This window comes from Antechinus flavipes, chromosome 1, assembly GCF_016432865.1.
Source record: "Antechinus flavipes isolate AdamAnt ecotype Samford, QLD, Australia chromosome 1, AdamAnt_v2, whole genome shotgun sequence".
Classification (NCBI taxonomy): Eukaryota; Metazoa; Chordata; class Mammalia; order Dasyuromorphia; family Dasyuridae; genus Antechinus; species Antechinus flavipes.
The window spans coordinates 654,225,840-654,370,018 of record NC_067398.1 but is presented as its reverse complement, the minus strand read 5'-3'; the positions used below and the strand labels follow the sequence as shown (position 1 = coordinate 654,370,018).

Sequence of the window (144,179 nt, the reverse complement as noted above, 5' to 3'; positions counted from 1 at the left end):
ATTTTCCCAAGTAGATTTTTCAGGATAGAAGGCAATTATTATTTTTTGCAATTCACAGCTTTGACCACAGTCCACTAGGAAAGTGTCCATCTGCCCTCTGTGGTATTCTGACCCTTGTTAGAGGAAGAAATTAAAGAAAACTTTATTAGCTAAGCTCCTATAGTATCTTTCCTCATGTACTATCTTCCACAAATAGTACTCACGGTGTAAAAATTGGTACTTTGACAATTTATATTTGACACAGAGAGATACTGTTTCATTCTACACCTGCCGACTTTGCCTGTGAATTACACAGCTTTAGTTTCTCCCTGAGCCTGCATCTTTCTTAGGGAAGAATTGTATCCATGTTCAGCCCAGAACCTTATGAGTCGTAGATGCTAGATAATTATTCACTGAATGAACGAATGTAATTTGGTGGTAAGTTTAAAAGCTCCTTGTCACCCAAATTGGTGTAATGTAATCCCAAAGGCAGTGGTTGGCCACTTTCATTCCAGCTAATGAACCACTTGCTTTGTCCTGGTTTTCACAGCTACAATTATCTAAGAAACACACAATGTTCTTGGCCTGAATTAGCCCTTGACTGGTTCAGCAAAAGCTGGGCTAATTATGGGTGAAGTAATCCGACCTTTTAGATATATAAAGAATAGGAAATACTATCCTAAAGACCCCAAAAGGAACTGGATCTCTTCGAATATAGATCTGAATTTCATTTAGCTTTCTTTTTATCATTTTCACAAAAATAAGACTCAAGGACTTGCATAAATTCACAAGAAACTCCTTTCTGTAATCCAATCCATCTATGTAGATTCAAAAATAAAATGTTTTCTTTTTATCTCATCATTTGTCAACTGATAACATTTATAATGCAAATAAATATGGAATATTAGATGTCTGATAAATTAAAATCCAACAATAAAAAAAAAAAAAAAAAACTCTAGCACTGCTGTTCGCAGTTTCCATCTGAACAAATTGGGTCAGAAACCAAGAATGGGAAATAGAGGACTTTAGTGTGTCCAAATCTCAATACTTACACCAATGGGTGCACAATGAATTGTAGCCTTGACAGTGAGGGGTAATGCAACAATGTGACAAGCTAGATTTCTAGAAGACTTTATGACCAGAACCTGGATACCAGAATACCTGGAGCTGGTCAAAGCAATACAATAATTATGTAATTTTGCCAGAGGGTGAGAGCATCCAGAGGGTGAAGACAAAGGATCGTTGTTACACAAAGTTCAGGGCACAGCTTGCTCGTTGGGCCTTAGCTCAGGAAAACAGGATGTTTTCTAATATCTTGGCAAGTTTCAGACACTTACTAATTGTGTGACCTTGGGCAAGTCACTTATCATTAGACTTCCTCTCTTCCCCAAAAAGAGGCCTTTTGAAATACAGCAAAGAGAGCTCATGGTCAGCATCCCTACCTTTGCCCCAACTTCCCCTGCTCCCATCTGAGATGCCCAGAATATACTTTTTCTTCACTTCCTCCTTCTTAGCTCTCTTCAGACCCCCAGATCAGAGGGTCACTTCTACATAATACCTGTCCCATGGTTGCCTTCTCTCCCCTTCCCAAATTATTAATGCCCTTTGCACCAAATCACCACAAAAAAATTACTGTGTGTTTCTTTTGTGTATATTTTGTCTGTTCATGTATAAATTCTCTCCTTTCCTCTCATCCCAAGAAATGTAATTTCCTTCAGGGAAGGGATTAATTTCATCTCTGTTTTCATAGACCCAGATCCTGGCACAGGGCCTGGTACATAGTAGACTATTAATAAATGATTGTTGATTAATTAAAGAATACATAGTTCAATGCCTAAAGGGTTATAAAACTGTTAATACTCTTTGATCCAGCTGTATCTCCACTGAGTCTATACTCCAAAGAGATCATAAAAGAGGGAAAAAAGTTGGTGAAATGGAAAAAAATGTACTGAAGAAAACCACTTCTTAAAAAATAGATTTGGTGAAATGGAAAAGAAAACAACTTCTTGAAAAATAGAATTGGTGAAAAGAAAAAAGAGAACAATTTTAAAAATAGAATTGGTGAAATGGGGAAAAAACCAATGAACACAACAACTCCTTTAAAAGTACAATTGGCCAAATGCAAAAGGAGGTGAAAAAGCTAATTAATATTTTTATGGTGGCAAGGAACTGGATACTCATCAACTGGGGAATGGCTGAATAAATTGTGGTATATGAATGTAAAGGGATATTATAAGAAATGATGAGCAGGCTGATTTCAGAAAATCCTGGAAAGACTTACATGCATTGATGCTGAGTGAAGTGAGCAGAACCAAGAGAATATTGTATATAGAAATAAGAAGATTATATGATGATCAACTGTATTGGACTCAGCTGTTCTCAATAATGTGGTGACTCAAGGCAATTCCAATAGATTTGTAATGGAAAAAGCCATCTGCATCCAGATAGAGAACTGAAGACTGAATATGGATTGAAGCATAATGTTTTCACCTTTTTGTTTATTTGTTTCTCACAGTTTTCTCCATTTTTGTCTAAGATATATGTTGTATAACATGACAAACGTGGAAATATGCTTAAAAGAATTATACATATTTAACCTATATCAGATTGCTTGCTCTCTTGGGGAAGGGAGAAGGAAAGGAAGGAGGGAAAACATTTGGAATATAAAGTCATAAAAACCTGAATGTTGAAAACTATATTTACATATATTTGGAAAATAAAATACTATTGAAAATAAAAATAATACATAGTTAGGCATTAACACATCCCTCATATTAGCACTGTGACTCTGCCATGTCTTCTTATCTATACCTGTAATCTTTCTAGTATCATAACAGGTTGCTCTGCACATAATCGACATTTAAAATAAATATTTGTTGGTCTGAAGTATAATCTTCCTAGAGTGTTGATTATTTTAAAGAAGTGAACAGTATTTTTGAACTATCCTAAAAGAATCAAGTGTGGGTTAAATAGTTGGTTCTTGAAAAGTTGAAGGGACAAAACCTTCTTTGGTGAGAATGGATGAAGGTAGAGTTTGCCTTTGAAAAAATCCCTTTGAAAATCAGCTTTTGATTTGGCAGTTGAGAAAACCAAGTAAGATTTATTGGAATCAGTTTGTGTATTGTGTTTATTTTTGAGATATGTTGCCAGTTTAGATACTATAGTTTACATGAGTGTTATTCCTCTTCTGGTGATAGTAGTTTATTATGCATTTTGCACTTTTAGGTGCTACCTAATTTTGATTAGATGATTACTTATCTGTTGTTATTGATTTGTTTCAGTCATATCTGACTCTTTGTGGCTCCATTTAGGGTTTTCTTGACAAAAATACTAGAGTGGTTTGCTATTTCATTTTCCAGCTCATTTTACCAATGAAGAAACAGGCAAACAGGATTAAATCACTTGCCCCAAGGTCATACAACTAAGAATTGTCTGATTTAAATTCAAGTAGTCCTGACTCCAGGCCCTATGCTCTATACACTGTACCACCCAACTGTGGTAGAGTAAATAATAAAATATATTATTTTATATTCAGAGCAATTAATTGGCTAATTAATCAGATGCCTTTTTGGGCACTCTGTACTTAGGCTTGTGATGGGCCATGCTACTGGGGAGGGAAAACGGAGTACAATCCATTTGTCCCTGTTCTCAGTCCAATAAAACATTATTGGTATTTTCTCCAAGAGAAAGAATGAAGGTTGAACCACAGCATTCATTTTTAAAATTGACACAGAAGGTACATTGTTTTTTTCTCCTCTGCACACCAGCTGCTCCTTTGTATACTGTCCAGGTCCAGGATGGGGTGCATGGATGTTCAGGGAAAACTGGTGGAAGGGCTCTCCTCTTAGGGTTGCTGTCCACTTTGGTGTCCACCTGTCACCCACCTCTCACCTTGTAGCTCCAAGAAGCTGCAGTGTGAGCAGTGGCAACTTTTGGCAAAGGGGTTAAATCATGTTGAAGGCGAGCAACAGGTCTCAAACCCGTTGGTGAGTTAGAGGGGTGTCTACCCCAAACATGTGATGCCTTCCTCTGGCACAATGGGTAGATATGAACAATTTGTTCAAAGGGCCATGAAGGCAATGGAAGCAGGTATTAAGGGATGAGTGTGGTTAGTCATGAAAGATATCAAAGTCATCCCCTTCATCCCAAGTCATTGCCAATTGTCAACTTTTGTCTTGCCAGTGGACTCCCAAGAGAGAGTAAGATCAATAACTTCATGCAACTCCACCTTCCTTAAACATAATATATGCACGAGTCAAAAGACATCATCCATACCATTTTGCCATTTTGAAGGTTTCAAGGTCAGCTGTTGTGCTGACTTCATTGTTGTGTCTCTGATACCTAGACAGTATACCAGCACCACGCTAGGAAACTGGAAAAAGGGGTTGACTTTCTAGGGACCCAGTCTGAGTGTTTTCCCCTTCCAGATGCAGCTTCAGTTTCCCATTAGTAATAGTATAAATCTGGAGGATTTTATAAGTCCCTAGCGGAAATGTGGTTCATTATAGATATGAACCGTAATGCTCTAGGGACTTTCCTCTTCTGAAAAGGGAACCTCAACCCTATGGCAAAATTGTAAGCATGAAGGAATGAAAAGTCCCAGGAGGAGAGAACAAAGAGAAGAGTATCTTGATTGTTTAGGGCTAAAGGTAGGTCCTGTTTTTCTGCTGGGTTAAATAAAACATGTCCTATATTTAGTAGTTTGCTAACTTATATAGAAACCGACAGACCTTTGTTTTGTTTGTGAAGGCCAAGAAGAATCAAAATTGAATATTCTCATAGCTTATGAGTGAACAAAAGAAGCCACATGCTGGGAACATGAGCCAAAAAGCTGGATTTTGGGAGAAATTCCCTAAATGAAATCCAGTCCCAGTACACACACAGAGAAAAGCACAAGTGCTTTGCTCCAGCATTAATACCACAGAAATCTTCATTTTAGGAATGTTTTAGTAGCTAGTCTTGGAGTTGGTCTAGCCCCAAACAGAAACTCCAAACTATTGCTTCACTAATGATGAAAACTCTCTAAACATGGCCAGAATCCATTTCCCTGCCCCATTTGGAAGCTTTAATAACTTGACAGGAGCTGTTGGAATTTGGGTCTCATAAATGCAGCCTTCAAAAGCCCATGGTCATGTTAATGAAGCATCAGAAGGGGAGTGTTGGTGAAGCTTCTATAAGAGGATCTACCAAGTAAGAATGTAATGAAATACAAAGCCACAGTCTCAAAGTCCTGGGAAAAATACCACCTTTTGTTACCCACCCTCTAAAAAATTAAATCTTAGGTATATACCTTCTGCTCACAATTGTAGCCCTGGTGCCAATTTCATTGTTTCAGAGAAAGTTGATATTTAGGAGTTTAGGCCTACAACACTAACCAGGAAATGCTGTCTCTCACCTCTCCACCCCCCACTCTTCTCAGCGTTGATTGATTTCTCAGCAGCTTTGGTCTTCACCCAGGAGACTATTCATTTATGTAAGCCTTTGTTGTTAGATCTTGGCTGCTGTTGAATTTCATCTAGGGCAAAGGATCCAAGGATTAAAGAAGGGCCTTTTTACTGAGTTTCACCATTTAAAAAACAAAAAAACAAAACAACTTATTATTAATTTTTAATATTCGTTTAAAATTTTTTTGAATTCTGAATTTTCTCTTTCTTCCCTCACCCATGGAGAAGGCAATTATCAATTATATATGTGAAATCAGGTGAAAATATTTCCATATTAACCATGTTATTTTGAATAGGGGGGAAAAAAGTTTCCCCATATTTCGGAGGAATAGGACTCACCCTGATGTTTGTCTTCCTGCAGATCAGAAAGGCCATGTCCCATTCAGGGAATATTAAATGTTTCTTTCTTCCATTTCTTTGTTAAGAGGGAAAGAACACACAATATTGATTATCATGGCTTAGTTCTTTAAAAAACAACAACAAACAGAAGAAAAAAACTTCTGCTTGGCCTTTTGGGATTCCTCCCTTTTGCTGGATACCCTGAGTCTGATTTTAACAGTTTTTGGTTAATGTGAGTCAGTCCTAAAGTCTTTATTTGCATATTTTTCTGGAGACAAGAGGATCTGCAGATTGGCCCCTCTGATATCTTTTTTGTGAGAGAAGATCTACATGAAACAAGGTCATAGCTAGAGTGTTATCTTCTGTTCTGGACACGGCTTTTGTGAAAGATGATAACAAACATAAGGGCAAACAGGAAGGATAAAGAGTGGACTGGCTATCATGTCGTATCAGCCTGGTAATGGGCAGGGGAGGGCTAGGACCCCATCTTTGCACTTGGAAAGGTCATTTCTTCTCCCTTGTGGTTTCCAGAACTACCCCATTTTTTCATGCCTTAAACAACCCGCAAAGAAATGGGAAGGACAGGGTCAACCACCAGATTTAGTTTTTAACAGCATTAAAGGACAGGCAGAGAAAAGAACATCAAGCAAGATAGGGATTAGAGATAAGGATGACTAGTTTTCCCTTATCTGTTTTTTCTCAGGGCTCCAACAAACTGAGTGAGTAGATATAATAAAAACCAGAGTTTTCTGAATTGTTTCTTGCCCTTTTATCCTTCATCTCTTTTGTCTCCCTAGAGGCAAAGGTCTGAGGAGAAAAGCTGCTAATGTTACATGTCATCACTATTGTCACTAAGGCTGAAATGCTACTCTCTGTGGTGGAAGTCTCCCTCACTTCCCTTTTACACGTGTTTTCTCCTTTTTTCCCTCTCTCTTCAGATTAAAATCAAAAACTATAAAAGGCAACTTTGCCCTTCCATTCTGATAACAAATCAGCTTCTTATGTCCCCAAGCAGGGAAGAAATGCAGCTTCCAAGGTTTTTAGCCAATAAGGACCTCTCCCAAAGCAGCTAGTCGGAGCTTTCCCAAGATTGTTAAATCAGGATTGGTTAAAAGAACTATGGATATTTGTCCTAAAGGAGAAAATTAGTAGAGTAGTTACAGCTGGCTTCAAATATATCCCATGAAAGATGGATTAGACATGTTCTCCTGGATCCCAGAGGGCACAACTCAGTCACTTTTCAGTCACATCTGACTCTTCATGATTCCTTTAGGAATTTTCTTGGCAGAGATATTGGAGTGGTTTGCCATTTCTTTTTCATTGTTATTATTAAAGCTTTTTTATTTTCAAAACATATGCATGGATAATTTTTCAACACTGACTCTTGCAAAACCTTGTGTTCCCATTTCCCTCCCCTCTCATCCCCTACCCTAGAAGTGGTTTGCCATTTCTTTTTCCAACTCATTTTATAGAGGAGGAAACTGAGCTAAACAGGGTAAGGTGACTTGCTCAGGGTCACACTGCTAGGAACTATCTGAGGTTAGATTTGGACTCAGGAAGATGAGATTTCCTGACTCCAGGTTCTGTATTCTATCCCCTGCGCCTCTTAGCTGCCAGGAGAAGATAAAGAAAATCCAATTTATGATTCAATATAAAGCAAAACTTCTTAATAATTAGAGCAATTCAAATTCAACAAACATTTATTCAATATCTACTACACACAAATTTGGAATAAAAAATAGAAGAAAGAAAAAAATTGTCTTCAAATAGTTTTTTTTTTTCTTTTTAGGCAAATACAAACTAATTTGAGCAGGAAGAGAATGCTTCTTCCATGTTTAATATATATTAGATTACTTGCCATCTAGGAGAGAGGATAGGGGAAGCGGAAAGGGAGGAAAAATTGGAACACAAGGTTTTGAAATGTTGAAAAATTATCCATGCATCTGTTTTGAAAACAAAAGGCTTTAATTTAAAAAAAGAGAGAGAGAGAAAAAATGCTAATATAATTGGAGGTAGATCAGAAAAAAGGCTTCCTGTAGCAAGTAGCCCCTGAAACTTAACAGAATTTAGGAATTCAACGGGCATGAGGAGAGAGTACATTCCTGGAAGCCAGCCTCTTCAGAGACACAGAAAGATGGGACTTCAGAAAATATTTGGAAGGATGGGTTTGTGCTGGTGTTGGAGAGAGGATTTGTATTAGTATAAGTTGGACTAAATTCCCTTTGAGGTTTCTTATAGTTCTCTGAGGTTCTGAGTGGTACCAGACTAGGGTACTACAGAAAACAAAAAAAGAAAACAGTGTGAACTGAATTAGTTAGGGCCGTCTTCTTTGGGAGGACTTTTAGACCTTGAAAATAGAATTTGTATGGGCAGAGAACACAATTAAAAACTTTAAATAAAGGGCTGAGCCTGTTGTGGGTAAGGCAGAGTAATGAGGCTGGCAGCTATGTAATCTCAGAATGCATCAAAAGTCTTAGTGTCCAGAACGAGAAAGATTTTGAGGAGAGTTTTAACTATTCTGAGAAGAGAAATTAAGTTTGTTCTATTTGGCTCCAGAGTATAGAACTTGAGGTAATGGAGGGAAATGGCATAAAGGCTGGTGGTGGTGGTGGGGAATATACATGCAAATATATACATATATATGTAAAAGAGGTATAAAAGAGTATCCAGATACTATTAGCAAACACCCTGTTTTCCAGAGCTAAGGTCCAACAAGCAAAGCCTTGAACTTGCTGTAACAACAATCCTTTGCTTTCACCTTCTGGAACTGATGGTCCCTGAGCTTGGGCATCCTGGAGTTGTGCTCTGAATAGTCTTTTTTCCACTGGACAACCTTGCTCTCACTTCTTACTACTGTTGTTACTCTACAGTTTGACTATTTGTCTAGTCACAAGTATATAAATCAAGGTTTGGCCATACTAAATCGGGCCCCCCAACTAGAGGTGGGGCCCTGGGACATGTGTCCTTCCTTGCAAGCTGTTTCCTTCACTTTGAAATGAAACTTCTGTTTGATTCCCGACTTTCCTGTCTCTAGCCTACTCTGTTCAGCTCTAGCCATCCATGGGTTAGAAGCTAGTTTCATTCAATTAACTTCAGAACAAGGTGTTAAAAATTCTTTATAAAGTTGAGAGAATTATAGGAACGTGATCCTTGGATGAAGGCAACTGACATAAGGCAAGGTTGAAGATGCAGACACATATGCTCAAGACAGAAAGAGACACAGAGGGGTTTTTTACCTTCCCCTCGAGGTTGGAAGCGTGTCAAGAAGGATGACCATGGCCACAGAAAAGAGAGCTGACAATGGACTCGAGAGAAAGCTGTCTCTGTCTTTGAGAGCTGAACTTTGAGGAACACCACTAGTAGAAAAATAACTTCAAGGTCCTATCCTGGGGCTATACATGCTCCCTCTATGTGTCCTACACTAACATTTACTCTAAGTTTGAGGCTATTCTTTCCACAGTCAAGTCAACAAGCATTGAGTAAGTACCTATAGTGTATTACGTACTTCCAATACAGGTGCAGTCACACATACACACAGATGTCAAGTCAACAAGTCATTATTAAATCATTACTAGATTCTTAATGCTGTGCTAAGTGCTGGGGATACAAAGAAAGGAAAAATAGTCCCTGCTTGCAAGTAGCTTCCATTCTCATGGGAAAACAACATTATATACAAATACATGTCTATATCTATGACTCTGTCTGGTCTGTGACTTTCTTCCTTTCTTTTCTTCTTCTCTTTTCTCTGTCTCTGTCTGTGTCTGTCTCTGTCTCTCCCTCTGTCTCTCCCTGTTTCTCTCTGTGTGTCTGTTTCCCTGTCTCTGTCTCTGTTTCTGTGTGTTTGTGTGTTTGTCTCTGTGTGTCTCTTTGCCTCTCTCTCTCTGTCTCTGTTTCTGTGAGTATGTGTGTATGTGTTTCTCTCTCTCTCTCTCACACACACACACACACACACACACACACACACACACACACGCACACACAGCTAGGTATCACAGTAGACAGAATGCTGGGTTTGGAATCAGGAGGACTCATCTTCCCGAGTTCAAATCTGGCCTCAGACACTTCCAAGCTGTGTGAGCCTAGACAAGTCACTTAATCCTGTTTGCCTCAGTTTCCTCATCTGTAAAATGAGCTGGAGAAAGAAAATGGCAAGTCACTGCATTTTCTTTGCCAAGAAAATCCCAGATAGGTTCACGAAGAGTGGACATAACTGCGAAAACAAAACATCACATTTCTATAAACCTGATTTTAACTTGATTCAACAAGAATTCCTTGCCATACAGAGGCAGGGCATGTATTTGAGTTGGAGCTCGGATGCCACGTAAGGAAGTGGCAGGACCTTGGCATCTCCCTGACTTCTCCCTTTCTGCGTCAGAGACGCTGGGCCAATTCAGTCAAGGACATAAATGTCAGTGCCTTTTGTCAAGGGCATTGATTAAAGGGATCTCTTGATAAAGCCATGAGTTAACAGAGATACAAATTCTGCCTGCAAGAGGCCCTGCTGCTGAGGCCGCAATGAACGCAAACTAATTTCAGAAATCATAACTCAGGACCCCAGAATTCCTCCTTGACTCAAATCAGACATATTCCCTCAGGAAGGGAGGGTAAGCTTCTAAACAGAAGCTGCCAGTGATTCTTTTTTTGCCAAATTAGAAATTTCCTGAGTTTCCTATTATGTGGCTCCTGCTCTTGGCTGAAGTTAACAGATGCAGTTTAAATCATAATTACCTTCTTGCCTGTATGGGTTTTTACTTTTCCATATTCTTGATGTTCTGTTGATATGTGAAGCTTGGGGAAGGAAGGACTGTAATATAACTAATTCCTGTGTATTTTTTCTTTTTCTTTTTATTTATTTATTTATTTATTTATTTTTGCCGAGGCAATTGGGGTTAAGTGACTTGCCCAGGTTCACACAGCTAGGAAGTGTTTAAGTGTCAGAGGTCAGATTTACACTCAGATCCTCTTGACTTCAGTGCTGGTGCTCTATCCATTGCACTACCTAGCTGCCCCATATTTTTTCTTTTTAAAATTAAACTTAATTTTTTTCAATGAACAAAAATCTATTTTCCCTCCCTTTCAACACCTCTGGAAAATAAAATAAAAAACAAAATTCTTTTTAAAAAAATAGACAGTGTCAAGGAAAAGAAATCCTCATACTGGCCATTTCTAAAAATATATTCTGTGTATTTAGCCCATTTCTCTTCATCAGGATATATGTAGTATTCTTTGTCTTCAGGTGCCAGAATTCATTGATTGATCAGAAGAGAGAAGAGAGGAGGAGGGGATAAAAAGGGAGACAAAAGAGATTTTGTAATGTACAGGAATTTGTAATGAACAAATGATCGTTAGGAGGGCAAATTTGTGAAAAATCTAGTAGATGGGACTGACAAATTAAATGTTTCTTTTAAAAGATAGAGTACTAGACTTGAAAGAAAGACCTGAGTACGAATTCTACTTGGGGCATTTATTAGCTTCTGTACTCTAATACTTAATCTCTTTTAGTCCCAGTTTCTTCCTTTATAAAACAGTTATCTACTGATTTCAAAGAGGTCTGGAGAGACTTACATGAACTGATGTTAAGTGAAATGAGCAGAACCAGGAGATCATTATACACGGCAACAACAAGATTATATGAGGATCAATTCTGATGGACATGGCTCTTTTCAACAATGAGATGATTCAGGCCAGTTCCAATGGACCTGTGATGGAGAGAGTCATATACACCCACAGATAGGACTGAGGGAACTGAGTGCGGATCGCAACATAGCATTTTCACTCTTTTTATTGAGGTTTGCTTGAATTTTAGTTTCTTTCTCATTTAAAAAAATTTTTTTGATCTAATTTTTCTTGTGCAGCAAGATAATTATAAATATATATATATACATATATTATTTTTATCATATATTTTTAACATGTTTAACATATATTGGATTATTTGCCATCTAGGGGAGAGGGAGTAGCGATGAAGGGGAGGAAAATGGGAACACAAGGTTTTTCAGGAGTCAATGTTGAAAATTTTTCCTTGCATATGTTTTGAAAATAAAAAAACTTCAACAAAAGTGGATATCTACAATAATAATAAATAAATCAGGGAAGAAGGAGGAGAAAGATGCAAAGATATAAAATTCAAAACTTTAAAAACTTTAAAATTGGTTTAACATGCAATTAGTGAAAAATAAAATATTATAATAAAATAACAATAATAAGTAATAACATTTATATGGCATCTACTATATGTCAGGTACCATGCTAAGCACTTTACAGCTATTGTTTCATTTGATTCTAACAACAACCATGGGAGAGAGGTATTATTATTATTATTATTTCTATTTTTAAATTGAGGAAATTGAGGCAAACATAAGATAAGTGATTTATCCAGGTTGACATTCCTAGTCAATGCTGAATTTGAATTTGGGCTATGGTCCAGGTGTTGCCTAGTTGCCGACTTTACAGGGTTGTTGAAATGATCAACTGAGCTAATATAAATGAGATGAGATATTCAAATATGCTATATAAATATTAGTGCTTCTTCTTCTTCTTCTTCTTCATTTCTGACCTTGACATTGGTGCTCTTCCTCTATTGCAGGGATGGGGACTATTTGAGTATTTATAATATTTATAAAATCATTCATTAATTGCAAAATTATCAACTTATAGAATTCAAGCAGTGGGATACATTGTTGGTGGAATTGTAAATATATCCAGCCATACTGGAGAGCGATTTAGAACTATATTCAAAAAGTTATCAAACTGTGCATATCCTTTGATCCAGCTGTGTTACCACTGGGCTTATACCCCAAAGAGATACTAAAGGAAAGGGACCTGTATGTGCAAGAATGTTTGTGGCAGCCCTGTTTGTAGTGGCTAGAAACTGGAAACGGAGTGGATGCCCATCAATTAGAGAATGGCTGAATAAAATGTGGTATATGAATATTATGGAATATTATTGTTCTGTAAGAAATAACCAGCAGGATGATTTCAGAAAGGCCTGGAGAGACTTACGTGAACTGATGCTGAGTGAAATGAGCAGGACCAGGACATCATTATTTCCTTCAACAACAATACTATGTGATGATCAATTCTAATGGACATGGCCCTCTTCAACAATGAGATGAACCAAATCAGCTCCAATAGAGCAGTAACGAACTGAACCAGCTACACCCAGGGAAAGAACTCTGGGAGATGACTATGAACCACCACATAGAATTCCCAATCCCTCTATTTTTGTCCACTGGCATTTTTGATTTCCTTCACAGGCTAATTGTGCACTATTTCAGAGTCCGATTCTTTTTGTACAGCAAAATAACTGTATGGACATGTATACATATATTGTATATAACTTATACTTTAACATATTTAACATGTATTGGTCAACCTGCCATCTGGGGGAAGGGGTGGGGGGAAGAAGGGGAAAATTTGGAACAGAAGATTTTGCAAGAGTCATTGTTGTAAAATTACCCATGCACATATCTTGTAAATAAAAAGCAAAAATAAAAAAGAAATTTTTTAAAAAGAATTCAAGCAGTAGGAGGTTTTTGTACCTAGTTTTCAGTTTATTATCCCCTGTGGTTGCCTTAGCAAATGATTTCACAGGCTTTATAGGACCCTTGAGCCAGACACATGCCATCTCTGCTCTACTGGATGGGTCATTGAGATCAGGGAGAGCCTGAGAAAGCCAGGGAACAGCTCTTCTGGCTAAATGCTATATGCTTATTCCATATTTTCTCTCCTTTGATGAGCACTAGGGACTGGGGGAGTTGAAACCAGGAATTTGAGTGATGCTATGGAGGTCACTCAGTCACAAGCATTTAGTAATTATTTTCTCTATGCCAGGCACTGTCCTAAACACTGGTAGACAAAGAAAGACAAAATTCCCTGCCCTCGAGAAGCTTGCAATCTAAAGAGATAAAGACAGGGCTGGATGCCCCTGTGAAAGCTCAACATTGATAAGAAGGTCTGTATGAGACCTTTCTGCTCTTCTCCCCTCCCCACTTTCTTGTTTACAAAGACATTCCCTTGATGGGATAACACATACTGTGTTTCCCCGATAATAAGACCTATCCCGAAAATAAGCCCTCCCCTTACTGTGTAAGATTCCTCTAAAATAAGCCCTCCCATGAAAATAAGCCCTATTGAGATTGCTACTGTAGTGAAGGGGATCCCCTGTGCTACACGCTACATTACAGTACCCTCTGTATGCACTATTTCCCCCCCCCCCCGTGAAACGCATGCCGTGCTCCGAGCTGCATCCAATCAGAACTGCAGCAGTGAGCGTGTCATCCTGTTCTTCCTTTTTTTTTTTTTTTTTTTTTAATAACTTTTTATTGATAGAACCCATGCCAGGGTAATTTTTTACAGCATTATTCCTTGCACTCACTTCTGTTCCGATTTTTCCCCTCCCTCCCTCCACCCCCTCCCCCAGATGGCAAGCAGTCCTTTACATGTTGAATAGGTTACAATATAACCTAGATACAATATATCTAACCGAACAGTTCTCTTGTTGCACAGGGAGAATTGGATTCAGAAGGTAGAAATAACCTGGGAAGAAAAACAAAAATGCAAGCAGTTTATATTCATTTCCCAATGTTCTTTCTTTGGGTGTAGCCGCTTCTGTCCATCTTTGATCTATTGAAACTGAATTAGCTCTCTTTATCGAAGAGATCCACTTCCATCAGAATACATCCTCAAACAGTATCATAGTATATGAATGTTATGGAATATTATTGTTCTGTAAGAAACAAACAGCAGAATGATTTCAAAGATTCCTGGAGAGACTTACATGAACTGATGCTAAGTGAAATGAGTAGAACCGGAAATCATTATACATGGCAACAACAAGATTATTCTGATGAACGTGGCTCTCTCTCTTCAACAATGAGATGATTCAAACCAGTTCCAAGTGTTCAGTAATGAAGAGAATCAGCTACACCCAGAGAGAGAACTATGGGAAATGAGTGTGGACCACAACATAGCATTTTCACTCTTTCTGTTGTTGTTTGCTTGCATTTTGTTTTCCTTCTCAGTTTTTTTTCTTTCTAGATCTGATTTTTCTTGTGCAGCAAAGTAACTGTATAAATATGTATACATATATTGAATTTAACATATACTTTAATATATTTAACATGTATTAGACTACCTGCCATCTAGGGGAAGGGGTGGGAGTAAGGAGGGGAAAAGTTGGAACAGAAAGTTTTGCAAAGGTCAGTAATGAAAAATTACCCATGCATATGTTTTGTAAATAAAAAGCTATAATAATAATAATAAAGAATTGCACATGTTTAACCTATATTGGATTACTTGCTGTCTAGGAGAGGGAGGTAGGGGAGAAGGGAAGGAGAAAAATTTGAAACATAAGGTTTTGCAATGTTGAATGTTGAAAACTATCTTTGAATGTATTTAAAAAATAAAAAGTTATTATTAATTTTTTTAAAGTGAATTGACTATAACAATTCTAAAGGGTTGTGATTGAGGAATCGGGGGAACAGCAAGTAGGAGGCATAGAAATTGTTTCTCATATTACACACCTAGAATTTAGAATTTAGGATCTTCTTTCTAGTCCAATCTCATTCTGGGGTGAAGCTTAGTTGATTTGGATGGTTTATAAGATACTAGCATAGAGAATATTTCCATCAATAAGCGGTAATCAATTTCCTACAAAACTTTCCTAGAAACATCTTTTTCTCTGGGCAGCTCTGTCTGGTTTTGTCTCCATGGTCATATGCTGCCCCCAAGGTAAGTTATATCTAAAAATCTCATCCTTCTGCATATTATTCAGGGTTTTCATACTCAACACTTTCTCATTTCCCTCAGCTGTCTCTTCCCTCTGACTGGAAAACTAAAAGGAAAAAGAAATAAATTTTCAAAGGTTTTCTTTGTGAAGGGCTCAGAATATTAATAACTTTCCAAGTAACTTCATTTTCAAGCATTTCTGCTTGGTTTCAATTCCACAGAATATCATACCCCTGCCTAGGGAACCCTTTTCAACTTTCTTTTATTTGTTGTCTTCTCCCATTAAATCATCTGCTCCCAAGGAGATCAAAGAAAAAGGAAAAGGATATATATGTAGAAAAATGTTTATAGCATCTCTTTTGTGGCAGCAAAGAATAGGAAATTAAAGGGATTCCCATCAGTTGGGGAATGGCTGAACAAGTTGTGGCACAATGGAATACTATCGTGCTGTGAGAAATGATGAACAGGATGGTTTCAGAAAAACCTGGAAAGAAAACTTAAATAAACTGATACAGAATAAAATGAAGCAGGAGATAGGTTGTACATATTAATAATCTATGATGAATATCTGTGAATGAATTAGCTATTCTGATCTGAGACAATTCCAAAGGACTCATGGTGAAAAATTTTATTCACCTCCAGAGAGAGAACTGATGAACTCTGAGTAAAATAGAAACATTATTTTTCACTTTTAAAAAAATGCAAACTAGTTAATATAGAAATAAGTTTTGTGACAAGAGTTGAACAGAAAATTTGATCTTCAAATATAAAACATAAAAAAGTAAACAGAAAAGAAAAAAAAAAGATGCTATTTAAAGGTTAAACTGTTTACATCCCCACATGGGAAGATGCTACTTGTAACTCTTGAGACTTGTATCTTTTTTAGGACAGTTAGAAGGACAAAAAGGTTTGGGTATAAGCTGACTTTGATGGGATAATATTAAATATTAAAAAGAAGTTAAGGAATGTAAAAAGGATTGTACTGAAGAGAAAATAGGAGGTAAAATGGGATAAATTATATCACATAAAAAGGCACAAAACACCTATTACAGTAGAGGAAAAGAAGGGTAGGGGATAACCATTGTTTGAACCTTAATCTCATCAAATTTGGCTCAAAAAGATAACAACATATACACCTCATTGAATAAAGAAATTTATTTTACCTTATAGGAAAATAGAAGGGGAAAGGGGAAAGAAAAGGGGGGCTGCAGATTAAAGGAGATAGGAGTCAAAAGCAAAGTACTAGTGAAGAAGGAAAAAGTGAAGGGAAAAGTATAAAGGTAAAAATAGGATGAGGGAAATACAGAGTTAGTAATCATAATTGTGAATGTGAATGGAATGAACTCTCTTATAAAATGGAGGTAGATAGCAGAATGAATTAAAAGTCAGAACCCTACCATATGTTACTTATAAGAAAAACATTTGAAGCAGACAAATACACACAGAATAAAGGTAAAAAGTTGGAAGAGAATATATTATGCTTCAGCTGAAGTAAAAAAAATTAAAAAGCCAGAATAGCAATCCTGATTTCAGAAAAAGGAAAAGCAAAAATAGATCTAATTAAAAGAGATAAGAAAGGAAACTATATCTTGCTGATGGGGCACCAAAGATAATGAAGTAATATCAGTACTAAACATATGTGCAGCAAGTGGTATAGGATTCAGATTCTCAGAGAGGAAGTTAAGTGAGTTGCAGGAAGAAAGAGACAGCAAAATTTTGCTAGTGGGGCATCTCAACTTTCCTCTCTCAAAACTGGATAAATCTAACCTCAGAATAAACATGAAAAAAGTTAAGGAGTTAAAAAGAATTTTAGAAAAGTTAAGTGTGATATACCTCTGGAGAAAATTGAATGGGAATTGAAAGTAATATAACTTTTCTCAGTGCTACATAGCACTTATACAAAAATTGGCCATATATCAGCACATAAAAATCTCACAATTAAATGCAGAAAGGTAGAAATGTTAAATGCATCCTTTTCAGATCAAGATGAAATAAAACTTATGTGCAGTAAAGACCCGTGGATAAATAGATCAAAAATTAATTGAAAATTAAATGATCTATTCCTAAAGAATTGGTGGGTTAAACAATAAATCATAGAAATAATCAATAATTTCATCCAAGAGAAAGACAATTCTGAGATAACATACCAAAATTTATCAGATGCAGCCAAAGCAGTTTTTAGAGGAAATTTTAAGATTGTTTTAAAGAGATATGGATGGAAAAAGTTTCTTTCTAAAAACCTTATTTAATATTTTATTTTTTCCTAATTACATGTAAAAACAATTTTACATTTTGATTTGAACTTGGGTCCTACTGACTTTAGGGCTGGTGCTCTATCCACTGCGCCTCCTAGCTGCCTCCTACAATCCATATTTTTGTAGGTATTCCTCTATTTCACTTAGATTATCAAATTTATTGACATATAGTTGGGCAAAATTACTCCTAATTATTGCTCTAATTTCCTCTTCATTGGTGGAAAGTTCTCCCTTTTCATTTTTGAGACTAGCAAATTGATTTCTTTCCTTTTTTTATTTTGTTGATTTTTTCATAAAACCAACTCTTAGTTTTATTTCTTAATTCAATAGTTTTCTTACTTTCACTTTTATTGAAAGCTGTTTCTAGCTTTTCTAGTTGTAAGCCTAATTCATTGATTTTCTCTTTTTTATTTTATGCAAGTAAGCATCTAGAGATATAAAATTTCCCCTAATAACTGCTTTGACTATAGCCCACAAATTTTGGTATGTTAACTCATTGTTGTCATTCTCTTGGGTGAAGTATTGATTGTGTCTATGATTTGTTGTTTCATCCATTCATTCTTTAGGATTAAATTATTTAATTTCTAATTAATTTTTGGTCTATTTTCCCCTGCTCTTTTATTGCATGTGATTTTTATTACATTGTGATCTGAAAAAATTCATTTACTATTTCTGTCTTTTTGCATTTGATTTTGAGGTTTTTAATGCCCTAATATAAGGTCAATTTTTGTATAGGTTCCATAAACTGCTGAGAAAAAAAGTAAACTCCTTTCTGTCTCTATTCAATTTTCTCCAAAGATCTATCATATCTAACTTTTCTAAAATTCTATTTACCTCCTTAACTTCTTTCTTCCTTATTATTATTTCTTATTTTTTTATTTATTTTGTGATTTGATTTACCTAGTTCTTTTTTTTTTTTCTTTTTTTTTTTTCATCTTGAAGATATTTTATTTTGTGTGTATGCGGTGCAGAAGATGTCGGCATACGGTGTTTTAACTTAAAAAAGACAAAGAGGAGGGAGTTGATGAGGAAGCAGGGCTAAGAGCACACCACGGCTGGTATGCTAATGGATTTACCTAGTTCTAAGAGTGCAATGTTGAGATCTCCCACTATTATAGTTTTGCTGTCTATTTCTTCTTGCAACTCTCTTCTCCTTTAGGAATTTAGATGCTACACCACTTAGTGCATATATGTTTAGTATTGATTTGCTTCATATAGTTTCCTTCCTTATCTCTTTAATTAGATCAATTTTTGCTTTTGCTTGATCTGAGATCAGCATGGTTACCTTGCTTTTTTTTACTTCACCTGAAGCATAATAGATTCTGCTCAAAAGAGCAGAATACCTTCACTCCTTATGTATCTCTCTGCTTTAAATGCGTTTCTTTGTAAACAACATATTGTAGGATTCTGGCTTTTAATCCAGTCTATGATCCGCTTCCATTTTATGGGAAAGTTCATCCCATTCACATTCGCAGTTAAAATAATTAATTCTGTATTTCCTGCCATCTCATTTACCCCAAGTTATGCTTTTCTTTTTCCTTTTCCCCTTCCCTCCTCCCTGGTATTTTGCTTCTGACCACTCTCAACTCTCTCTAACCATCCTCCTGAAGGAAAGTGATTTCATAAACAGTGTCTTCTGAATTTTTGGGGACATATGCAAACAATTCTTGATAAGTATTCAAATATTAGGGCAGAAGAGTATCTTCCTATATCTTATCAGAAATCACTCCAGGTTAAAAAGTAGAAATCAGGAGCTCAGTTTTGGAATATTGATCTTTATTGTCAGGGGCCAGACCCCTGTTGTGATAGGAGAAGACTCAAAGATCATGGAGAAGTCTATCTGGCCATGATTAGCTCTAAAAACCTGGCAATTCCAGTTGATGTTGACATGTCCAAAACAAAACAGAGGATTCTCTGAGGATCAGATGCCTTGCATAAGGCACAAAGACTATCACTAATCCAGACCAGTACTTTACCCATCTTTGTTCTTTGAAGTAGAAGAGAAAAAACACAAGTGACCCTGTTTTTTCAGCATTAAGACCCAGCAAACAAGTTGTATCTGAGCTTGACACTACAATTCTTTGCATTCACCCTCTAGATGATCTCAACTACAACAAAATCAGAAGTTTTTCATATATTATTGTATCGCTTTGACCAGCACCAGGTGTTTTATGAACTTGGGTAAGCCCTTGCTGTATTCACAGTCTGATCATGAAGCCCTGCTATATATGAATCAAATGTCATACTGCATCCCACATAGCCCAGGCTACAGCTCATTGTGCAGCTGCTGGTATAAGTATTGAAATTTGGCCACACTAACAGATCCACCAGTAGGAGTGGGGCCCAGCATCGTTTCCTTACTTGCAAGCCATTTCCCTCACTTTGAAATTAAACTCCGTTTAATTCCTGACTCTCCTATCTCTAGCTTGCTCTGTTCCGCCCAGCCATTCCCAGATCAGAGACCAGTTTGATGCATTGAACCAAAGACAGTTGCAACATTGTCATTCGCATATAAGAGAAAAGAACAGTTGTTTTTGAGAATCAGAAGACCAGAGAAAGTGAAAAACTTTCCTGTTTTGCTAAAACTTGCTCAGACTTACTCTTGACCTTTTCTTCACATCTTCCCTTTTAACAATCTTGATACTTTTTGGATCAGAAATTCTTAATCTTCTTTGTGCCCTGTGATCTGCTTTGGAAATTGAGTGAAACTAATGAACTCCTTGTCAGAATTTTAACTTATTGATTTACCAACAAATTAACTAACTTGCAAGTGTTTAAGTGAGAGAAAATGCTTTCGGTTAGGAGTTAATGAAAATCTAAGTATATATTTTTTCCATCCAAGTCTGCAGATCCCTTGAAAATCTGTTAAAAGACTCCAGATTAAGAACCCTTGCATTGGAGCAATTAAGAAACATGTTTCTTGGCTAGATTAAGCTGACAAACACAAGAATTCTGAAAAAAATTTTTTCCGTTTTCTTTTCATACACTCAGGTATAGGGACAAACCTTCCTAGGGGACCTGAGTTTCTAGGCAACGCTAATTTGCTAATTCCTTGTAACTTCCTTATTGTAGACCCTGAGTTGGGCCGGACTGATTGAGTATGCATGAGGGAGGAAACTTGGGAAATGCTTAGAAACAAGTCTTACAGGAGCTTGCCCCAGGAATTAGTCTGGATATTTACTAGATCTTATTACTGGATTGCTGTAATGCAGATTTGCCTTAAATCATCCATATAATAACTAGAAGTGGAGATAATGGGAGAAAGACAGGATCTATACAAAGCTTAGAGGGGATTTGAAGTCTTTAGTCCTTATCTATAGTGAGCTGTCAAATTCCCAGAGGTTACTAAGACATCATTGACATTCCTAGCTTGAGGGAAAATTTCATTTGGGACCCTATCCTTTGCTTGAGTTCAGTGGGTTTTTGTTTTTGCTTTATCGGTGATTTAGCTGAAAGCATGAATGGCATGGTTATAAATTTGCTGGTGACTCAAAGCTAGAAGAAAGGCACAGTTAATATTTTGGACACTGGTATTAGAATGAGACTAAAACCAATAAGATGGTTGTACTTTAATGGCTCAATCAGGATATACAAGGATCAGTCGAAGGAATGGAGAGTGTTTAACATGGAGGAAACAACAAGGCTGTCTTCAGAGACTTAAAAGTTTGTTGTGTGAAAGAGGGAATGAACTTACTGTGTGGTCTCTGGGGGCACAATTAAGATCAGCAAAAGAAAGCTGCAATTAGGACTAATAGGATGCAAGGGAAAAATCCCCTAATACTTGGAACAACACGAAAGTTTAAAAAAACAGTCTTTTTACCTCATGGTTACAACCCTCATATCTATTTGGAGTGTTCAGACACAGTGATGAGAAGTGTTTTATTGAAATCTAGATTCAGTTGTCCACTTGGGATAGTGAATCCATTGCAAATGGGAATTTTCAAGTGAAGGCTAAAAGGGTGATGTTTTTAGAGTTGATCCCTGGACAAGAAGACCTCTGAGATTCTGTAATTCTATAGAAAGCAAGGTACTTTTTTAGAATCACTATCCTTATTTAAGTAGCTAGGTGGTATAGTGAGTGGATAGAACATTTGGTCTGCAGTTGAGAATACTCACCTTTGTGAGTTGAAATTCAACCACAGATATTTAATACCTCTGGGACTCTGGGCAAGTCACTTACTCACTTATTCTCAGTTTCTTCATCTGTAAAATGAGAAGGAAATGGCAAACCAAATGGTATGTCTTCGCCAAGAAAATCCCAAATGGGATACAACTGGAAAAAGTCCTTCTTTGGATATTTTCTAGCACATTACTATTCATGGAGCCTCTCAAAGACATTTTCAAAGGTTTTTAGGTATTATTAAAAGCATATCTCTTGAGGGTGTGCTAGATCCTTTTCTTTGTACCTTTATCCAGAATGCTACAAAGGAATTTCTTCCCTTGTTTTCCCACCAAAGATGGGTTACTTATTGAAGCAGCACATGATAGGTGGAGCCATGTGCTTACACACATTCATAGAGCGGATTCAAGGACACTTCTTGAATGCTCAAATCTCCTTCGAGAGGAGTATAGGGGCATTTTAATTCCCAAAGCAGCAAGAAGCCAGAATCTGACTTCCCACCAGATTTGAAAGTCATCTTTCAGTTATTTACAAAATCAACCCCATCCCTATGGATGATGAAGGAGCTGAGAAGTTAATTCATATCTAGCCATGTTAACTCATCTGGTGTTCTCAGCTGCCTCACAGAAGCCTTGTTTAACTTAACCACCACCCTTCGTAGTAGACTTATGTCTTCTCCTTTGGATATTTTGTGCACATTCTCCATTCCTACTTTTTACCCATCAAAAGAAGATGAACTTCTTGAGGGCAGGAATGGGTCCATTTTGTGTCTTGTACCCCTAGGGCTTAACACACACATAGTACATAGTAGGACCATCATAAATGCCTGTTGATGAATTAAATTGAATAAAAGTTTGATTAGTGTTTACTTTCTTTAAAAACTTTTTTTTAATTTAAAAAAAAAATGGCCAGTTGATGTTAAATTCACCAAAGAGATTTTTTTGGCAAAGGCTGCAAAGTGAACGGGCTTTTTGAGGTCTGCTTCCCCTTCTCCCTTCCCCCTTCCTTACTGGACTTTGAGCTAAATTAAACAAACACACTTGATTGTGTCAGCTCTCATGAGTCTCTTTGAAAGAACTTTTGTTGCATTGTTGTTTGTTACTGATTGGTTATAACCAAGGCAGATTGGGCAGGTGACCCACCTGATGTGATATGATGTGGTCCCGAGGCTTCCTCCCAGGACACTCTCCTGTCTCATATGTCTCTATTCATATCAACCCACAGTGCTAGAAATTCCCATTATTAGAGATTCTCTTTAGGTGTTGCCTATGTATTCCCTGTGGTTCTCTTTTAAAAGCCAAATACTCCAGAGAGGTGTCACAAATTAAGATGTTAACAAAGTCTCCAATGGGGAGCTTTAGTCACTTTCTGAGAAAAAATGGTCCAGGAGCAGTATGGGGGTGGGGGAATGGAAAGAGACAAGGATGAAAGAATGGGAGAAGGGAGAAGAAAAAAGAGAAGAGAAAAAAAAAAGTGTAAGAAGATACAGTTATCTTCAATTATCTGAAGAGCTCTAATCTCAAAAAGGAAAGTTTGTTTTTGAAGGCAAGTTACTAGGAGCAGCAGTAGAAAATGTCAGAAAGGCAGGCATCCTGCTTTGGAGGAATGAACTCTCTCCATCACAACTGGAGGCCAACAGGTGGAGGCTAGGTACCTCCTTGTCAGGGATGTTGAGGGGGTTTTTGCCATCTCTGGATGGGACTGGATGCACCTGGATGATCCTTTCTAGTTGGAGACTGGACATCTGAGTCCAGAGGAGGAGAGAGAGAGAGGAAGATATGTGAGAGGAGGAGAGAAGGGATCTACCCCAGGGTCTGCTTTGCTCCATTATTAACAGCACCAGGGAATTAAAATCCTACCAGGACTGTTTATTTTATTTTATTTTTTAAATTTTATTTAATAATAACTTTATATTGACAGAATCCATGCCAGGGTAATTTTTTTACAACATTATCCTTGCACTCTACCAGGCTGTTTAGCAGACTCTATCAGTACCACAGGACTCCCTGACCCTAACAATACCTGTGGCCAGGGGGCACATTTGGGAGCTCCCTAGCCTGTGTCATCTATTTGTGTCCAGAGTACACCTTGTGTGTTTACCCTAAAAGGACAGACATAGGTGCCCAGCACCCCTGAACAGGAGCTGTTGACATTTAAAGTCCAACAATCTTCCACCTCTTCCAAAAGTGAGGCTCTGAAGTGACCACCTCTCACATCTGGTCTTTCAGACATCTGGAAGGAGGGGACCTTTTTGTATGGTTGCCTGTCATTTTTTAGTATGAGTAGTATCCACCTAGGTTACTATTTAAGGCCTTTTTTTTTGTTATTGTAATGATTTTTTAAATGAAAACTTTTTATTTTCAAAATATATACATGGATAATTTTCAACATTCACTCTTAAAATTTCTCTCCTTTCTTATCCTCTTCCCTAGACAGCAAGTAAACCAATATGTTAAACATGTGCAATTCTTCTATACATATTTCCAGAAATATCATGCTGAACAAAAATAATCAGATCAAAAAGGGAAAAATGAGAAAGAAAAAAAAACGAGCAAGAAAACAACAAAAAGTGAAAACACTTTGTTGTGATCCACACCCAGTTCCCACAGTCCTCTCTCTGGGTGCAGATGGCTCTCTTCATCACAAGACCATTGGAACTGGCTTAAGGCCTTTTCTAACCTGACAGTCACTCACTTTCAGCTACACCATTACTGCGTTATTATATAGCTTTGAGTAAGATACTTTTCTTCCCTGTGATTTGGTTTCCTTTTCTGCAAAATAAGCTTTCAAGTGTCTTCCAATCCCCAAACTGAACCTACCTTTCAATGTTTATTAGCATTAATAGAAGCACATTGTCCCAAATGAATAACGGACAGTCTTACTATGCTCTACCCTTGCCGGGACCCATCTGGAGGAATATTCGAGGAAGGACACCGACTAGGATGTTCAGAGGGCCCCAGGACGAGGGCATTTGGAGACGACTTATGGAGGGATATAAATCTTCAAGTATTTGAAAGGCTGATAGGGGAAAAACAAGTGGAGGCTGCCTTCCATAGAATTATTATAAGGAGGCAAGATTATGAAAAATGTGAAAGAGACTGAGGCAAGTCCACCTCCCTTATTATTTCCCATTTGGTGACTGAACCAGAAAAAGCTACTCACTTTTTGGGTTACTGAGAGTGGGGGGAGTGGTTTCTAATGCTTTGGTGGAGCACAGTCAAAGTCAACTCTTCTCTGGGAGCAGCTAGGTTAAGTATACGCACATGGAAGCAAGCAACGTGAGATTGTTTAGGTAACCTGGAGGGAGGATTTTAAGCTCCTGTTTTTGGCTTTTGTTTCTTTTCCTGAAGACAGGTGACCAAAGGTAATTCCCAGATGGGTCTTCCTTGTTGACTTCCTTCTGAGTTTGAGGGCAGCATACTGCTTACCTCCATACCAGGAAAAGTCACCAAAAGTGAACTCCAGAGGTGTTTCTAAGTTGAAATAAGTTCTAATAATAAAGCATCTTTGAAAAAAGACCCATGTGTTGCAAGTTTGTAGCAGTCCCTTTTGTAATGGCAAGAAACTGGGTGGAGTCCATCAGTTGGGGAATAGCTGAATAAAGTTATGGTACGTGAATGTAATGGAATATTATTGTTCCATAAAAAATGAACTGATGCTGAGTGAAGCGAGCAGAACCAAGAGAACATTGTACATAGCAACAAAAAGATTATGTGATGATCAGCTGTGATGGACGTGGCTTTCTAAAATGAAGTGATTTAAGGCAATTCCAATAGATGTGGGATCTCCCTGCATCCAGGGAGAGAACTATGGAGACTGAATGTGGATCAAAGCATAGTACTTTCACATCTTTATTAATTTATTTGTTTTTTCCTCTTGATCTGATTTTTCTTGAATAACATAATGGATATGGAAATATTTAAAAGAATTACACAATAATCCAAATTGCTTGCTGTCTTAGGGAGGAGTAAGGGGAAGAGAGGGAGAAAAATTTGCAAATTTGAAATGTGCTTTGAATTTGCATGTATTTGGAAAAATAATAAAAAAAAGTTCCCTAGTTCTTGAGACTAGGATATGTAGCAAGATCCTTTAGAAGACCTGGGAACCTCTAATACCTTTGGTTCTTAAGGGGTGTCCTTAAGGAGTTCTCCAGTGGAAAATTAAACAGTAAGTTTTTATTAAGTACCTCCTCTTCTGTTCTGGGTATTGTCTTAAGCCCTGAGCAATAGAAGTATTCAAACTATGTTGGCCCCAGGGAGTTAGTCATCCTTAACTGGGAGCATTACACACAGGATGGATGTGTCTATTCAAGCTCACAGTTCTGACATCTGCATCCATTAACCTGTCTGCTGGACCTGTGCCCATGTTTACATATCTCCATTATCTCTCTTGCAGAAACCTTTTCCCCAAATCACATACCAAGCTGGTTAATTCTCCAGCAGAGCTCCTAATAGAAATGACTCTCTTTTCCCTCATTCTCTTGTCCTTCAGTCCTTATCAAAAACCTGGGCAGCTTTCTCTGGAAGAAGTCATGCCTCCTGGCCATCCCCCAGCCCTCCAGTCACTCATATCACACTAATATAACACCCAGAACTCGGAGGAAGAACCCTCTTTGCTTTTCACTTCCACTGCCAGTTCTGGCTCAGAAACCCCTCCATTTCTGCAACAGTTCACTTCATGATCTCAGAAGGGTCAGTCCAGTGGTTTGTCTCAAAGATCTGGACCCTGGCCATCCTCCCTTCTTTCTCAGAGTTCAGTACCTTGACCCACAGCCTCTGGGGCTATGGTGAAGTTCAGGTTACCCATTTGAACCTTAGGCAACAGTTTTCTTGCTAAATTCTGACCTTTGTCTCTATACCCCTACAGGAAAGGTAAAATAAAAAAAAAAATTAAAAAAGGCAGCAGACAGATGGGGGGTTGAAGGCAGAGGAAAATGGAAGGAAGAGAAAAAGAATAGAAGGGATGGAAAGAGTAATTAATGGGCAGGATACAAGACAAGAGACACAGAGAGACAGGTATTTCTCAGGGAAACCAAGAGAAAAAAAGTACAGAAGTGGGGAGAGGATGGACAACAGTGCAGAAGGGTGAAGGACAATATGGGAAAAGCAATATAGGAGTGAATGGTGACCCCTGAGACATCAGTAGTGTGCTCAAGGACCAATGTATGTTCAGAAGACTTTGAAAGATATTCAGGGGGCAGCTAGATAGAGCAGTGGATAGAGCACCAGCCCTTAAGTCAGGAGGACCAGAGTTCAAATTTGACCTCAGACACTTAACACTTCCTAGCTCTGTAACACAACCCCAATTGCCTCAGGGGGGAAAAAAAAATTCAGGATTGGGTAAATAGGCAGTAATCAAGTGGAGGCAGCTGGTGTAGTCCTTTTAGGAGTTTAGCAAAGAGGAGAAGAGATATAGGATAATAGTTTGGGGACATAAAGGTTAATCAATCTTTTTTTTAACAACTAAAAATGGGAAGCCCGAGCATGATTATAAGTAACTGGGAAAGCATCCTTTGGGAAAGACTGAAGATGAGACACAGGAGACAAACTCCTGGAAGAGACAGGCATTGGAGTAATTCACAACTAGAGAAATTGAAATGACCTTGACAATGACTCTCTGAACAAAGAAGGAAGATGAAGATGTGACAAAATGTTAGGTCATACCCAAGAGGAAATAAATGACTCTCTGAACAAAGAAGGAAGATGAAGATGTGACAAAGTGTTAGGTCATACACAAGAGGAAATAAAGGTCCATCATGAATTTTCATCTTGATCCACTTTCCTCGTAACATTAGATCACAGAAATTCATTGTTGGGATACTGGAGGTTCAGCACCACCATTACCTGAAGTCTTGTCCACTTAGCAATTGTCCAAAGACCCTTAAGGGGTCTCCCTATCTTTCCCCCATTTCTCTACCCCCAGCTAACCCATTCCCATTGTTATTTACTATTAGGAAATTCTTTGGATAAGATGCAATTTTCCTTGTAGCTTTCACCTATGAATCCAAGCCTTTTTTATGTATTTGAGCAGTTATCATAAAATGAATGAAATCCAGACACTTGGTCCTGGGCAAATGTATACATACAATGTATCACATAGTCATCTCAGTCCATCTTTGTATAGGCTGATGAGCAAGCTTTCTTAGACTGGGGATGCCAATTTGGAAATAAGACTGCCAGCTGCTTCTGCCTCAGGGTTTTCTCTTCCACTAAGATAAGATTCTAGGCTTTGATTGGTCTGAAGGGAAGAGAGGAATGAATGGGTCCATTAGCTGAGCAGACTGCAGTATCTTAGGTGAAGATGTGCCTAACAGATTCAGACTCGCAATGAAAGCTGTGAATTTGCTGGACAGAGCTTAGGAGAAACAAGCAGCACTGGTGGATGGCAAATTATCTTTCCAACCTCCTCACATCATGACAAAGTCATAAGGAACTGAGAAAATGGGCAGGAATGAATTTCTCTGCAAAATGAATTTGCCAAAGTGTTTGCTGCTCTCAGTTCTGCCCTATTTCCTGCTGCCTGAGGGAGCAGTTAGCTTTCATGGATTTTTGGATGGAAACATGCATTTCTATAACTTCACAGAAACTTGATAGATAGGATTGGGGCAGGGAAAGTGGTGCTTTTATGCAATACTTGAGATTTTTAAAAGAAAATCCAAGACACCAGCTACCTATAAAATACCACTAAGGACTGTGGATGCTGTTAAGGGAGCGAACAACCAGGTCAGCCATTCATACAAATAAAAAAAAAACCTTGAAATTAAATGTAATGCTTGCTAGCCTCTGCTCTGGCACCTAACATCCCTCACATTTAATGTTTGAAGACAGGATGCTAACTTTGGGATCAGGAAAGCCTGAGTTCAAATCCTGCTTTAGACACTACCTGTGTGACTCAGGTTGCTCAAGTTCTCTCAGCCTCTTCTCATCTGTAAGAGATAAAAGTCCCCAACTTGGTATGGTTGGGAAGACTGAGGTGACATGTAAAGAGCTACCACAAATCCTAAACCTATATATGCTGCATGCTAAGAGCATTAGCTATTAAATTTATTTTCTTTTCCATTGCAATAAATTTTAGCCTTTTAAAATATATAATAGCATTTACATAGTACTTTAAATGTGCCATTTCATTTGATCTTTGAAAAAAACTTAAGAGGTGGCTGCTATTATCATCCCCATTTTATACAAGGAAACAGGCAAACAAAAGTGACTTGCCTAGCATCACACAGCTAAAGTGTCTGAAATTTTTGGGTCTTCCTGCCCTTCATCAGCATTGACCCAACTGGGCAATACCATGATAAAAAATGTCCACCTGCTCTCCTTCCCAGAGGACAGGAACCACTGAACAAAGACCTGTTGTGATTCAGCACTGCAATGGTGGGAGACGTGATAAAAGAATGTTTGTCTAGAATTGGTTCCTAGCTATGGTTCTAGAACGGGAAATGGGAGTTGGATTCATTGGGATCTAGATGATAACTCCTTTGACTGGGGTGAGGGGATCAAATTCAGAAAAAGCGAACATATGAGATCTCTGAGAGAAGAGCCCTAACAACTTCTGGTGCTTGAGAACTGAGGATACTTTAGTACAAGTTAGCCCTGCCCATGTGTCCAAATCCAAACTCCTCCAGCCTGACACACACAGCCTAACCCTAATGTCTAGAGCCTAGCACTGTTTTCATTCTCAGCCTAGCAACTCTGCAGACCCCATGAGATGGGAATTACAAAAGTGAGCGATGAAAGGAACCAGTCAAATACAGCCCCATTTTGTGTTCTGAGTTAATATATTTGGGTGGAGGCTGCAAATCTTAAAGGATATCAAATGTATAGCAAAGAAAATGCATGCTGAGGTGACTTCAGAGGTCCAAATCTTTGATCTTAAGACTCTCCTAAGACCTAAAGTTAGTAAGTGAATATCTGGAAGGTGGGGAGACACCCTAAGAATGTATCTACCTTGGGAAAAGCCTAAGTGACCAGTGCTTTGGACTGAAAGGCTCTGTCTTTGGAAACAGAACAATTAAACTGTTAGATCAAATGGAGACTTGATGATCACCTGCTTACAGGTAGTGGAGAGGTTTCTCATTCAGACAGAGGTGAGACTGCCCTCTCACACCAACCATCACCAGGCTTTAGAACATGAACCTCAAAATTGAGTGGATGCCCATCATTTGGGGGAATGGCTGAATAATTTATAGTATGTATTCATATAAAGAAATAATATCTTCTTAAGAATTGATGAGGAGCAGGCTGATTGCATAAAAGCTTGGACTTACATGAAGTGATACTGAGTGAAGTGAGCAGAACCAGAAAAACATTAAATATACAATAACAGCAAGATTATATGATGATCAATTCTGATAGGCTTAGCTATTTTAAAGTAATACACTGATCCAAGAAAACTCTAAATAGGATTGGGATGGAAAATGCCATCCACATCCAAAGAGCTACATAGAAACTGAATGCAGATTGAAGCATATTACTTTTTTTTAAATTGTATTTTATTTTCCCAAATATATGCAAAGCTAGTTTTCAACATTCACCTTTGCAAATTTCCCCCCCCAAGATAGCAAGGAATCTGATATAGGTTAAACATACAATTCTTCTAAACATATTTCCATATTCATCATGCTGTGCAAGAAAAATTGGATCAAGAGGGAAAAAACATAAGAAAAAACCCAATCAAGCAAACAGCAACAAAAAAGGTGGAAATAACTATGCTTTGATCCCTATCCAATCTCCATAGTTCTGGATGCAGATGGCACTTCATCACAAGTCTATTAGAGATGCCTTGAATCACCTCATTGTTGAGAAGAACCAAGTCCATCACAGTTGATTATCATATAATCTTGTCGTTGCTGTGTACAATGATCTCCTGGTTCTGCTTATTTCACTTAGCATCAGTTCATGTAAGTCTCTCCAGGCCTCTTTGAAATCACCCTGCTGAGAGTTTCTTACAAAAAGTAATATTCCATAATATTAATATACCACAATTTATTCAATCTTTCTCCAGCTGATGGGCATCACTCAGTTTCCAGTTTCTTGTGACTACAAAAAGAGCTGCCATAAACATGCACATTTGGGTCCTTTTCCTGTTTTGATGATCACTTTGGGATACAAATCCAGTAGAGACAGTACTGGATCAAAGAGGATGAAGCATACTATTTTCACTTTTTTTGTGCTTTCTCATGATTTTTCCTTTTGTTCTGATTTTTCTTTTATCACATGACTAATATGGAAATATGTTTAAAATGACATATACTCTATATCAGATTGCTTGCTCTCTTGGGGCGGGAGGAAAGAAGAGAGGAAGAAAAAAACCTGAAACTCAAAACTTTACAAAAATAAATGTTGAAAACTATCTTTACATATAATTAGAAAAACAAAATATTATTGAGGGGAAACAAAAGAAAGAAAAGAACATGAGCCTCAGAAAATCATTGTTCTTGAAGGCAGAAACAGGCGTCTTATCCTCCTACTCAGGCAGTGAATCTCCCTTCAAGCTGAGGGTGTCTTCAGCTTGTGTGTCCTTAACTTACTTTTCTTTTTCTTGTGAGGCAATTGGGGTTAAGTGCATTGCCCTGGGAACTGTTAAGTATCCGAGGTCAAATTTGAACCCAGATCCTCCTCCTGACTTGAGAGTTGGTGCTCTATGCACTGTGCCATTTAGTTGCCCCTTTGTCTTCTGCTTTCTGTGCTGGAAGCAGGGTAGGGATTGGGGAGGAGGGTGGAAGAGTTATAGAAATGACTGCAACACATGAATATTGTAAAGATAATAAGTCCACCAAAGAGTCTTTCTGTTTAATTTATTACTGTCTGAAATCCAGTGACGCTGACACACACACACTCACCAGGGTCAGTGTCCCCTGTGGACAGGTGGACCTGGTGACTTTGACCTGTTGAATAAAATACAGTACTAGTAGTGGACGGCTACACACATGCATCCACAGTTTAAACTACAGTGATTCAATACTGCAACTGAAACAGTACTGCCAGAAAAAGAAAAAATAGATATCAAGTGTTCCCCAATTCATAATTCTTTTTTTTTTTTCCTTTTTAAACAGTTAATGCTGTTATAAACGCTACTGATGTCAGGACAAGGCAAGACACAAACAGTCCTACATCTTCTCTGCAGTATAAATATGGAAGATTTTTATACAGTTTACTGAAGTCTGATACTACATTTGTTGCTACCCGTTACAGCTAAAGGAAGAGGGACTCTCTCGGGGGTCTACAGCGTGGAATGTCCGATTTAGTCTTCTTCACTGCCACTTCCTGAGCGATCCTAAAAAGTAGGGCAAAAAGAAAGGCTGGTGAGCACACAGGCAGGAAGGCAGGGCCCTCAGGGGAACTGCCCAGAATCCAGGAAGCTGAAAGTACCATATCACTCTTGGGGTTGGAAGGGACTTTTGAAGATAATCTAATCCCACACCCTCACTTTACTTGAAGAAACTAAGGCCCACAAAGATGATGTTCAAAGGTCGCTTAGTTGGAAAGCAGCCAAGATTCAGACCCAGGTTCTGGGACTGCACAGCAGTCCTCTTGCCATTACACAAGACGCCACCATTCTAACCTATCCTTCCAGAGAAATGGACCAATCAGTGTGAGGAAACATTTAGTTAATTCTCTGATGAAAGGTAGGCTTCAATCTTTACTGGGAAATAGAATACTTATTTGATTTGTGTCCTAAGATGACTGCCTTGGGTATTAGGCAGGATCTCACAAATGCGGGTATCTTGCAAACCTGTGGCATTTCTGAACTATCATATGCAGCATTTATATTCAGGGAAGGCAGAAATAGTGATTAAACTGAAAATATCTGTGTTTTAGATCACAAACACAGGTTAGGATTTGTTTTGCTAATTCTAATTCCCTTAAGATTAGTTGAAATGCAACTCTGTAACATACACATCCTAAGGTTCTGTGATTTTCTTAATCTAAAAGTTTCCTTATTTAACAGTGGTTACGTTTTTTCATTAGAGGTTGTTAGCTCTTCCTAGTGGGCCCAGTCTCAGTTTAATATAGCAACGAGCCCCCAAAGGTTTATATTTTATTTATATTTTAAAGACTTTTTAATCTAATGACATTTTCAGAATAGACAATGAAAACCATTGGACATTACAAGAAATCCTAGCTTGAAAGTTACAGTGCAAAGTTATGGAAGCTTAGCCTGCAGGAACTTAAAAGAGGGACAAAAAGGCTTAAATAAAAATAAATCAAGAAAAACTATTGGCTAATATCAACCAGGGTGATCAAAGCTGCCTCTACCTTTTTTTTGCCAGAAACAGGCCTGGGATGGGTTAGGATTAGCTATCCCAACATGGCAACTTTAGACAGTTCACTACCTTGGGAATGGGGTCTACTGAATTCTTTTTATTTGTATGTACACTGTCTAACAAGGAAGGAGGAGGTGGGGGAAGATGATAATGCTATGTTGGAAGATCATCCCCTGAAACCTTCTGGGGGCACGATGGTCTTGGTTTCTTTCTCCAGGTTTAGAAGCCGCTGCAGCTATGCTGTTGCCCCACATCTGAGGATGCGTTGGGCAGTGAGGGCTGGGGTCCCATGAGATCATCCAAGGTTGTTTCCAGTTATAAGTACTTTATGGAATGTTAAAGTGATTACTGTTTTTGGTAACCAAAGCCTATACTAGAAAGGACCCAGGCTCTCAGACTTAAATGTTTGCTGAAGTGGGGAGAGAATCTCTTTATAGGATAACTTCAGATTTAAGTACTTGACTTTTGCCCATGTTAAGTATTACCTAGACAGGCATTTACTGTAACTCTCTGCTCCTTATTGCCTGTGAGTAACTTTAGAAAAAACATTTTAGCTTGACAGTCCTCAGTTACCTTGGTTGTCAAGTGAGGGGAAGGACTAGGTAACCTGACGAGCTTCCTCTGGCTTTGGCTCCCTGAGCTAATGATGAGTTTGAAAAGCATGTGGCAGAGCATAAGCAAAGTACACTCTGACTGATGCTCCTGCCAGACTGAACATGCACCCCAGTTTTGCCTTTTACAAACAAGATCCTCTGGTCTTTACCTCCTCCTGTTCTTCTTCGCTGTCATCGTCACTTACTACTGGTTTGGCTCGGGACCCCCGGCTGGTGCGTCTCCGACCCTTTAAACGGTCCTGTGCTTTCTCTTTTCGGCCAAGTTTGATCTTCACTTTGACAGAACGAGCTGAAAAGGAATAACATGGAATAAGACTGAGTGGGTACTTGTTGGGCTCTGAGGACCAAGGGAAGAAAACTGGTTATAGGCTCAGAGCTCCCCCAAAAGCCTTTTGCCCTACTCTTTTCCCAGCTTTCAGCCCTCCCTGAATCCCAGAAGTCAGAGTATAAATCCACAAACCCACTCTTCTTCCAGGATGATAAAATGGGTAGTACCAAAAGGGCCTATGAGAATCATGAAACTTTCCAGGACCCCAAAATTGGGGTTATTTACACCGTGAAAAAGAGGAAAAACCCATCTTCCCCAGCTAGTGACACAAGAACTGGAATCTCCCCACTTCTCCCTACACAAATCTTTCCAGTCTCCAGGCTTGTCACTCTCATGCTCCCATTTCCCCAGGGAGACTATAGGTATCTGGTTAGGATGCTGTTACTACCAAGTCTGAAGCATCAAAGCAAACTCACACTCAGATTCAGATCCTTCCTCTTCCCCTTCTTCCTCCTCTTCACTTTCTTCTCCTTCGCTATCATCCTCTTTCTCAATTTTCTGTCTCACACTAGTGAAAACAGATTGTAGGACGATCGAGTCTTCATAGATCTAAGGGGAAGGGAAGTTGGAGAGTGGGAAGGATAGTTGAGTTGGAACCAAGCCAATCTGGCAGAATTTATAACATCTTTAATATGGGAGTGTTGGGAAAGAAGAAATTACATTATAACAACATTCATGAGAGAAGGGACAGAGCCAGGAACATGAATCTGCAGAGTTCTACTGTATGTGGACATTTATGATCAACAGCTTTTAAAGAGCACATGCACCCTTTTGGTAGGGTGAAATTCATTTCCTCAGGTCAGGGGGCAAATGGCCTAGATTTTACAAGTAGGGCCTTCTCTCTCGGTGTAGATCACACCAGCCCTAGAGATGTCCAGGAGACCAACAAGAAAAGTTAAAAATGCAGCCATAGTTGGTCTCAATTGTTGACAAAGGAAGGGAGGCTGGCTGCATCTGAAATTGGGGGATAGGCTCTTCCAGCTGTCCCCTCCCAGGTTGTGGTGCTGGATCTTTACCAGTGAGCCTTCCAGATTGAAGGTCTGAGCATTCTGACACAACAGCATCACATCCTTCTCTAGGTCATTGAGACTTCGGTACTTGTGGTTGCGGATCCGTTCCTGGGAAACAAGGGAGAGAGAAAGGTGAGGGTCAAGACTTGGTATATAATGAAGCGCTGAAATGACAGAAAACCACTTCTTCCCCAAAGATCATCCTATATACCTCTAATCATTTAAAAGAGAACTGTCCTGAGACAGTAAATAGAATAGTGGTCCTGGAGTCAGGAAGACCCGAGTTCAAATCTAGCCTTAGTCACTTGACACATATTAGCTGTGTGATCTTGGACAATTCACTTAACCCTGACTGCCTCCTCCATGGGGGGTGGGGGGTGGGGTGGATGGGGGTGGAGAAGGTAAACTGTCTTGTTGAAAAACTCAGTCTGTTTCATAGGCCTTAAATCAGAGCTTAATGCAGCACTTTTCATATTAGTATCCATATAATTGCTGGCCACAGGAAAAACCCTATTTTCAGTCTCACCAGACCCATCTGAAGTCTTTGCCCATCAAGCTGGGATTCCTCTGAAATGACCTTGCGTGACCCAAGAAATAACAGGTCATGGCTAGTCAGACAAGTAACAGGAGCAAAATTAGGCGACAGGAATAGGGGTGTTGTCCAGGCTATTTTTAGAATGTTTTATTAACAAGGCAGGACTTCTAGCTTATAGGTAAGAAATCTCTTTTTCTTAACTGCATCTGGAAGGCAATGTTACCTTTATTTTCTTGAAGTCCACAGGTTTTCGGATGAGTTCGTAGTACTCTGGCAGTTCTTTTCGGGAAGGAAGCTGAATAAACACCTCGCTCAGCTGGCGTCCACTACTACTACAAAACAAGGGGACACACACCCACCAGGCATGAACTACCAGCTCAGGCAGGCACCCACCCCAAAGCTGGCCCTTCCCATCTCTTCCCCTGCCCGGGGCCCTCCTGGGGAGCACAAGCTCCACAAAACAAGCATAAGGATGACCACAACGCCAGGATTTCATACTTCCATTTCCAGGGTATGACCAATGGGAACTAGGGAAGGGAGGGAGACGCCGAGACCTGGGCTAACTAAACAGCACAAAAGGAGGGAAGAGAATATGACAAAAACTGATACTGCTGGAGGAGAAACACAGTAGGTCTATGGTGGGAAAGGTGAGAGAATATGTACACTCAGATATATCATCCAACTCAAGAGATTTATGATTTTAAGACAATATAGACACAGTTCATTTTGCTTGAGTTTGAAATATTAAATAAAAAATACAGTTTATTCAGACAAAAACCACAAACTTATTAATACATTTAACTTTTGAATGTTTTTATTTTTTGTTACAAATGGAGGTACCAGTGGCTAGGCTTCCACAGAACTGAGTATCTTGTAGCTTCTTCCAGTTTAAGACAAGTAGGCAAACAACAAAGAACACAGGAAACCATCAGAATAAAGCAAGGAAGTTTTGTGTTCTAAGGGTGTTACAGAGTTCTGTCCACCATTGGGAAGGTAATAGCAAGTGCTTAGTTCCACAAAAGACATGGGGGTATCAATCATACTAATTCTTTAAACTCACTGATTATACCCAGGCTTCTCAGAATCACTTTATGAGTTGTCAGTATCAGCTACTTCTGAAGCTTCGTGTGTATGACTGCCCTAGACTTCTGGAAAACTGAAGGTCTGCTCAAATTGAAATAAATTCCTCTACTCTTTGGTGTTTTTATTTTTCTTGACTTAAGAGGAACTTATTTCCCCAAACAGTTTCATATGCTTCAGCAGCAGGTGAGAAATAAGAAGAATCAGAAGTTACAAGTAGGACAAAGGCCCTGCCCACACACACTATGTCAGGCAGTAATCCTTGGCCAACTATCTGAAAGAGGTATGGTTTTTTGCCACATCTGTTAGCTTATTTGTAAAACAGTCCTTTTCAAATGATAGCAGCCGTGCTTTAAGGTTTCTAAGGTGGCTTATATTTATCTCATTTCATCCTCACAACAACCACATTGGACAAATACCATCTCATTTTGCAAATGGGAAAATTGAGGCCGAGAGCAGGTAAGTGACTTGTCCAGTGTCACACAACTGAAAACAGATTTTCTTGACTCAGTCTAGCTCTCAGGTTATGATGCTAAGGATTCCTTTCTAAGGCCACATGACCTAACCGAGACTCCCACAACATAATAGAAAGAACACAGGAGAACAACTAATTTTACTGCTACTTTGACCCGAATTTTTATCACTTCTCTGAACCTCAGTTTCTTCCTCCATAAAATGAGGAAGGTGAAATAAATAGCTGCTAAAGTCTTTTTTGCAGGGATGATTTAGCTTAAATCTGTTGCCCTTCCTTCCTGCTTCCAAATTTTGGAAATGAGATATACAGGAGCTTTTGACAACAAAAAAATATTTCTTCAAAAAAATCTTTTTGGATGTAATGTTTTTATACAACAATCATTCCCCAACAATAATCCTCCCTCTATGTAGAACCATCTCTTACAAAAGAGATTAAAAAAAACCAGTCAAATCAAACTGCCCAATCTAATGCCTATGAGGGGCCAAATGTGGTCATCTATGCAGAGGTGTGTCATTTCTTAGCAGAGAGCAAGGGGGCGTTTTTGAGTCTGAATCAAAGGGAATCAATGGGAGTCCCTGCAAGTATTCTGGATCTGGACACCTCCCAGAGTAATCTTCCTGTTCATATGACTGTGGTCACCATATCCACTGCTCTCCTGGGTTCACTCTCTTTACTTCAATTCAGTTCAAACAAATATTTCTGGGTTTCTCTGAATTATTCACATTCTTCATTACTTAAAATGCAACAATATTGTCCATTAAATTTATTTACCATTTACAGCAGCATGTTAACAAAATTCTTTCCATTTCATAATAAATTCTTTCATGTGATTGTCTTTTGTACATAGATTGAAATAACTTACATTTATCTAATGTTTTGAGGTTCACATAACTACATTTTCTTGCATTTGGTCTTCTGTCCAAGGAAGTGAAGGAAGGGAGGAGTATTATTGTGAGTGAGTCCCAGCCCATGCAGTTTGGGACTGAAGGTCCTCATTTGTACTAAGGAGGCTAACAAAGAGATCTCTTCATTTTCCCTTCTAGTTCTCAAGGTCTAGAAGCCTCTTTTTTTTTTATTACGTAAACTATAAAACCAGAAAATATGAATAAGCTCAATGATAATCTCAGTTATATCACCATTAAATTCAAGAACAGGATGGAAACCCAAGTCTTCTGAGCCCAAAGCCTCTCTTTTCCACTCTGATTACCCTGGAGCTTTTGGGTAGTTTCTCTGGCCAGATGGCATCATCCAATTCAAGGAAGCCTCTACTTTAGGTACCACAGGGAGCTCTGTGGCTGACCATCCTAAGGTATACCATTCCTTATGCTTTAAGACAGTTTACTAGCCCAAACTATTAACTGTTTCTTAAAGATGTTGGTAACCTTCCTCAGCGCCTCTCTGCCCTACTGGACTGTCCCCAAATGAAGTGTTGGTAGCAGCCCATTTGAGGTTGAGCTTGTTGCCTTTCTTACTTGCTTCTGAGATGGCAGCCACAGAAGGAACGAGGGCTCCATGCTTCCCTACTCCTTTGTTCATATGCCATGAGGACGTGCGCTGTGGCCACAATAGGCTTTGCTCCCTCTTCGGGACCCTGACCTGCCCCTTCAGTTACCAAGGCTTCATCAGGCCTTGGGTCTAGTAGAAGACACCATGTTTTTCAGCCAGGATGTTCAGTACTCATCAAAGCTTCTATGAGGAAAAAGAAAGACTAGGGTGTTCCTGATATGTGCTGGCTTCTTTCTGCCAGGGTTTGTGCAGGAGCAGTTTGCTGGTACTTCCTATTGTCTTAGTGTTCATGCTTCTAGTCTGAAAGATATTTGGTCAGAGAGCGCCACCTTCTGGTCTCAGTCATTTAAAAAATTATCTGCTTAAGCTGGATTCCCAGCGGCTAACATTGATTTGCTAGCAGACAATACGACTCTTGCAAAAGCTCAGACCAAGGGCTGCTGGATCCCTGGGGAAGGGGGAGATTCTGCCTTCAAAGGGAGCAGCTGCTACGACTCCTCATGACTTGTTTGTAGCTGTTTGGCTGCGGATGATGCTGATGTCACAGAAGATGGAAGAATCAGATCAGACTGAACTTCATTAAGGTCCTTTTCACTTTTGACCAAGGAAGATTTAAAAAAAATATTTGCAGAACATTTCTTAAAGATGAGAATAAGTCTGGCCATTTTAACAATATGGTGCAATTGGAAATGGCTCTTCCATAGTTCAACAGTTATAAGTCATGTTGTTTGGGCTAGTGTGGAGAAGCTTCTACACATTACACACTGCTCGTCACTCTGCTGCAGAGAGAAATAAGAAACAAAAACAAAGAGCAGTTTAGTGGGCTGCTACCAACACTACACTACCTCAGAGTGAGCACTGGACTGCCCAGCAGCCCCAGGTCCCAGCCTAGCCACAAAGGAGGCTGGTAGGCGGGCTGCAGAGGGAAGCAGCTTTGCTACAAAATATCAGATCAGTAAGAACAGGTTGTGGAAATGGGTTAAGATAAAATTGGATGATTCTGAATTCAGATAAATGTAAAGTCTTACCTTCCAAGAGCGAGGGCACTTTCAGGATCTATGTGGATTTCCAGGTCACAGGCTCAGGAAGTAGTTGTTTTCAACTTCTTTTCAACTCTACCCCCTTAAGACTTGCTCTGATGTTTCTCTGTCCTGCATACTTTGGGCAGGGCAGTAAGCTCCTGGCTTCTAATCTCTACAGGAAATGGATGGAGGAATGGATGCTGATGCCAGCGCTCCCCACATTCCAAGCTGTTGCTCCAACCCTTTCTAGTGGCAAGTCACTTCCTCTTCCTGAGCCACAAGAACACACCTCATGGTCAGTCCCTAACTCAAGGGCAGACTGAGGAGGTTCATGGGCCAACAAGGTGAACCCTGGTGCCCCTGGAGGTGTGTGGGGCTTGTGCATGTCTGAGACAGGACTGTGTACTGTTAGAGAATGTTACACTGAAATCTGCCTGCTGCATATGTATAGGCCTGGCTTTTCCACATTCAAAAGCAATACCCCACAGTATTTATTCAACACAAACATTATGTTTATTTCCTCTCCTTCCTCTCTACTACCAAAGTGTGACTCAAAGCTTAGATCCTCCAAAGCCAGGCAGGCTGGGTGATAGGCCATATGCTGTCTGAAAACCAGACTAGCTAAGTGGAGAGAGGTTAGAAATCAGAGAGTTGGCTATCACATTGGACTTTTTTGGCCATGGTTAAGTTATTTATCTTTTACCAAAATGTAGAAAAGGATATGACCTGACCCAGGAGCATGACTATGCACAAAGAGTGAATCAGAGATCCTTCAAGTTGTTTCTTTCCCCCTGTAGTCCTTGGCACTCCACATCTATATTATGCATGTAGAGAAACAGCAGGACAAAGAATCAAAATATAATAAACCTGCCCAGAAACTAATCAACACTAGAACAAAAATAACAAGGAGACCGCTAGAATTGCTAACGCAGGTTTCTTCCTCAGATGCTTCCTTGTGGTTTCCCTCCATTTACTCAGTTGATAAAGCCTTCAAGTAGAGGCCTAGGGACACATTGCTACCTGAGGGCTACATTTACTAACTGCAGAGCAGCTTGCTGCTAGGAATTAGGCCTTAGTGATCCTTCCAACAAAAATACAAACTCTTTGGGATTAGTTCCCTTCTGATTCTGCTATGTCAGCAATAGGAAAGGGGGCAGATGGTAGCTAGAATCACAAGGATGATCAAAGGAGGTCCTCAGGAGAGTTGATAAACTAACAGAGAAACTGAGCTGGACCCACAATGACATTTTTCTAGACTTATATTGGAAGATATGCAATGATTATTTAGCAAGGATGAACACATGGACAGCCCAAGTGTCACACAGGTATCCAGGAAACATGAGAAGAACCAGAAGAAGTAGATCTTCAGTGGAATAATTACACGAAGGCCTGGATGAATATCACACATGATGAAGAGACATGGGAGGGTGGAGACTTATGCCCTGGGAATAAGTATTCACAATGATAGGCTCATGGAGCCATCAACGAAGTAATCCCATAGAAAATGCCATCCACATCCAAAAAGAGTTCTACAGAGACTGAATATAGATTGAAATATACTATTTTCATCTTTTTTTGTTTGTTTTCTTTCTCATGGTTTTTCCCTTTTGGTCTGATTGTTCTTGCATGACACGACAAATATGGAAATTGTACATATTTAACCTATATCAGATTGCTTGCTGTCTTGGGCATACAAAAAGTCTTACAAAAATGAATGTTGAAAACTATCTTTGCATATATTTGGAAAAATAAAATACTAGTGAAAGTTTAAAAAAAAGTTAATCCCAGAAATTCTTTTCCTAGATCTGTAGAAAACTTTCAAAACTCATAAATACATATGACCAAAAATTAGTGATTACCATATATTAGGAACTAAATATACTACTAATCTTCCTAAGAGCCCCTATCTGGATTTCTCCTCTATCTAACACCTTTGATAGCTTCCCTGTCCCTATAGTATAAAATACAAATTCCTTAACTCGGCCTTCAAAGGACTCCCAAAATCTGATTCCAAGTACATCATGGGCAGAATCAGAGCCAAAGGAATAGGATGAGGTATGTTTCATCCTCACTGTCTTTTCTGCTACTGGTGCTATTCTAAGAATGCTTTTAAATCCACAGAGAATGAGTTTATATACTACAAAAAGTATATTGGAACAAAAATTCAAAAGAATAACTGTGAGATCATTTTTATTTAAATGCCATCAAAAAAAGGTGAGACAATAATAACTGAATGATTTAGTGCTGTGTTTTACACAAATTATTCAATTGCACATCTCTAGATCTCCTTCCAAAAACATGGAGCCAAGTTCAGAGTTCAAATAACTGGCCCCTTGTCATGGGGGCAGAGCATTGGTTCAATCCTTGTCTCCCTGACTCCCTAAATCCAGTGCTCTAACAACCATACCACCCAGCGAGCAGACACTTCCCCAACATCCAGTGCATGACCTGCATACAGTAGGCCTTTAAAGATTTGCTGAACTGAATTTTTGATACCAAATCCTAACCATCTTTTTGGATACAACTGCAATCCCTTTTTCTTTGTGAAGGCATGTTAGCCCCAAACATTATCTGCCACTCACTCCCTGGTGATGAAATGACACTATTTACCATCCTCAGCACCAAAGTCCCCTGCCTTTGTATCTCCTGCTCCATACATCAAGTCCTACCAATGCATGGCTACCTAGCATTGCAAAGCAAAGTACTCAGGCAATCAAACAAAACTGTGGTTAGCATTACAGCTTGTCTGCACACCTTCCAAACTCCTTTCAAAACTGAACAATGTTCTAAATACAGTATTCCTGTGAGGGCTTAAATAATAGTAAAGGATCAAAAGAAAGCTGTCAGCTTCTATGAGAACAGATATATAGCTGGGAGGCTCTAAAAAGCTGATACAGGGGCAACTCCCTCATTTTACAGATGAAAAAAAGAAGTCTAGAAAGGGCAAGGGTCTAAGGTTCCACAGAAAGTAAATGAAAGATCTGGGACTGAAACCAAGCCCAGATTCCCAGGTCCAGGGTACTTTACTGTTTACACCTTCAAGTCCAAGAATCACCACAATTGGAGATCAAGAATACAAGGCCATGGGTAAGTAACCCACTCTCTCCATGAAGATGCTTCCCATATCTATAGATCAGTCATCCCATACCACTTACTGCATGGCCCAAGGGCCATTTCTCAAATTCAATGTGTCCAAAATGAAGCATATTCTCAACTTCCTAACAAGGAAGTTCCTTCAAGTCACCCTGATTTACCACCATAAAAATGACTTCCCTCCTCAATCCAATCAGGTGTCAACCCCGGTCTAACCCACCACTACAATATTTCTTGTATCAATCTCCATTTCTATGCTCATGTTGATCATGACCAGAGTTCAGGCACTTACACTTTTTGGCGTGACTAATACAAAGGGCCAGAATTCTAACTAGTTTTCCTGCCTGCTTTCTCCCCTCTAACTTATCCTTAATAGCTGCCAAACTCAGTTTTAGATGAAGGTATAATCATGTCATTGCATTGAACACTTGACTTCAGAGACTCCTTTCTGCTTGGAAGATAAAGTATGTTAATGTCTTTGTTTAAAATCTTTCACAATTTGACTCCAGTCTGTGTTTCTAGATTTTTCCTTCACTCCCTTTATGTTCTAACCAGGATACTTCACTTGTGTTACAATTCCCAATTCTAGATATTTATATATGCTCCCTTCTTCTCCCCTTCCATCCCTCTAACATACTCCCTTATTTCTCATTCACACAATCCATCAGTTCAAAGGCCACTTTTCACAAGAAGCCTTGCAGAATCCCCACTAATTTAATGCCTCTCCTACTATACCTGTATATGTATGTATAAAGTCATACCCATACAGTATATGGCTTTATCCATCCACATTTTCCACTCTACCCAATGTTGCTCCTGGAAGGAAAAAGCTTGCTTTTCTTTTTCTATTTCCTAGGCAGCCCTAACATTTACTTAATAAATGATGTTGAATGAACAAATGAATATATATTCGAGGGAGAAAAAGTTGATCCTTCCTCTGAACAAGGACAGATTATACTCCTGTGCCTTTTCCTCCCATGGGTTATTTTCCCCCGGAAGAGGTACTGAATAGTTCAGATAATATCCTTATGGCCTCACTGAATGTTACTTAACAGCACAGAACCAAAACTGTGGTTTTTTTGCTATGAGGAACCTTCACTTTCATTCTCTCCTAAATATTATTTTCTATTTGTAACAGCTGATTTTCAATTTTATACCATTCTTGATTCTTGGTCATGATCCTACTCATGCTTAGCCTATCTCTGCACTCACAAGGAAATAGACTCACAAAAATAAAGGTGATCTCTAATTACTTTTCCTTGAAGAACTTTTGTAAGCATGAGAATGTGATTTGAGAGGCAGCTCATTCCACTTGTGGCCAGCACTGATCATTGGGAATTTTTCCAAACACTTGAGCCAAAATCTGCTTCTCTGTAATATCTCCTTAGATGTTCTTAGATCTGTTCAGCTTGTCATTCTCATTTTGAGAAACACCTGAGATACTTCATCAGTGAAGATTAGTATGAGTATGGGAAAAGGTCATTCAAGGCCACTCAGTCTAACTATCCATTCCCCTCTCCTAAAGAAAGATATTGCTTGGGTCATTAGTTTTGAAGAAACCTGCTGCCTATTCTGGGATTGGCAATTGTGTTTTTTTTTTTTCCTCTTTAATATTTTATTTTATAATAACTTTATATTGACAGAATCCATGCCAGGGTAATTTTTTTTACAACATTATCCCTTGCATTCGCTTCTGTTCCGATTTTTCCCCTCCCTCTCTCTACCCCCTTCCCTAGCTGGCAAGCAGTCCCATATATGTTAGATATGCTTGGCAATTCTGTTTAAAGAGTTTTGAGTTTGAATAAAAAACATGTTCCAATACTACCTCTCTTTACAGTGTCCTCTGGTGAAGAAGGCAAGGTTCTGTTCCCAACTACTAACTAACCCTTAATACCCGGGTTATTTTTTGGATTTGCTGAAAACAGACATAAAAGGAGGCCACAATTCTTCCATCTAGTTACATGGATATTTGAAAAAAAAAAAGCTTACAAAAGCACAGTATCAAGCCTGAGATTTTGCACATTCCCAGGAAGAGCTCAGACAATGGACATGACTTGGGAATATGAGAAGCAGAGAGGTTCCCCGTTTCTAAGGGTGGTATAAATCACTTCATCTTTATAAGCCATAATTCAGCCCTAAAGTGGTAACAATATTTATACTTCTGATTTACAGTATTGTGGGGAAATTCTTTGTAAATTTTAAAGCCCTAAAGAAATACATACTATTAGTATTAAAGCTTTACCATGTATAAATATTCCGAGCAGTATGTACCTTGTAAGATGGTAGTCTAAACATCTCCCTAATATTAGTACTATATGTAGTACAATAATGCCTAAACCTCTGCAACTTTTCTTCACATGCCAGATCTTACTGAATTTATTAAAAATTACAGAACGTAAAGCCATTTAATAACTTATCAAATGAAATGTTTTCAATAGAGTAACATGAACCACAGATTGAGTTTAGGGTCCTATGTGTACATCAAATTTGGCCAAAGGAAAATAATAGAATATAAAATGTTAATTAGTCAAGATCAAAAAAAAAAAAAAAAAAAAACTGTCTTGCTCAAGAATACAGTCAACTTAAACTTCCCTAGCAAGATTTTTTTTATTTTTAAAGCTAGTATTTCTTGGGGCTAACCTTTTTTTAGGCCTATTCCTTCCATCTTTTTAGCTACCAGCTAGGTCTTAACTCCCTTACTGGTGATGTTTAGGGCTCCTAAGAAGTACTTTAAGACCTCAGAAAAAGGCACTTCTTTCTAAAGCTGCTATGACTGGTGAAGAAGACAAATGGGACACTAAAACAAGTTAAGAATTTTTCCCTACTGTGCTTTCTAGTCTTGCACAAAATCCTAAATCCCACCAAACACAGGTAGCTGTAATACCTCTTCTAAGGCAAAGACATGCTTCAATTGTATTATATATTGCATATATACCATATCACCCTGAAAACAACTCAATGCAATGGGCCTTAAAAGATGAGAGCTTGTAACCACCTAGGGAGAACACGAAATTGAAAGGCAGAGGATAGGTAGCGAATCAAAGCCTCCACAAAGTCTGCAAGGAGATACAAAAAGCTATAGACAAAAGCTTGCCTCCACTACTGGCTCAAGATGGGGTGAGATATAGACTCTGAAGAGCCCTATGAACACAGTTGCTTCTCATTCCATTCTAATTTTTGGTATTACCAAGGAGGCACAAGAAAATGTCATTTAGCCAAAATCTTCTTCAGCACAACTAAAGACAACCAGTCTGGTAGTGACACCCACTGGACTCTGGCTGTACCCCATCCTCCTGCTCATAGGAAGCAGTCACGAAGTGAAGAGGCTATTCTGTTCCTTTCTTCACTTACCTGTCTTTGTATTTGATCACAGCATCCACAATCTTTTTCATTTTCTTGGTGAGGTTTGGTGGGTTCGGAGAGAGCTTTTCAGCAGGAGGTCTGCCACGTTTCTTTTGCTTTTTGCTCTCATCATCCTTGTCACGACTGCGAGTGCTGGTTGTAGGTGTTGAAGAGCCGGCATCGCTGTCTCGTTTGCGTTTCCGAGATGACTTCTTCTGTCGAACTTCTTCCTCGATTTCCTCCAGTGTACCTTCTTCTATGGCCTTCAAGGTCAGTGGTAGTAAAACAGAACAACCACCATCCAGATTATTTAGGGAGAGGAATACAACAGAAACAACTCATTCATACACAAAGCTAAGGGAAGGGCTGCTAACAGTAAGGGAAAGAAGGGCAAGCTCCATGCTATACACCCCAAATCCGGTTCAATTCACTTGTTGTGCTATCTAAACTTTGTAATGAGTGCTACAAATGAAAACAACCCATGGGCACTTTCACCCTTAAGGAAGAGGGCACTGGACTTATGCTCTCTGGGTCTGGGTTTTCTTACTGGTAAAATAAAGAGTTGGAATCCGTTAATTTTAAAGTTCCCTTCCAGCTCTAAGACTCTATATTTTGTCTCTTAAGTCAATTTTTCCTGCCCAAGAAGACAAGGGACCTCTTGGCCCTCTAGCAGAGACCTCTCTCCAAGGTGGTATTCCATTTCCCTAAGATTTCCTTGTAAGATAGTATTCCTTTTAGGAGCTGAACTTATGACTTAGACTTAGACTTTGCCATTCCATCCCGTAAGCCATGTAGACCTCCACCTCCAGCCCTCTCCACAGGAAATTGGGGTTTTTTTTGGCAGTGATTTTCATCACAGCTCTAGGCCTTCTGAACTCAGAAGCCACAGAAGCACAAACTGCTTCACCCTCACACCTCGCACACACAGCCTTGACATAACAGGCTTGTTTATTCCTTTTCTGCATTTAAAATCTTTTACAAATGTGTGCATACACTTTTGGACAGTGTGTGAAATTTTAAGTAAGCAGACCGGCTATATAGGATGGTAGAGAAAAGCAAATCAGTATGGAGAGTTTTATCTGGAAATGACACTGAGCAAGAGTGTGTCCTGGTGGGACAGGTAAGGCTGGTTCTGTCACTACATGAGCAACATCATTTGCCCCTTCTGGTTCCCTAGAAACCAAATCAAATCTACTTTAAAACTATATATTTACTTCCTCTGGCTTTTTTGGGGGGAATAACATCAACATCTATAACATAGTACTCTTGTCAGCCCTTGGTTTTTAATAACAATGAAATGGAATTTATTAAGCTGAAAGAAATGAGAGTGGGTCATGCTCTGAACAGGGAGTTCCTGGTAGCTGACTTTATTATCAAATAAGAGGCTAGGCTCTGATGATGGGTTTCTTAAAAAATTTTTTAATTTATATTTTGATTTTTGCATCATTTCCAGTGTCTAATATTCCTTTTTGGTAAGCTGTCCCATTTAACAAAATAAAAGGAAAAGCAGGTCAGGAAAACTGAACCTAAAAGTATATTAACTGTGTGTCCATAGTACTGCACCTCTGTAAAGAAAGGATGAGAAACATTTTTTTTTTTTAAATCTTTGGATCATAGAATTAAGAGCTGGAAGGCACCATGGAGGCTCCCAAATCCAATTTTCTCTCTACCAGATAAGAAAACCTCGGGGTAAGAGAGGTTGAATTGTCTTGCCCAGGACTACACAGCTAGATTGCATCTCAGACAGAACTTGAAATCAAGGCTTTCTGACTTGAGCCTACTGCAAAGGGCTGACATTAGAACCCAGTCTTCTGCTCTCAGTATAGACTTTAGTCTGCTAGATTTTTTTTTTTTTTAAGCAGATAAACTGTAAGCTACTGTCTCATATAAGGCACTTTACTAATAGGTGGTATTCTGAATGAAATATGCATAGAATAAAAACAACATAGCAAGAAAATAAATCTGTCAGTTGTTGTATAATGTCCAGCTGAAAGGACACTTATTTCTAATAATTGCCACCAGTTTCCTAGACAGACATAAACTTAGATAGACTCATTAGTTTTCACATCCTCAGAGGATATCTGTTAGGCAACACAAATCAAGAGAACCTAATTCTCTTGCAAAGGAATTACAACTGTATTAACATCTGTGTTGCTTAAGCTTCACTGACGCGGAAATAAAAATAAATTTGAGTAAGAACTGTTGGAAATCAGTGAGACTTCAAATAAAGTCCTCAATAAAGACTGTAACCCACTAGGCAGGAGACTGGTTTCTCAGCATAAACTAAGGTCCCCAGGACTCTAACAAGGGTAGTCTGAAAAAAAATCATTGCAGAATGAAGCCATCACCTACAGTATATACCTTGAGCCACTGCTTCTCGGTCAGCGAGTCGCTGTAGTCGACTTCTTTACGGTGGCGAGAGCCGCGCCCAAACATCTTTTCTTCTTCTTCCTCACAAGTCAGTCTCTCAACTTCAGCATCATCCTTAATGATCCAAGATGGAAGCTCATCTTCTTCCATGAGGCGTGGCTTTCTTTTGGGGTTTCGAGCTTCCTCTCGCCTACGATCCAAATCCATGCGCTAAAACACAGTGAAAGGAACTTAGAGGATTGTGGGAAAATCATGAGCAATTATTAAAGGGATCACTGCCAATTTCTATTGCTAGAAACCTTGGATGACAATGAGATAAAGTCCCAATATACATTATAATTAGATATCCAAGTTGTATTTAGATAAAGAGACTCTCCATAAACACAAAAAGAGAAACTATAGCTCATAAAGTGACTTTATTTCTATTTCAGCATGGAACACAGTCAAATTGAGACATAAAGTAGTTCTGATTTTTCAGGTGCAGATGCTCTTGGAGAACTTTCCTTCAATGCACCATTGTATACTGTTTTAGAATAGACCTCTACCTTATTCCATGGATGCAAGGATACCAAGGCTTAAACCTTCTTAGAAGGAACACACATCATTTTACCCTCCCATGGGCCAGGTTGACAAGGTGACACAGGTATACCTTAAGGGATACAATGGGCTCCTAACTTAAGGTTATATAATCACTACTTTCATTCTGAGAGAGATGGTATTTAGAAATGCACAACTAGTGAAAAAGCAAACAAGAGAAATTTTACAATTTCCTTTTCAAAGACATTAATTAATCCTTGATAGACTGAACTATCCCTGTAAGAAAATCATTCAAGTTCAACAAGTCAATACATCATAGTGAAGACCACAATTACTGCTCTGCCTACTGCAAGATATGCCAATGGGAGAGATGAGAGTTTAATTCTGGTCTACCCCTCAGACTGAGAGTTTGTTAGGAATTACAGAGCTTGTTCACTCTCCCAACAAATCCTGGGTTAGTATTAATAGTATTTTATCAGTAAAATTCTGCTTAGTATTATTAGTATTTTACTAAAAATAATCTGTTTTGAAATGATTTTATAGCTGCACATAAACTGTTAAAAGCATCCCTTCAATGTTTATATTCTGTTTTCTCCTAATGAAGTTCCTTTCAGTAGGAAATACCACATTTCTTGTGGCTCTCTCTATTGGCTATAACTACCCCAGTCTTTGAAGCTCACCATGAAAAGATCAAACTCCTCTTCGTGTCGGGCAATCATCTGATTAACAGTCTCATCATCCGGAACTTCATCTTCTTCCTACAAGATTTTAAATATTTAATTCCACTGTGGGGACTCTAAAAGGAGCTGAAGTGTGTGGATTTTAACACCGACAGTCTTTACCACCTGACAGCTATTCGGTGGTCCATGGGAAATGAGGTGGAGGTCTCAGTCCAGTTTCCAGTGGACAAGTATCCACATGGCAACAGAAAGCACACACATACACACACACACACATCGTCAGATCTGGCCCTTTGCTGGCCACCTCAGCAGAGAAGCCAAGGATTGAATGGGCATGGAGACTGAACTACCCCTCTCACCTTTAGAGGTGGTTCCTCCAAGTCAGGGTTGAGGCACATTGGCGGAGGGGCAGTGTGGGCGAAGCTTGCACTGCCGCTGCCCGTGCTGTGTCTGCTCTGTGGATAAATAGAGGACTTCAGTCTCCAGGGCTGTCAATCCGGCATCTTTCACCAGCACTAAAAGTCACTTTAAAGAAAAGCAAGTACTCATCCTCTTTCCTTTCAGCCCACACTCCCTTTATTCCAGGGATGTAAAAAAATAAGAGCAAAAAAAAGAAAAAGAAAAAGAAAAAGAAAAAAAGAAAAAAGAAAAAAGAAAAAAAGAAAAAAAAGAAAAAAAGAAAAAAAATGAAAAAATGAAAAAATGAAAAAAAAAAAAATGAAAAAAAGGAAAGGCACTCATGCATTCACCATTCACACTGGAAAGAGAGAGAACAGAGTCCGTCAGGCCTCCTACCTCATCCTGTTCCTCATGCTCTAGGATTGCCTGGAGGAAAGCTCTTCTCTCATGGCTGGAGGATTTCTGGTCAAACATACCAGCTTGTATAACCTTCTGGTCAACATTTAGTTTGTATTTGGCTGCAGCCAAGATTTTCTCTTCCACACTATTAACTGTGCAGAGACGGAGGACCCGGACCTCATTTTGCTGCCCGATACGATGAGCACGGTCCTGTGCTTGTAAGTCCTGAAAGAGAAAATTGTTTGCTTGTTATTTCAATTCAAATTTCTCTAGAAATAATAATAATAATTTAAAAAAAGGTTCTTCAAATGTCACTTAGAAGACTGGGTCTTTGTGAAAAGACATACTTGATATATCTGAAACCCCCCCAAGTACAACGTGGAATTGTCTAAAAAGCTTCTACTATTAGAGGGAGTTACACCTCTAGAGAGAGAAGTGAAATCGAAAGGTTGGTTTTGCTGATAGTTTTTAGTAGAGCAACTGAGAAAAGCAGCTCATCTTTCCACGAATCATGAAAGAAGGAGCTGCTGAGGCCAGAGCCATTACTATCTCTGGAGGGAATCTAAAAGGAGGATATACTACCTTAGTTTTCCTTCAGAAGCTTGCTTTCACCTTCTTTGGAATTCAAGGCTATGGGAAGAAAGCTCAGCTTTTACTACTTCATTCTTGGAAAAACCTGTTTTTTCACCCCACTCTCTCTCTTTCATGGCTGCCTCATGAATAAAACAAAAGCAACAAATATTTATTGAACGCTTCCCCTGATCACAACAGAATGCTAGCACCCCTTAGCATAAATGAGAGCATAGCAAATGACCTAGGCAAACTTAATCCTTGTTTAGATTAAGATAGATTTTCTCTGGGTCATATCTTGACACACAAGAGCCGAAGTAGGTAAGGCAACCAGCGACTAGACTAGACAAAGAAAGCAGTACTTAAGTCTCCACAAGGAGGCTTTGCATTCACATGCCTTTAAGCAGAAAATATGAAGGGCAAATCCCTCACTGTGAGTTTTTTCTCTTTAGCTGAGGGAATTATCTTTTACTTTGCACAGAATGAGAGCCTGAGAAAAGCCACCTGTTTTCAGGTGTAAAAATGGAGGCAACATGACTTCTATTTCAGACTCTGCATGTCACACTGCACTTTAAACGAGCTAGTCTTTGGTTTATTTGTAAATATTGATAATGTCTGTGCTTTTAAAGACAGTATATAGCTCTCAAGAGGTCACCTAGCTCAGTTACTTGTCTCCAAGTGAATTCACACTAATACCATCCAAAGCAGATGGAATTTAGTCATTTTTAGAGAAAGAGATTCGATAGGTTCTCTTTGCACTTCACGTTTTAAACCACTCAGAATAACTGAAACCAGAAAACTTGGTATTTAAACTTAAGATGGAACCATTACTGTATCCCCCTTAAAGGGGTGGAAAGCTTTTCTTTGCTTTTGTAATCTCCATCAAGAGTCCCTTCCCTTAGTATCATTTTTCTTTTACCTGGTGAGGATTCCAGTCACTGTCAAAAATTATCACAGTATCTGCAGACTGGAGGTTCAGCCCAAGACCCCCGGCCCGAGTACTCAGGAGAAAAATGAAATACTCAGAGCCTGGTTCATTGAAGGTTTTCAGCAACATACCACGGTCTTCAGCTTTCGTGGTTCCTGATGGGCACCAAAGAAGCAAAGGGTTAGGATTTTTGACATCATCTAAGAGTTAGAAGTCTAAATAAAATGACCAACCCAAGAAGGTAATAAGCACCTTACCCAGCTTCACACTTAAATTTTGTAATATTCTTTATATATTTATATAGTCAAGCCCCCCCAACATGGCCATGGAGTCATTTGAATCTATGTAAATAGTTACTTAAGGAGATGTGCACAATATATGAAGAATAAACACTTTTAAATTTACTTTATACCATGAATTAACTTTATTTTTCAATATATTTTTCACAAAAACTCCAAAATAAATGCCTTGAATGATTGGGCAAGAGTACGACCACAAACACTTCCCACAATACGCTGTGGTGGTGGAGGCTATGGGGAATGGTTCTTTGTATGAGGCATATTAACTATGGGCAAGACTGATTCCCACCCTCACCCCCCCCCTACCCCCCAAAAAAGGAGTCAGAAAGGCACCCTATGAAAGAAGGTATCAGTGACCAACCAGGCCACCTCAGTGTCAGGTGTGAATGGAGTACTAAATTACTGTTTTCACTAACCTGAGAAATAAAGGCAGGTAGCTTGGGCTGTGGAGTCCTATATTATTACTGAGGCAACTTCTTGCTTTGCAAAGAGAAACATTTCTAAGGGTAAGAATACAAAAATCATGTTTCTCTAGCTCCAATGAATAGTAAACCATCTGCTTTCTAGAAATCCTTCTGGGCAGAAAGGAAAGGCTCTCCAGACTGGGAAATGCAGGTACTTTCACCAAGTAATGAACATAGCCATTTCATTTCTTATACTTATGGGGAACTAATTTGACTGTATTGTGGGAATAGTAGAGAGCTTTCCAGGCCTCTTTGGTCAGTATCAACTGTGATCAAAGGAGCTCTAAGCAAAATTGAGAGGTTATTTCAAGTTGTCAAATGCAAATTAAACACTTCCTGCTGACTTTCTAGATATAACAAAATAGCCAGAATCCCTAACTAAAAACTAAGATTGGGCTTAGTCACTAAACAATAGCAAAACTGAACTGGACCCAGTAGGGAAGAGAGCCAGCAGGAATTTCATCTTCATCCTGACAGGAAGGCAAAAGAATACTGGGATCAGAGCTGGGTCTAAAATATGTTTCTAATAACAGACTGGGTTTACAATCAAACTCTTATGGACCAGTTTCATCATCTGTAAGAAATCACCTTGAAGCCTTTACCTTCTACACAGGGTTTCTGTGAGGATTAATTAGGAAGCTGAGATGCTTTTAGTAATTCAGGGAAAGGAATCATTAAACTATAACACAGTTTTCAAATAAAATGTTCTCTGTTAAACTCACCATCAAGCCTGAGGTATTTAAAGCCACGATAAGCAAAATAATCTTCCATAATTGTCATGAGAGAGGTCATCTGGCAGAAAAGGAGCACCTTATGGTTGGTTGCTCGAAGTTTGGGAAGAATTCGATCCAGAAGTTCAAACTTTCCAGAGGCTCGATATAAATCCAGGCTGGTGTGCAAAAGACCAAAAAACACATGAGATATGGGGGGGGAAAGGATGCTGAGATAGGAAAAGAAGGGAGATTTTTAGGATTCTATGCTTACTTTAACACTGAAGAGGATAATGACTAAAGAGCAAGAATGAAGAAAAATGATTTGTATGTACATTTAAAGGAGCACTTTAAATGGTAGCAAAGAAGTGGAAATAAATGTGTAGCCATCATTTGGGGAATATCTACACAAGTTATGTAATGGAATGAAATACAACTGCCTCAAAAGGAAGGAAGAATATTGCGAATTCAAACATGTGTGTGCTTTTTTATACCTATGTGAAATGATGAAAAGTAAAATAAACAAAATCAAGCAGTTTACGTGATGATTATAAGAAAGATGAAGAAACAACTGTGACCTCAAGCAACTGATGATGAAAAATTCTTCCCTCTCCTTGGTATAAAGTTGACGGACTATAAAGGTACAGAATCAGATAGGCCTTCTCAGATATGGCCAATATGTTAATTTGTTTTGCTTGAGTATACATATTTGTTACACAGAGAAGCTTCAACTTAGGGAGAACTAGTAGACAAGAAAAAGGAATACTAAAAAACCATTTAAAACAATGAATAAAAGAAAACGCAAGAGGGTGAACACAAACAAAGCAATTTTGTTACTATCTTCTTAAAGTCAATACATACATATATTTAAAAATCTCTAACAGGGGTAGCTAGGTGGTACAGTGGAGAGATACCAGACCTGAAGTCAGGAGGACCTGAGTTCAAATCTGCCCTCAGATTCTTAACACTTCCTGGCTGTGTGTCCCTGGGCAAGTCACTTAATCCTAATTGCCTCAGCCCCCCAAAAAACAAAACTGAGAGAGAAATCTCTATAACAGTTCAGTTTATCCTTCCCTATATCATAAAATGTTTGTTTGAAAATTGTTAGGTTTCTCATGCAATGTATTAAGAAAATTCAAACTCCAAACCCAATCAAGAGAGGAAAGGAATGGGTTTCGAAAGATTCCTAAGAGCATTTTTTGCGGTGGCAAAGTACTGGAAATAAAGTAAAGGCCCATTGATTGGGGAACAATTTGTTTAAATATGATTTCTTAATGTAACTGGATTATTACTCAGCTGCAAGAAATAGGAACTGATTTAACCCAAAGTAAGAAAGAACCATAAAAATAATATATCAATGACAATGTAAATGGGAGGATTTAAAAAAAGAAATGCAGTGATTTATGAGCCAGCTTGGCTCCAGAGATAAGAAAATGCATCTCTATCCCTTCTTTGCAAGAGTAGGGAATTATGGGTGTGGAATACTCTGTATCCCATCAGATCTAGCTGATGTAGTGGTTGGTTTTGTTGAGCAATTTTTTTTCTTTCTTTTTAAATCTGTTACAAAGGTGACTTACTTAAGTAGAGAAAGAGGGGTAAGAGTATATTCATAAATAAAAGTGAGATTAAAAACAAAATATATTAATTAAATTAAAATGTAGACATAATGATAGATTATAATGAAACCGATAAAACCCAAATAAAGTAAAATACTGTGTTTTGTTCTAATACTTAGTTAAGGCAGGAGCTCTTTATCTGAATCACTCAAAATGGGAAATCCCAAGTTCATGCTGCTCTTACCCTTGGACAATGCCTCCAGTAAATCCCAAGTGCTCAGAAAAAGACTCCTGCAAACAAAATGGGACAATTATTTATGCCCAACAGAAATTTAGAAGTTCTAAATTAGTGATGTCAAACTCAGTAAGAAATGCATCTTTATGGGCTGAGAATTAACTTAGAAAATCACAAACTAACATTATATTGCATTGTATTTTTATTTGTTTTGTTAAACAAACATTTCCCAATTCCCAATTCCACTTTAATATGGTTGGTGTCTTGCTCTGAGTTCTAGAGTATTCAACTCCAAGACTATCATTTCTGCTTCACTTTATGATCCATAACTGCTATTGGGATGTATGAAAGCCGAGAGATTAGTTATTTGTTGAACTTCAAAGGGCAACCTCATATGACAACTATGTTAAACAGCATAAAAATTTAACAAGACTTGGTGCTTTTGTCTTTTTAACAATATTTGTGCATCTCCGTGAAAAAATAAAAAGGTACATTTGAGCAACAAAGGAATAGCTTTTTGTTTGTTTACACTAAAGAACATCCAGGGGTTCAATAATTTGACCAGTTAAGATCATGAAGATCCACTTCTCTAAACTTGAAAATAGTAGTTCTGTTGTAACCCAATAATATATATTCCTTGTGAGAGGGACTTCTTTGGACCTGCCTTACCTCTATATGCTGGAACATGTAAGGATGGTTGCAGATCTTCCTTAGCTGCATGATGGTATTCATCAGTGTTTTGGTGCCACCTTTACCCTAGTAAAACAGATTTCTGAGTCAGAACATCCTTCCAATCAGAGGACTAGCTCAGAGAGAATCCTGGGAAGAGTGACCTACAGACTTTCCTCATTAGCTCACAGATGACTGATTGACTCTGAATACTTAGGCATTACAAAGGATTATTTTTCACTTTGTCCCATGGGAAAAAATTTTCTATTTCTAAGAATTTAAGAATTTGTTTGAAATCTCTTGTAATCATTTTCAGATAAAAGAAATGAGAAGACTTGATATTCCAAGTCTCAAAAACATATTGGCAAGGTAAGGTCCACACAGCTTATTAAAAGGCAGACACATATGAGTGAGGAAATATCCAAGAATCTCGAAGACAAATGCTTCCAAGGAAATCAGAAGGAGAATTATGTTCAAACAGGATTAGCACTAGGGAGGAATGAATAAGTACAAAGTACCACAACTAGTTTAATGCTCTGAGCCAAGTCAAGCCAAGCCAAACAATAGTTAAAATGGCCAGGAAATCTTTCAGTTATTATATTCCAATTAAAATGAAAAGCAATCAAAAGGAACAAATCCCCATGAACTTTCTCTGGCCCTCTGAAGCCCTGAGAGGGAAGGAGGGAGATGAATGAGGATCTGTACTAGACCTTTTTATCCTTCTCTGAGCCATCCGTCAGGAGTACTCCCTTGGCTTGCATGTGCCGGTAGAGGACTCGCTGCAGTGCAGACATATCACATTTGATCACATATTCCACCTGGAAAGTCACAAAAGACACCTTTTATATAGAGCAGTTCTTTCAATAAGCCAGCAAGGTTTAAATATTCTATATAAGAGGCCTGCCCTTCTCATAGCAGGGCAGTGAGATAAAAAGGTACAGTAAAATTAAGGATCTGGCTGGGAAGAGAAAGACCTCTAGCATACTTGGCTTATCACCAATAAACCCTGTTTTCTAGAAAGATTAGCATGAAAGAAAAAAATCAGGTATTAATAAATACCTAGTATGTAGTAGATACTGTATTAGATGCTTGAGAGATAATGCCGAAAAATGATAGTTTGTGACATTAAATTATATTTCAGTGGAGTTGTGGAAGGTAAGGTGAGGAACAGACAACTAGGAAAGATGTTATTCACAAATAAACATAAAATAAAATATGACCAGAATGGATGAACATCCAGGACAAATGCTTTAGAAAATGTGGAGGGGATGATTGCTTTTAGGTAGTGAGGGATTGAAAGGAAGGGAGAGAAGGGAGAAGAACATTAGAAAACAGAGCAAGAGAAAAGTAGCACATGAACTAGGCCTTAAAAGGATTAATCAAAAAATCCAGGTCTTTAATAAATGATTGCTATGTGCCAGACCTTGTGACACGTGTGGGGCATATTAAAGACAAGGCTCTTATTTATGTTCTATTGGTAGAAACGATGTATATATTGTTATTACATTATATATAACATATTTTTATATATATATATATATATATATATATATATATATATATATATATATATATATATATATATATATATATATATATATATATATAAATAAAAAAGTAAATACAATACAATGAAGATAGGGAGGTGATTTGTCATCAGAAGCTGAGGGCTATCAGGAAAACTCTTGTATAGGAGGCAGCCTTTGATCTGAGCTTTGGGAGAGGCTAAGGATTCTAAAAGTGGAGGTGAGGATGGAGTGAAGGCATGAAGGCAGGAGAGCCCTGGAGGAGACTGGAGAACAGTAGTAGTCAATTGGCAAGGATTAAAAATAGGTGAAATTAAGTCTAAAAAGCTATGTTTAAATTTACTCCTGGAGACCAAGAGTCAGTGTTTCGTTACAGTAGCTGTATAAGCCTCAACAGTTTGCAACCAAGGAGTAACATAGTCAGCCATGCATCATGTATTTTGACAGTGATAGGTAGGATGAATTAACAAAGAGAGAACCTAGAAACGGGGTGACCAGTGAGAAGGATATTTCAATTGTCCAGGAAAGAAGTGATGAACAAGGGAGGTGACTGTGTGTGAAAAGGGGAGTGATGAAAGAGATGGAAAGTTATGACCTGGACTTGGTAACTTGTGGAGCCTAAAAGAATTGAAAATGATTTTGGAAGGTTGAGTAGGAGATAAGCTCAAGAGGAACATTCAAAATTCCATTCTGGACACAGTGAAGCGGAGATGTGAGTAGGACCCCTCAGTATGGAGTCTAGGGAAACAGTGATAGGGCTGGTTCAAAAAACCTGAAGATACCCATACACACCTTTTCAGGTAACTGGGCTTCAACTTCTTTCTTTAACCGTCTGAGCAGGAAAGGTCGTAGCACTTTGTGCAAACGTCGGATAATCAGAATAGTTTCTTCTTCATTCAGGTCTACCTATTTTTTTTGCCAATTAACACAAGAAAAACAAAATCATTATCGCTGAGAAAACAAGGAATGTTTGCAAAAATGCAAATATAGAAACCAATCAATCAATCACCATGTCAGGCAGTATATTAGATATTGGACAAATTAAAAAGACACAAATTTTGCTTTTGATCTCAACTTTACATTTTATAGGAACAGATAACACGCAGACAAATGGGTGTATATATATATATATATAAAATGCCATCTAATTTGGCAAAGAAGCACTAGAAGCTAATGAGGGTAGGAAGATAGATTTGGGGAGCTAACTGAAGGAAATGATTCTAAGCAATGGAGGTGAGTACAATCCATTCCAAGTACAGAGCAGATGCAACCCAAACAAGGGCATGCAGATGGGCAGTGGACTGCTGTGTGGAGGAACAACAAGAAAGCTGGTTTGGTTGTCTGGAATATCATATACCATATGCAGAAAGGAGGGTTGGTTGTGAAAGGGCTTAAAAGGCCAACAGAAAATTAATCTGTTAATCAAAAAACCCTAGAGATCCTAAAGATTATGAGGCCCTTGGAATTTATTGAGCAGTGCAGTGACATGGCTAGACAGCCATTTTAAGACTATCATTGTGACAGCTGAGTGCAGATGGACTGGAAGAGGGAAAACCTAGAAGCAGGAAGACCAATGAGCAGGCTACTGCAATAATCGTCCAGTTAAGAAGTGATGTCAATCTGCCAAGCAGACAGAGGTTTTATAAGTATAGAAGGGAATGGAGTTGAAGATTGTGCTAAAAGTGGAATTAACAGAACTTGGCAAGTGATTGGAGATGTGGGGTTAGTGGGGAGCTGACTCCAAGGATCTTGTGGTGCTCTTGAAAGAACCAAGTTTAGTTGGAAAGAGGGCCAAGTTTTATAAGTGTCTGCTTTAGACACATTGAGTTTAAGACAGCATGAGACTAGAACTCAGAAGAAAGACTAGCATGGGAAGGAGAGACCTGGGAGTCAGCTGCATGATACTTGAAACCATAGGATCTGATAAAGTCACTAAGAGAGTATAGGGTGAGTAGAGTAAGAAGAGAAGGTGCAGGGCAAGTTATCCTAAGAAAAAGGTTAATATTTATTTGATAGTTGTATAAGATCATAGCTGTTAATTCTTTAAAACTTCAAAAAAAAAAAAAAAAAGCCAACCAATTTATCACTGGAAATAAGATTGTTAACAAACAAATCAGGGGAGATCTGGGTTTGAACTCTGCCAACATTACTGATTAGTTGTATGACAAGTCATTTAAGCTCTCTAAGCATCATCTTTCTTATCTATAAATAGGTATATCTAATTCACAGGATTGTGAGGATCAAATGAAATATTTATGAATCATTTGGCAAAATGCAAAGTAATATACACATGTTAGCCATTGTTACTGTTATTATTATTATTGTTGTATAATTCATCTTTTATCAGCACTTGTAATACAGCATCTCATCTCTCCTCATATTCTGAGGAGCTGGCCCAAAAAGCTATTCCCTAAGTCAGTAAATAGTGGTTGTATGACCTTTGGTAAGCTCTTTACCATCTTGGCAGTAACTGAATTCTTCCCTTCCCAAAGAGTTTTTGTTTAGACATCAATTGATATTTGCTACATAAAGAGTCCAAATATCAGCAGTATTATAAAAAGGCTTCCCCCTGTTGAGCCCTCTGACCAAATCTGATCTCTAGCTGACCCCTTGAGAACTTTACTCTACACATGACTCACTATGCTGTCAAGCTCTACTCTGCACATTCAGGAATTTTATCTATTTATTAACCCAGTAAATAACCCTCCACTTTTCTAGATAAAATGATAAGATCATGCTTTGAAATGTAATTTTTGTCCTCTTAACCTTGTAACTTCAAGTTTACACTTCACAGCAATGGATCTCCATGCATAACCAATGACTTCTGGCTTGGGCTCACTTACTTTTTCTCCTGTCATGGCAAAGGGAGCATTGAACCACTGCTCAAAGGTGCTGCAGCTCTTGAAGATGGTTGGGAGGAGAAAATTGAGCAGTGCCCACAGCTCAGGTAGCTTGTTCTGCAGAGGCGTCCCTGTCAGCAGCAGGCGCCGTGGAGCTACGTAGTGTGTGTTCAGGACCTGTGTGAGTTTACAGTGATGATTCTTCATCCTGTGACCTTCATCTACAATCATGTACTTCCAGCGAATCTGCAGATGAAACAGCACACCAGTTTAAGAAAAGGAAATTGCCTGACTGTGAGAATTTGAGAAACGTCCTTTGGAGAGAGAATTTTATCCTGCAGATACAAATGAACTTTTTCTATGCTACATCTCATACAACTGTAACCAGTTAGTTTCCACAGAGGAATGCATTTTCCCTTACTTTTGACTATGGCAAGACAACAAATCTAAGACAGCAGAACACCCACCCTGTTTAAGTCTGTCCTGGACGCCTTAACCCCATATTCTCTAGACAATCTGATTTACAAGCATGGTATCAATGGTCCCTTCTGAGTAGGTGGCTTCCAATCTCCATCTTCTCTAAGCTTGCCCTTTGTATCTGGCTGGCAGCTAGATCTAAAATTATTCCCTTTCTTCCCTCAAACCTGTCTCTCCTGTTAACTTCACAGATGTGTCTATCTGTAGCACTCTGTCTCATAATCTCGGTGTGATCTGTGACATTTTTCTAAACATGTCTATCCTTTGACTCTTTCTCTTATACCCAATCAGGCATCAAAAGGTTTTGTCTTGTATCTGTATCCTCAAGCAGCAAGAAGAGCACTAAACCCACAATATGTGCTTAATGAATGCTTACTATATTGGACTGCAAATCCCTCTTCCCCTTTGCTCTTTGACACCTATCATCTCTAGTTATAGGGCTTTATAGGTCTTCTCACCTCTGCTCTCCCAACTGATAACTGCCGCCACAATTTCTGATGCATAAAATTCCTTAATATCATACATTTGTGCTAAAATATTAAGCTGCTGCTATAGCCCACTAGGAGCTTTCTCCCCTGAAGGACAGCTCTGTTTTGCAGCCCACTCCTCCAGACCAATGCATCTAATCTGTGTGGCCGTTGGCCAGATTCATCATTTCACAAGGGATCCTAGACAACCTTTCTTCATTTCCACCTATTCTCTGACTTGGCCTCCTCTAACGGCTTCTGTTTTTTATTATTGTGGACTGTTTTCCCCAATTAGAAAGAAAGCTCCTTGAGATTAAGGACAATCTTACTTGCACTTGTATCCCCAGTATATAGAAGAGGGCCTAGAACATTATAAGCATTTAATGTGCCTGCACTCAGGTTCCTACTTTCTTTCTCCTTCTGCACTAATGCAAACTTCTTTTTGGACTTGATGCCCCCCATCTTTACCTTTTTTTTTTTTTTTTTTAAAGTTTTACCTTATATGACTCCCTGTCATATAAAGTTTATTTGTACATACTCATATGAATGAGTGTGTGTATATATAAAAAAATTTACATTATCTATTTATGATTCAATTCCATGGCATGAAGGAGTCCTTGTTTACAAACCAGGCTATGTTCTGCCCCCTGAAAAGGAGGAGTCCTCTCATATTTGTTTACCTTTACCTTTACCTGTATTAGGCCAAGACCACTCTACTTCATGCTCTTTACCAACTAAACTTCTAATTACCCCCTGAAAACCCAATTCAAATACTATCTTCCTGTTCATTGTGGGCTGTGTCTACATCTTAACTATATCTGATCTCTCTCCCAGAATGCTGTATGGTGCACTGTACACAGCTAGTGTTTAATAAATACTTGATAAGTTGTCTCAGTCCTAATCACCTATGCAGTGATTTGAAGGAACCAAGAGTACACTGTGCCCTCTCAGACACCATCTCTTCTAGAGCAACAGGAGATAAATAATCTCATTATCACAGTTTCATTCTTTGAGTGAAGTCACTGATATTCAAAGCATGATGTCGGAGTGACATTTACAACGATCATCAGTCAGAAGGGACACATACATGACTTTTCTATGGCCCACAATGTTCAATGTACTGACATTCACACCTTTTAACAACTTAACAGAGATCTGACAATTTTTTGTGGGAGAGACAGACTATGTAAAATTGGGGAGAAGAGTTTGTACACAGCCAATATCCTGACTTGATTTTGTCACTCAAATATTTAGCTTCCTTCCACACTCGGGATCACAAGAATTAGAAATAATGGCAGAAGGAGCCTTAGATAACATCTATTCCAATCCCCTACTCCACAGTAGTGTTCATGAGAATAAATTGTAATACTTTAAAATAATAAATAATAAAACAAATAATAAATTGTAATATTTTAAAATACTGTAATATTTAAAATACTGAAGAATTAAGTGACTCCTTCCCTGCCAAAGTTATATCAGTCTGTCTCACATGAAGGATAAATGTCCTCTTCTGACACAATAATAGCCTGGAGAGAAGTAATCATTAATATCTCTTTGTGTGTTAATCAGATTTTTTCTTTCTTTCTTCGTGAGAAATGGGAGGGATTGGGAAAGAAAATGAAAAAGCTCAAATTATAACCATGTCTCACATTTCTCTAATGATTTAAAGTTAATAGGACCCTTTTCCTTGAACATTCTGTAGAGGACAAACATCCTCCTTTTACATATAAGCAGTCTAGGATTCTTAGACAATGTCATGCTGCCTCTTTTGATACAGCCACAATCTTCTGAGGATCTGTTTAAGATTCCATGAGAAGTTTGAAGCAAAAGTTAAAAGATCACATTATTAAGTCTACAACTAGACCGAACTCAGAAATCATCTTGTCTAACCCCTTTAAATTAAAAAGGCTTACTTACTACCAAGGCAGTGGTCTTTCCACTGTACCATCCCGGGAACTTTAGGAGAAAGCACAGAGAGTGAAGAGTTTCTTTAAGCTAAAAAACTGAGCTGAGTCAGTCTAACTCCTTTGGCTTCTCTGTTTTTGTCTCAATTTGTCATCACAAATAGGCTTAAAATTGAAGAAATACAGTGACAAAGCTCTCTCCTAATTTTTCTCATTTGATTAGGGATAAAATCTTACCTTGGCAAGAATGTGCTTATCTTTTATAATATATTCATATGTAGTTAGCAAGACATTGAATTTTCCACTCCGAAGTTGAGGTACAAAAGCTCGTCTTGCTGCTGGAGAGCCCTGGGGAAAGGAAAGCAGCAGCTGCTTATTGGGGGCATAAAAGAACCTATTAGGGTAATTCTGCCAACAAGTGTAGTAAGTACTTAGATGCAACAGATGTCAGTTATACTGTCTTGATAAAGATTAAAACACATGCTTGCTAGAGCACCTGACTTTGAAAGGAGGAATTCTTAAAAAGCACCATAATTGACTGAATAACTTTTCTTTAGCTGGTTTAGGGCCAAAGTTCTGTGCTTTGTCCATTACAGGAGGCCTTCATGCATACGAAGAATTAGTCTGAAAGGGTGGTGAATTTAAGACCAGTGATCTTGGGTGTATGAATAATCAACCTGAAATGCTGAAGAACTCAAAGGGAAAGCAATGACTTGGAAACTTTCTCTTTTGATCCTTCCTATTCAGCATCATAACAGTTAGGCTCAGCAGAAAGAAACCAATCTCCTCATTTTGGAGAGGAGGAAAGTATGATGCACAGGGTGAGAAGTTTCTTTAAGGTCACAACAGGTTGTGGAACCAAAATCTGACCCCATACTACCAGATGCCAATTCTAGCCCCCCCCCCTTTTTTTTTTTACCTTTTTTACCAGCCCCTGCTGACAATTCTTGATTGCTTTTCTTTCCTTTACCTTAAGATATTTTATCAGCAAGGAGAACTTTTGAAGGGAAAGCTATAACTTACCTTATAGGAGACCTTCACCACAGAAGGAGCCCATTTATCAAATTCATATGCCCAATTTGACAGAGTTCTAGGAGAAAAAAAAGACAAAACTATGAAATGACATCTTTAAATATAAATTATCAAAATCTACAAAATATTCATAGGCAGAGTGCCCAGACTTGTGCTAGGTGCTGTAGAGGGGAAGTGCTATACAGACAGACTATTATAATTTCCAGGACTTCAGAATCCAGTTGAAGAGGCACAACTAGGAGATTCATCAAATAAGAGCAAAAAGAAACAAATAAATACAAATTCTTTCCAGTTAAGTACTGGGTAATAGAGGAATTCAAGGGATAGGAATCAATAAAGACTCCAACAGTGAAAAAAGAATTCCTAAAAAGAAATAGGACTTGAACAGCATTTTACTGGAAATAGGGCATTTGGACAGGCAAGAACGAAGTTAGTGATGAATGTATGTGGTACATTTACTGTCTATGAAAGACTGGCCTGGCTTTCCTGACAGAGGAGATCATCTGAGGGAATAGTGAGAAACAAGGCTGGATAGGGCAAAGGGATAGAAGAAGTGACAATTCGACTCTACTTGGTAGCAGTTCTCAGGACGACTTGGAATGATTAAAGTCTCAAGTATGGGAAGACTGGAGGTTTAAATAGTAAACCAGGTATGAAATAATATATATATTTTTAAACTGTATGCCTGGATTACGATGGTGAGGGCAGGAAAAACCATAGACAAGGTAATTCTTTTGAAAAAATTGACAGGCTTAGTGACTGTTGGGAGAGAAAGCAAGTTTTAGAAAAGACAAGTTTATTACTAGACCTCTCTTGATTTTTCCTTCTAGCTTACCTCTCAAGTATACTGGACACATTACTTGTCCTATTTCCCTCAGTAATCTCAACAATATTTGTTCATAATATTTACTGATAACAATGGCATTTGCTTGGCTGCTGCACCTTAAAGACCAATGACTTTCCATCTGATTTACAACTGAATCCTCCTACATGTTTCCTTCTCTTTGAGAGTAGGGACTATCTTGGTGCTCCTATTTGTAACAAAGGACTTTGTGCACAGTAAACACTTAACAAATGCTTTTTATTTTTCATTCATTCATTCACCCCTAATCAGCCCCTAGTCCCTAGTGTACTATTTACTTAGTTCTTGCTTCCTTCTACTGTGTCCAATTCTCTTAAAACTAGAGGTCATATTTGTATAATTCTGTTTAAGATTTCCTGAGGCTCTTCTTAAAATAATCCGGTGAAGTAGGCAGTAATAAGAATTATTTCCATGCTGTTGTTAGAAAAAGAAGGACTAAAAATTAAGCTACTTGCATAAGGTCACATAACTGGTAAATATCAAGAATCTGAATTTGAATTCTGGTTTCCAGGTCTTAAATTCAGTGGTCTTTCCATTTTACTTTTTGTATCATCCTGAATCTCTTATATAACAATATTTATTAAGAACTTTGTGTTATTTCATTTGATGTCTTGCAATAATTCTGTAATTATGTTTTCTTATTTGTCTTACTGTAGAGATGAGGAAACTGAAGCTAAGAGACTTACCAAGGATCAAACACTAAGTTTCTGTGACGAGATTTGAACAGAGGTCTTCCTGAATCAAAGCCCACTGTGGCACTTTTTGTAATAGCAAAGAACTGAAAAAAAAAAGTTGATGGCCAACTGATAGGCATCAACTAAATAGACTGTGGTGGATGAATGTTATAGAAAATTATTGTGCTATTAAAAAATAACGAATATGATAAATTCAAACAAATACAATACTAAGCAGAACCAAGAAAGTATTTTACATAATGACAACAGTATAAATACAAAGATCAACAAAACAATTAACGTGAATCTTTGAATTTATAATGGCCAAGTTTACCCTCAAAGAAGAGATATGAGAATGTATCTCTTTTCCCTCTTTACCAAAATTGAGGATGAAGTAGGGAACATTACATATGACTGTAGACTTGGCTGATATTTTGTTCAGTTTTTCTGAAAATAAAAAAAAAAAGTTCTTTGTTAAAGTAGATGGCTTTCTGAGAGAAGAGCAAGGGATAAATCAACAAAAGTGAATGATATAAAAGAAAAATATAGCAATAAAAACTTTAAAAAAGTATTGTTTGAAGGGGAGAGTGAATCAGTACGAGAGAAAGGACACAGGCAGAGGGTTAGCTTTAAAGAAGCAGATGGGGTATCTGTAAGATAGCTCACAAGGCACAAGTAGATAAGGCTCAGCGTTCCTTATTGCTGTACCGCAATCCTATTCTAGATTCACTCGCTTCACAATATCGTTTCCAATACTTCTCTTTTTTCAAGCCATCCATCACAGTGGTGTCAAACTCAAACAGTAATGACTTAGAAAATCAGAAATTGACATTATGTGGTATTGTATTTGTATTTCTGTGGTTCAACATTTCCCAATTCCATCTGAATGTGCTCCAAGTAAAACTCCCTTGTTCTGCTCCAAGTTTCACATTCCTGATCTAGACCACTCCTCTTCTATTTCACCTGCAGAGAGCCATGACTGTGGATATTAAAAGGTGGGCAAAGGAGGAGTGTATTCCAGGTATATAGTGAAACAGTTTATATAGATGCAAGAAGACAGCAGATGGAGAGTTATATGTGAGGAGCAAGAGTATATGAAAAGAACTAACACTAAGAACTAATACAAAGCCACACAGAAGGAAAGCCATCCTCTTGAATTCCTATAAAGGTTTAAGGCAGTGGTTCTCAAACTCTTTTTCTCAGTATCTTTACGGTATTAACAACTATTGAGAATATGTCCAAAGAGTTTTTGTTTATATGGGTTACATAATAGATATTTATCATAAATAGAAAAAAAAAGTAACTTTGAATTTGTAGATACTGGCTACAGGATTTCAGAGATCCTCCAGGATTCACTGCACCACACTTTGAGAACCACTGGTTTAAGGTGTGTGATCAAGAATGCCAGCATTCCTTTTAGCTATATCTCTAATTCATGCATCTATCCCTTGACCTCACTCATCCTAAATGTATTCTTTCTTCCTCTTCTGACCAACTGTTCCTTTATTAGCGCTCCCAGCTTTCTCAGTCAATCTGCTCTGATTTTACTTTATTCCTATTAAAAGTTGATCCTATAGCTAACTAGTTCAACATTATACTGTCCTCTTATCTTTGAGACCATTCTTCTTCTTTTCTATTCCCACTACTACCAAATGATGGAAGAAGTCATGCAAATACACTTACTTAGTCCACTATATATTTGTTATTCATTCTCAAATGGACCCTCAAGATGGCACGGAAATCTGTTTATTCTTTCCCAATAAAAATCACCTCTCCTAAAGCATCTATTTCAAGTCATCCAATCCTATCTAAAAAGCCTTCCCACTACAGAGATCCCCATTTCAATTTCACAGAGGGAAAAAAACAGGTCCTAGGTCTTGAGCTTCCTCTTTGTCTCAATTCAAATCTCTTCCAAGTTTACTCCCCATTCATCCCTTTATATGGACCCTTGATAACTTCTCTTCCCATTTCCATAAGAAACTTGCCCCTTTAATCATACTTAACATTTCCCTTACCTTAACATTCTTTTATTGAGTCTCTTTTTATCCATTAGCTCCTTCATGGATGCTTATAAACATGTTATGATCCTATGCCTCCTCCCCCTTCTATAACCAAAATCCTAATCCCATGAATTAGTTCGTTGCCCCCCACTTCTTGCTCCCTTCTCACCATTTGGCAATCCAGCTTCTAACGTACCATTCAATTGTGACTAATGAACTCTTAGCTACTAAATACAATGGTTCTCTCAGTTCTCTTTCTTGAGCTCTTTGTAGTATTTTATACTTGTAGTACTCTAAACACCTCTCCTCTTGGATATTCTTTATGTTCACACCATTTCTCACACAGGTCCATTTCTAATTTAAATCTTCACCAGATGCCTGTATTATCAGCTAACAAAAAGCTTTAACATTTGCAAAGTTCTTTACACATCTCATCCATCTTAACAACAACTCTGTGAAGTAGAGTACTGTGAAGTAGGTACTATTACTACTCTCATTTTACATATAAGGAACTGAGACTGAAAGGGATGAAGTTACACAAATTACACATCATTCTTTGTCACACATTCTTTAATTTTGTGACAGTGGGTTCACTGCTGTTTCGTGAACAAGAAACTCCATTTCTAGCTTTCTGAAATGCTGGAATGCTCTCCCTCCTCATCCTTCACATCTTGTCCTCCCTGGCTTCCTCTAAGGACCAACAAAAATCCCATTTTCTACAGGAAGCCTTTCCCAATCACACTTACTACTAATACCTTCCCATTTGTCCTTTCAAATACTTCACATGGACAATGAGATTGATGCCTGCACTGCCAGAGTCAGTTCAGCTTTTGTGAAGCTCAAAAAGAAGAATGTGAGAGAGTAGAGACATTGGGCTGCCTACCAAACTGAAGACCTACGAGACAGCCATACTGACGATACTGTTATATGCCAATGAAATCTGGTCATACCAGAAAACTGAACTGTGTCCACTTGGATTATCTTGGGAAGATCCTAAGTATAACCTGGCATGGTAAGTTATTGGACACTACACACTGGCTACATTGGCAAGCTGTCAAACTGTACTAAAGAGAGTACAACTTTGGATAGACTAGTCACACAGTTTTAAAGCTAAATGCACACTTACCCAAAAAACTCTCACGAAAAACTAATACAATTAGGTGCTCACAAGATGATCAGAAGTAGTAGTATATGGATACTTTCAAGGTTATCACAGAAAAACTTTAGTATTGACTGTGACATACAGGAAATGTTGGCATAAGACTGCCCAGCATAACAAGTCTGTATCAAAAAAGATGCTGACTCAATGAACAAAGCAGAATAGTAGAAGCACAAAGGAAATATTAGGTGAACAAATCCAGAGCCATTTCCACTTTAAAAGTTCTAACAGCTGTAAGAAATGACCAGCAGGATGAATATAGAGAGGCTTGGCGAGACTTACATGAACTGATGCTAAGTGAAATGAGCAGAACCAGGAGATCATTATACACTTCGACAACGATATTGTATGAGGATGTATTCTGATGGAAGTGGACTTCTTTGACAAAGAGACCTGAGTTTCAATTGATAAATGATGGACAGAAGCAGCTACACCCAAAGAAAGAACACTGGGAAATGAATGTGAACTATCTGCATCTTTGTTTTTCTTTCTGGGTTACTTTTACCTTCTGAATCCAATTCTCCCTGTGCAACAAGAGAACTGTTCGGTTCTGCAAACATATATTGTATCTAGGATATACTGCAACATATCTAACATATATAGGACTGCTTGCCATCTAGGGGAGGGGGTGGAGGGAGGGAGGGGGAAAATCGGAACAGAAACGAGTGCAAGGGATAATGTAAAAAAAATTACCCTGGCATGGATTCTGTCAATATAAAGTTATTATTAAATAAAATAAAAAAAATAATAATAATTAAAAAAAAAAGTTCTAACAGACCACTTATGGCTGATATGTAACAGTACCTTCCAAACACATATTCATCTAATCAGCAACAACAGAATAATACCAACATTGTAATGTCATTGGTCTTTTTTGAAAACAAAGGACAAGTAACAGTTTGACTGAAGTCTCCCCTGTTAGATTATGAGTTTCTTAGGGAAGGGACTGTCTTTTGTCACTTTTCCTATCCCCAGTGTTTGGCACCTAGTACCTATAAATGTTTTTATATACATATGGCTGACAAGTGTATATTGACAGGATTTGAAATCAAGCCTTCCTAAACTTCAAGTCTAGGATTAACCCATTATGCCAGTCAACAGCTTTCTAACTGGTCTACCTGTTTCAAATCTAACCACAATCCATCAACACAATTTTAAAGATAACATTCACAAAACAGTGGTTTGATTATGTCATTCTGCTCAATACATATTGGACTATGGTCAAATACAAATGCTTTGCTTTGGCGCTCTGCCTCCAACCTTGTGAACCTGGGCAAGTCTGGCAATCATTAAATATTTATTATGTGCCTACTAAGTAGCAAACACCAGTGATACAAAAAGAGGCAAAAGACAGCTCCTGATCTAAGCTCAATCCAATAGGAGAAGCCAGAAATGAGCTGTTGTTGTTCTTTCCTTATACATGTACGTTCATTTTTAAAATACATATTTCTTTATGAATCATATTGGAAAAGAAAAATCAGAACACAACGGAAAAGCCATGGGAAAAGGAAAAAAAAGTGAACATAGCCATGTGTTGATTTACATTCAATCTCCATAATTCTCTCTCTAGATGCATATGGCATTTTCTATCCAAAGTTTATTGGGATTCCCCTGGATCACTGAATGCTGAGAAGAACCATGTTTTCCAGAGGTGACTGTTGCACAATCTTGCTCTTACTGTATACAATATATTCCTGGTTCTAACTGTTTCACTCAGCATCAGTTCATGTAAATCTTTGCAGGCCTTTCTGAAATCAGCTTATTTATCATTTTTTATAGAATAATATTCTATTAATTTCATATACCATAACTTATTCAGCTATTCTCCAATCATTGGGCATCTTCTCATTTTCCAATTTTTTTCCACCACAAAATGAGCTGCTACAAACATTTTTGCAAAAGAGTCCTTTTTCCCTCCTGTATAATTTCCTTGGGATACAGACCCCAATAATGGCATTGCTAGATCAAAGGGTATGCAGTTTGATAGCCTTTTGGGCACGTTCCAAATTGCTCTCCAAAATAGTTGGATCCTCACTAATCACTCCCTTCCTTCTGCCTAAGGTTGATTCCCCCATCCTTCAAAAGATCTTCACCATCCTTACTAGCTATCATTTGGTCTTTCTTTCTAATACTTCTTGACTAAATTCTTTGGAAAGTCAGCTACATTGGGTGCCTCCATTTTCTTTTCTCTCATTTCTCCAATAATGCAGATTCTGCTCTCATGATTCAACAAGTTACCCGTACCTCTAAATTGCCAAATCTAATGCCCTTTTCTCAAATATCATACTTCCTGATTACTTTGAAATTTCCGACACTGCTGATCACCCCTTTCCAGGGAACTTTCTTCTTTTTAGATTTTCATTACACTGTTCTCTCCTGGTCCTTCTATTTGTTTTAAGTACTCTCTTAGGGACTCTCCCCTGATCTACATCTAGACCATACTAACACTTGGTAATCAAGGCTATCCCTGAAGGTTCTGTCTTGGGATCTTGTTTCTTTCTCCTATACTAACTGGTTTAGGGATCTTAACAGTTCCCAAGGGCTCAATTATTATTTTATGCAGAAACTTTCAAGACACACATATCCAAATCTATTCCCTTTTTAGTCCTGTATCACCAACTGGCTTTTGAACTTTTTGAATAATTTTTACAGAAATATCAAACTCAAACTCAACAGGCCCAAAACAAATCTTATCTTTTCCTCTAAACTCTTTCGTTTTACTAAATTTTCTGTCATTAACTGAAGGGACTATCATCTTCCCAATGACCCATAAGCAAAATCCCGCACTATCAACTTTGACTCCTTATTTGCCCTCACTCTACATATTTAATCTTGTTTCTAATTCCACAATACTTCTCTAAGTCTTCTTCTTTCCACTCTTGCAGCCAACAGTCTACTCTAGAAAAGGTCTTTATCACCTGAAGCCTGGATGATTGTAACGGCCCTATTGCAAATCTTTCCCTGTCCAAACAGCTCTTGATGGGAGTGCTTTAAAATACAAATCTGACCATGCTAGCCTGATTACATCAATAAATAACAGTGGTAACTTATTGCCTCTAGGATAAAATATCACCTTCAATTCCCACTCCCCCAGTCTTTTCCTACTTTTCTAGGCTTTTTTTTTTTTTTACTTTATTTCGGCATATGAATTCTATGATTCAGCTATAATGAATGGTCTATTTGCCAGTTTTGAACATAATATTTCATATCTCAATTGTGTGCTTTGACATTGGTTAACTTTTCTGGTCTGTCTCTTCTAACCACCGCCTATTACTATAGTACATTCATTTAAAATCACCTCTCATTACTCTAGAATTTGCCTGTACATATATCTACAATTGTATATACACAAATTCTATATGAGCTCCTTGAGAACAAAATCAATGGTGTTTTTTTTCCCCTCGTTGTATCTGTAACACTCACAATACCAACAAGAGCTGCCTTAGATTACATTCAGGATACTGTATTCAGTTTGGGATGTCACAGTTAAGGAAGGACAATAATTGGCTGAAACAAGTTTATAGAAGGTAAGCAAGATTATGAATAGGGCTCTGGTGTGAGGGCCCTTAAACATAAAAGGTAGTTGAAAGACCTAGTCAGCTTGGAGAAGAGACAAGACAAGGAAGGAGCGGACATGGGACATAAAGGGGAAAACATGACAGTTGTCTTCACATATTTGAAAGACTTACAATAAGGAAAGGTGATTTGATTTATTCTTTGGCCCCAGAAGGAAGAACAAATTTTAATAGGTGGGAATTAAGGAGAAAAAGATTCTGGCTCAATTTAAAGAAATGCTCTATAACAGTTGGTTAAAAGAATTGCCAGGGACAGCTAAATGGCACAGTGGATAGAGCACCAGCCCTGAAGTCAGGAGGAGCTGAGTTCAAATTTGGCCTCAGACATGTTGTTATGTGTCTTAGCTGTGTGACCCTGGGCAAATCACTTAAGCCCAATTGCCTCAGCAAAAGAAAAAAATATTTTTGATGATTATAATAAAAACTTTGCATTGAAGCACATCTCCTTTTTATGCCCAAAAGAAATTTAGGAAAAAGGTAAATTTAGCTGATTCTGGTGGCCCTACTGGCTTGTTTTATTGGATGAAGAGTTGTGAATGACCATTAACTTATTAAAACAAGAGACAGATTCTTTTGCTACAAAAAAGTAGCCTTCTCTTTTCTTCTTAGGGACACTTTGAAGGGCAGCCACTAGGATTTTTTGAGGTGCATTTTAATAAAACACTCTATACTATTTCTATACTATGAAAAGATAGTAATGAAAAACTACCAAAAATTATTTTAGAGAGCTAGAAAAAATAATAACAAAATTCATCTAGAAGAACAAAATGTCAAGAATATCATAGGAATTACTAGGAAAAAAATGTTAAAAGATGGTAGTCTTGCAGTATCAGATCAACATTTCTATTATAAAATTGCAGTCGTCAAAACCATTTGCTACTGACTAAGAAATAGTGAAGAATCGTGGAATACATTAGATACATATGACACAATCAACAATGACAGAAATCAAGTATTTGGTAAACCCCCAAACTCCACAGCTTCTCAGTTAAGAATTTGCTATTTCACAACAACTGCTGGGAAAAGTGGAAAATAATGTCAAAATAATGTCAAAAATTTGGCACATAACTACATTTCGCAGCCCATTATCAAAATGATTTGGGTATAAAAGGTGAGACCATAAACTATTAAGGAAAGGAAAGGATGGGTTACCCATCAGATCTTTGGAAAAGAGGAATTTATGACCAAAGATCTAGAGAACATTATGAAATGCAAAATAGACAACTTTAATTACATTAAATTTAAAAAGTTTAAAACCAACACCAATAAGATTAAAAGGGAAGCACAAAACTGAGAAAAATCTTTACAGCCAGGGTTTCTGTCCTCTTTTCTAAAATATATAAAGAATTATGTCAAATTTATAAGAATACCCTCATTCCCCAATTGATAAATCATGAAAGGATATGAACAATTTTCAGATGATTAAAATTAAAGCCATAGATAGTCATGTGACTAAATCACTATTGATAGAGAAATGCAAATTAAAACAACTCTGAGGTACCACCTTACATCTCTCAAACTGGCTAAGCTGACAGGAAAAGAAAATGATAACTGTTGGGAGGGGAAGTGGGGAAACTGGGACACTAATATATTGTTGGTAGAATTGTGAAATGAACCAACCATTCTGGAAAGCCCTTTTGAACTATGAACAAAGGGATAACAATGAGCATACAGATAAAGCAGTGTTTCTACTGGGCTTGTAGAAAAGGACCCACAAGTGCAAAAATGTAGCATATTTTTTTTTGTAGTGGCAAAGAATTGAAAAATGAGTAGATGCCCATCAATTGAGGAATAACTGAATAAGTTATGGTACTTTCAAGTAATGGAATATTATTGTTCTATAAAAAATGTTGAACAAGTGGTTTTCAGAAAGGCCTAGAAAGATTTACACAAACTGATGCTGAGCTAAACAAGTACAAGCAAGAATACATTGTACACAGTAACAAGAAAACTGTATGATAATCAATTATGAAAGACTCGGTTCTTCTCTACATTCAGTGATTCAAGGCAATCCCAATAATCTTTGAATAGAAAATATCACCTGCACCCGAAGAGAGAGCTACGTCAACAAATGCTATATTCATTTGGTTTTGTTTCCCATGGTTTTTCTTTTTGTTCTGATTTTTCTCTTCCAATATGATTGATTCATAAAGAAATGTGCTTTGAAAAATGAATACAGAATTTCCCCCAATCCCCAAGGTAATAGGGGTTAAGTGACTTGCCCAGGGTCACACAGGTAGTGTTAAGTATCTAAGGTCACATTTGAATTCAGGTCCTCCTGATTTCAGGGGTGGTGCTTTATGAATTTTTTTTTAAGACATCAACAATATACCCAGAATTGTCTTTCATATAACAGCAATGGATCTTTATCAGCCTATCTATACTCTTACTAGGAGCCTGGTAAAAAAATGGAATGCATGCCTGTGGATGCCAGTCATGGTTAGGGGCTTAGATTACAGTTAAAACAATAATAGGTTTCCCATCTTGAAATTAATGTGCTTGTGCCTTATTAAGATCACTAAGCTAAGTACAAACCCACATAACTTTTACTTTTGTTAACTTACGAAAGAGGTACTATGATGAGGAAAGGTCCATTGATACGCTTATGTTCCATGAGGTATGTAATTAAAGCAATTGTCTGGATAGTTTTGCCAAGACCCATTTCATCTGCCAGGATTCCATTCAGGTTATTATTATATAAGGACACCAGCCACTCCAATCCCTTAATCTAAAAAAAAAAATAAAAATGCAAACAAAGGTAGTGACATTAAGTTGATTAAAGAGAAAGATATACTTTGAAAATGACCTCAAGAGACAAGAGTTCTAAAGGTATGAAGTGAAGTAGTAATTGGTGACAAATTGACCAAATAATCAAGTGTCACTTTTCAACCTATTTAATACAAACATATAACTCTTTAGAAATTTTGGGAACTTTAGAAAAAAAGACACAAGAATCATTTTTAAATGGAATATATTTTTCTCAAGGAAATTTGCGATCCTAGAACAGAAGCAATAAAGTTCACTGATTTAGCTAACTTCTAATTTTTACAATTCCATTCTGGCTCTAGAAATTCCCACTGGATAAGGGCTTCTTTTCTGTGACATCTCATTTCTGCACTGAACCAAGATTTTATGGAATAGGCCTCAATAAGTGGTTAGCAATAAAAAGGGGTCATGTCCAAACAGAAAAAACAGTGAAATAATTTTAAATTATTTTAATCAATTGATAAAATGATCCTTTTTACAGATTTCTTTTGATGTATAAAAATAATCTAGTCATTCTGTCCATTCATTCAACCAACTAGCATTATTAAATACCTATTATATGCAAGGCCTTGGGGATACAGAAACAAAATATAATTCCTGGAACTTATATTCTATAAGGAGAAATACATTTTTATCACTAAATGAAATATAACTTGAAGAAAGAAGAATACTAACAATTATGAGGTTCAAGACAAACTTTGTGGAGAAAGCAACACCTGAAGGAATATAATGGCTTTAAATAGGAGATATGAGAAAGTGCAAGGCAGACATGGGGGATATGATTCCTCTAAAAAGGAACAGATCAACTCTCTCTTTCCCTCAGCAAATTATGTCTTATGAATGAATAAAGCAAATTTAACATAGAACCAATCAAACAAGAGGCATAGGAAACATAAGGTGCTCACTGTTCTCTACCTATCTATTGATAGGGAAAAAAAGTTCTTCCATGTGTATACCAGATCATTACATTTCATTTGTAACTACTTTATTTGAGCAACTTAAAAAGAAAATATGGAATTCCTGGCAACAGAGAAAAATGATTTGTATTTAATATCTATTTGAAAGATGAAAATAAGTACGGCATTCTTCAATGTTATAATGAACTCCCCTTAATGATGTATGTTAGACATATATTGTATCTAGGATATATTTGCCATCTAGGGGAGGGGGTGGAGGGAGGGAGGAGAAAAATCGGAACAGAAGCAAGTGCAAGGGATATTGCTGTAAAAAAGACAAAGAGACCTGAGTTTCAATTGATAAATGACGGACAAAAGCAGCTACACCCAAAGAAAGAACACTGGGAAACGACTGTAAACTATCTGCATTTTTGTTTTTCTTCCCGGATTATTTATACCTTCTGAATCCAATTCTCCCTACGCAACAAGAGAACTGTTCGGTTCTGCAAACATATATTGTATCTAGGATATACTGCAACATATCCAACATATAAAGGACTGCTTGCCATCTAGGGGAGGGGGTAGAGGGAGGGAGGGGAAAAAAAAATCGGAACAGAAACGAGTGTCAATTTAATATAATTATTAAATAAAAAATTTTTAAAAAAAAATTACCCTGGCATGGGTTCTGTCAATAAAAAGTTATTATAAAATAAAAAGTTAAAAAAAATGATGTATGTTAGAAAAGTAAAAGCCCCACCTGCCTGATGTTTGGGAAGTCATATTCCAATTTTCTCTCTCTCTTACCTGGTACTGTTTGAGTACACCATTAACCATAAGTGTAGACTGTTTGTCCACTCGTTCAGTAACTGCATGGGCTACAGCATAATATGACTGTAGACCACGGGCAAGGGCCTGAGAGACACCATACTCATCATCAACATCTTGCTTAGCATTCCTACAGTTTGATTTTTTAAAAAGAAAAAAGAAAAAAGAGTCAAGGAACAGATATTTAGTGTTCATTATTGTAATAAATATTGTACCAATACAAGTTTCTTTAGCCATGGTTATACTAGACTACTTCATTGCTTTGTAATATAGAAAATAGGTGTTACATTGTGGCACTGTGATAAGAGACAGAGGCTGGAAGCCAGAGGATCTGGCTGGAGTTCCTGGTTTACTATGTACTGTGTTTCCTGAGGCAAAATACTTCGTTTCAAGTTTGCTCAACTGTCATATGAGGAAGGTTTGGGAAAAGGTATGTTCTATTCTAGCTCTAAAGCCTCCAACTAAGTTTTGAAAATTTTTAGGCTCTCCGAGTTTTGAAATATGATCAGCAGGACAAGGACAAGCCTGAAATAAGCAGGAAAACTAATTACACCGACCACTACTGCCTCACTTAGCCATGACTATTACACAGTTTCTCATTCACAAACTAAATATGGAAAATATCCAAATGTCTCTATTTCAAAAATAAATAAATTCACTTCTAGGGAGAAGTCAAAGAAAGTGGGCATTTTCATGTAAATGGAAATGAGCCTAGAGTAAAAAGCTTCCAAGGAAAAAAAAAACCCACCAGAAAAATAAATGGATCTGACTTTGGTTTGCATACAAAGTTTTCCGGAGTGAAACGTCTTGTAATACAAAGTCAGAAATAGCTGGGTTTCCCTATCTTTTTTTGTGGGATCTGGTACAAGTAAGTTATGAATCCAACAACTTAAACTTATTAGGTGAGACTTTTATTCAGACTCAAATCATTTCTCAGAAGGTGGTAAAGAATTCCTCTTACTCAATAATATGTCTTGCATCCACTTCAGAGACATCATCACTGTCTGGATCTGGGATCTTTTTCTTTTCATCCACAGGGAGAGTAGGTTGCGCGGGTTGTGGCTGTTCTTCCTCTTCTTCCTATCATTTCAACAAAAGCTCTTGTTAGTGGGAACCCATTCACAGGATGTACTTTTGCAGTATTAAGATATATAATGATTTTGAATACATTTTATATTTTTCTGCTAGTTTTAAGTAATTTTAGAAAAACCGTGAATTTTATAACTTGCTACTAAGTTAATGTTTTATTTTGTTTTTTAAACTGCTCACAATTACTTTATTTGCTCTTGTAAACATGAACCCACGGAAATAATTTCTATTCAATCTTTCTCTCAAATTAATAATATGGAAAAACTAAAGATCAGCTAAAAAACAGTTATTGTGTTCAGATACCTAGAAAAACCATTAAAAATTGAGAAAGCAAATATACACAATTGACTCTCACAAATATTTGACCTGGATTCTATACTTGGCCTATAATATTTTATATATCCTTATATAAACAGGAGATAGTGTCAGAATCAAAAAACCTTTATTTCAATAGATGCTACTTATGACTTTAAGGAAAATTCCATATATTCCTATGCCCTCGAGGCATTTTTAAAAATTAGGAATGGGTATTGTATTCTAGCAAATATTTTTTTCTTCATCTAACTGAGATAATTCTATGATTTCTGTTAGTTTTGTTATGATGCTTCGTCAATATTGTCAATGGTGCTGATTACTGAATCAATCCTATAATCCTGGTATAAATCCCACTTTGTCACAGTGTATTATCCTGATGAAAAGTTGCTGTAATCTCTTTGCTAATATTTTATTTAAGATTGTTGTGTCAATATTCATTAGGAAAACTGGTCTATAATTTTTATTTCTTCTTGATTTGCTTCTTCCAACACCTTATCTGTGTCATAAAAGGATAGCTTTATGTTTCAATTAATGTTTAAGTTGACTCTCTAGAGTTATCAAAGCAGACTCAAAAAGCAATATTTTTCTCCTCTTTGCCTATGCTTACTTTTGGGGGAAGGGGAATGGAAGAGACTTCCTATATCTAACAAATATTTCAAAAGCATTATATTAAATAACAGCACTGAAATGACATCCTTGTTTTACCCCTAATCTTACCTGAAAAGGCCTCTTTTAAAAAAGTCCTTTACTTATTATACAAAGATTCCTTACTATATTAAGGAAAAGTCCATTCATTCCTAGGCTTTACTGCTTTTTAAAAGAAATAGATAATAGAATTTTTGTCAAATATCTTTTCTACATATAATGAAATAAAACATATGGTGTCTGTTGTAATTAACATAGCTCCTTATGTTTATAGTTTTCCTGATACTGAACCAAGCTTGGCTCCATAAAACAAATTCAACTTGGTCACATTATAATCATTTTAATATGTTGCTGAGGCTTTTCTGCTACTATATTGTTTAATATTTTGTGTGTATTGCTTTTAATTAGGGATAATCTGATCTCAGAAAGATGAGTTTTCTTGATTCCAGGTCTGGAACTTGATCCACTGTGGCACCTAAATTGCTTTGCTATTTGATAGAATATACTCACAAATCCATTTCTTGTTATTATTTTTTTTAATCTGAGAATTAATGTGTGGCTTATTCAATTTCATTTTTTAGACTGTGTGACTTTTTTTTCTGTTTATCTGAGCACATTACATGATGATGAATATTATAAAGAAGTTCTGTTGGCTTGTAATAGAGCATAACAGTTTATAATTATTTAGCATTCTTCTTTATTATTGATACTGGCAACTGGACTTCCTCTCTTGAAAAGTCAATCAGTTAATGAGTTGTCTCCCCCCCCCCCCCTTTCTTTTTTTTCTACTTAGGATGAAAATGCTCCTAGAATTCATTTGTTAAGGACTTTTGATTTTCAACTTCTGCTTGGTACTTAGTTGTGATTTTCACAAATTTTTTTTTGCTTTCCTAGTTTTCTTAGTTGTTTGTCTGATTTATTGATTTGTTTTTCCTCAATTTTTCAGAATTTAAACATAGGTATGAATTTTTCTTTAAAAGCTGGATATAACAGTTCTCTTAATATCAGGGCCAATTCTCCAACTGATAAATGGTCAAAAGATATGAACAGACAATTCTCAGACAAGAAATAGAAACTATTTCTAACCATATGAAAAGATGCTCCAAGTCATTATTAATCAGAGAAATGCAAATTAAGACAACTCTGAGATACCACTACATACCTGTCAGATTGGATAGAATGACAGGGAAAGATAATGCTGAATGTTGGAGGGGATGGGGGAAAACAGGGACAGTGATACATTGTTACATCCAGCCATTCTGAAGAGCAATTTGGAATTATGCTCAAAAAGTTATCAATCTGTGCATACCCTTTGATCCAGCAGTGTTACTACTCAGCTTATATCCCAAAGAGATTTTAAAGAAGGGAAAAAGATCTGTATGTACAAGAAGAACGTTTGTGGCAGCCCTCTTTGTAGTGGCCAGAAACTGGAAACTGAGTAGATGCCCATCAACTGGAGAATGGCTGAATAAATTGTGGTATATGAATATTATGGAATATTACTTTCTGTAAGAAATGACCAACATGATGATTTCAGAAAAGCCTGGAGAGACTTACATGAACTGATGCTGAGCAAAATGAGCAGGACCAGGAGATCATTATATACTTCAACAACAATACTATATGATGATCAATTCTGATAGACGTGGCCAACTTCAGCAATGAGATGAACCAAATCAGCTCCAATGGAGCAGTAATGAATTGAACCAGCTACACCCAGTGAAAGAACTCTGGGAGATGACTATGAACCACTACATAGAATTCCCAATCCCTCTATTTTTGTACTCCTGCATTTTTGATTTCCTTCACAGGCTAATTGTACGCTAATTCAAATTCCAATTCTTTTTGTACAGCAAAATAAAAAAATTCAGACATGTATACTAATATTGTATTTAATTTATACTTTAACATATTTAACATGTATTAGTCAACCAACCATCTGGGGGAGGGGTTGGGGGGAAGGAGGGGAAAAATTGGAACAAAAGGTTTGGCAATTGTCAATCCTGTAAAATTATCCATGCATATAACTTGTAAATAAAAAGCTAAAAAAAAAAAAAAAAAAAAAAAAAAAAGACTATCAGGGCCAGTTGTTTTTCCTTTGGTAGTTCTTTTATAGCTATTTCCTTTTCTGAGACAGGATTATTTAAAGTGGCTATCTGGTCTTCTAATAGTTTGGGTATTTTATATTTTTGAATTCCTTTCTTTTGTTTTCAATTTTGTCAGCAAGTAACTTCATGTTTTGATTATTCTTTTTATTTCTTCTGGCTTTCCTGTGATCTCACTTTGTGAAATTTTATTCTCTCTTTTTAATCAGATTAGTAAAGACTTCATCAATTTCACGAATCTTATCAAAAATCACTTTTAAATTTATTAATCATTATTATGGATTTATTTTCCCCTTCAATTTACTTATTTTCTCTGATTTAAAAAAAAAAAAAAACTCTTCTTTTGTGTTAATTTTAGGTTATTTTCTAATTTTTAAAATGACTATTCAGTCAATCTCCTTATTTTGTTTATGTGCAATGATAAATATATGATTTCCCCTGGGGACTTTAGCTGCCTATCAGAAATTTTGGTAAGCTATTTCTTTATAAATTCCATTTACATGGTTATTTCTATGATTTATTCTTTGACCAACCTATTATTTATGATTTCATTATTAAATCTCCTGTTGTGTTTCTATCTTTGGTTTATAGTCCCTAAACCAATTTCTTTTATAATCTGGAAAGGATGTATTGATGATTTCTGCCTTTATAATATAATGAAACTTATATATTCCTTTGGTGTTCCATTTAGGAAGTCCCTTAAAGACAACATCTTTTAAATCCTGGTTTTTCTAGAAATTTGTTCAATTCTGTACTTTGCTTTTTTTAATCCACTATTTATCCAAAACTGTTATTTATGATATTGAAGTTTCCTATCACCACTGTATTAAAATGTTTTCTTAAAGGTCAAATAGTTTCATTTGTAAATTTGGATGCTGAAACATTTGAAGTGCATTGTCTATGCTTCCTTTATATATGTTTCCATGTTTCTCTCTTAATATTTTTTGAATATTTCTTTGTTTTCTCTGATAGCATAATGGCAACTTGGATTCACTTGTTGCACAATTTTTTTCATCCCCCTCATTTATTCTGCAAGCCTTTGCTCTGATCCTGGTATACCACTCACTTCTCCTTAGCCTCCTGCTCCCCTCTCAATGTTGCAAAGAAATCCCATGAAAGATGCATTCATCTGTAGGCAGGGTATGGCAAAGTATTCTTGATTTATTTCTTTAATCTTTTAGAAATTATGTTTCCATTACATTTTAGCCCATAAAAAAAAGTCTTCTAATTTTCTGCATGAAATTTTTATACCCTAGTCACATAATCGATTTTTATAAGGTACCACAAACAGATAAGAAATAAATATATTCCTCCTTATTCCCATTCAGTAACTATAGAAAATTTATCAAATTTAACTTTTCTAAAAGTTTATTCTGCTCCTTACTTCTTTTATCTTAAAAGCAACCGCACACCACACCACACCACAATAAACCAAAAAAAAACCCTTTTTGTTATATTTGTCTTTCTCAAAGGGTTACATTATGGTTCCTATTATATCTTTGTCATGTTTCCTTTTTCATTCAATTAGCTTTCTTTACTTAGATGCTTTGCTATTTGGAACATAAATATTAAATAGGGATGCTATTTCTTTGCCTATGGTACCTTTAAACATGATATAATTTTAAGATTCACTGACACTCCTTTTGCCTATGTCTCCTTTTATTTTTGCCTTCTCTGAAGTAATGCTTTGCATTCCCTGAAGCAAACAGAATAAGTTTTTCACCTTAGTTTTAACAGTGAGAATTTATTTTTAATGTTTCAAATATTTGTGTAAGTATTTTATTGAATTCTGCTTCCCCATTTCTTTTGCTACCTTACTCCATTTTGGGGAGTAAGTTTATCCTATGTATACTATTCACGTCTATCACTACGTATTTCCCTTTATCATATTCTCTTATAATCTTCCCTGTCTTTACAAAGAAAGTGGTGAAAAAGAAGGAAGATGATAAATACTAGTGATCTATAATTAAAGCAACGTGCTTCTAGGCTCCATTCTTTTTTTTCCCCACTCTCCCAAATGGCAGTAATTTCTTCTTTCATTTTTCCCTTTCATGATCTACCCTCAAAAGCTGAAGTTTATTTTCCTTATGACTATTTCCTTCCTATTACAATCCTTTATGTTAAAATTCCTTCATCCTTTTCCCATTTGTATTTCTCTTCTGACTTTAAACATCTACACAAGGCTATGCACATGTGTTTTCAATCCTCTTTCCCTCTTTTGTCTGGTTAAGAGATAAGAGTTAACGTCCACTTTTACCACCATTTCCTGTGTTATTGTAGTCTCTTCTTGCTTACTCCAATTATAATAAATTTCTTTCTCAGTGTACTCCCCTCCTACACCCCCTTTTCTTTCTTCTCAAGGTAATCAAAACAATACAACTATACCCACAAGTACTGTGTTTATCTTATTCAAAGATTCTGCTCAGCTCTGGTCTTATTAGGAGTGCTTGAATCTCCTCAACTCCATTAAAATTTCATTTCTTTTTCTTTTAGCTAATCATACCACAAGCTTCTTTGTAGCAGTAGATTTCAATTCTAAGATGATCCTGATTGTGATTCCTTGGTACTTAAAACTTTTTTTTTTTTAACTGTAAAATCTTGAAATATTTTTTCTAACTGGAAGCTCCAGATTTTGTTTACACTTAGGAGTTTCTTTTAGAAAGCATTCTGTTATATTGTATTTAAAGAATTTACATTAATAACTTCTTTAAGATAGTATTATAGCTTTTTCAGTCTTAGTTTTAGTTTTCAGGGACATTAACGATTTTTAATCAAGTCTCCTTGACTTGAAGATGTACTCCCCCCCCCAGTTCCTAATTTTATGCTAAGATTTCTTGTCTCATGGAATCACTAATTTTGGTACATTTTAATTTTCAAGAAATCCATTATTTGGATAAGATTTTTCTCCTTTCTGCTCCTGCATGCTTCAATTTATAACTTTTTGTTGCAAAGTTCTTGATTAAGCTATAATTCATGTTTAAAATATCTTTTCATGTATGTATCTCTTTTCATATACTTGTCATAGTGAAAGCCTTTTCTTCCTCTCAGATTCTGCTTGTATTTGTTACAGTGTCATTCTCTTTAGTTGAACTTTTGTTTATTTCGAGATACATAAAATTTCTTTATCACAGTTGGTCTCTTCTATTTATTATCTCTATTCTCAATTTCTGAATTAGGATTTTGGGCCATGACCAGGAGTCTCTCCCCTCCCCAACATTTGGTGGGGTAACTGAGCTCTGTGGTATAGATCTTGAATACCCAGGCCTATTCCCCTAACTCTCACTGCATCTCCCATCTACCCTCTTGAGTATTAAAAATTTTCAAGTAGCCCAGAAAATTAGGTCATAGATTTTGATGTCATGGAATTCTGGAGCCCCATACACAAGATGAGCACTGAAAGCTCCTGATCTATATGTATAATCTGAATTCTATAGATTTTCAACTGCCCTAGAGCATTCTTGTCCAGCCTACCCTCTATTATTCCTGTCCTTGAATACAGAATAATCCCAAATTTAGATGCTCCCAGAACATCTCTAACCTACACAGGCTGATTTCCATCTTATATACCTGTGTTCACAATTGAATTTTCGGGCAAGACCTCTTTTCTACAGCTTTTGATTGTTTTTTTGTTTAATCCTATGTAACAAAGACATTTACTATAGCTTCTCTTTGGATTTGTTGATCATTATTTGGTCTAGTACTATTTTTAGGTCTTTGCTGAAGTAAATGTACAAGAGTTAGGTTTCTCTGTGATCACCTCAATCTAAACTGGAGTTCAGTGTTCTGAATTTTAAAGCCTAATCTCCCTGGAAAAGAAAAGCAGGCTGATTCCCCCAAAACTTTTCCTTCCAAAACCTTAAATTTTCCTTAAAATTTATTTTAAATGTTGCTTTATATATAATTATCTAAATGTAATTGCTGATCACAATTATTTTAATTTTGACTGACTGTAAACCAAGAATGGTGCTCAACTCTCTAATGATAACAAGTCTTCAAAATATCAAAAAGAGTATGGTCCTCAAATAAAAGTTACTGTCTGTTTATAGGCCATTGATTAGTTTTTCTTACTGGACCTGCTATAGCTTCCATTCCCTGCTGGCAAAATCTCTGAAACCTAGAGTCCCCTCATTATGAAAATGAAGTAGTAGGCAGAAGTTTTGTAAATTTCGGTCTATAGTCCAACGAGTATTGTAAACATATTTAAGTTTTAAGGAAGTTCTCACCTCCTCCTCTTCTTCTGAACCACTCTCTTCACTGTCAGATCTTGGTGCTACTTCATATCTAAATGGGGGAAAAAACGGTCAATTTTTACTACAAACATTAAGATAAACTACTTCAGACATGTATGGCATTTATAAATGTAAACAAAATATTTTATTAGACTCATATTAGACAACTCAAAGACTAACCAGTGCTATATGGAACTGTCTACATACCCTGGATTCATCTCAAGCCAGGCTTCCAATTGTCCTGCTTTGGGGGCATCTGTGCCAGTGAGGATTTTCCCACTTTCTACATGGATCACTTTCACAGGGAGATCACTCATCTGACTGGTTTCATCCAAAGGCTGAAAAAATAAAACATGACATATTAAATTTTCACATCTACTTTTACATATATCTACAGTTACTTTAAATATCCCAAATTGACAAGTTGAACTTAAAAGCAATTTATACTGATGCATTTTCCCATACTTAACAAATATTTTTCTAATTTTCTACTATGAACTATTTATTATTATTAAAAATATGCATAAGGTGTATTTATAGAACTTCCCGTTATCTACAGCCTATTTGGTTTTTGAAATATATTTGTCTAATCTCTTCAAATTGTACTTCTTTCCACAAAATGCTTAGTAAATGCCCCCATGATTTACTCAGCCAATCTTTAGAGGCAAGATTGCAAATTCTGAAAAGAGAGCTAGAAGAATTCGCTACTGGAGCTGGCTCTAAGTTTTCTCTAGAATAGACAAAGTCTATAATAGCCACTAAGTGCTTACTGTTAAAATATGGGGAAAAAAAAAATCATTGATTTATTAATTTTCCTATATTTTACCTTGGTCACTATTTTTAACACTTTCCTCCAGTTTCCCAAAGAAAAGAGGGATTTTTTTTTAAACTGCAGTGGAATGCTGACAGATATTTTCCTAATGCAAGATTTAATATAATTATGTGTTTAACCAAATATATTCATTTATTAAAGTATTAGAGTAGGTCCAGCAGGATTTTCTAAGAATGAAAAATAACCAATTTTCCCATGCTAGCCAAACATTTTAATTAAAAAAAAAAAAAAATCTGTTTCCTAACCTCTCCATCTGGTCCAATTGCAGGTGTCTGTCCTTCTGCATTCTCTGCCTTCTGAAATGAAAAGAATAAAACTGATTATAAAGCACAATACTCACAATAAAACTGAGGGTTCAGGGCAATCAAATGCCTGAAAAAAAATCAATAGCCAATAGGAAATTTGATACAAATCTATTTTACCTTCTTTTTCTTTTTCTTCTTTTTTTCCTTGGCAACCTGTGCAGCCTTGTGTTGTCGTACCAGTTCTGTAAGGTTAGCCACATACTCATCTGTCTGCTGAAGTAGGTATGCCAGACGCTTATCTTTCTTTTGGTCAATAAGCTTCCTATATCCTTCTTCATCTTCAGCCTATAGAAATTATAAGTTATATACTCTGAGCATCATTTGCAAAAAAAATAAAAAGATTTGATTTTAACTGAAAAAGTTAAGACATGCAAACATCCACCCTTCCACCCCCATGACAGTGCCTCCAAGATTATTACCATAAGTCTTCGCATCCTCTCCTTCTCAATTCGCTCATTCTCTTTCTTTTGTTCCCGCTCAGTATTAGCGTGGTATGTAGCCACTGCTTTTGTGAGTTTTTGGATTTTGCCAGTGACAGATCGATGGTATTCTTTGAAATCCTTGGCATGTTGAAGAATGCTATTGAGGTATTCCTGAAATGAGAGACCAGGATGTTTTAAGATTCTACAGAAAATCTTATACTACAGCTTATTTAAGTTAGAAAAAGAATAAAGATATAATAACTAACAGGGTGAGTGGGCCTTTGTCACCAGATGCTGTTATCTGGGGAGTATGCTTCCCTTCTTGAGGACACTAATGCTGGGGGAGCAGGTGAGGTAGAGGTCATATGCAGGAAGAATAGACAAGGAAGAACGTATCACATATTTGATATCATATCCTTCTATCTCCCAAGAGATACACCTGAGTGAGTTAAGTTGGCTGACTTGATCATTCAGACTCCATAGAATCCATTAATTTATAGTTATGATTAGAAACATAACATTAGAAACATATAACAAAGGATTAGAAACATTTTGATTAGAACATAAGTAATTATGATTAGAAACATGGCATATAATAAAGGAAACGTGTTTCTTTTGCAGTTTTTATTTCTCTGAACAAGTTTCAATAACTATCAAAATGCTTGAGTAGGATACACAGAGCAGTGGTTAACCTAAGAAAACACATATAGGAGAGATATAGATTGTTTCTAAGATTCACCTGGTGCTTTTGCCGGCGTTTCCGCTCTTGTTCAATCTTTTGCTGCTTCTCCAGTTTCTCTGTTATTCTGGCCTCACGAAGGGACTGCCGCTTACTGCGTTTATAAGCCTTGGCATTGAGTGCAGTTTCCAGGGCTGTGTCTCTTCTCATGCATACCACAACTTCCTGACGTAGCTTTTAAATAAGTTCCCATTTTTTAAAAATTAGAAGCAGTACATAATTACATAAATAGCCATAATTATGGATTACATAATAGTCATAATGACAAAAACTAGAAAAATATTTTTCACTAGCTAAAGTATTAAATCTAGGTTCAGACAGGACTCCTAGTAAACACCAAAAAAGATTATAAAAATAAATTGGGAACATGGCATGTATACTCAAATGAGAGAACAACTTTGTTCAACTAGGATGCAGTTTTTTTTTTAAGCACAGCATCATTTTTAATTGCTTGTATCACATTTTTGAAATACCATTTAAAAAATATTAGTGAGATACAGAAGTCATTCTTAGCAGAAATGATATAATTGCTATTCATGAACATAGCTTATACCTATAATAAAAAGAAGGAAGAGTCAATACAGTTACAATAGAGTAAATGTGTTGGGGTAATGTTTTAAAAGGATAATAATTAACTAGGTTTTACTTCACTTCAACAATTATCTATATGCCAACTATTGTCTTTACTTGCAAAATGGACTGAGATTTTTCTTTTCTTTTTACTGGAAATAGATTTAGAGGGGGAAGAAAGCTTGGCATAGAGGTGAGCTACCCAGCCCCCTTCCTGCCCAAAAGAATCACTGAATCATTTTTTTAAATGTACAAAAGAGAATAGAAGCATATTCCCAAGAAAAAATAGAGAAGCAGGATGAAAAAGAATTTTTTTTTCCTGAGACAATTGGGGTTAAGTGACTTGCCCAGGGTCATACAGCTAGGAAATGTTAAGTGTTTGAGATCAGATTTGAACTCAGGTCCTTTTAACTTCAGGGCTAGTACTCTAACCCTTGTACTATCTACCTGCTCCACGAAAAAAGTTTTATGCAATATCCTGCCCACTTAAATTAAACTTTACCCAACACTGAGTGTGACAGCACAATACTCACAAATGTTCCAGTTCCAGGGTCTGTCCTTACCTGTCTTTGGAAGTTTAGCAGTCTGAGCGCTTTCAGTTCAATCGTTGCTTTTGTTCTCAAATCTCCAGCAAGGGACCCAGGAAGGTTTTCAAGTTCCTGAATTCTATGGGCAATCCGGGCCTGTAACCTATTGAGAAGAATCAACCCATTTACTCCCATAGGGAGTGAAGACATTATGGCTTTGGAAACAAAACAAAATTTCATACAGTAAGAGCCCTTATATACATTATGGTACAGCTGACTCATAAGATGATTATCTAAGGCCAATAAAGGGGAATTTCTTTAATAATTTTATACTGAGGTTTTCAGTGCTCTAATATCAGAATTTTTGTGATGGTAAAAAAGCACAGATTTCCTAAGAAAATACTATTTCAAAATGGAAGAGTACGTAAGATAATACTAAAGAATTTCAGAAATTACCATCTCCATAGCTCAGGAAAAATAAAATACAAACTAGAGGAGAAAGCAAACAACACTTACCTATATTCTCTCTCCTGCAAAATTTCTACTGGATCAAGTCCTCTCGGCTTCTGGATAGGAGTGATTCGATTCTGTTTCTGATGGAGCTGAACCATGGGGGCAGGCTGGGCCGGCTGCCCAGGGGATTGTGTCTGTGGTGGCATGACAGGAGAAGCTGCAGGAGGTACTGCAGGGGGTGCTGGTGAAGGGCGCCCAGTTGGCTGGGGAGGAATCAGTTTCTGAGGTGTGCTAGTGGGGGCTGCAGCATTTGCCATGGGTCCTAGTTAAGAATCAAACAGAAAAAATTGTCAGAGGCCATCTGGGAAGATGGCAGCATAAGTCAGAAAATTCCAAGCCCTTTAGATTTCCCCCACAAACAAAACAAAATGGCAGCTCAGGCTGAACACAGCCCAGTGAAAAACAAGAGTTTGGGGCAGAACTGATTCTCTGGGGAAGACCCAGAAAAGATCTGAAGACAGACTGGAGGAGGGCTTAAGTCAGGCTATTTCTCCTGACTCCGCAAGTGCGCAGCCTGGGGGCTGAATGCAGAGGGAGCCTCAATTTCAACCACAGAAACTTTCACGTTCTGGACCTTCACAAGTCCAGAAAGATTGGGAGAACCTCTGCTACTAAGGGATGCCAGGCCCAGGAGTGCAGCTAAGATGCGGCACTGAATGAGAAAGAACTAGCACAGCCAGTGAATACAGAAGCAGGTGGGCAGGGAAGCTGCTGGCTGTGGGCACTTACAGGAGGGGAGAGATCTTGGTGTGGAGTTCCATACCAGAGGGGAGATTTGAATGAACACCTTAATCAGAGGCAGTATTGATCCCTCTTCCCCAGGATTACTGTTAGGGCTATTGATTCAAATGTATGGGTTCACCATACTTCTGATAAACAATTGTAAAGACAGACCTGTTAAACCCTGACTAGAACAAAAGAATTCTTTACCATACAATGAATCCAAGACATACTTGGTAAACTTAGGATGGCAAAAGGCTAGGGGGATACTAACAATAGTGACTACTGTCCTCCCATAGCAATTTTTCATTTTGTAACACTTGTGTCCCTATCTTTACAGAATTCTATTTAAAAGGGTCATCTAATGTTATTTGGACTTTTCTCTAGTTCTTTCCCTACATTACAGAATTGCATTTTCAGCAATCCATTTAACAAGTTACCATTCATAATCAGAAGCTTCCAATAAAATGGAACAAAAGAAATGATCTATTCAATAAAATAAGCTGTAAGTCAACAGGTAATTTATGACTACTTTTGATTAACAGAAGGAGAGAGGGTTCTTCCCTTATTCCTCAATTACTCTGGCTTAAATGGCTCTTGCTTACATAGCACCAGATGATTAAAAGATGTTTTATATCATCTCATTTGGCTCCTTTTAAGATTAAGTACTATCAGTACCTCTATTTCTTAGCAAACAGATTCAAAGAAATTAATACCACACAATTCTAAGTCACAAAGTTAGTGTTGGAGGTCGGATATATGAAGTACAGATCTTCTTAAATCCAAGACCACAGTTTATTCTTCATACTGCTTTTTACAGTATTATCTCAGCTATATAATTAAAGGGAGGCAGATGCAGTAGTTTTAAACATCACACACATATTACTGAATCACTTAACTTATCTATGAAAACAAAAAGATCAACAACTTTGATTACATTAAATTAAAAAGGTTTTGCATAAATAAAACCAACAGAAATAAGATTAAAAGATAAATACAAGGTTGGAAAAAATCTTTACAGCCAGTGTTTCTAATAAAGGTCTACCAACATGAATTTTACCATTTTTAGCTATTTTTACTAATTTAGTCAATATTAATTAAGATTTCTCAAATTATTGTTGAGTGAAAATAATTTCAGCAATTTTTCAAGTTTATGCTTACTCCTTTAAGAACTATTTATAAGATAAATTCACCTTGGATAAGACTAGCTATCTATCAGAAAAAATTTAACAAAATCTCTAATAATCTGTTCAATATATTTGTATATACCTATATTGAAGACATATAGGCAATAAACACAAAATATGTAAGATTGAGAGTCATTTCCCAAAAGATAAATGGACAAAGTATATGAATAAATAAGTCACAAAGGATGAAATAAAGATCATGCTAATAATTATATGAAAGACTGCTCTAAATCACAAAGAATAAAAAAGGAATCCAAATCAAAATGATTCCAAAATGAACTCCACCTCACAAAAAATTGACAAAGATTGACAATTAGTATTGGAGGGATGATGCAAAGACAAGCACATTAATCCCCATTGTCGGGAGCTGTGATTTAGTCTAACCATTCTAGAAAGCAATTTAGAATTATGCTAAGAAAGTGATCAAAATAGCTACCTTTTGACCCCAAAAAGATTGAAGGCAGAAATAAAGGTCTCATAAACAACACAATACTGAAGTAGAAAAGAATTGGAAACAAAAGACATCTATCAAGTGAGAAACAGTTAAACAAATTAAAGTACATGGCTGTAATGGACTAATAATTTACCACCAGAAATTACAAAGTAGCACAAAAGCAATATGAATAACTGACTAAAATATCTTCAAGGAACAGACCAAAAACAAAAACAAAATCCACAATCCTATGAATGTTAGGCCATTATAAGGAACAAGACTGACTAATAAGAACTAAGAAAATGCCTTGCAGGCCTGAGTTACTCCGGGGTGGGGAACTCTTTCCCAGAGCACTCCAGTTCCTCCCAGCTTTTTGTAGCCGGCTGGCAAGACAGCTACCCGTCCATATACCTTTCACTGCTCTGCAGACCTGAAGGCAGACCTTACAGGCTTTAACAAAATGAGTAAAAAAAAAAAAAAAAATCAAAAGAACAATTGATAGTTTCTACACAGAAAAAGAACAGCTTTTCAACCCTGAAGAGACTAATAGCAGACAGTCTCCAGACAATTGTTGGTCTCCAATACAAAAGGCTCTCCTAGAAGAGACTTTTTAATAAAACCTTAAAAGAGAGCTAGAAGAGAAATGGGGAAAGGAAAGAGAAGCTATGCAAGAGAGCAACAACTTCCTAGAATGTGAACTGGAAAAGATAAAAAATTCCCAAGAAGTGCAGGAAAACAGAATCATGCTAATAAATACTCATGCTAATAAAACTCACTAAAAAAAAAAAAAAAAATCAGTGAAATGGAAAAAAAATTCCATAGAGCAAAACAACTCAATTGGACATATGCAAAAAGAAGTAAAAAAAAGCTAATGAAGAAAATAACTCACTAAAAATCAGAACTGAACAAATAGAAATGACAGATTCATTGAGACATCAAGAATCAGTCCAGCAAAACCAAAAAAATGAAAGATTGGGAAAAAATGTCAAATATTTACTTGGAAAAACAACAGACCTGGAAAATAGATCTAGGAGAGATAACCTGAGGATCATCGGACTACCAGAAAATTATGATGAAAAAAAAGCCTAGATACTATTTTATAGGAAATCATCAAAGAGAACTGCCCAGAAGTAATAGAACCGGAAGGGAAAATAGGCATTGAAAGAATTCATCAAACACCTTCTGAAAAAGACCCTAAAATAAAGACTCCAAGGAATATTGTGGCCAAACTTCAGAATTTTCAGACTAAAGAAAAAATTTTTACAAGCAGCCAGGAAAAAACAGTTCAAATACTGAGGTGCCAAAATAAAGGTCACGCAAGATCTGGCTGCCTCAACATTAAAGGATCGAAGGGCCTGGAATCAGATATTCCGAAAGGCAAAAGAACTTGGAATGCAGGCAAGAATAAACTACCCAGCTAAGCTGAGTATTTTTTTCCACGGAAGAAGATGGACATTTAGTGAAACAGAGGAATTCCATTTGTTTCTAAGGAAAAAACCAGACTTAAAAAATTTGATCTCCAACAACAGGAATCAAGAGAAGTAGAAAAAGGAGAAACTAGACAACATAGTAAAGTAAGAGAATACAGTTCAACCCAACTCCTCCTACAACTACTTCAACAAAGATGAGAAATTGAAGGATTCACTGCAAGACTCAAGTGTTTCATTCAAGTCCTCTATCTTCAGAGTCGATCTTCTTTTCACTTGCCATTGTGCTTCCCATGGTCAGGCACACTGTAACATGCCCTTGACTTCTGTGCCTCCAAATCCTGTATTTGGAGTGACCAAATAAATGTCTCCTCCCCAACACACACACACACACACACACACACACACACACACACACACACACACACACACACACACACAAGATGGAGCGAGTCAAGAAGAACTGAATTCAAATCTAGCTTCTCATCCTGCCTAACCCTGGACAAATCATTTTACCTCTTACTATCTGACAAAATGGATCCACTGGATCCACTAAGGAAGATCTCCGCCAAGAAAAGGCCAAATGGGGACAACAAGGGCTGGACATGGCTGTCACAAATGAGCAACAACCAGAGAGAAGTTTTCCTGATGCCAGGCCCAGCCTTCTAGCCACTGTGCCACCCAAAATGCCCTTATTAATATGCCTATTAGCAACCTTTGTGTTATATATGTTTAATATGTGCCTATTAATACTTTTGTGTTATATATTATTTGTTAATTTTAATATGTGCCTATTAACAATCTTTGTGTTATATGTTATATATTAATTTTAATGTGTGCCTATTAACAATGAATTGGCTTCACTATTACCTTTCAGTATAGCAGTATGTCGGAATGGGTGCCAGAGGAAGTCAAAAATACCAGATTTAATTTCGACCTCTGATATATAATTGTCATGTTCTAAGGGGCAAAGTAACCTTCTTCCTTAGCCTCAGTTCCTTCATCTATAAGAGGATAATAAAAACACCTGTATTATCTACCTCTATGTGATACAACTTGATAGACGAACCAAATATTTAATATGTATTTAATTTTTAACATATGCCTATTTAAAAATTTTTGTTTTATTAAAAAAAAAAAAGAAAAAGAAAATGCATTTTCTTCCCACCTTTCCAGAAGTAGGGAATTATGCTATATAACATTACAAATACTGCTGAGAATTAGTTGATTGTGTGGATTTTTTTTTTTACCTCTTGTTTATTATTTAATATAAGGCATGGCTCACTTGTGCTAATAAAGATGATATAAAAAACTTAAATTTAAAAGAAAATTATTCATATTCTTAGCAGGCTAAATTAAGATAGACCATATCTGTTATTTAGAGAGTCTGGATGTCAAATTTATATCAGATACAGTTATTGAAAAACTTTCCCCAAACTCTTTTCTATTTTTTTTTAATATGTTAAATATATTGCAGTATATCCTAGATATAATACATATTTGCAGAACCAAACAGTTCTCCTGTTGCACAGGGAGAATTGGATTCAGAAGGTAAAAATAACTCGGGAAGAAAATCAAAAATGCAAATAGTTCACATTCGTTTCCCAGTGTTCCTTCTTTGGGTGTAGCTGTTTCTGTCCATCATTTATCCATTGAAACTCAGTTAGGTCTCTTTGTCATAGAAATCCACTTCCATCAGAATACATCCTCATACAATATTGTTGTCGAAGTGTATAATGATCTCCTGGTTCTGCTCATCTCACTTAGCATCAGTCCATGTAGGTCTCTCCAAGCCTCTCTGTATTCATCCTGTTGGTCATTTCTTACAGAACAATAATATTCCATAACATTCATACACAATTTACCCAGCCATTCTCCAATTGATGGGCATCCATTCATTTTCCAGTTTCTAGCCACTACAAACAGGGCTGCTACAAACATTTTGGCACATACAGGTCCCTTTCCTTTTTTTAGTATCTCTTCCCCAAACTCTTTTCACTTTAGAAAGATGGCCTTCTGTCATATAAAATTTATTTTTTGGATTAACAAAACCATCAACCTTGTCTTTCACAATTTCTTGCATTTGTTTAAAAGATATATTTTATAATGCAGAATGTTGGAGGGGATGTGGGAAAACAGGGACACTGATACATTGTTGGTGGAATTGTGAACACATCCAGCCATTCTGGAGAGCAATTTGGAACTATGCTCAAAAAGTTATCAAACTGTGCACACCCTTTGATCCAGCAGTATTTCTACTGGGCTTATACCCCAAAGAGATACTAAAGAAGGGAAAGGGACCTGTATGTGCCAAAATATTTGTGGCAGCCCTGTTTGTAGTGACTAGAAGCTGGAAAATGAAAGGATGCCCATCAATTGGAGAATGGTTGAGTAAATTGTGGTATATGAATGTTATATGGAATATTATTGTTCTGTAAGGAATGACCAGCAGGATGAATACAGAGAGGACTGGTGAGACTTACATGAACTGATGCTAAGTGAAATGAGCAGAACCAGGAGATCATTATATACCTCAACAATGATACTGTTTGAGGATGTATTCTGATGGAAGTGAATCTCTTCGATAAAGAGAGCTAATTCAGTTTCAATTGATCAAGGATGGACAGAAGCAGCTACACCCAAAGAAAGAACACTGGGAAATGAATATAAACTGCTTGCATTTTTGTTTTTCTTCCCAGGTTATTTATACCTTCTGAATCCAATTCTCTCTGTGCAACCAAAAAACTGTTCGGTTCTGCACACATATATTATATCTAGGATATACTGTAATCTATTCAACATGTAAAGTACTGCTTGCCATCTGAGGGAGGGGGTGAAGGGAGGAAGGGGAAATATTGGAACAGAAGTGAGTGCAAGGGATAATGCTGTAAAAAATTACCCTGGCATGGGTTCTGTCAATAAAAAGTTATTAAAAAAATAAAATAAAATAAAAGATATATTTTTCTATTCTCCAAAGAGTAGCATAAATATATTTAATTTAAAAAAATATATATTAATTGTTGTTATAAATGAATTTTTAAAACACCAGTTTCATTGGAGCTGAGAATAATAATCTGAATCAAATATGTAATTACACTGATATTCAATTTTTCTAATAATTTATGATGAGGAAATCTTTTAGCCAATGGTTTTTAATGAAATACAAACTAGAGACAGGATACTATTTCTGGCTTCACTATTACCTTTCAGTATAGCAGTATGTCGGAATGGGTGCCAGAGGAAGTCAAAAATACCAGATTTAATTTCGACCTCTGATATATAATTGTCATGTTCTAAGGGGCAAAGTAACCTTCTTCCTTAGCCTCAGTTCCTACATCTATAAGAGGATAATAAAAACACCTGTATTATCTACCTCTATGTGATACAACTTGATAGATGAACCAAATATGTATTTAAATTTTTAACTGATGTATTTATTTATAAAATAATAATACCCTAACCAAAATTTGTGGGATGGAGCCCAAGTGGTAATATGGGAAAATGTTCTATCTCTAGTAGCTTAATTGAATGAAATAGAGAAGGAGATCAATGAATGGGGCTTACAAAGCTAGAAAAGGAGCAAATTAACCCCCCCCCCAATCAAATACTAAACTTGAAATTCTAAATTTAAAAGGAAAAATAAAATTGAAACTAAAAAAATTATTAAATTAATAAATAAAACTAAGAGTTGGTTTTATTGAAAAAAACAACAAAATAGTCCGATTTGTCTTGTGCAGCAAAATAACTGTATGGATGTATATACATATTTTGTTTAATATATACTTTAACATATTTAACACGTATTGCTCTACCTGCCATCTAGAGGAGAAGATGGAGGGAAGGAGGGGAAAAATTGGAACAGAAGGTTTTGCAAGGTCAATGCTGAAAAATTATCCATGTATATATCTTGTAAATAAAAAGCTATTTTAAAAAAAGTTATTCAGTAATCAAACCCTTAAAAAATACTACTTTATTTCTTTTTCCTGAACTGTTTTATTGAAAAATAGCAGTGGTCTCTAAATTTTTCTGTCTTATATATACTTTGTAAGTAAGTACAGTGTCTGAACACATGTAGTACTATACTAAATAACTGTATTGTAAAAGCATGAGATGGAAATGAAATAGTATTTGACCACAGAGTTAATATTTGACCAAGAAAATTAATAGGGTTAGAGTTACTAAGTAAGGAAGTGACATGGTCAGACCCACAGTTCAGGAAAATTACTTTGGCAACTGTATAAAGGTTTGGAAAGTCAAATTCAGAAGCATTGTAACTAAACTCCCACAATAAGTCAGGCATTGTGATAAGCACTAGGGATACAAAGAAAGACAAAAAATTAACAGTCCCTGCGCTTAAGGAGCTGATCATCTACTAGTAAAGATAACATACAAATAACTACAAACAAGATCATGCATACATACTCTTTCCCTCTTCCCCACAATGTATGTATATACACATATATACACACACATACAAATTGGCAAAGATGTCAGTAGAAAAATAAGTGGGGGCAGTGGTATGGTCAGTAAAAAATTTTTTGCAGAAGGTAGGAATTAAAGTAAGTCAAAGAAACCAAGAAGCAAAGGTGAGAAGTGAGAGAGTCCCAGGCAAGGACAAAAGTAGAGAAAATACCCAAAAGTTAGGAGATGGAATGTCACATATAAGACATAAAAAGCAAAGAAGTCAATGTCACTGGAATATGAAGTATGTGATGATGGAGGATTATGGTAAAAGTAGACTGGAAACATAGGAAGGGACCAAATTATGAAGGCCTTTAAAAACAGAGGACTTTATATTTAATTCTGGAGGTAAGAGAGCCACTAAAATTTACTGAATTTGGGATGGGCAGAAGAGTAGATGACAAGTATGGTTAGACCTAAGCTATATGAAGATGACTTTGAGAATTTAATGAAGATCATATTAGAGTGGAGAGAGCCTTGAGGTGGGGAGACCCCCCAAGAAGCTTACTGCAATAGCCCAGGTCTAAGGCAATGAGAATTTACACCAATGTGGTGGATGGACATACATAATAGACTTGGCAAGGGAAAAACCAGCAGAACTTGGCAACAGATTAAATAAAGGGGGTGAAAGAGAATGGGTTGAGGATCACACTTGGGTTTCAAGTCTGGGTGAGTTGGGAGTTTGGTAGTGCCCCTTTGTCCAATAAATACTTATTACCGGTCAAACTCCAAGGCAATATTACATTCACTATCTCCTATGCTTCTACATTCATATTGTACTGAAGATGGAAGAAGCCACACAATTGTATTAACTAAATCCACCATAAATTTATGTTATCTAGCAAAAGTGGGCCTTCACTACAAGACAGATTTTACTCCTCTGACCTTGAACCCTTATAACATGTAATCTTCATAAAGATTGTTTCAGTCTTCTCAGGGTTTCTATATTACTGCCCCTGAGCCTAAAAGCGGAATTCAGTTCCCATTTTAATGGAAAAAAAAGGAGCCTGCAGAAGTGAGATCCTTCTCCCCTACATTTTAAAATCCCTTGAAGACATCTTCATTCTTTAATTTACCCCAATCTCTGATAAAAGATCTCACCGACAAGGCCAACTGTACTTGTATCGTTGATCTCATACTTTCTGTTAGCTCCAAAGCTCTTGTCTCTATAATTTCTCTCTCATTTCTGCTTCCTGGCCTAAGCCCAGTTAAAATCCTAAGGAAGGTTTTCCCTTCTCTCTTAATGTTAGTAGCTTTCCTTCTATTAAATATCACCAATTTATTTTGGATATCTTGTTCATGTATAGTATCTCTATGTTGTCTTCTCTATTCAACAGTTGAGTTCTTTGACAGCAAACATTGTTTTTTGTGTTTCTTTATAGCTAAGTACTTAATGCTTCCCCCCCTCCCTTTTTTTGGGTGGGGGTGGGGCAACAGAAGTTATGTGATTTGTCTAGGGTCACACAGCTAGCTTCATTCTGGAATTTCAACCATGTTACCATCACCTCCATTTTAAAAGTGAAAAAACAGAGGCAGATATCATGCCAGTAATTTGTCTAAGGCCACACAACTGTTTCCAGTTTCTATCTACCAGGCCACTGAAGTATTTCTCTACATATGCCTAATTGATTTTCCCAAAACTTAACTATGCCCATAAAACTTTTCTTCTAAATAAGCTCAAGTGGCTTGCAATTGCCCAAAGAATCCAATAATTTATGTTTGTGATTTAAATCCCTCTACAACCTGAACCAAGCCTACTTTTCTAAGCTTATTACTCATTACTCCTATGCATATAACACTGCAGAACAACCAAACTAATCTCCACACCGTGCTCAATCTCCATTAGTTCCCAAATCTCTCCCCCTACCCATCAAATACAAAATCCCCTTTTAATTTGTCTAAGGCCACACAACTAGTAAGTATTAGAGGCATGATCTGAACTCAGGTTTTCTTAGTACTGGTCCAGCACTCTAACCTTTGGGCCACTGATGTGTTCTCTCTCTACATATGCCTGTCTAATTGATTTTCCTAAAATTAAAGTATGTCCATAAAACTTTTCTTCTAAATATAAGCTTAAGTGGTTTGCAATTACCCAAAGAATCCAATAGTTTGTTTGCAATATAAATCCCTTTACAACCTGAACCAAGTCTAGGCTTATTACCCATCACTCCTATGCATACATCTCTGCAGAACAACCAAACTAGCCTCTACAAGCTGTGCTCAATCTCCATTAGCTTCCAATCACCTCCAGAATCAAATACAAAATCCTTTTTTTAGCATTTAAAGTCCTCCTTACAATTTATTCACTATCACATCGTATTCCCATTTCTTCTGACCCCTAAAGCAAAACAGCAGCAGAAGTCTAATCCCGCTTCCATTTGACATCTCTTGAAATATAGTCAAGTATGCTTTAAGATATTTATTTTATATATTGTTGGTGGAATTGTGAATACATCCAACCATTCTGGAGAGCAATTTGGAACTATACTCAAAAAGTTATCAAACTGTGCATACCCTTTGATACAGCAGTGTTACTACTGGGCTTATATCCCAAAGAGATCTTAAAGAAGGGAAAGGGGCCTGTATGTGCAAGAATGTTTGTGGCAGCTCTCTTTGTAGTGGCCAGAAATACTTTCCAGTTTCTGGAATATGGAATATTATTGTTCAGTAAAAAAGGACCAGCAAGATGATTTCAAAAAGGCCGGGAGAGACTTACATGAACTGATGCTGAGTGAAATGAGCAGGACCAGGATATCATTATATACTTCAACAACAATACTATATGATGATCAATTATGATGGACCTGGCCATCTTCAGCAATGAGATGAACCAAATCAGTTCTAATGGAGCAGTAATGAACTGAACCAGCTACACTCAGCGAAAGAACTCTGGGAGATGACTAAGAAGCATTACATTGAATCCCCAATCCCTATATTTTTGCCTGCCAGAATTTTTTATTTCCTTCACAGGCTAATTGTACAATATTTCAGAGTCCGATTCTTTTTTACAGCAAAATAATGATTTGGTCATGTATACTTATTTTGTATTTAATTTATACTTTAATATATTTAACATGTATTGGTCATCCTGACATCTAGGGGAGGGGCTAGGGGGAAGGAGGGGAAAAATTGGAACAAAAGGTTTGGCAATTGTCAATGCTGTAAAATTACCCATGCATATAACTTGTAAATAAAAAGCTATTAAAAATTAAAAAAAAATTCTAAAATATATTTATTTTAAATTCTCCTCAGTTATTTCAGATCCTTATATTGTCTGAACATCAGTCCATTCCCTACCTTGGTTGCCCTGTTCCTGATTCAATGTACTTCAGCTTGTCTATCGTTCCTAAAATCTGATGCCAAGATCCAATGACTGTGACACTATATCTCTAAAATACTCCAGTTTCAACCAGCATCCAAGGACTTATGAGCACTATGCTGGGCAAACCTCATGATATAAAGCTGAAAACCAAACAATCTTTGACCCTCAACTGTTCATTTGAATCTTCCTAGGGATAAATTACTGGGATCTGGATGAGGGAAAGTAATATAACTGAATATGTAATAAACTAAATCCAAAACCAGGAAAGAGGGCTTTAATGAATGAGGCAATCAGGAAGCGCCTCAAAGGAGGCAGCCCTTAACAAGAGCCTTGAAGGGAGCCAAGAACTACAAAAAGCAGGCACAAGCAGGGAGCTACACTAGGAATAGGGAGGAAAGGACATCAAATCCATACAGAATGTTAAATATGGGGAATTCCAAATAAGCCACTTCAGCAGAAATATAAGATGTATAAGGGAGAATGACAATAGCCTAGAAATGGGGTGGAGCCAGACTGTGAAGCATTTTTAAATGCCAACCATAGCATTCTTGCTAGAAGATACAGGAACCAATGATAATTCTCAAGGAGGGAAATGATACTATCAGACATACCTTAAGAGAACCATTCTGGTTGTTACTTGATACTAATCAGGCACTTATACTAAATCTGAAATAAAGATGGTGAGCCCCAAGGAGTAAGAGAGATGGTGAACTGGTGAGGCCAGAGATAAAGCAAATTCAAGTTCAGGAGCAGAACTGGGTCTGTGAGAAGCTCCTTTACTTCTAGCTCCATTGAAATGGGAGAGATTCAATCTTTAAAATTAAAGAAAAAATCAAATCTGGCAGCTGAAAAAATGGATTAAGGTTTTGAAATGCTTTTTTCATAGCAACCCTATACAATTAGGCTGTGTAGGTGTTACTATCTCCATTTTATAAGATAAGGAACCTGAGGCCCTGAGGTTCAGTGATGTGTCCAAGGTCAGCAAGTTATGAAATGCCTGAGGTAGGTTCTGAATTCAGACCTACATGACTCCAAATGAAGCTTTAACAACTACATTGTGTTGCTGATCAGCATCCCAAATGTAGATAGGCAAGCTCCAGTTCCAGGACAGCTCTTTTCATGCAGCTTAAAACACCATTAGTTTTTTTGACTATCAAGCTTTCACAAAGTAAAGTTGCTGAGCCCAAAGGCAAGCTTTCACATCTAGCCCCATACATTTTCACTGCCCTAGATTGCTCTCATTCTTTTAGTCTGTTCAGATTTTTTTATCCTGTCGTTCACCACGATTTCACCCCTCAAGCTTCCTTTTATCAGCAAATCTGAAACACAGAATTTTAATAGTTTCTTCCAAATTATTGAGAAAATTGTTGACTAGCTCAGGGCCAAAGACAGATCCCATTCTAGAAGTCTTTTTTCACACTGAATCTGATACACTGTAGTTATTGAAATGTTTTCAGTTGTGTTCAACTCTTTGTGACCCCATTTGAGTTTATTTTTGTTGGCAGATACTGGAATAGTTTGCCAATTTGTTTTCTAGCTCATTTTTAAGAAAAAGGAAACTGAGGCAAATAGGGCAGTGACTTGCCACAGTCACACAACTGGTAAATAATTGGTAAATAAACCAAATTTGAACCTCTGTATTCCTAATTCCAGGCTCACTGTGCCACCTTGCTGCTGCCCTAACTCAGTAATAACTACTTTTTAAATCTAGTCACTCTATCAATTACTATTCATGTAACTCACAGCTTTTTTACTCATAATGACGATAAAATAAATTCTGTCAAATGTCTTGCTAAAATCCAAATATACTAGGTCCACAGGGTTTTATTTTGATTCTACCACTATTTGATTTCTTTTGAGCCATATTTTCTCTACTTTCTTATCATAAACTAACAGGAACAAAATATTAGTTTCTTAGTAGTTTATTTATTATCATAAAATTTCAGTTGTCAAGTCCTTGTGAAGGTATGACACTGAGGCAGAGAGCTGGTCCAGGATTTGTCTACAAGTGACACCCATCTGAAAGCAAGACATCTATCCTCATGCAGTTTATAGCATAAGCAGCAGCTGTGACTATAAAACAAAGTGCTCTTTAAAGGCCTCTTGCAATTTATTGGACTGGTCAGAATCTCAACTCAAATACAGCCACCATTACTTTCATATGCACCCCACAAGCTACTGACCTTTCTATCAATTACAAAACAAGCAGACCCAAGCAGTCTTGAGGAAATGTTATCCTCAAGCAATTTCCTAGAAAGATTAAAGAATTTCATTCAGTTGTTTCCTGATGTTCAGAATCACCACGCATCTGGAAGACAATTCTTATGAATTTATGAATTCTAGGATTCTTAATTTTTGTTGTTTCATGGACTTCTTCTTCTTCCCCCTCCCCGCCCTGAGGCAATTGGGGTTAAGTGACCTACCTGGGGTCACACGGCTAGGCAGTGTTAAGTGTCTGAGACCAAATTTGAACTCAGGTCCTCCTGAATTCAGGGTTGGGGCTCTATTCACTGCACCACCTAGCGGCCCCTTGTTTCAAGACTTGTTAGGAAATCTGGTAAAACCTATGCAATCCTTTTCACAATGTTCTTAAACATACAAAATAAAATGCATAGGATCACAATGGAAGTCAATTATATTGAAACAACAAAACTGATCATAGACGCTAGTTTAAATTCTTTCAATAGCATTTCTAAAATTCTCCTTATCTAAATTGCAAGGGAAGAGACCAGAAACTTAACAATCGTTTTAAAACAAAATTTAAAAAAAAAAGAAAGAAAGCAAATTCAAGGTTTTCTAGAAACTGTAGAGACTTAAGTACTAAAAAAAAAATTAGCAACATAAAAAAAGTCAATTGAGGGTGGTTTCATTCTTATTACCATTTTTCTTTCTATACAGTCTGGATGCCTACATTATATTCATTCTTGAACTAAAAAATGATAATACAAAGGCTTTGTGAAAAGAAAAATTTATGTGTTACCTTCAGGCCAGGGCTTTGGGGGCCCACCAGGGGGCTGTCCAGGCATTCCTGGGGGAACTCCTGAGGGTCCAGGAGGGGGCATGTTTGGCCCTCCCATACCTGTGAGTTGTGGGGAAGAAAGAAAAATTATTTTAAAAATCTGTTTATGTATAAAGTGGTAGGTGGTCACTGTATATTTGGTCAGATAATATAATGAATGCAATGAAGTCAATTCCTTTAACTTTGTGCTCTGAGAGAGCACAGATGAATAAGTACTATTTAATCAAGTCCACTGTAGGGCACAATTAAAAGTTTAAGGATTAGAGGTGAATGGATGGCTAAACAAATGGTAATTTACAGATACACTGAAGGTTTTTTGTTTATTCCTACCCTCCTCCCCATCCTCCTGATAACAAAAATCAATATAGGCAATCAACACTTACCATGAGGTCTGTTATAATTTGGAGGTGCGGGTCCTGGACCAGGCCCAGGTCCAGGTCCTGGTCCTTGTCCTGGTCCTGTCCCAGATACAGAGGGTGGAGGTAGTGTTGGCATTTGCTGCTGCATTCCTGGCATTGGTCTTTTACCCTGCACTGCCATCTGCAGGTGATCTGGTAGAGGCTGCCCTCTAGCTAGCATTTTATATGCCATAATTTGAGCTCTGAGCTGATGCAGCTGGTTTTGATTAAAAGGCGTTGGGCCACGGTTTTGCTGTCCTAACGCTTGTGGGTCACTACCATCTAATGGTACCCCACCAGGACCAGATGACATCTGTGGGGCTGAAGACGGGCCATTAGCTGGAACAGGACTTGAGGCATGCTCAGAGCCACCCAGAGGAGAAGGATAGCCTATGAAAAAATGAAAATGCTAAGTGGTCATTCCATATTTCTTCTGATTTTTAAGAAAAAACAATTTTTTTTTTTTAAATTCCAAAGTATAGTTTCTTTACTAAAAGTGGGGAATGACCTTAATCACCTCTGACACTTCCTCCAAGACCTGTAAGGATGATCAGAAAGAGGATTTTATTAAATAACATGAAAAAGGTCATTCCACAGACATTTTAATAAGGAAACACAAAAGTCTAAATAGCTGTTGCTTAAAACAAAATCTACATGCAGAAGTAAAATGACAAATTGAAAAAGCACTGCCAGATCAAAGTATTCAGAGAGATCCCACTATAGGATATATATATATATAGCTTTACTATTGTAAATATAAAAACTGATGGGAAAAAAAGTTGAGGGAAAGCCTGGAGAAAAACATTACCTTGAGAATGCTGATCCATTGGGCTTGGAGGAGGCCCCATCCCTGTATGTCCCCCAGACCTCATTCCCATCCCTTTCATCTGGTTATATCGAGGATCATCCGTCATTCCCTTCTCATGCATGGAATCCATTGGCTACAATTTTAAAAAGCAAAAAAGCAGCATCTTTGTCAGATAAGTCGCTTGCTATGAAATCAAATCATTTTTACCAACCCACCTTTTTCACAGTGATGTAATGTAAGAGATTGTGTATATAGAAAGCTATGGGTCCCATCTAAAATAGACTTAATATTTAAATAATAATAATAAACATTTGACAAGGCATACATACACCTAATGTAGTAAATAATAAAAAACAATATGTGTTAAATACCAAATTAGTGGCACTGATAATACAAAGCTAGCTTAGAAAATGATAGGATTACTGAGACCTGTGGTAATCAGGAAAAGTTTAATAGATAAAATGGGAGCTGAAATAGGCCTTGAAGGCAGACTAGAAAAGACATTTCCTTCCCAGTAGGGAAAATAGTATGAAGAAGTAGAAAGGGTTCAAGGGGAACAGGAACAAGGCTATAGAAAAGCTATTAGCAAAGACCCAATCTCAAACATTTACTGATGTGTGATCACAGGCAAGTCAAACTTTCTTGGAGCCTCGTATTTCTTAACATGTAAAATGGGAATGATATTGCATTATCTTAAAGAATTGTGAGAAATAAGTTTTATGAAAAAGTCCTCTCTAATGAGATATATCTAATTCTGTTAAGGAAGGTGAGCTACCAAAGTAACCAAATTTGATTAAACAGCAAGTTCACTAACAAAATCCTATTAAAAAAGAAAATATAAAAGAGAAGGAAGTGAGGGCACTTATCAGGATAAATACTAGTTTAGTTTTGAAAAAGGAATGAGACATTAGATTTGTATACTATTTATATTAAGTTCCAAATAGTTATATAACCTGAATATTAAGACCACAAATTTTAAAAGTTTGAAGAGACCCACATCAATTTCACAGCTACTGATAAGTTTTTTAAATTTACGTTTCTCAATAACTAAATAAAAATATTTTAAGCATTTATTTATTAAAGTTTTGAATTACAAATTGTCTCCCTCCTCTCCTTGAGCAGGCATGCAATTTGATATAGATTGTAAATGACACAAAAACATTTCCACATCAGCATTGTTGTGAAAGAAAACAGATCAAAACCAAAAATAAAAAGCTAACAACTAAGAAAAAAAAATGTTTAATCCTTTGAAATGCATTCACACTCTGGAGGTGAACAGTATTTTCCATTATAAGTCCTTTGAAATTGTCTTGGATTATTGTATTGCTCAGAATAACTACATCATCACTGCTGATCATCATACAATTTGCTATAATTGTATATAATGATCTGCTCACCTCACTTTGCATCAGATCATGTAAGTCTTCCCACATTTTTTTGAAACCTTCCTTCTTATCATTTCTTATTGCACAACAGCATTCCATCACAATCATATATCATAACTTGTTTAGTCATTCTCTAATTGATGGGCATCGCCTCCATTTCCAATTCTTTGTCACTACAAAAAAGAGCTGCTATATTTTTGTACATATAGGTCCTTTTACTTTTTCTTTGATCTCTTTGGGATAAGACTTAATAATGGTGTTGCTGGATCAAAGGATATATACAATTCTATAGCCCTTTGAGCACAGTCCTAAATAGCTTTCCAGAATGGTTGGATCAGTTCACAACTCCCTCAATGGTACATTCGTATCCCAATTTTCCTAAATCCCCTCCAACATCTGTCCTTTTTTTTTGGCTGAGATAACTGGGGTTAAGTGACTTGCTCAGGGTCACACAGCTAGTAAGTGTTAGGTATCGGAGGCCAGATTTAAACTCAGGTCCTCCTGAATTCAGGGTTGGTCCACTGTGCCCTGTCCTTTTTTTTTTTTTTTTTTTTTTTGGGTCACATTAGTCACTGTGATAAGTATGAGGTGCTACCTCATAAATGTGCATTTTTCTACTCAGTAGCGACAAAGCATTTTTTTGTATGATTAAAATTTTTATTTTTTTTCTTGTAAGAGCTTATTTTTATCCTTAGACCATTTATCAACTGGAAAAAGAAGAGGGTTCTTAATCAAAGAAACATTATAAGCAATCACAAAAAATAAAAGATACCTTTGGTTATATGAAATTGAAAAGTTGTGGTATATACAGGAACAGCAATATAGTAGCAGTGATCAACTATGAATGACAGCTACTCTAAAATATAATTCTTTCACTTTATTTTTCCTGCTTTTTACGGGGGCAATGTGGCTAATGTGGAAATGTTTTACATAATTTCACATTTATAACTGACATTGTTTGCCTTCTCAATTGAAGAAGAAAGAGCTGGGGAAAGGGAGAGAATTCTGAACTTAAAATATCCATCAAGTGTTGACTGGATAAACAAACTATGACACTTGACTAAAATGGAATATTACTGTGCTATTAAAATAAAAGACAAATGTGATAAATGCATAAAAGCACAAGAAAACTCATGAAGACTTATATGAAGCCAAATCAAGACAATAATACAATATCAACAATGTAAATGGTCAACAACAAAATCAAAACTGAATAGTGCAAAATTATAATGACCAAGTTTATGCCCAAGTAGAGTTATAAAGCACCCATCCCCTATATTTTTGCAGAGGTGGGGGGATTCTGAGGAGAGAATATGTCAGACTTTTTAAAATATATTGCTTAGTTCTGCTACATTTATTATAAGAAATATTTTTGATGCAATGGACAAAATATAGATAATATAAAAATATCTCAATAAAAAGTGTATTTTGAAAATATGAATAACTCCAAAATCACCAATGTGAAAAATTTTTAAAAATCAAAACTCTTGAAGTTTCACCTTACAACCAAGCAAATCATCAAAGCAGACAAAAATTAGAAAAGTAGAGGAGACATGGAAAGACAAGAATACTGCAACTCATGTAGCATTATTGACAGAATAGTGAATTGTGATTCAACCACAGTGGAAAATTTCACATCCAATTTAGAAATGTAGTATTCCACTTAGCAATGTTGCTCAGGAAAGTATTTTAGAATCATACAATTTCCTCTCAGAGGTTAAAGAAAGGTTCTATTTACACCAAAATAATTATAGCAGCACTTTTTGGTGGTAGCGAAGAACTTGAAACAAAGTCAATGCCCATAGATTGGAAATGGTTAAAAATGCAGTAAGTGGACATAACTAACTGAATGTAACAATAATTCAGAAAAACACACAACATACAAACTGAATTAAGCTGAACCAGGAAAATATACAATTACTATAATAACTGAAATGAAAAGAAAAAAAGAGATAAAATCAATGTTGTATAACTGTGACTACTTAGCTTGAGGAAGAGATGGAAAAAATTTACCTCACTCCTATAAAAAACAAAAATTAAACTGCTATCAAACTTTACATACACTATCAGACTCAGTTAATAAGTTGGTTACTTTTGTTGCACTATTTAAAAAAAAAAAAACTTTTTAAAAAATTCTTTGATACAAGAGAAGGCTTGTTAAGTAGTGAAGGGGAGAAACATATTCAGAAATGAATGTGATTTAAAAAAAAATGTTAAAAACAAGTTATTCCAGAAGGACTAAAAGCCTTTTGGCTAAGGCTCATTAATGACCTGTTTTGCCTGTTTAACAATGTTGAGTTGAGAAGATTAAGGGTAAGTATATCACCCTACTTGGTGAGAATAGAAAGAAAATGGGCAATGCAGAGAAGGTGGAACTACTCTAACCTTCATTTTGTTTCTTTAATTTGGTTGGAAAACTATTTTCTATAGCATTGAGAACATGCACATGATTGTTAAATCCACTGATAATTACTTTTGAGGAACTGGAATATGGGCAAGGAATTGGAGATGAGTGAATGTGGTCTTTGATTTTCAAAAAGGTAAAGCCAAGTGATTTTTGAGGAAGTGGACCAAACAGGAGAGATGCTATGTTACTGAGGTTCAGTAAATCTAATCTAAGTAATTCTAAGCCAGAGAGGTAGTTCAATGGATAAAGTAACAGACCTGGAGTCAGAAGGACTTGAGTTCAAATTTGATCTCAAGACATTTACCAACTATGTAACCCTGGGCTAGTCAGTTGACTCCAAGTTTCCTCATCTGTAAAATGAGCCAGAGAAGGAAATTTTTGCCAGGAAAACCCAAACAGGGTCACAAAGGTTTAGATATGACTAACTAGTAATATACTTTTCTGATACAATGCTAGATTAGATCACTAAAAGGATGCTTTGTGGAAATTTCAAAGGGACTGAGGTGTTCATTACAAGTTAGCATTGTTTCATTAAGAATAAGTTATACTGGGGAGGGAGGAGAGGGGTGCAGACCCAAGATGGGACTTTGTAGACAGGTCTTTGCCTGAGCTCTTCCTGGCTTCAGAATCAATACTAGATCAAGTCTTCTAAAAGGATTTCGGAGTGATGGAACCCCAAAATATTTGGAGTATAACAAATTTCATCAGAAGAGCTTTAGGAAAAGTCTATTTACATTGGACTGGGGTGGGGGGAGGGGAGGGGTGCAGCCCAGAACAGCGAGGCCCAGGGAATCTAGTGGGAGGCTCTTAGCCAAAATTGAGAGCCAACAGCATTGGTTACTCCATCCTGGTTCAGAAAGCCAGTGAGACCTTTAATACCACTACAAAAAGCAAATAACAGGCAGGACTTGGCCAGGCCCCACCCAGTGCAGGGGAGAAGCCTGTAGTACAAGCAACCCCAGGACAGTTTGAAGCCTCTGTTGCCCTAAAGAGGAAGCCTGGGACAATCTCCTTTGTTTTTAATGGCACAGACCTCAATCTTTAAAAAAGAACCAAAAAACACAAAGAGCTCTGACCATATATAGCTATTATGGAGACAAGAATGAACAGAATCCAAAATTCCTGAAGACACTTAAAGGCAAAATGCTCCAGATGAAGCCTCAAAAGAGGGATATGAAGTGGTCTCCAGCTCAAAGGGCTCTCTTGGAAGAATTCAAAAAGAATCTTACAAGTGAATTAGAAGAAAAATGGAGAAAGGAAATAGAAACATTGCAGTAGAGTTTGGAAAAGTAAACACAGAAAATGACTGAAAACTTCTTTAAAAATACATGTGGTAAAATGGAAAAAGAAAACAATCCCTAAGAATAAGTTATATCAGATTAATCTTATTTTCTTTTATGACAAGTTAGACTAGTTAAGGTTGCCAGAATTTCAGAGAAAGTGATTTAAAAGTCTCTCAACATCCTTGGATGTTAAGTATTAGATAAGCAAACAATGGCTTAATTGACTGGACTCAAAGAATGATGATGTTCTGATGCCAATCAACTGAAAGAGAGACAGAGACAGAGAGAGAGAGAGAGAGAGAAGAGAAGAGAAGAGAAGAGAAGAGAAGAGAAGAGAAGAGAAGAGAAGAGAAGAGAAGAGAAGAGAAGAGAAGAGAAGAGAAGAGAAGAGAAGAGAAGAGAAGAGAAGAGAGAGAGAGAGAGAGAGAGAGAGAGAGAGAAAGAGAAGAGGGGTGTGGTATCCTTTCCTTGGCCCAGGTTATTTTACATTTTTATCAGTGACCTGAATGAAGAAATAGATTACATATTATCTCATCAGCAGATAACACATAACTCAGAAGGATAGTTAAATAGATGACAAAACAGACATGCATAAAAGCTGGAATGGGCCAGTTCTAGGAATGAAACTTAGTAGGGATAAATTATAAAGTTCTGTACTTATGAACTCAATTTCTCTATTCATTTAAATTAATAAAATCAAAACTCATAATTCTTTTAATCAATTTAAAATCTAAGACTAGGGGTACAAAGTCAGAAGATACAAAGTAATTCATGTGAAAACCACCTAGGAATTCTGCTGAATATTAAGTCTAATATGTTGGCGGTGCAATGCTGCAATCAAAAGACAAGAGAATGACCTAATGTTACATTTAGAAAAGAAGGATGGCTGAATCAAGGAGGGAATAGCCCATCATTCTGCCCTGGTCAGAATATGTCTGAAATACTATATCTAATGCCAGGTAAGAAATTTTAGGACTTAAGCTTGTGGAGAAGATAAACAAAAATGATGAGACTGAAAACCATGCCTTATGAGTGTAAGTTGAAAGACCTAGAAATGTTAAAAAAACAAAACAAAACAAATATTTAGTCTGGATAAAAACCATCAAGGAGGGGGAAAGGGAGATCTTTATAATAGGCATCTTGAAATATCAAAAGGACTATAATGTAAAAAAAGAATTGTTATCTTTTGTTTGGAAGTGGACAGAATTAGGAACAATGAATAGGGGCTATATAGAGAGAAAAATATCTATTTCAGCTATTCAAATAAAAAGAGTTAGGGGACAGGTAGGTAAGGAAGGGATCAACCATCTTAGAGCACAGGGAGCCTTCCAACTGAGGCATGGTAATAAATTGTCAGGGAAGTTGTAAAGAGGATAACAGGTGAAATATAATAAATCCATACCATTATAGGACATGGATTTTGAGTTTACAGGGATGTTAGAGGCTCCCTATTCAAATTCTCTCATTTCATAAATGAATAAAGATTAAGTACCTCCACAAAAAATACAGAGGCACTATGAGAGGTAGAATTTGAACCTAGGTTCTTTAACTCCAGAGACAATGTTCTTTCACTTTCCAAAACCAAGTTTCTTACAACTCTAGAGGACTATATAACTCTCGATGTTATTAAGCTTCTATAATCATGTAAAAACTTTCTTTTTTGGAGATAATATAAAGCAGAATCAAAATATATATATTGTCCTTTGAAAGGTAATCATTCTGAGAGAACTAGAAACCCATTCCATAATGAGCAATTAAAGAAAACACTATTATTTTAGCAGGAAGATTTAAATTTTAAATAAATAAATATTAATTAATTTAATCAACCAAACCAAAATTAAATAAATTGGTGTTGCTTGATTTGATTAATTAAATTCAATATAAATAAATTAATTAATAAAGATTTTAAATACCAGACTATCCTAAATGGAAAGAAGATTAAATTTGTTCCATTTGGCCCCAAAGAGTAAAATTAGGTGTAATAGGCAAATCCTTTTAGAGAAGCAGATTGAGAGGCTCCTGTGAGGGTTCTATTCAAAAGTGGGAAGGCTGTCCTAGAAGGTGGTAACCTCAATTTGAATTTTTAGAAGATCTAAAAAGATGTCTAACTGCCAAAATGATGAGACTGAAAATAATTGGGATCTCAGGCAAAGACTTAATGCTGTCAGCAATAGACTCCCTCAAATATCAAGCTTAACTGAAGAGCCAAAAACATGTTCCATGTGTGAGATATCTTTTGAATACATTTCTCCTGCTCCCTTCATTCCTTTGATTCAAAGTTGCTTTCTGTTGAAATTCACCTTTCCCAATATATCAAATATATCAAACAACAACTCACAACATTCCTGGGTGTGTCTGGGAAACAACATGAAAATATAGCTCCTATCTGATTTTAATATGTTGATACATTTTTTAAAAAAAGATATATACAAACAGGTGGTTTTCTAAATATGTGATGCAGGGATCCTTATAGTTCAGTAGTTCACCTTTCTATCAGTTTGCTAACATCACACATAAACCCCTCAAGGACTTATCCTGCCTAACTTTAATTAGCACAATGAAGCACTTGATAACTTGGAGGATGAAACGGACCACCAAGAGCCACATATCATTGTTGAAAAGCACCATGTCCTAATAAAAAAACCCAGAGCTCAAGATTTCATTTTTGATAGCTTTTTAGAAGCCCAAGGGTCTGAGAGAACTGGTTTATTTCAAAAGTAACCACAGAGGAGTTCTGACAATACAGCTGACAGAGAGGTAATATAAGCCTACCTCCTCTTTATCTCAAAACACCAAAATATGGCCCAAATAAAACAAAACAAAAAGGTTAAAGTTAATTCTTTTCCCCTGCTCCTTTTCCTCATTATCAAAGACTCACTTGGTCTCAAACTTCCCTCTTCCCAGTCGCTTTTCTCCTCTATCCATTCTTTCCTTTCCATTGTATTCTCTATAATCCAAGGTCTAATATTCAGAAATGCCCTTTTGTGGGGATTTTCTTCTTTTAAAATAGTTCTCTCTGGGAGAAAGCAGGTTTCTCAGGGGAGGTTTTCTGGAGGCAGTCTTAGTTGCAGTTGAAAGTAATAATCACCTCAAAACCAGCCAGCTGATAAAAGTTCAGATCTTTTATTGCCTCCAATATAGCCCGGTTAGCTTAGAGGCTTATCTTTCTTCCTGGTTCCAAGAGCTCCCTCCGAATGTCTCCAAATCCAAAGGTTTGTCCTTCAGCCCAGGCAGCACAAAGGTGAATGTCTTGCTTCTGAGAGAGGGCTTCTGGCTCTCAATTTCCCAGAGTGCTCCTCTCCGACCCCAGTCAATGTTCCAAAGTAAAACTCCTCACTCAGAGAGGGCTTCTGGCTGAACTCACTTGACACTCCCCTCTCAATCTAAATTCAGCGCAACTCTCCTAACTGGACCTCTGCTTTCTTCTTATATATCACAGAGTGGGATTATGGGATTTCTCCCAGCATGCTCTCTGGTCCTAAGAGCTTCAAGGAAGGTGTAAATTCGGATATCTCATACTAAACCCTGAAATCCCCCAAACATGTGAAGTCCAATGAGTAAAGGTGTGAACACAAGCATTGTATCAATTAGTTCTACTTAGTACCTTGTTTCAGGTTCTGGCCCAAAATATCTCCTTGTAAGATCAGATCAGTGATACTGAACCATGCTAAATTAGATAATTATTGTCTCTATCAACTCTAATGACTTAACAGTTTGTAAAGGTTCCAACACCCCTTCATTTCTTATTATTTGTCCTCTTTTCATATTCTCTGCTCTTTAACAAAAGGCACTCTATTCCTTCCAATGCTAGTTGTTAATTCTGTCATTTCCTTGAATAAATAGGACTAGAACAACACATACAGGCACTCTGAGACCCTCTTTTTGCTATCAGTGCTCAGCAATGTCTCTTCCTCCAAGTTTCACTCTTGTCAGTCTGTATCATCCATTCCTTAGATCAGTGTTGTTGTAACCTTCTTGCCTGAACATCCTTCTCTTCTTTAGCACTGAGTTCAGTATTTGGTTCTGTTTTCCTCTCCATTTTATCCTGACCTCATACTTGAAAATGTCCACCAACCTGTTGACCAAATTACTCACAGAAGCAGAGTTGGAAGAATTTAGACCAGTCTATTACCTGAATACAAAAACTCATCTAGGTACTGTCTGAAGACTCTCATAAAGAGAAATTTCCTTTCTCCAATCCCATTCCAATTTGTGAAATCACTAAATCTTAAAACAGTTTTTTCTTACATATTAAACCTAAATCTGCCTTTCTCAAACTTTCTACCCAATAGTCTAGAATCATTGTTAGGGAAAAATATGTTAGAAGAGAATGTAGCCATGTTTAACATATATTGGTTAATTTGCAGTCCAGGGGTGGGGGTGGGAAAAATTTCTTTATATTTTTTAGTTCAGAATTTATAACTTTTATTCTCCTTTTCTAAAAATAACACCTAAAAAAACTCTAAACATTAAAAAGTAACACCTGTCTTTCTCCCCTCCAACATCAACTTTCCTATTCCCCACTATCTTTCAAAGATTATTAACAGTGACCTAACATCACATACACATATTGGATTATAGTTATTGAGTCAATTAACCTAAAATCGTCAAGAGTGGATAAGTGTTTTCTTACTATCTGATCTCAGATGGGATTTTTAATTAACCAATTTCATTCTATCCTTTCCATTCTAAATTTTTCCTCTGTTGAGAATACAGATGCTTTACCTTCTCTTATTATTAACATTGATCTATCTACCCTGGACAGTGGTACTATCCTATTTTTGAGTCACCGCCTTTTCCCTGTTTTTAAAACTCTGTCATTTGTGGCTTCCCCTACTAGCATGAGCTTGTTCTTACATAACCAGGCCCATATTATGCTTTTGTATTCATCCTCTAACCATCATTACCTAACCATGTCTCTATATTCACATGTATGACTCGGCTATTCCCTCAAATGAAGCAGACTAATTCATTGATGCACATCTATCTTGATTTGATGTCTATTGTCTATTGTCTAATGTCTATGTTCTCCCATAAATTTGCCAGAGGATGGCAGAAGTCCTTCTCAAGTTCTCCGGACATTTTGAGGATACTAATGGAACTCTCAAGCTGTCCATCTGCAATTTCTTATCATGTAACCAACCTCACATTTCTTCCTACCTCTAGGTAGGAACACAATCTTTGAAATTCCTTATTGGTTATATTCTACAGCTTCTCTACTGTCCTCAATAGAAAAGAATACTTTAGATTATTAAAATGACTATTAAAAGATGGATGTGGGGGTCATCAAAGGAGCTTTACAATTTATTAGAAGCAATCCAGACTGCTCCCCTTTTCCTGTTTAATTCTAGGTCCAACTCATCACCTACCTGTAGTTTCTGGCTCTGGTATACAGATTGTTGGACAAGCTTTATAGTCCATCTAACTACATATTATAATTTGTGCAATAGAAGTTCTTCATACACTATCTGTCTATATAGAGAGTGAGGCCAAAAATCTTCCAGGGATTGATTCAATTTAGCATGATATCATTTGCAAACAAGAGTATCTGAAAGACTCACCAAACCATAGGAAATCCTTCTTTAACCTCTAACTGGTTTACAACATTAGATTTCCTCCAATAAAGTGATGAACTTGGCTAGCTTACATCTCAATTTATGGGTCATATATATTTTTCTAATGCTATTTTATTTCCCCCAATTACACATAAAACAATTTTTAATATTAATTTCTTAAAATTCCGAGTTCCAAATTCTCTCTATTTCCTCCCTCCACCAAGAAGGCAAGTGATTTGATATAGGTTATACATGTGTAATGTGCAACATATTTCCATGACATGTTGTGAAAGAAAACAGAACTTCCTTCTCACAAAAACAAGAAGAAATTTTAAAAAAAGTATTCTCGAACCTGCAGTTAAGATTCATTAGTTCTTTCTTTGTAGGGAAATAGCATTTTTCATTGTCTAAGTCATTTGGAATTAGATCATTAAATAGATGAAAATAACTTCATAGCTGATCAGCATATATTCTACGTACCATGTTCTCTTGGTTCTGTTCAACTCACTCTGCATCAGTTCTTGTTAAGTTCTGGGTTTTCCTGAAATCATCTTGCTCATTTCTTATAGTATTCCATTCCAATCATATACTATAACTTGTTCAGCCATTCCCAAATAATAGGCATCCCCTTCATTTCCAATATTTTGCCACCACAAAAAAAGGTACTATAAATATTCTTGTACATAAAGTCTTCCCCTACCCTTTTCACCCTTTTGAACAATCTTTTTGGAATATAGGCCTAACACTGTTATTGCTAGAAAAAAGGGTGGCACTGCTCTAAGTTGCTACTCTACCAACAATGCATTAGTATCCCAATCTTCCCACATGCCCTCTAATATTTGTCATTTTCCCTTTCTGTATACTGACCAATCTGACAGATGAGATGGTATCTGAGTTTTTTACATTTGCATTTCTCTAATCAATAAAGATTTAGAGTGAGTTTTTTTCCCCCATGAGTATAGATAGCCTTGATTTCTTCTTCTGAAAACTCCATTTTCATATCCTTTGATCATTTGTCCGCTAAGGAATGATTTTTTTTTTTTTTTTTACAGATTTGACTCAGTTCTCTATATATTTGAGAAATGAGGCCTTTATCAGAGATATTTGCTACAGATATTTTCCCCCAGCTTTCTACTTTCCTTCTAATCTTAGCTACATTTTTTTTGAGCAAAAATTTTATATTAAAAATTATCCATTTTACATCTCCTAACACTCTACATAAGGAATTTAGATGGTGGAAAGAGCAATGGCCTTGGAATCAGGAAGACTCATCTTCATGAATTCAAACCCTGCCACAAACAATTACTACCCTGGGCAAGTCACTTAACAGTGTTTGCCTTAGTTCTTTAACAGTAAAATGAGCACCAGGATCACTCCAGTATCTTTGAACAAGAATCCCAAATGGAGTCACAAAGGTTTGGACTGAATGAAAAAGGACTGAACAATAAACAAAATTTGCTATCTCATTTGGTTATAAATTCTTTCCATTACCTAAAGATCTGACAAGTAAATTAATCCATGTTCCTTTAATTTGCTTATATTACTCTTTATGTCTAAATCATTTAAATGGAATTACTTCCATTCAGTTCCCTGTATATTTCAAAAATGAGAAATTTAGTATAACTTTTTCCCCCACAATTATGATTGTCTATTTCCTTCCCTTCTCTATCTTCTCTCCATGCACAAATGTTTTGCTTCTACCACCTCCTCCAATTCTACCAGTGCCACGCTCTCATCCCTCCTAGTTTCCTGTAGGCTCCAGTAGATTCCTATACTCTAATGAGTGTCCCTCTGAGACAATTTTTATTAAGAGTGTGGCTCAAGTGCTTCTCCCTACCTTTTCCATCTTCCTTTTTCCAATGTGTGTGTATATAGATTTCAATGCCTGTTTTATGTGTGGATAATTTACCCCATTCTACATCTCCCTTCCTCCTTCTTCCAGTGCATTTTTTCACCTCTTAGTAACAAATCAATCTTAGAAAAAAAATCTAATAGTAGCAGTATTACAGGGTCAAAGACATACACTTTTATTGCTCTTTAGGCATACTTCCAGATTCTCTCCAAAATAGTTGGAGCAGTCCACAGTTCTACCAACAGTGTGTCTCATTGTGCCAATTTTTCCACATCCTCTCCAATATTTGTCATTTACACCTCTTATCATTTTAGCCAATCCATGTATATATGAGATATTTCAAACGTTGTTTTAATTGAATTTCTCTTATCAATAATTTTCAAAGGGTGTTGTTTTCAGTATTTTATTGTGTTTTTTACCAGTCGTTGACCCTTTTTTATGATTTTCTTGAATGTCTCGTTTTCCCCCCAATATTTCCTCTACTCCTCTTATTTGGTTTTTAAAATTCTATTTCCAGGAATCCTTTTGGGACCAAAGACTAAATAACATATTTCTTTTGAGGCTTTGGACATAGCAGTTTTGACTTTGTTGTCTTCTTCTGAATTTGTGTTTTGATCTTCCCTGTTATCAAAAAAAAATTTTTGTGTCAAGTTTTTGTTGTTCTTGACTTGAAATTTATGTTAAAGTTGGGGGCAGTTAGGTGGCACAATGGATAGAGCACCAGCCCTTTAGTCAGGAGGACCTGAGTTCAAATCTGGTCTCAGACACTTAACACTTCCTGGCTATATGATCCTGGACAAGTCACTTAGCCCCAACTGCCCCTAGCATAAAGGAGACACTGTCCCAAGCTTCATGGTTTTTGGGCAGCTGTTTTCAGAGCTAATTCTCTGGGGATCTGTTAAGTTTTCAGTTCTTCCAAGATGTACTATGTACTAGCTCTGTTGTGCTAGTGGTTCCTTGTAATGTTCTTCTCTACAGTATAATGGTTCTCTGGGAGCAGATTTCTTGGGGGGCTTCTGGGAGCAGCCTTAGTTTCAGTTCAGCCTAATAATCACCTCAAATGCAGCCAGGAGTTAAAGTCCAGTCCTTTATTGTCTCCTTCAAAATAGCTCTGTTAGCTTTCTTAGAGGCCTATCTCTCTCCTTGGTTCCTAAAGCTCCTATTGCTAGTCCTTTGTCTCTTCCAGTCTCTAGCTTTCTCTGAATCCAAAGCCTCCAGCCAGCAGAGAGGTGGAATATGGAATGAATTACCTTCTCCTCCAAAGTGGGATTGTGGGTTCTCTGTGACTTGTGACTCTCCCGAAGTTGTGAATCTCCTGGACTTAGGAATCTCCCAAAGTCTCTAGTTGGCTTGTGGGAACTCCTTATATATGATCTCATAAAAGTGTGAACTCTAAAGATGTGAGAGTTGTGAACTCTAATGTGTGAGCTACTGTGTGAACTCTCTTAAAGGTGTGAACCAAGTACATAAGTATTGTTTCTATCAATTCCAGTGACTTAGCACCTTGTTTCAAGTTCTGGCCCATAACAGTTCCTCCTTGTCCTGTGACTACAACCAAGATCCACGTATGAGTAACACAACAGAGTTCTATACCCAGTGTCCACAAAGGGATGACTAAAATTTCCTTCTGACCACCTGTCTAACCCCTTTACTAACTGAGTGCTGAGAATTCCAGAATCTGCTAGTGGTGATTCAGTTATTTCCAAGGACTGCCACTGGCTTGTCTGCATTCTATTCTCATTCCAGTGCAACAGACCTTTCCTGCCAATCTTCTTGGGCTGGAAAACTGTTTCACCCTGTGCTACCATAAAAGGATTCAATTTGAGGAATTATTTTAAAGTTCTCTGAAGGGGAATTTGGGAGAACTCAGACAAATTCCATTCTTTTCTGTGACATTTTGGTTCTATCCCCTTACCTGATATTTTTGATCAGAAGATCTCTGAATAGAGCTATTTTTCTACTGGCATATCTTTTAAAGCATCATAAATTATTCTGACATTCAAATGGGGGACACCTTGTTGGAAAGAGCCTTTAAGATTCTATTCTGCTCTAACATATCAAAAAATTTTTCACAATCTCCACAGACACTAATCATAATAGTATGCTGTATACTCTCCATTTTTCAGTTAAAAAATTTTAATTGTAAAATATTAAAAGAATGGGTCAATTGTAGAACATTACTTGCAAAACTCTGGTAACTTTCTATTAGTACCCTGTAACTTGGACTCATGTAGAAATGAGTCTCAAAGATTTAATATTTGATTTAATAATAATGTAAAGTACACAAATATATAGGTAGTTGAATATCACACAAGATTAGAATTTTAAGGTGTGCAAAGCACTCAAAATGTATCTATCAAAAATTGATCTAAGATATACTGCAACATATCTAACATATATAGGACTGCTTGCCATCTAGGGGAGGGGGTAGAGGGAGGAAGGGGAAAAATCGGAACAGAAGTGAGTACAAGGGATAATGTTGTTAAAAAAAATTACCCTGGCATGGATTCTGTCAATATAAAGTTATTATAAAATAATAAAAAAAAAAGAATTGATGATGGTAGACTGTGTGACTCCAATTGCCTCAGCAGAAAAAAAAAAAAAATCAATGATAGAGGTAGTGGTACAACTAGTATTATTAGCTATCATTTGACCTTTCTTTTCTGTCTCTATTGGTCTTCACCTAAGTGCTCTCCGTACCATGATGATAGAGGTGTGATAGAATCAGTACTATTAACTGTCATTTTATCTTTTCTGTCTCAAGTCTTCCCCAAGTGCTGTTCAGGTTTTACTTTGGTTTATGGTTTTCTTCACATGAATATATTTTAACAATGCTACGTTACCTCCCTTTCAATTTACCCTATTTCCATTTCTTTCTAATAAGGTATAACTTTTCAGAAATATATTTGACTCATGAGTCTCAGGTGGGCACTGAACACCAGTGACACCTAAGAAGAGGTTATAATTATCCCTCTCCATTAGAATGTCTAGTTCATTGTCTCTCAGTTCCAATTTCTATATCTGTAAAATGGGAATAATAATAATAGCAAGTATCTTCCAGGGTGTCATGAGAATCAAATGAGATAAAATATGTTAAATGTTTTGCAAATCTGTGCACTACATAAATCTTGACTATTATTGCTATCACCATCAAATACATAAACAGTTCTATCCCTAACCCTTTTCACTTAAAAACCTTTATATTTCCAAGAAAATAGGCAAATATATTTATAGAATTTTAGATGTGCAAGACTCAGAAGCCATGTAGTCCAGCCAATAAACTAAAAAAAGAGCTCTACTATACCATAAGTAATAAGTGTCCATCTAGTCCTTGATTAAAAACTTGAGGAAATGAGGAAAAGTGACTTTTTCCTGAGCAGTCATTTCTAGAAAAATCTTTCTTTATAACATATACCTAAACAATACCTAAATTTACCTAACTTCTATTCACTGTTCCTACTATTACCCTGTTCATTGATGTATATTCTGTTTTATAGGCTAGAAAGAAAAGACTCTTCTTGCCAGAGCCAACCTCTTTACTTGGTCCCTTAAACTCAATCCCTCCAGACTCTCCTTAGAAGCTTCTCAATTTTTCATTTTCCCTTTCCTACTATGCAATATGCTCCTATATCTGTGACCTCTTTCCCTAATGCCTACAAATACACTTAGGTCTATCCCATACTGGAAAAACTCACTTAACCCATAAAGCTATTCACCTAAATTTTCCCCTCCCATTCACTGTGCCTAAGTCCTAGAAAGAGAATTCTGTATTTACTGCATCCACTTTCCTTCCTATTTTTTCCTCCTTCCTTTGCTACCCACCTTCCAACTTGAGCACTCTCTTATAAGTCCTTTCCAGTTACCAATGATCTTTTATTGCTAGATCTGATGGCCACCTCTTAATTTTCATCATCTTTTACCTGATTCTCTTCTATCCTCTTGGACATTTCCTTTTTTTTTATGTCATTGTTCTGTTCTGGCTTTCTTACATTTTACTAGTCCTTGTCAGCCTCCCTTGTTAAAACATCATTCACCCTTACCATTCATGAACCCTCTGTACCCTCTTCTCTCAGTGAGCTCATCTTTATCCACGGATTCAAATATCATTTCTATGCAAGTTAACTCCCAACCTTATTCCCACTCATGAATTCCATTCCTTAAATGTAACTGCTTGCTGGATATTTCCTCCTAAACATCCCACAGACATTTTAAATTCATCGTGTCCAAAAAAGAACTAATTATCTTTCCCCCCATCCCTATCCCACCCCCAAACCTGCCCCTTATCCAAACTTCCCTATAGCTGTTGAGATACCACCATTCTCCCAGTCACCCAGGTTTGTAACCTTGGAGTCATCCTTGAGAGGCAGCATGGCGTAGTGGAGAGAGCGCTGGACTTGGAGTCAGGAAGACCTGGGTTCGAATCCCGCCTCAGACACTTACTAGCTGTGTGACCCTGGACAAGTCACTTAACCTCTCTCAGCCTCAGTTTCCTCATCTGTAAAATGGAGATAATAATACCTGTAGCACTTACCTCACAGAGCTCATGTGAGGATCAAATGAGATAATGTATATAAAATCTTTTGCATACCTTAAAAGGCTATTATAAATTTCAGTAATTATTATTTCTTCTCCCTCACCCCCACATTCAATCAATTGTCAAGTCTTATCTTCACAACACTTCTTTGATCTGTCCTCTTTGCTCCACTAAAAGTCTTTAGACTAGTTCAGACTTTATTGCTTTCTAATCTGGACTACTCTAATAGCTTCTTAAATGGTTTCTCTGCTTCTAGTCTCTCTCTCCTCTTTCATCTATTCTGAAAATTGTCCAAAACAATGTTCCTAAGGCTCATATCTAACCCCTTATACAAAAGCCTTCTGTGGCTCCCTAGTGCCTCTCCATAGTACAAATGCCCCAGCCTAGCATTTAAGGCTCTTCAGTCAAGTTTTGCAATCCAACTTAATATTATTCTCCCTACTTAGTTTTCTAGAACAATTGGACACCTGGCCTTTTCCTGAACTCAACATTCTTTTTCTCACCTCCACAGGCCAGGAATACATTCCATTTTTATCTCTTAGAATCCTTAACTTCCTTTAAAACTAATCTTTAGTACTAGTTCCTCTATGAAATCTTCCTTAACTATATAATTATTCATGTTCTCTCAATTTACCTTGTTTTACAATTATTTTTTAATACTGTAGCTCTCCTCAGTGACATAAGCTCTTTGAGGGCAGGGCTTGTTTCAATGTGAAACAAAATTAAAAACAAAAATCAAGAACTGGACTAAAATGATTTTGCTGCTAGTCACTACACTATCTGGCATTATTTATTTACAAAAGTGGTCATTGAAAGGCATGGGTGTGATGACAGCAATACATAAAAATAGCTGTTAGTATAGTAATTGTTGATTTATCCCTTTCATGTCTAAGTAAATACTTGAGTTTTTAATGTTTTCCAAATTAAGAGTGCTAAGTATAAAGACTACTAGTAAGATGTGTATTCATTTTGCCTTGAGTTCTTACAAAAAGACAAGGAGATAGTTTTCTGAATTCTGTGCTTCTTTAGAAGCAACTTAAAACTTACCTCTTAAGAATGCAGAATGTACAACATTGAAAATCATCTCTTTATGAGCACCCACAGTATAGTAAGCCTCTCTTTGAGGAATGACTCATGGAGATATTTCTTAACACTGAACATACATATATGGACTATCTGCAACATACAAGGGGGCTTTGCAGGATATAAAAGCACACAAAACACAGTCCCTTTGACCCTAAAAGAATTTTAGCTAAGGAGACAAATGAAAATTGAAACAGAACAATTAAATAACAATAAAAGAGAAAACAAAAGATGCCACAAAGCATTGTGTAATTAATTGCCAAATTAACTGTCGTACACATAGTAAAACTACAAGTTCAGAAGAAGGTAGGATCACTGTGGGGTAGCAAGACCTCACAAAAGTAAGATTCAAGCTGGATCTTGAGGAATGGAAAGATCTAGGCAAATAAGAAGAAAGATAAAAGAAACAATATGAATAAAGACTCAGGGGAAGGAAAGTTCAAGGAAATTGAAAGAAAAAAAAAAAGTGAGCCAGTTTGGCTTGTAAAAAGAATTCAGATCTTAGAAAACTGATTCCAGGAAGGGAAGCCAGGGCCAGAATGTGGAAGACTTGAAACAAGAGCTGAATACTTTGAACCAGCCTAGAGACAGCAAGAAGCTATTTAGGGAATATGAACTCGAGAATGACATGCTGATCCAAAAAGTGATTTGGGAAATGCTTTTAAAGGTGTAGATGGACTGTGGTAAAGAGGCTAGTGGTAGGCACGCCAATTAGAAACGGACTCTAGTAGTCAAAGTAGGAAGACTGGCAGTATTAGGAACAGAATAAAAGAAACAAGAGGGAAAAAGAAATTAATAAGCCTTGGTGATTAAAGAGATGGACTTAGGAGTTTTGCTCCTTAGTGATTAAGAAAATGGACATCAGGAAAAGAAACTGATTTGCAGAGAAAATGATGAGCTCAATTTTAGATAAGCTGAATTTAAGGTAACAATAAAATATCAACTAGAAATGTCCAACCCTCAGTTTGGATGTAAGGCTAGAATCTGAGAGAAAAGAAAATGAAGTTATGCCAAAGTACTATCATTAAAACCCAGGTGTAAGTACAAGCTATTGAGGTCAATAATTCTGGAAGGTTATCATCAACAATTATAGAGAAAAGGCAGTGATTAAGTAAGTAAGAGAAACAGAGAATAAATGGGGAAAAGATTTTTCCTGAGGAAGCTAACTGGCTAAGAAATTAGAAGAGGGAAAGAAGGTGTAACTAAAGAAGATGTAATTATTTGTGCAAGATTTGACTGAAGTATGTAATTAATTAACCTATAAGTAATAAAAAGAAGAAGAGAAAGGTGAAAATATTTAAAAGAGAAAGAAAGTAAAGGAAGTAAAAGAAAACAGTTAAGTCAGATGATTGCTTTTTTATCATCAACTGACCATGTAGCTTCAAGAGAGGTTAATTGTTATCTGGAGAGCTTTGAGAATTCTTGTGTATAGGGGGATAAGAAGGGAATGGCAATGTGTAATCAATCATTTGTATTTACAGCTAAATATCTATTAAGGCTCTGTAACTTAAGAATTGCTTTAGTTTTTCAGAGAATCACAGTGGCACACTAGCAAAATGTCCCTCCCAAAGCTAGTCAATAGGACTTTTCTAACTCAGAATGGTTTTCTTTATGTAGAAAATAGGATAAATACTAATCATCTCTTTGAAAACAAAACAAAATAAAACAAAACCTAAAAAAGAGAAAGCTATTTATAACAAGAAAGGAAGACACGCTAGAAATGAGCAAATGTCATTTCTATTTAGGAATTATAACTCAATGAGTAAACCAATGGTGTCCATATCTGGTCTTTAAAAGAATCTCTATATTTCTTCACTACTTGCCCTTTCCCCTAAGGCACCCAACTGCTTCACTACCAAAAACACTAAATTCCAAGTTTTTACTTGATTACCTCATTAGTCCTTGGAGAGATTCACGTATCAATTTTTCTGCTTTTAGCCTGTACATTATTTCTCCTCCAGATAAGAAAAGCAACCACAATAGACACTGACCCAGATTATCACCAACAATATTATTTTACAGGTGTTTAACACCTTAAGTATTTCATCTCATCTCATTTGATCTTCACAACCACTAGAAAGTAAGCCAAATTGTTTTTTCCCCACTTGACAGATGAGGAAACTGAGGAACAAAGAAGTTAAGAAAATTGGCCAAAGTTACAGAGCAGGCCAGTGGCAGAGCCAAGACCAACAATAGTAGCAAGGCTTCTTGGCTTCTTATCCAGGGCACTTTTTCCCACATTGTATGACATACACAGATCAATTAAACTATAGATTCAAGTCTAGTATGAGGTACTATCACTGTGCAAAGCCTCTCTAGAAAATAAAATTATTTTTTCCACATTCAATATTACTACAGAGAGGAAAAGTTTTCCCACATCACAATAATCTTAGTGGCATTTATTAGGGAATCAATGAATTAAAGAATGCCTATTTTCCTAAGTTTTTATACCCAGTATTGCCAGTTTCAAATTAGGAGACCATTGATAAGGATGTAAAGCAAGTCAAAACAACTTTTTAAGATGTGGCCCATCTTTTCTTTGGATATGGGAGAAAATGGGATTAGCCTGTTAAGATAAGGGAAATGATCTAAAGCATATAAATGAATCTTAGAACAACAACAACAACAACAACAAATTACACACAACTAGTTACCTTATGCATTTGATGCATATTATCTTGAGGATAACCTCCAGGGCCCTGAGGAGGTATGGGATGTCCTGCTGAAGGTGGCCCAGGGCTAGGGCCCATCATGCTGTGTGCAGAACCAGGTGAAGGTCCAGGACTAGGGCCCAGCATAGCACCAGGGGATGGCCCAGGCCCAGGAGAAGGTCCTGGACGAGGTGTTCCTCCCAGGGGTGGGTCGGGAGTAGACATCCTCAAAGAAGTTGCTCAAAATGGTCTCCTACTACCTACTAGAAAGAAAAAAGTCTGAGGTTAGTTGGCAAGCACAGTCATTCAAGCTCTAATTTTAAAAAGTAGGCCTTACCATAAGGTACCAGTATCTAGCATTAACCAATCAGGGGTTGTAATTTTGATAATTTTAAGTGAAAACTAAAGAAAAGTGATAAGGACTACTAAATATATCAAAAAGCATGACTCTTTACCTGATGAACACTTTATTAAAATGTTTAGTGTTTAATATATATTGGATTACTTACCATCTAAGATAAGGGGTGGGAGGAAGGAGGGGAAAAATTTGGAACACAAGGTATTGCAAAGTTCGTTGTTGAAAAATTATCCATGTATATGTCTTGAAAATAAAAGTTTTAATTAAAAATGTTTATAGCAAAGATTCTTCAAACCTCTTTCTCACTACTATTGATGTTAAAATAGAAACTGGGCCTATGATTTCACTGGTAGAAGGAAGAACTTACTCTAACCGTGTAGATTTGGGGACATTTATGGAAGATTACTTATGTCAAAGGTTAGGGGGGAATTATTAAAAATTCATTCAAATATATTCAATTCTTCAAGTGTTTTAGTCATTTAAAATTTAGCATATATATGTATTAGAAAAAGCTATGGGGAAAATGTTCTCCTGTATCTTGAAGGTCTGGGTATAAAGTTCAAACTTCCCAATGTGGGACTGGTAGCTTCATAACGAAGGCCATTATAATATAATAACTGTGCTTTAAAAAAATATATCGGGCAGTTAGGTGGCGCAGTGGATAGAGTATCAGCCCTGAAGTTAAGAGGACCTGAGTTCAAATTTGACCTCAGACACTTAACATCCCCTACCTGTGTGACTCTGGGCAAGTCACTTAACCAGATAGGTAGATAGATAGATTATATATACAAGTGTCAGGATTCAAATATGGAATAATTTAGGTTAAGCAGTCCTAATTGTCATTAAAAAAAAAAAAAAAAGGAAAATCTTAACTCTTCCACTGTCCTGACTCATTCTGACCCTATGTCAAACAGATAAATGATTACAGCTCCTGATTGGAAAAAACTTCCCAATCACTGGAAACAAGCCAACATCCATTTCTGGGATCCCTGATTACAGACCTGGGCTCTCTGATTACAGACCTGGGCTCTAATCCAACTTAAGGTCCCAAATGAGGAAACTCCCCCACAGAAATCTGGGGTGGATAAATGACCCAGAAAATTTCCCTATCACACCTGGGTCTTATTAAGAAAGACCTCTCCAATGTCTGCCATCCATTACCTGTTTTCCACCAAACCCATCTTTAAAGTATAAAACTTCCCTGCTCAGACTTCACTGTGAGCATGTATTTCCACCAAGAATTTGACTCATCTTCCTCAAACAAGTGAATCTTTCCCTAAATGGCTGAATTTCTGCATATTGCCATATAGTTTCTTTAATTTTTACCTTGCTGAATTGTAGAGTGATTAATACACCTCATGCTTACACTAGATTCCAGAATACTATTTTTATGTAAATTATCAAGTCCAAGTCTTTGCTCTGACCTGAGCCATGAGGTCAAATTGAGCATACGATATCTGGGAATGAAAAGTGAGGTAGTCGATAATTTGAATATTTTTTTCAGTATAAGTTGAAAAGTTGGCTAATATTTAGGAATAGAGAACATATGGCCCATGTGAAATGGTGCCAACCACAGCCAAAAGAGTACATGTCAAGAAATGCCATAGCACTTTTGGTACTTGCCATTTTTAATACAAAGATTTTAAATCTTTATTCAATGAAGCCACACAGCAGCATTCCTGGGGAATAGTATTCACATTTACAGATGGGAGAACCAAGTAGTTATATCAAACTGAAAATCACTCACAGAGGCTAGAACACAAGGGCATTGAGTACTAAAAAGTATCACCTCTGACACTTACAAACTATTAAGATCATGAGCCTCAGTCTCATCATGTATAAAACAAGTACAATAATTCTTGCCCTCTTTACCACACAGGGTTCTGAAGAAAGCATTTTTAAGAAACACAGAACTAAAAACAATCTATGATCAAATCTCTCAATACCCTTTCACTTTCAATGAGAATGTATTTTTGCAAAGCACTTTGCTGAAAATGCTATGTAGTCAATTTTATTATCAATACTATGTTCTCACTCTGCTCCTGATTTTAATAGTTTAAAGGGGAATATTGAGAAGTGAGTGAACACAAGCAACATCTATGATTTCTATACTTTCAGAAGGCTTATGGTGAAAGTTAAGATCTTAACTCAATAGCCAGTTGACAAGTCAGATCTTTAATAAGGAAGTATATCATAAAAAGAAAATATTCTATAGGAATATGAGATGGAGAACCTGTCATTCCCAGCATGCAGTTGGGCCAACAATTTCAAAAATACAATTTGGTTTGTTTTCCTAGCACCACTCCTCCCCTAGCCCTTTCCATCAAAGGGAGGGAATACTGTCACTGATGAAACATGCAGTTTTGCAGAAAATCACACACTACAAAACTTCTAGGCATGAGAGACTCCTGTAACTTAATCCCAGCTCACTATGTATGTGTCAATATAGATTTCTTTTCTCAGAGAGACAAAAACAGTGATAGTTTAAGAAACGAAGATTTCCCCAAGAAAGATTTTTAAAGTGCCATTTTCCAAAAGCTGCCATTTCTGAACTGTCCTGTAACAATGAAGCAAGGAAATAATTGTTCACCACATGGAAAAGCATATTTCTTTTTGGTTATAATGCTCTGATATGCTATATTTCTGAAAACTCACACACACACATACCATTATAAAGAAATGAAGAAACAGAATTTAAAACTCTTCCAAAATGGAAACACTAGCACACAAAGCGTTGGGCTTAGTTTCAAATAGAGATTTTAAATTTAGGACTTCATGTAAAAACATTATCATTACAAATTATTTAGGGCTTAGGGAGGGAAAAAACAAAGATGGGGAGGAAGACTGAATGTTTCATGGTTCCTTGGAGATGAAGGGGAGAAAGAAATTCTTAAAATGGAACACTGAATTCCTATTACTCAATCAAGAGAAAGATGTGGCTAGAATTTGGGGGCTGGATGGGACCTCTCAAAAGTTACCTCAACCATTCCTTTTGCAATGGATTACACTTAACAGATTCCTAACCATAAAGACCTCCAGAGAAGATCATTTCCGTCTCCTTTAGTGATAAATTTCTATGTCCAACAAATAATAAATCACTAAAGTCTTAATTTCAGCTAACCTCCTTCCTTCAGAAGCTGGAGCCCACTGCCCACTATTTAACCCTTTACTAAAAGGAGTGAAGTTTATCATTATCTTATAATAATCTTTTAATATAAATAGGGCTGATTTCTCCTCTTCCTCTCAATCCCCATTTACTAACCCATATGTACTTCATACTATGGATTTCACTGCATCTGTTCTTAGACAAGCAGAGGTCTACTGACTAGTTGTTATTGTACCCTTTAACCAGAAAAAAAAATTCTAAATATAGGGAAGTCTCTCATAAGTAGTTCATAGGCTCAGAAGCAAAATTTTCTCTAATAAATCTTTTAAAAATCTAATACAGGCCAACAAACACTTACTGAATGCCTACTTACAATATGCTAAAGGGATTTGAAAACAAATAATTTCATAGATTTAGAGATGGAAAGGAACTCAATCTAACCTATCCATTTTACATTGAAGAAATTGAAGAATGGGGGGTGAAATTCTTTGCTTAATGTCACAATAGATTTAACTGGCAGTATAAAGTATGCGCAAAGATGAAAAATGTATCTTCCACAACTTGCCAAAATAATGTTTCTTTCTAAAGCCCAACTCTGACCTTGTTACTTTGCTGATCACAAACTTTCTGAGACTGGCTATTATTCCTGGAATAACATACAGAATCCCCAGCCTAACTTATTTATGATCCTCCTCCAGAGTTTCCTCCAACTTAGCTTTCCAATTTTATTTCATACTATTCCCTTAATGCATTCTATGGCTGAACAAACTGGGTAAGTTACTTTTGAGTTCAAGTCTTTTAGCTTCTCTGAAGCTCCAGTTAAAAAATCTCAACTTCTTAAGCAAAACTTAAGATCTCAAAAAAATGTGGAGGTCACAAAATTATGATTATCAGTAAATGTTTGATTTGTATATCTGTTTTATATATATACAGTGAAAATTTCTCAGATGAAAAAGGGTTCCAAGTGGAAGAAATTCAAGAACTCCTGTTCTAGAAGAAACTTCTCCCAATCCTTCTTATTTACTACTTAGTCTGCATACAGCTTATTTACATATTTATTTACTTGTGGTCTTTCCATTTAGACTGTTAAACTCCATGAGAACACTACCTTTTATATCACCAGCATTTAGCACAGTACAAAGTAGGTGCTTACTAAATGCTTCTCCATGAGGCTTGACACTGGAGTCTTTAAGGTCAGTAATAGTCTTCTAGTATTTTTGTAGCCCTAGAATTTAACACCGTGCTTAGCATTCTGTACTTACTAAGTAAGTGCTTACTGACTTGAAAAGTCCCTGACTAAAATACAAGGGTATTCCATGTTAATTCCACCTTTCCTATTTCTTTTTTCAATTGAACAAGTCTTTATTAGAATGTGCCTATTTATGCAGGGGTCAATGTTGGAAAAATTACCCATGAATATGCTTTGTGAATAAAAAGCATTAAAAAAAAAAAAAAAGACTATTTAAGCACCCAGGCACTATATTTTTCTTCTCAGGCTCAGCTCAAGGGTTATCTCCTTCAATAAGTTTTCTTCATCTCTTTTTCTTCCTCAAATTATTTTGTACTAAATTATTAGGTATTGTATTCTATTAGACCATAAACTAAATGGAAAACAGAGTCTATATATGTGCACTCAGTAGTCTCATTATTTTTTTCTTTGTCTCTCCAGTATTTTGTGGTAACAGATAATTAAAGTTTGTTGAATTCATTCTCACCAGTTCTTGTATTATCATTTGCATGTCTGTCTTTTCTCCCTAGTAGATGAGAAAGTCCCTGATGAAAAAGATGTGATCTACATGTATTTTTATACTCCCACTACTTATCCTAGTTATCTTGCACTCAAGAAGGGACACAATCTACATCTGTAGAGTGTACTATAAAGGTTTTCCTGCTATAGGAGGATAAACCAAGCATATGTATGCTAATCCACTTCCTTTATAAAATGTGGTTAAACTGTATTTTATGAGCAGTTTCTGAATTTTCTCAAAATTCAAAGGAACTATATTTCAGCAACTAGAAATGCTTATTTATGATAAATTACAATGTTTTCTTATTCCAACCTCGAAGGAAGAAATAACAGATTAACAGATACAATAGATATTAATGTATTTAGCACTGAAAAAAATTTATTATTTTATTTCAATGACACTTAGCAAATAATTTGTTTTGTATAGAGGTTATATAGTCTAATATTTAAAGGAGAACTGAGAACTGAAGCCTTAAGTTCTAATTAACTCCTCTTGGGAAAATTTGAGCAATCTAAGTACTATCACATTCTATCTCTCATACAATCTAAGTACTATCCCTAAGTACTAAGTATGTTTTCATTTAGTACTAAGTACAGTCTTCATTTAGAAAGGGGGAATATCTACTACCATAATTTTACTGAAATATTATAAGTAAATTCATTTACAGAGGATCTATAACTTGCTGAGAACTATGGATAGATGCTAGGGATATAGACAAAAATATTTAAATCTCTGTCCTCAAAGAGCTTATATTCTACTGGGGAAAGAAACAACACATATACAGATGTATACAATATAGAAAGACAAGTGTAATGGGGGATGTAAAGTCAAGCATATCCAAGTCGTTTAACTAGGGGGAAAGCAAGAGTTTTGCTTAATGGTGAGTGGTCAAACGTACAAATAACATTGAGACGAAAATTGTATTTTCCTCAAAAATAAGTGTCCATGACAAAATTACACTTATAACCCAAACCAAAGGTAGTTTTCTTGATGCAGCACAGGAAGAGAAACTTTGAGAAAATGATATTAGATTATGAAATGTTATGTTTTTAATTAATCTTATACTCTCAATGTTGTGTTTCAAAGGAAACCCCCCCCCCCCAAGATTGGAATATTACAAGTGTGGAACACCATGTCAGTTTGTGTTGATGCGTTGGGTTAATTTTGGGGAACGATTTCTGTCCTTCCCCTTTTAAAAAGTTTCATTCCTCCCCCCCTCCCAAGTATATACATCAAAACACTTTAACATTCTCTTCCCCCTTCTCTTTTAAAATTCTGAGTTCTAAATTCTATCCCTCTATAATCTGATAGGCTATACATATGAAATCATGTAAAACATTTCCAATTATATATTTTGTGAAAATCAAATTAAAAAAAAAAAAGAAAAAAGAGGGATAGAAAGGAAAAATAATATGCTTTGGTTTGTATTCAGATGACATCAGTTCCTTCTCTGAAGGTGGAAATTATTTTTCATCATGAGTCCTTTGGGATTGTCTTAGATCATTATATTGCTGAGAAAAGCTAAGTTATTCACAGTTCTCATGGCACAATATTACTATTATTGTGTACAAAAGTTCTCCTGATTTTACTCACTTCACTTTTTATCAGTTCAATGTAAGTCTTCAAATTTTTCTGAAATCATCCTGCTGGTCATTTCTTACACCAGAACAGTATTTCAATACAATTAGATGCTACAACTCATTCAGCCATTCCCCAATTAATAGGCATTCCCTCAATTTCTAGTTCTTAGCCACCAGAAAAAGGGCTGGTATATTTTTGTACAAATAAGTTCTCCCTCTCCCAGCCCTTTTCATCTCTTAGGAATAAATACAGACCTAGATCAAAGGATATCAAAAATTTTATAGGCCTTTGGGCATAATTCCAAATAGCTCTCCAAAATGCTTGGATCAATTAACAATTCCACTAACTGCATCAGTGTCCCAGTTTTCCCATATCCCCTCCAACATGTGATAATTTTTTCCTTTTTTATCATTTTGGTCATGAAAGTATTAATTATCTTGCTTACAAATTGAAAACAAAAATGGTTTTTATCACTTAATAATCAAACAGTACAGTTTTAAGTTTTATATATTTCATGGAAGAAGAGCTCTACAAAATCCCTTTATTTCTTTTCTTTAGGGTTTTTTTTTAATTAAAGCTTTTTATTTATAAAACATATGTATGTGTAATTTTTCAACATTGATCCCTTAAAAGATATATTTTTGATATTTTTATCCCTTCCTTCCCCCCACCCCCTCTCCTAGGTGGCAAGTAGTCCAATATATGTTAGACATGTTAAAATATATGTTAAATCCATTATGTATACATATACAGTTATCTTGCTGCACAAGAAAAATCGGATCGAGAAGGGGAAAAAAAAAAACTGGGAAAGAAACCAAAATGCAAGCCAACAACAACAGAAAGAGAATGCTATGTTGTGGTCCACACTCAGTTCCCATGGTTCTCTCTCTGGATTTAGATGGCTCTCTTCATCACTGAACAATTGTAATTGCTTTGAATCATCTTGAATAGAGCCAACATCCATCAGAATTGAAAAACCCTCTATTTCAAAGTATACTTTGAAAGGTCAGAAATCTATCAGTGTCTCTTCTCTTAACTCGTCCATGCCTTCTCTGAAGAAAGTCACTAGAGATGGAACTAGGAGGGCCCCGAGTTTAATCCAACTTCTGTCACTTGTTACCAATGTGAACCTAGCCAAGGTACTTCACTCCTCTGTCTTAACCTCCCATAAAACAGGGATACTCATTCCTGATTTACCTCCAAGGTAATTGCGGAAAATATTTTATAAACTCTGGAAATGTAACCAGTCTGAGATTATTAATAAGAATGCTAAGATTTATATGGTTCAAATCTCCTATTGATAAATCAATCAGCAAGACTGTCACATTTAGATTACCAAGATGTCACATTCAGAATATTAACAATTAAGTAAATGGTTATAGATAGTTTAATAACCTTATCATTAACAATATGCCATGTAAGGTTAAAATTATCTTTTTTGTATTTTTATGACTTAATGGTTTACTGGTCAAATAATCCATTGTCTAATTGGTGCCAATCTATTAGGGAAGAACCTCTTCTTAACCTGAACCCTTTCTTTCTCAGACAGCATATACTCCCTGGCACCTTACTAAAAAACTTTCTGCTTAGTCACCCTATGTGAGGCATGTAAAGTAGAATTTTATGAAGATTAAAAAACGTAACACTTGCCTTTAATCACATTAAAGGAATAAACTAGTGACTTAACATTTAAAGACTAGGAATATAATTTGAGAATGCTAAAACCAGGGAAAGAGATTGAAAGCAGACCTGAACTTGGAGGTCATTGTCTTGGAAGATTTCAGGTGCATATGCAACAAAACTGAAATACTTTAAAATGTTGTGAGTCAAGATTATTAACAACACTAGGGAATATCATACATAACTTTTTCAAAATGAGTAAGTAAACACGACTCAATCAACAGTAGAATACTCAGTGTATAAGTCAGTGGTCTTCTACTTGGGAGCTCCGGTCTGATCCCAAAGATCAGTTGGACTGCAGCCTATCTCTTCTTCCCAATCATGGAAAAAAAAACATACTCTTATTCTTCAAGATTCCCTCATTATACTTCTCTCTCCATGTAAACTTAAAAGCATTTAGCACAGTGCCTAGCACATAGGAGATGCTACAGACATGCTTATCCCTTTTCCTTTACCATAGGTCTGACCATGTCACCCCCTTAAATTTCAATGACTCCCTAATGACTCTAGAATTAAATATTTCATTATCATTATTTCACTTTTAAAGTTTTATAATTTATACATTATGATTAGGGTAGTGATACAAAAATATAGACTGTTTCATTAAAATGCACACATACGGAAAGGTAAGCGTTACCTTTTTTTTATACTAGTGAGATGAACACTGATACAGATTGCATAAGATACTTACATATATCTATAAATCATTATCATTATTGGAACCATTATCAACATTGAAACCAATAACAAAAAACATAGCAAACATGCCTAGAGTTTCATTTTTAAAATGTAGGTCTTGCTTATTAACATGTTATCCATCTATATAAATGGTAAGCACCTTGAGGGAAAGGACTTTTTTTCTTTATCTCTCCAGTGTCTAGCACAGGGCCTGACACTTAGTAGATGCTATATAAAGATTGATTTACTTTCATAAAACAGATAGTAAATGCCTTGGGACTTTTCTTATTTTCTTAATGTTATAATGAGTATTTTTGTTCAACATCTAGTATATACAAATAGATAGGTACACTACTTTATACCAGAGGCATAACAAAAAAATACCAAATATCTCCCCTAATTCAGGGCCTCAATTTCCAGCTATAAATCATTTGATCTAAGATCACCAATTCAGAACTGGAAGAGACCTTAGAGATCAAGTTCAAAACCCTCATTATATAGATAAGGAAACTGGGGCAGAGAGAGGTGAAGTAACTTGCAATAGTAGGAATGAATTCAAATGATTACAAAGCAATTTATGAACAAAGTACTACATAACTATAATACAATGAGTTTATGATGCTCACTCAGTAAAAATTACCTGGTACAAGGCCAGTACTTATACTATACCCCACTTCATTTCAACCAGAAAGAGATTATAAAATAAATCAACAGAACCCAAAAAAGACTACTTAGGTGACAATAATTTAGAGGTAGCCAAGGTGGAATGTAAAGAATACTGGGAATAAACTCCAGGCACCCTGACTATAACTTTTTAACAGGGAAATCACTGAATCTCTCAGAGCCTTGGTCTCCTTTTCTCTGAAAAAAGGGAAGGATAATAATAATAATAATGGAGCAACTATTGTCACAGTTGATAAAAGTGCAGGCCTAGAGTCAGGAAGACTCAAGTTCCTGAGTTCAAATCAGACCACAGACACTTTACTTGATGTGTGACCTCAGGTTCTATCTGGCCCCAGTTTCCTTGCAAAATAAGCTGGAGGAAAAAATGGTCAATTACTCCAGTATCTTTGCCAAGACAACCCAAACTGGGACCATGAAGAATTGAATATGACAAACAACTGAATGACACCAATAATACTCCTTTATCTCTCATTCGTGTGTATGCATAAAGAGACATGTGCATATATAAGTCTCGGGAAAAAATTAGTATTCATTATTTGATGGCTAGTTAAGTAGATAATTTATAACTCCCTGATTTATCCAAAATCACTAAGAATTTGAAATCTATTATGCTACTTATTTGTGTAGCATCAGATTCATTTTAACCTTTGGATATGGTAAGACTTAACAGTTTTTATTTCCTTGATATTGAAAACAGTTTGGCAGATATACATGTTATCTATGATATCTTTTATTGCGACATTTGTAGAATAGAGGCCTTTACAGAAAGGATGAAAATATAACAAATGATGCAAAGTACTATCTGTTTTCAGGATTCTAAAGATAATACATCATAATGTAAGTTATTTTAATATAATTTGATCTTATAATGCTACAACGAAAAGCCTAATATAAGAAAAATCGTGTTATTCTCTAGTTGATCAATTTAAAATTGTCAGAAGACAACGTACACTACAGATTGAAGGACCTCTATAATGAAGGTGACAGATTTGAAGTTTCTTCAACAAGAGAAGCTTATTTGAAAATAAGTTTCTTAATGTAAGGATGGGTTTGATTTTGCTCCATATTACTTTGACAAGCAAATGCAATGATAACTCTGGAATTTTTTAAAAAGCTTAACTTTGGAAAGAAAAACAAATTCTTACATCAATGGAACTTATAGAAATGAAGCAAGAGGAAAAATATTGCCCTTTGAACTAAGCATTATTCATCTGTACAACTAAACCAAAGAGTGCTTGCTGTTTTAGAAAGAGCACTGGTTAAGGAGCTGGGAAGAGCTGGGGTTTCTCTCAGTCTGTACCACTGTCTCCTAGATAGGACTTTAGGCATGTCATTCCTATTTGGGCCCACTCACCCACCTGAAAACCTAAACCCTTCTTTGACAGTTCTCTCTAATTCCCCTTATAAAATTAGTTATCAAGTTATACAGATTGATGTCACTTCTAACCTTCCTTCACCTTCATTTCCACAAGTACCAGCTTAGTACAGGCACCTCTTGCCCAGATCACCAAATCGCCTGATCAATCCACTGTCAACCCTACTTTAGGTTGGATTCTTCAAAATACTTCTTTATGGCTCCAGCTTCCACTATACCTATAATGTACTAACTCCTTAGCATGAGAAATGGACTATGAATCATTTCCCAAAGGAATCCTGAGTTTTTCTGCCTCCAAACCTTTGCTCAAGCATGTCCCTTCTTAGAATGTCTTCTTTCCAAATAGTTTATATATTCTTCAAGGCTCAGCTCACCAAGACATTGTCCTTTCTTTTGTTGAAGGCTAACTCTCTTTTCTCTGAACTCCTATAGAATTGCTAAGAAAAATCACCTTATATCACAGTTCCTTAAAAATTTGTCCCATGAAGGAAGGCACTTAAATTACTCATACAGCAGGTGGCCTTAAGTCCTGAACTTTTTTTTTTTCCGACAACTGTATTTCAATGTAACTGTTTTCCTTTATAATCTTATGTATTTTATGTACATACAAAACATTCTGAAAGGACACACTGCACTTAGCTTCTTTCAGTCTTAAAACTCTCTAAGATAGCCTATTTCTTCTAGAGGAAAAAAAAAGGACAAACTTACATTTTCAGTTTCCTCATTGGTGGAATAAAAGGGTTAGTTTACTCTATATAATCTCTAAGGTCTTTTCCAGCTCCAAGTCCTAGTTTTCTTTCTAAAAGAAAATACAAACTTATATAGTGCCTACTATGTGCAGGCACTGTATTAAATACTTTTTAAAAATATCATTCCAAATGAAACGTTAACTTATTTTCTATACTCTCTTTCTGGGGAAAAAAAGATCAACCGCGCCTAAAGTCCAAAACTTCTCATGAACAAAGAAAGCAAAACAATATTTAAAACCTTCGAATCAAAGCACTCTCAGAATATCTGCATTTCTTAAAAAAAAATTTAAATAGAAGCTAATCTTGGGGAAAAGAGAGGAACAAAGATTCAAAATTGACACCAAAATTCTTCCTTCCCTCCTTTCGGTAACCATTCTCCCTCTCCTTACTTCGCAACCGGAATTCTGAAATAACTATCAACTTGGTCTTGAGAAAATTTAAGATAAAATTTCTTTCCATTAAAAAAAAAGGTGGGGGGGGGAGGGTCGACACGAGTTCATCTTTTTAATTTGGCTGACTGGATAATAAAGCTTAAAAAGCCCTTGGTCCGTAATTAATCAACACGTCCTGCGACTTTTTAAAAACCATTTTTACACTTGGAGCAGAGATGCTTGTAACTGGAAGGGCGAGCTCCCAAGCATTTTCTAACAACAGCCTATTGTTAAGGGAGGAGGGAGAGCTGAAATAACAAAAAGGGGTGGGGGGAACCGACCAGGCCCCCTCTCCAAGCGGCATATATAATAGAAAATCAGTGTTTGTTTGTTTGGAAAGCCTTAGAGAAAGCCCCTGCGTGGCGCCGGCTTCCCACGCACGTCACCCCCAACTCCCCTCCGATCTTGGCCCCTTGCGAGCCATCAACTGCGAGGGAAAACGCTTTGGGACGCCGATCTCGGTGGGGCCCAGGGGGATCCCCACCCGGCGTGAGTGTGTGTGTGTGTGTGTGTGTCTCAAACATAGACACACATAGTCTCCCTTATTTGCCTTTCCCCCACTCCCCACCCTTTTGGAGCAAGCTGAGCAAGCTTGGACTACCAGCGCTTAGAGATCGCGGGTTGGGATGTGGGGGTGGGAAGACCCGCCCCCACCCCGGTCCCGCGAAGCCCCAGAAAAGCGTCCAAAGCGGCGGCGCCAGAGGGACGGAGAGGTGTAAAAGAGGAAGCAGTAGGAGGGGGGAGTCGCAGGGTAAACTGAGGAGACCGAAGGGAGGGGGGTGCCTGTGAGGAGGGTAGTTAGAAACGGCCTCTCCTTCACTCCCCTCCACGAGACTAGCTTCCCGCTCGTCGTACCACCCTCCCCCACCCCCAGGCCCTGTCCAGGCCGGGCCCGGCCAGCCCGGCTAGCTCTCCCAGCCGGGTCGCCGAGGGGGAGCCGGCGGCGGAGGTTTCTTGACCCCGTGGCGCCGCCGTAGTCCCCGCGCGACCCGAGGCGACGGTGTGGTCCTCCCCCTCCCCCGCTCCCCTACTCCATTCAAACCAACCGCCCCCTCCCTTCCCCAACGCCTATTCTCAGGGCCTTGTTCCTTACCCGGACCTGGGAGGAGCCGCCACCGCCGGCAGCACCGCGTCCCCAGCGCTCCCCCCTCCTCTGCCGGGGCCAGGGCCCGTCGCTGGCTCTCGAGTCCTCTCTTCTCCACACGGAACAAAGACGCCGCCACCGAGTGAGGGGAAGCTGGTGCGCGCGCCCGCCTCTATCCCGCGCTCGCTCGCCAACCAGCCGCGCCTCCGAGGCTGCACCCTCCCACCCCCACCCCTTCGCGCGCGCTTGCCTTGCCCTTCCCCCACACGACCCAGCAGCTCCTCGTGCGCGCTTCAGCTACTCAGTCGATCTTCCTTTTCGGCCTCCGCTCCCCGCCCCTTCCGTGTCAAAGAGGCGTGATGCGCACGCGCGCCCCACCTCCCCAAAGACGCTGGGAGGAAAAGGAACTCTAATCAGGGAAAGATAGACTGATGCAGACGGGCACGCTCCCGAACACGCGTGCGCAGACGTCATCTCTTTTTTTTTCCCCCCTTCTCTCACCTCTCCCGAACAGTACGCGCACGCGCACGCGCACGCGCACGCTCCGGGAACTTTGCTTCCAATACCCCCTTACCTTGCCTCTTTCCCCTTGGTGCCTGGACCCCTTCCGCACAAACGCCGCCCCTGGCCACGCCGGGGAGCATGCGCTCTGGGGGCGCCACTGCGGCGAAGGGAGTGGGGCGGGACGACCAGAGAATAAGAAAGGCGGGGTTCGAGTTGGAGGAGGAAAAAGAAGGGAGGAGGAGGTGCGAGGAGTGGAAGAGTAGGGACCTGGGTGGGGGAGTGATTGGAAAAGGGGGAAAAGAAGAGAAGGCAGGGAAAGAAAGACTGTGGACGAGATGGAGGGAAGGTAGAAGAGAAAAAGTGAAGAGAGGAACGGGGGAAGTAGAAAATTAGGGCCAGAAGGGGGGAAGATAAGGTGATAGTGCCAGGGGAAGTAGGGAAAGAAGGGAGAGGGAGGTGGCTGAGGTGAACTAGGGGTTCAGGAGGATAAGGGAAGGAATTGTGAGGAGGGGGCCGTGGAGCGGTCTGAAGACCCAGGTTGGCATCTCGGGTTGGCGTCACCCTGTATGACCTTGTACAAGGCACACCCTCTCTAAGGCTCAATTTCCTCGTCTGTAAAGTGAGGGAGTTGGACGCGTCTTCTAAGAGATCTGTTGTCCATTGATCCCTTTGAGGAAGGAGGGAGGAGGAGGGAAAAGGAGGGAGGAGAATGAGGACGTCCAGTGTCCAGAGAAGTGTTTTGAAGGAGTTTGTGAGTAGGAAGAGGCCCAAACCCGTCCAGTGGGAGATACAGTCCGAAAGGATCGTGGAAGGGAGTGGGGGTGGGATCGGGATCCGAAGCTTTGAAAAAAGCTGAAAATGGGGCACCACAGGTGGGATGAGGGTCAGCCGGGACTGAGGGAAAGGTTTGGGGGCAGGCTGTGCGGGGGTGGTAGCGAGAGGGAGGCGGAGCTAGAGGAAGGACCGACCCCTCTTCTCTGCCCACCCCGCTTCGAGAGTTTGGGATGTCAAGGGGCAGGATGAGGGAAGGTGAAGGAAAGTGTGAGCTGCTTCCTGCGGAGGTGGAGAGGGTCCCTGCTTAAGAGTCCTTTCTCCGGTGCGTTTGGAAGAAAGTGTTGGGACAAAAGAGAAAGACAAACTGAGAAAAAATGGGGGGGGGGGGAGGAGATAAGTCTGGGAGAAAAAGGGAATGAAGGGACAGGATGAGCGTGGTGGGTTCCAGGAAATATCTGAATAAGTAGGGTCAGGACTTATGAGCAGTTTGCTTGGGGGTATATGGAAGTGTAGATCTTTTTAAGTTTAGAGAACTGCCTGTAAGAGAGTTAGAGAGGATAGCTAGAATGAGAAGTAGGATTAAGAAGAGAATTGTATTTCTCCCAACGTGATTGATAACTAAATATGTAAAAAAAAAATGATGTATATGTCTAACCAAAAGAAAATGTTTTCAGGTGTAACTCGTTAAAATGAACATTCATAAAAAGGATACAGTATGTGAAGAGTTGGGGAGATAGAAGTGGAAGGGCAAAAGAGGGATAAGAACAGAGTCTAGGAGAATTTATGGGGGAGAGGGAGCTGAGAGGACAGGGCCTAGGAAGAGAATATTTTGTTGTCCATCAGTGGGAGTGTTGAGGAGAAAGACACCCCAACAAGATTAGGGTTTCCCCATCAGTGCATTGGGTTTGGTGAAAGAGTTTGTTTCTTAAGAGAGCTTTGCCAGAAAGTTTCTGAAGAGAAAAGATCTGAAAACTAGTAGTTGGCAGGAAGGCAGGTATGAGAAAGTTGGGGAGGGGTGGTAGACAGCACAGTTTGAGAAACTGGCTGTAGGAACTATAGAAGTCCCTTTTGGGAGTGGACAGAGGAACCTAGGGATAACCTTTTTGGTTTGAGAAGTTTCTATTATTTTAGTAAGAAACATTAGAGCAGAACAGGGCACCAAGCACAGGAGAAAACAGGTGAGGTTTCTTGGCCAGGTGCTGAGAAGAGGAACAACTTTGGTAACAGGTTTTGTCACAAGTTCAAACAAATCCACTCTGAATTGAATTAATAGTGCCTGGCTCCTTATACTTAAGGGTGTGTTTCAGAATCACCTTTATCTCCTCCCATGGTATGAGAGAGATGCTTATTTAACTGAGGCACCAGTCATCAGCCTGGCACTCATAGCACATGCACCTGCTGGAACAGGCATCAAAGGGAGCTCTTACCACAGTCTCTTTTTCATGAATAGAATGAATAAAAGTGCCCCAAAGTGTTCAGTGGCAAAACCCTCTGATGCCACTGAGCCAGGGAGGTTTTTGAGAAACTTGGGTTGGGCCTTGCTTCTACAATGTTTTTAAATAAAGCACCCATCTCACAGAGCTGCCAGAAGAATTGCATGAGAGAATGGATCTAAAGGACTTTACAGATCCTAAAAACTCTATGGAAATGGCAGATGTTAGATCATAGAACTTTAGAGCTAGAATGGATCTGAAGAAGAAGCATCTAGGTCAATCCCCTCATTTTACAGTTGAAGAAACTGTTCCAGAAAGGCCTTTAGCAATTACATTTTGAAATTGCTTTGTAGAGATCTAACTCAGTTTCAATTGATCAAGGATGGACAGAAGCAGCTACACCCAAATAAAGGACACTGGGAAATGAATATAAACTGCTTGCATTTTTGTTTTTCTTCCCAGGTTATTTTTACCTTCTGAATCCAATTCTCCCTGTGCAACAAGAGAACTGTTTGGTTCTGCAAACATATACTGTATCTAGGATATACTCTAACCTATTTAACATGTATAAGACTGCTTACCATCTTGGGGAGGGGGTGAAGGGAGGGAAGGGAAAAATCAGAACAGAAGAGAGTACAAGGGATAATATTGTAAAAAAAATTATCCTGGCATGGGCTCTGTCAATAAAAAGTTATTAAAAAAAAATGAAATTGCTTTGTATAGGTTTCCTTGCATGTATTATCTTCCCTCCTTGAGAACAGGGATCATTTCAGTGTTATCTCATAATGTCTGATAAAATAGCATTTAATAAATGTTGGGTTGAATTCAAAGCATGCTGAAGTATGCAAAGCCATGCTTTAGCACAGGTTCTACCTACACATGCTGAGAACTGGGTACAGGAAAGAGTTGTTCATACACCTTCCCAATGTTGGTAGTACTCAGGAGACTTGATGGATCTATCTGGAACTTTTCATACATTCAGTATTTAGCCTAAAAAGATGTCCTTAATGGCCTCATTAATTTTTCTGCTCTTTCCTGATGGTAATGGCGAATACAAGGAGAGGTAGCCCAGATTGAATGTGAAATAAGTGGGACATCATTCTTTTTGCAAGGTTCATGCCTCCTTCTCTGTGGGTAGTCTTGTCCTCATAAATTGCAACCTCCTCCCTGCTTTAGTACAAAAACTGTGGGTCTGGACTGAATATAGAAGTTGTGAATTGTGATTATCAGTAAATGTTTGATTTGTATATTTATTTGATATAACTTATATAACCATATATTACATATTTTAATACATAGTAAAAATTTCTTGGGTGAAAAGAGTTCTCTTTTGGAAAAAGTTGAATAGCCTTGCTCTACAATTTGAAACTATGCCCAAAGGGCTGTAAAACTACACATCTTTTCATCCAGCAGCGTCTCTACAAGGTCTATATCCTAAAGAGATCATAAAAGAGGGGAAAGCACCCACATGTGTAAAAATGTTTGTGGCAGCCCTTTTTGTAGTGGCAAGAAACTGGAGACTGAGTGAATGCCCATCAGTTGAAGAATGTCTAAATAAGTTATGGTATATGAATGTTATGGAATATTATTGTTCTATAAGAAACGTTCAGCAGGATGATTTCAGAGAGGCCTGGAGAAACTTACATGAACTGATGGCTGAGTGAAGTGAGTAAAATCAGGAGATCATTGTACACAATAACAGCAAGATGATGGGATGATCAACTATTACAGACTTATCTCTTCTCAGCAATGTGGTTATCAAAAACAATTCCAGTACATTGAGTTAGAAAATGCTCTCTGCATCCAGAGAGATAACTGTCAATACTGTGGATTGAAGCATATTGTTTTTCCTTTTTCTTTCTCATGGTTTTTCCCTTTTATCATTCTTTCACAACATGATTCATGGAAATATGTTAAAAATGATTGCATATATATAACATCAGATTGCTTGCTAAGATAGCTTGGGAAGGGAAAGATAAAGGAGGGAGAAAAAAGATTGGAACTCAAAATTTTATAAAAATGACTGTTGAAAACCAAAGAAAATTAGCTGTGTACTGGTAGACTATTTCATGAGTTGTTGTGGGGGGGGGAATATATCATCTCATAGCCAATCCTGTGATGAATAATAGTCCTTCCATATTCAGCTAGACTGGCGATTGGATGAGACTATACTGAAAACCTTCTCAATATGCTCAGCTTCAGGGACTGAAAATCCCCTCCTC

At 37.2% G+C, this 144,179-nt stretch overlaps 1 protein-coding gene across 7 annotated transcripts; it reads right to left on the bottom strand.

Annotated features, from left to right (window-relative positions):
- Positions 1-31,647: 31,647 nt before the first annotated feature.
- SMARCA4 (SWI/SNF related, matrix associated, actin dependent regulator of chromatin, subfamily a, member 4) lies at positions 31,648-139,357 on the bottom strand. 7 transcript variants are annotated; one of them, XM_051971546.1, is made up of 35 exons: positions 139,256-139,357; positions 125,776-126,035; positions 105,023-105,155; positions 104,200-104,604; positions 103,778-103,876; positions 89,251-89,509; positions 88,771-88,897; positions 87,638-87,811; positions 86,896-87,069; positions 86,594-86,761; positions 86,417-86,467; positions 85,547-85,677; positions 85,334-85,391; positions 77,918-78,036; positions 76,936-77,086; positions 75,034-75,197; positions 64,191-64,257; positions 63,405-63,515; positions 60,323-60,565; positions 58,272-58,385; positions 56,664-56,771; positions 55,954-56,040; positions 55,294-55,340; positions 53,506-53,672; positions 52,012-52,175; positions 50,520-50,747; positions 50,084-50,179; positions 49,725-49,802; positions 48,490-48,717; positions 46,147-46,400; positions 35,843-35,951; positions 35,091-35,192; positions 34,491-34,623; positions 33,896-34,035; positions 31,648-32,141 (listed from the first exon to the last, which is right to left on the bottom strand). In XM_051971546.1, the coding sequence occupies exons 2-35, from the start codon at positions 125,995-125,997 to the stop codon at positions 32,109-32,111; spliced, it is 4,944 nt and encodes a 1,647-aa protein (XP_051827506.1). In that variant the 5' UTR covers positions 125,998-126,035; positions 139,256-139,357; the 3' UTR covers positions 31,648-32,108. The 7 variants fall into 7 exon arrangements, with proteins under 7 accessions (XP_051827506.1, XP_051827507.1, XP_051827508.1 ...); XM_051971547.1 differs by having other exon boundaries at positions 35,843-35,948; XM_051971548.1 differs by having other exon boundaries at positions 48,499-48,717.
- Between the last annotated feature and the right edge of the window lie 4,822 nt (positions 139,358-144,179).

What these genes read in the sequence shown, in the direction of transcription:
- SMARCA4 (XM_051971546.1), bottom strand. Translation starts at nt 125,997, where the DNA reads ATGTCTACTCCCGACCCACCCCTGGGAGGAACACCTCGTCCAGGACCT. An exon ending in ATATGCATCAAATGCATAAG is followed by an intron (nt 105,156 to 125,775) that starts GTAACTAGTTGT and finishes TTAAAATTGTAG; the next exon opens with CCAATGGATTCCATGCATGA. An exon ending in GGAAGGATCTGAATCTGAGT is followed by an intron (nt 34,036 to 34,490) that starts GTGAGTTTGCTT and finishes ATTCCTTTTCAG; the next exon opens with CTCGTTCTGTCAAAGTGAAG.